Genomic DNA, 144,179 nt, shown 5'->3' on the forward strand with positions numbered 1-144,179 from the left:
AGCATTTACACTAATTCCTTCAGATGAAGTAAGCCTGCTGTTGAGTAGCTGGAGTTGGTTTTTAGGGAGAAGAGGAGGTTTTTGAGGGGAGCCACCCTGCTGGAAGTAAGAATTGGACGGAAACTAGCATACTACGAATATTGCGCCAAACTTTTTAATTCAGTGTCAGGAAAAAAATTATCATTTTGCTGTTGATTAGAATATCTGAGGGAGACGGTTCATGCCAAGATACACAGGGGAGTGAAACTGGCTGCAGAGGTTTGTTTTTCCATGAGACATCCTGTTGTTTTGGTTTCCTCTTCACGGTTTATTCATCATCATTTAGTGATCCTGGTTTTGTCAGGCTTCAGTGATTATTCAACTTTCCAGCTCAGTTCAAAAGTTTGTTTCCTCCAGGTTTTGCATCAATCTAACAGAGTCTTGTGTTCCATTCTTTCATAGACACAGCTCTTATCATCACTGCATTCCCTCTGCCACTAGACAGTTGGCACAAAATATGCAACAGATAGTAAAGTAAAACTACCCACAAAACCAGCTCTTACAGAAAGAAAGAATGGCATTTAACATTAAAAGCACAGGTAGGGTTTAATTTATTGTTTTCTAGAACTGAAACAGTTTTGGCACATATAGGCTGGAGTTAGCATTCCTGTTGGTTCTGAAAAAGGTACTATCAGCTTTCAAAATACTAGCAGTGTTTTTCCATTTCTGTTGCTCAGCAAAGTATATGTTTTAAAATAGCAACTGGAGTTTTCTGGAACAAGCCCACAATTGGAGGATTGTTAAATTAATCTGTAGGAGAGTTTATTCTTATGGATGACAATGAGATAATGAATGTTAAACAAATGTTGAAAACCACGTACATGAAAGAGCAACTCAAAGGCGTGAGGATATTGACCTTCCTTGCAGTGCTTTAGTTACCTAAAACTTATAACCTAAAACTGTCTGGTTGCGTTTTGCTCTCCTTGGCTTATGTTTAAATGTTAATATGGCTGGTAGTAACTGCTGGCTATAAAATGATCATTGATTTGTGAAGGGTACAGTTTTTCAGTAAATAGAGTGGAGATACCCAAAATAAAAGCTCCTTTGACTAAAAAAATTGTACTAGAATTGCTTATATTTGAAATCATTTGATCCCAAAGCAACTCTGTGTAGGTAATGTTTACAGTCATAAAATAACATTACGCTGATCCAGAATCAGTCAGTCAGACATTTGTCTTTGTATGACAGTGCATTCACTTTGGGCTTTGTATAGCTTGTGTATTGATTTCTCTGCATATTACTGTTAGTCTTCATAGTCATACTGAACGGTGGAATAAAGTAATTAATGAAATAATCTGATGTATTTAAAACAGTGACATTTTTGTAATTTTTCTTCTATTCAGTTATAATCCTCTGATAATCATGGAGCCATATTTTGTGCAGCATGTGCAGCAGGACTATGAAGTCACTCTTGAACTTGCAAGTGAGGAGACTCAAAAAACTAGACATGCACAAAATTCTAGGACGGGATCTTATGGTGTCAGTATTAGAGTCCAAGGAATTGATGGACATCCTTACATCGTGCTAAATAATACAGAAGGATGTTTGTCAGAAAATCCTCCTCCTCCTGGAAAAGAACAGCAGCTCATTTCTCAGACTGTAAGCAAGCCACCCACAGACTCCAATACTGCTTTGAAGTTGGAGGACAACAACAGTGAACACACAAAGTTTCCTGGAACACAACACATGCAACCCTGTATGCTTAAAAACCTAAAGATAACCAATCTGGATGAAAAGGAAAATATAATATCAGATTTTAAAGATGGAATAATGAAATCCTCCAATTTGTTGAACTTTCAAAGACATCCTGAACTTTTACAGCCTTATGATCCTGAAAAAAATAACTTGAACTTGGATAATCACCAATCTTCTGTGTGCAGTAAATCTAAATCTTTTGCAGATGTTGATATAACTGAAACAAAGCCTTGGATTTCCTCCTCTAAAGTAGTGTCCCTACAGAAGACAAGTACACACCTTGCAGAGCCAACCAAAGCAAATTCAAAAAAGATATATTTGAACAGGTCAGCAGAAGCAGAAGACCAAAATAAGCAGCTGTTGAATTGTCCCAGTAGCATGATCAGCCCCAATGAAGTGTGTGTTTCAGAATCATTTTCGTCTGTAGGAGGATCCCCACGTGTTAGTCCCACTGCTTATCCTGAGACAAGAAAACCTAGACCAGATGTTCTTCCCTTCCGCAGACAAGATTCAGCTGGGCCAGTATTGGATGACTCACGAAGATCGTCATCCTCATCAGCTACTCCCACTTCTGCAAATTCCTTGTATAGATTTTTACTTGATGACCAAGAGTATGCCATTTATGCAGACAATGTTAATCGGCATGAAAACAGAAGATACATCCCATTTTTGCCTGGAACTGGTCGTGATATTGACACTGGTTCACTTCCAGGAGTAGATCAGCTAATTGAAAAGTTTGATAAGAAAGTTGATCCTCACAGAAGAGGTAGGTCAGGAAAAAGGAATAGAATTCATCCAGATGATCGTAAAAGATCCAGAAGTGTCGATAGTGCCTTGTCTTTAGGGCTTGATGTAAATTCAGATTATTTAGGTGAATTCAGTAAAAGCTTGGGTAAGTCAACTGAGCACTTGCTGAGACCATCTAAAGTTTGCTTTCACAAGCAGTTATCCAGGGATCAAAAGTCACCTTCCAAAGAGGTTAAGATTTCTGCTCGAAGTATTGGAAAACTGCAAATGCCTGATAAAGACACTCAGAACAGCAGTTTCAGTTCTTTGCAATACCATAAACAAAATGGAGCTGATACTGAGAGTTTGATGTTTAGGTCATCTACACTCCCAGGACAGAATAAGAGAGAGGAAGTTAGAACAGTAACTTCTACTTTATTGTTGCCAAACCGAATCACAGTTCTGCCTGATTCAGGAGCCAAGAAGATTTCTTTGAAAACATTTTCATCAGTCCCTAATATACAGGTAATTTTGAATTTACTCTTTGGGTTGTGTTTTGCACTCTAGCATACCAACACTGTCATATTGTTAAATGTGTATTTTTCTGCTTTTCATTAGAACAAACTTTCATCATGCAGTACTTCCAAATGGGATAGCAGAGTTGTTCTGAAGAAATGTAAATACAAAAATTATTCCAGTAGTTGGAGATGTAGAAAGCATGGTTTGTAAAACAGCTTATTCTTGTATGGGTGAAGGAAGATGGTGGGGCCAAAGAATATTAGTGTAGATGATGTTATGATGATTCTTAAGCATAAATGCACAAAAGTAGAATGCTCAAATATACGTAACTCCGTGCTTGCTTTCTTTTGGTGTGGAGTACTCTTTCTTCTAGCAGTAAGCCAGAACTCCAGTGGATCTTTGTGAACTTCAGGTCCACAGTACATAAATTTTTTAGTAATAGAATAGAATGGAGAACTTCAGTTGTACGGATTGTAATTACAACCCTCATAGGATTATATTTTTTTACATGTTATCTTGTCCTTTTAGGTGACTCCTGATCTCTTAAAAGGCCAGCAAGATCTTGCACAGCAAACAAATGAAGAGACTGCTAAACAGATACTTTACAATTACCTTAAGGAAGGGTTAGTAAGCATAGTTAACTTTTGGAGGGAAGACTGTATTTTCTCAATGTTTATTTTCTATTACAGAATTATGAAACAGACATTTCACTTCGTAATAACTTTCGATTTTACAGTTTCACATTTTAAATGTATCTCAGCTTTGTCTGTTATGGCATTATAGGATCTCAAAATACCCAGGCAATTGGGACTTATATGAGGTATTATACAGGTTTTGATTAAATATACTTGAAATTTATGAATCTTTGTCTTTTAAAAACTTCTGGAATTAAACTTCATGTGATATGGAGGTTCATGAAGAATTCAAGTCATACCTCGTGGGAGTTTAAGCTTGTGGATTTTTTTAAACAACAAAAAAGTGTTATCTCTTAGGATTTGACAGAAGCTGTCTTGTTGCTGTGCATTTAATCCTTTGTCTACCTGTAACTCTTTTACTTGGTATTTTTTAATGATAACTTATTGAAAGATGAAGGAAGGAGAAATTAATTAAAATATACATGATGTGCTTAAATTTCTGTAGATTCCTGATGTAGCAGGTTCTGGGAGCTATTGAAGTGTTATTTTATGGTGCCGTAGTCAGGACTTGAAAAACCTAGTACCAATTACTTCTAGTTTCAGTATGTTTGAATAATATACATGCTGAATACCTCCCTTTCCACAGCTATAGTCTTGTAGAAGAGAGCTGAAATTAAAGAGTTTGGTGTTAGTGTGTTTTTTTGTGTGGTTTTTTTTTAATTTTTGTAAGAAAACATTTGGAATGTAAATTTTTAAAAGCCGATCTTTAAAGGGTTTAATGAAATCACAGTTGAGATAATTTCTGAGTGGTTCATATTAGATTTTTTTTTTGTGGTGGTGATTTTCAATAGTTTGGACACTCTGAGTTTGTTTTGATCTTAACAAAATAGTACCTTTGATCATATTGTTGCTTACTTGTACTGCTTCTGTTTTAGAAGTGCTGATAATGATGATGCGACTAAGAGGAAAGTCAACTTGGTTTTTGAGAAAATTCAGACTTTAAAGTCAAGAGCTGCTGGAAAGACGCAGGTAAACAATTTTTTAAGTTGTTTTGGTTTGTTTCATAGTGATATGGTGTTCAAACACGGCTTTAAAAATTGAAATCCCCTCACTGACTTCAATTAGACTGTTCTTGTAGTCCCTCAGTAGTATAGCTTAATTTTAATCAGGTACTGAGGTGACTTATGGGAAATCTATTTGTTAACAAGTAAAAAAGAATGTAAAGGAGTCTACCATGACAGTTCTACATTTTGCTTCCACATTTTAGAAGGAGAGAGATGCAAACTTAGCGTGAACATCGAAAGATTGTTGGACTGAAGAAAAAGCTAACATACATAGCTTTAAAAAATAATAGTGGAGCATCTTCTCATTACAGTGACGTAAACAGATATCTAAGTGGAGAGAGCATTTTAATTTGTGATTTAGAAAAGCAGTAGTCTAGGATACTGTTTAAAAGCCATATTACAATAATAGCATTTGATAGTCTGCCTACTGAAAAGTTTTTGTTTCGTGCTACTGTTTTTTCAGTTCTAAAGCAACGTGAAGAAATGCCCAGTTGTTGCAGTGATGGCATAAGAAGGACTAAATGCTTACTTTTGATGATTATTTTATCCTGGTTTATAATTAGTGAAAATGAAAATACAAAACACATCTTAAGAAATTACCAAAAACGTTGTTTGAAAATCTGTCTTGACATCTGAGCATGAATCCCTTTGAAGTTCATTTTGTGTAATTGGTGATATCTCAGTCAAATTTGGCCTCAAGTACTCATGATTTAATTCATATGTTGCCTAATTTTAATTTTTCTTTAGGTTTGTATATTTTTTGTATTATTGGCATCATGCCTTGAGCAATTACCAAGAAGTTTTATGAAAATCAAATCATAGTTCCTTTGAAAATATTAGCTTGGCTTGACCCATATGAAGAGTCTGTGGTGAGCTCAGGCCGTTGATGCTACATTTCATTAGACTTGCTTGTATCTTTAGTTTAGATTGTAAAAAACAATTGTCAAAGAACATCTTGGCTTTGTGGGAAAAAACTTCTCTATTTAATTGTAGGTTTCGGATGCTTCAGCTGAAGTAAAAGCATTGGTGGAACAAAAAGCAGAACTTGAAAGGAAAGTGGAAGAATTAGAGAAAAAACTGGATCTAGAAATTAGGGTACGGCACTTCATTGTTCAAAGGCTTTTGACTATTTCAAATATACTTTTCTAAGTAAGGGACAACTGATCAATCAGATGAATCTTTTTTGCTTCATACTCTTTTTAAGCCAGATATACCTGTGCTTTTACAGAAGACTTTTTATTTTAAGTGTAGTTGCTCATAGCACAGTTACTCTTTTTAAGAAATCTCTTAGTATTTGAGAAGGAATACGGAGCAGTGAATAAAAACGTGAGGCACGTGCACATAAAATTTCTTGGGTATCTGCAGACATAAATATTAATCTGCTCACTGCAGTGAGACTGACATGGAGTGAGAGACAAACTATTACTCATGTAGCTGCTCTTTATGAATTTCAGTATTATTTTTGCAGTGCTGAATTCCAAGTAATTAAGTACAGTCATGCTCTGAAGACATGAGAAGGACAGCTTGACTTGTTTTGGTTTGCAGTTTGAGTCTGTGATAAGAATCAATATACTTGAAACTAGTTAGGTAGTACTGAGGAGACTTCACTTCTCACATTTCTAATAAAAATCAAAAAGCAGTGCTTTGTGTGTTTTAATAAACATTCCAAGCTTTTAATATTCATAAATTAATAAGCATCTCTACAAGTGAAAAATATCAAAGCCTTGAAATGGCTTCTTTCATATAATAGAAAAGAGCCTTTAGTTTATTTATGCTTAGTCTATCATCTTGCTTAACTTTTGGTGTACAAAATTCAGAATCAGGAAAATTCCAAAGAAGAGAGAGATGCTACACGAGCAAGCCTGAAAGATCTTCAGTTGCAACTTGATGAAAGTATATATGAAAAAGAAGCCTTAAAAAAGCAGCTGGAAGAAAGCGAGAAGGAACTCAGGCAAAACCTAGAGGAGTGAGTTAATTCTAGAAAAGTTATTAATTGGAATTTGTACATTTTCTTAAATCTTTTAGATTAAAAGTACCTGTGTCTTCAGAATATGTTAATGGAATCAGAGTGATGTTTGTTATTGTAGGAAATGCTTCTACTGTTTAAAAAAGGGTATGTTTTTAGAGTATCGGGAAGGAAATGAAAGACTGCTGAATTTGTAGTCTTCCTCTTAGTGCAAATTGCTTTTAACATTCCAGAGTCATAATATATATAGTTCGGATCTTTAAAATATGGAAACACTTGAGTGCTTTAATCAAGAATATAGTACCAGGTTTAAAATAAAACACAACTTTCCACTTAAATATCTACTTAAAAGAGTTCTCTCTTTTTTTACCCCTCTGACATTTCATTTTTCTGCCTCATTATATCCCATTCCCTTGTGGGGAACATGGGAAAAGACATTGTATATTTTTAGTACTTGAAAGAACAAATTAGTATTTCTACAAATTAAAAAATTCTGTCTGATTTTTCCTGATGAGGCTTTTTCAAGTGAAGATGGAGCAGGAACAACACCAGACCGAGATCAGAGATCTTCAAGACCAGCTCTCTGAGATGCATGATGAACTGGATAACGCAAAACATACTGATGAAGGGGAGAAAGAGGTTCTGATTGAGGTTAGTTATAATGTATCAGAAGGAGGATGACAAAATCAGAAGAATTGCATAAAAAGTGATAACTAAGATACAGGTAGAAGAAATACATGCCTTAGCTTTTCCCATTCTATCAATCGAAAACAATATACCATTATTAGGTTACCTAAGAAAGCATCTTATAATAACTACGTTAACACTAAAAGGAATACAAAGTATAAGTTCCAATGTTTTATAGAACAGGAGGACAAATAACATAATGGTTGTGGGACAGCTGAGTTATCCACTATTACCAAATAATCATCTCAGTCATTTTTAACAATTAGATAGGATTTTGGGTCAGAACAGAGAAGATCTGTTTAAAGAAGGTGTACAGATTAGCAAGGCCAGATGAGATTCAACTAAGAAAATTAAAGGAACTCACCAAAGCAGTCTGTAAATTGTTCATTCTCTATTGATGGGACCAGGGAGAGAAAAGACGAGAAGGAATAGAGTCTGAAGAGGAATAAGAGAGTTACGGGATTTCTGTCGCCTTGGAGTGGAAGACGAATTTGCTGTAGCCCTGGTTATAGTAATATACTGATGGTGAACTAGAGAACACTGCTTATTACATTTGTTGATAAGTTGTGTAAGAGTATTGGTGCATAATGGTTCAAGGAAGATTAGAATTCAGAATTATCTTAACACTTTGTAGAACCAAAACAATTAACTTCTCTTAATACTAGTGCAAACAACTAGCTTAATAAATGGAAGCTAAATGTTAAAATGCAAAATAGGGAGCAAAAGCATAGACAATAGATCTCAGGAATATTAAAGATGTTTGTATGCAAGACATGCTGAGTAGAATAACTACCTTGTTTTGTGTAGGTGAGATTTGATTACTCTCTTAAATTACTGTCTTAAATCTCAGGCACTGCAGTTGAAAGCTGTACATAAGTAGGGGAATATCTGGAATGATGATGATAGTACTGAAAAACATTACCTGTGAAGAAGAACTTTGATCTGAATGGAGGAGTGAGGGAAGAGTCAAAAGCACATCTTATATAATGTTGCTATAAAGGAGATAGTGATCAATTTTTTAATTTTGTGTGGGAATAGTGTAAGAAATAAGAGACTTAGCTGCAGAAATTTAAAGTAAGTATTGGAAAACATTTTCTATCAATATATCACATATTTCTATCAATGTTTAATATTATCAGTATTAATTATCAATAATTAATATTACCACTATTAAACAGGGGAACACGGTTATCTGGAATGGTAGTAGAATCCCTTTCATTGGAGGTTTTTAAAGACAGAATAGATGATGTGTGTCAGTGGTTTAGATGTACTGATCTTGCTTCACTGCGGGGAAGTTTATGTTCTTTTTGAAAGTGCAGTTATTCACAGCTTGGGAAATACCGAATTACATAGTTCTTGAAGGCGTACATTTTTGATTGTCGCTGTTATTTCATTCTATGTTTGTATACATGTATGTGTGTATTCTTCAGTTTCACTGACTACCCACTTCCTTCCCAGCAATTTGGAGAGGGGAAATGACTTCTAGGGGGACATGGTGGGAGGAAGAAGGCTATAAAGGCGTGGACTCAGTTGGGAATCACTTGTTTTGTCTTCAGCACTTGCAGAAGCAACTTTATTGTCTTTTCTGCAGGAAAGACAAGAAGAAATTCTCATTGGGTTAACCTCTTTTGCAGTGTGGGAAACAAAGGTTTTTCTTTGTTCTTATCTATCTCTTTGCTATAGAAGGTAGGACTGAGGGAGTTGTTAAATGGCAACCTTAGTTTGACTCCTGCTTTAATTACAGGCAGCCTAACATACACCATCAAAATGTTTTAATAGTTTTATAGCGTCAGATATCTTGACCCATTATATAAAACATCAGCTGTATGTTATACTTCTAATAATCTTAGGGTTTAGTAAATTTTTATCTTACTATAAAAGCTGCAAAAAATACGTCAGTCATACAAAACAAAGTTGGCCTTGGGGAGCTTGTACTTAGATGCTTTCCTTCTCTGAAACATGAACAGAACATCAATTGGAGCTATTTGTCATGCAATAATGTTTAATTTTATTACTTAGGAGCTGATGCAAATGAAGCAGGATCTGCAGGAAGTATTAATAGCAAAAGATCAACAAGAAGAGATTTTGAAAAAGAGAGAGAGAGAGCTGACAGCTTTAAAAGGAGCGCTAAAAGAAGAAGTATCTAGCCATGACATGGAGATGGATAAACTTAAAGAGCAACATGATAAGGAATTGCTTAATCTGCAGCAGAGCCTGGAGAAAGCAACAGAGGTGAAATAAGTGATTACAATTAATTTCTACAGGGAAAAATAATACCTCTCACAGATGTCCCATACTCAATGCTTTAAGATACTAATACTTTCTTAGCAAAATAAATAGGTAAATATTTGGGCTAGGAGATTCTTAGCTGCCAATAAGACGTTTTATTTCATACGCTTATATAATGTTTTGATTGATTGTCACAGCTGAAGTTGTGAAGCCCTTTCTTCAAGCAGTTATTTACTATGTTTGATTCATTGCAAACTTTGAGAGGGAATAGATGGGAGTATATCACAGAGGAACATTTGCTTGTCTTGGATTAAATTGAATCATTGAAACCTTTAGAATGCCCTGAAGAGTGCCAGTGCGGTTTGCCAGTGATGATGTTGAAATTTAAGTTTTGGAGCTTCTAGCACTTCTCTGCAGTTCTTTGCAGCCCACTGTTCCTACTTTCAGCTCCTTGTTTCACGTCCTGTTCCATAGTTACATCGTCCCACCTTGTCACTTCAACTCTTTACTACTAGAAAATTTTTTTTTTATTATTCTTTTCATTTATTGACCTTATCTGGTTTTCTGAATGGCCAAATGAGTGCCAGCACAAGGGAAACAGCAGGGAGTGGGTGTCTGGAAGCACACAGGAGGAAAACAGAACTTGAAGGAGTTGCCTTTTATAAAATCAGCAGGAAGTCTGTATGAGGGTGAGAACAGGAACAGTTTTCAGATGTGCGTATATGTGCTTTGTGAAGTTATCTTTGCAGAGACAGCAACTAGGAATTTATTGAAAGATTTTTTTTTTTTTGGTAAAGGAACAGATCTCATAAAATTTTGAAGATTATTTTTACAATGACAGTTATTTGTGTCTTTTCTGTGTCCTCTTCCCTTTTTTTATCTGTCATATATTTGAGAAAATTTCTAAAGGCAAACTGTGCTTGACAAATGTAAGTCAAAATTGTAGGCCCAGCTTTATGCTTAGAAATGTCCATGCTAACTTATATCTTTTACCCATACATCATTAGTGTTAGGTGAGTTGCAGTTATCCTACTGGTCGTGGCCAAAAACATAATGTAGAACTGAATTAAAATTAAGATTGAAACTTGAAAGACGTTTCCAAAGCTTTATATGCTTTATGAGCAAAATAGGAAGACATATGGAAGATGCTGGATAGATACTGTATGACTGAATTCTGATAAAGAGTATTCTTTTAAGGGATTGTTTTTAAATGTGCGATTTTCTTCAGCAGTTAGAAAAGTTTATATGCACTGATTTGTTTCTGCAGCCTAGGACTTCTACTTGAGATTGTTTGGCTTTGCTTAAATGTGTTGTTTCTCTTTGTTTACATCATCATGAAGAAATTTGACTCGCCTGACCGCTTGAACGGAACTCATTTTTTTTCTTTGAGAGAAAAGTAGAACATTTAAATTACAGTTTTTTTATTATACAGTAATTGTAGTGACAGCTTAACCTCAGTGAACCATCTTTCGAAGTTGCTGCATGGTAATTTACTGTATTTCAATTATGGAACTGTAATTACGACTGACAAGAAATGAAAGAGTAGTCTGTGTGGCATAACAATAACGCAGTCTGGGAAATGGCTCTATGACTGGGGTGCTGTGGCTTAGAGATAGTTACAAATAGCATTTATTTACTTGCATGACATAGTCTATCTAATAGTAAATTTAATGAGATGTTCAAAAGTGAAATTTAATTAATTAATGTTGCTCTAAGCACTAGTTCTGCTCTTCTGACTTTAATTCGATTTTTGTTGTTTTTTTTTTTAAGTAAAACTTTTATTATGCTTAATTGGAAGGTGTGGGGTTTTTTTAAATCTCAGTAGTGATAGTACTCTTAATGGGTTTTTTTGAAGCCCAGCATTATCTCTATGCCTGTTGGCTGAGATCAGTTGTTGAGTTTGACATACCATCTATCAGGAAAGTATAACCAGTCTCTACAGGGAGGTAGGCAAGTGATTTGCTGTGGTCTTACATATGATAGTAATTATTGGTCTTATAATTAATCTGGAATGGAACAATGTGTGTGAAAATAATGTTTTGTTCAATTAAAGCTGCTTGACCTGTTAAATTTTTTTGGTAAATATTATTGCAAGCTGGAAAGATTTATATTGGATGGTGGGATACAAGAAATTTACATCAAAGGTCAGTGGAAAGGGCCATTCGATTGGCCCATACACACACAAAACAGGTGTGTAAATGCTGCAATAGTGGTTTATACAGAAAATATGGATACTGATGTTTGATATATCAGGGTACATCGGAGTCTGTATGTACAAAGTTGTTAGTTCTCATGTTGCTTCTGTATAATCCAAATTGACACACTGAATGAAGGTGTTTTGGGATATGTATTATGCTGAAAAGGAAGGTTTTGCAGGGAGAAAGGAAGTTACTTTTGTGCCAGTGTTAAATGGACAGAATTTTTCAGCTGCTGGGGAAAAAAAAATTCAGATGGGTTGGCAAGTAATGTACAGTACATTTAGTTTGTGTGATTAGAATGCCATATAGATCTGTTTTGAAATCATGTTAGAAACATAGTCAAGGTTATCTGATATGAGAACAGAGTAGGGTTATTTGTCATGTGTGGTTCTGTTCTCTTGCTCACTAATGTGGTAGGTTGGAGTTTTGTTTTTGTGTTTGTTTTTTTTTTGTTTGTTTAAATAGAGGTTATTTTATAAGGCCACAGATATTAAGATATTAATTTTCTTTCCTACAGTTTACTTTTTTAACTCATTTTTGTGTTATGTCTTTTGTTTGTAGTGATCTTGAGATGGCTGTGATTCCTCTTAACTTCATTCATTGTTTATTAAGACTGAGACCAGACTATTACCGTTTAACAATAGTAAAAGTTTCTCTTCTGTAATATATCTCTGTGGGATAACAATTGCCTTTAATTTAATAATACCTTTAAAAATTAATGTATTTCTAATTAAAAATTAAAATTCCATCACTACAAGTGCTAGAGCTAGGAATATGAATCCCCTCCTGGTTTTAATGTAGTACAAAAAACTTAATCTGACCCTACAAAACAACAGGACAGAATTGCACTACTTAACCATGAGTGCTCTGTCACTGTGGGTGAAGTGCCCGTTTCAGTAAAATTTGGAAACAGCTTTTGGCATGTAATCCTGTAGGTAAAAGGTTGTAGCAGATTGCAGCTGGTACTGTTCAAATTCCACTGAAATTGTATCAGCTCAGGAGTACAGTTGCAAACTGCACAGCACTGTCAAATATATGTATGTTTTGAGAAGCAGTCTGTACAAATTATGTTGTTCAGAAAAAGCTGTAATCATCACATTATGAAGAGGCTTATGTAAGCCTGACCTTGACTGATTTATTCAGGGTTCATCATACTTCTGACCTTGTCTTCAAAATGATAAAACAGATGCTCAGAGTTTAGAAGCCGATTCATTTATCAACACATTTAAGAATGCAATGAAGCCTGTGGTCAGTGAGCTTTAACTGCCACGTGTGTGACGTGTGATATGATTAAAGAGAAGAAATAATTTTACCAGAGAAAGCTGTAGGAACAGCAAAATACAGTGGTTACCTTTTGCACATGTTACAAACTAGAAGTGCACTCCTTTAAAATAAGAAAATAATATAAAATTTTGAGCATTGTAGATTAGAAGAAGGTTTATCTTTGGTTTTGTTTTTTCTCCATGTGTATGAAGTGATTGTGAATTTAGGTGAATCTAGCACAGAGCTGTGAAGAAAAAATCTCCCATGTAGAGCAGAAGCTTAACAAAAACTAGCTTAAGCATTATAAATGATACTGATATATACTGTGTATGCCTTTCTTGCAGAAATGGCTTGGCATATGTAATTTAAATGTAAAATGAAACAGAACTGAATTTACTATACTCTGAGAACCTATTTTGTAGTAATGCTGTACAAGCACCAAACAGTGGTTGCCCAAGTTACTCAGGGTAAAGTGAAGACATAATTGATTGTGGAGCATTGCAGAGACACTTTGGTATATAAAGTGATAGACAAATTTGATGTATATAACTGTAAAATGAAATATATGGAAAAAAACAATAGGTTCCTAGCTAACTTGGACACTCTAAGGTGAAATCTTGGGGTTGTAATAAATAGCTCCATAAAAACATTGTCTTGATAGCAATAAAAGAAACAAATTACATTATAGGAATTATTTGGGCATAAGAATGTCATTATACCCTTGTATACATACATCCATAACTCATCTGAATCTGCATCCTGAATGCTCTGTCTGAGTCTGGTCCGTTCACCTCAAACAAGACACACAACAATTGGAAAAGGTTTGGAGAAAATGAACCAGGATTTCAAATGCCACTGGTGGGTTTTTTCTTTCCTCTGCTTGCCTGAGGCAACCTTAGCCATGTTGAAATAACACTTTTTTGTTGTTTTATTTCTATCTTAGAAGCTAGTTGGTAACTGGTCTAAACTGTATACAGAATCAAAGAAGAGTGAAGTGGAATAGTGGAGTCCCAGTCAATGTTTCCTCTTTTATGACCTATCCCCAACCCCCTTCATTTCCTGCCCTCCTTTACCAGCCCTCTGAAAACCTGGTATGTTTTTGATTGATTTCCAATGTGGTTCTACAAACACATAGGGAGTGGGGGAAGGAGAGGGAGGCTGCACAGCCAGAAGTATGACAGTGGAAGGAAGGCTTCAGGCACTCCTTAAATAAGCATCGTTATTGGAAACACATATTTTAGAACTGTATATGGGAAAATCTGGGAGACAGTTTTGATTTGTATTGTTCTAAGTGTTTGCTCTGTGCATGGAAAGGAATTTGTTTGGTAATAGCATCATGCATGTTTTTAGGCACCTAAATTATGGAATATTAGCTGTGTTGTCAACAAGAATCATAAACATGCCTCTAAAGCATACTGAAGATGTAACTTAGTGACTTAGGTGCTAAAGCAAGCTTTTTAAGATCCAGCTTCTCTGGTCTTTAATTTCCATGCAATTTACTCCTCCATTTATTTAGTAGGGACATGTGTTTATTTGGATGCAGGCAGTACCATGAAACTACAACTGAGTGTTTGTTATACTATATGTAGAGTCAAGAAAGCCTCTGAGCAAAACTGTCCTGCAAAGTTATATTTGAGTTGGATTGGACCACATCTAAACAAGACCAAAAAAAAAAAATCTGTTTTATATATAATAGTCATTTCACCATCATGAACCTTATTCAGCCAGGACTATTTAGTTAGTCTGGGTTGGGAAGGGGAGTGGTTTGCTTGTGGGGTTTTATTGTTTCTGAAAGTTGGCAAGAGCCTGTGCAGTCAGATGCTTCTTTAGTACCATCAGGAGGATCTCTAATCCTTATCAGCAGAAGACAGTATATGTATGTTCAGGTGATCTGTCATGTGAAAGTCTATGTTTATGCATGTGTGTGAAGTGTTTGTGTAAGTTTGTTCAGTAGGGTACAATCTGAACACAGAACTAGTTAATATTTTACGCTTTGCAACAACTTCTGACCTTCAAAAAACTGTTAGTTTTTCAAGTAACAGTTGAGCAAGTCCAAGTATGTCATGATACGTAGCTAAGAGGATAATATGACATTGATATAGCTACTGGTCGAGATATTAATACTTTTCCTGGCTCTGGATTTTATAACTATGTAAATGTTAGGTCATGCCAGTGTTGGGAAATTTTGTTTAGTAAGCTCTGTATTAAAACAAACAAACAAAAACATTCTCAATTTTAAAATGTGGGCATTTAAATCTTTCATTACATCTCATAAATGAAAACCTAAATAGTTTTTTAAATAATATTAAGGATATGATACCATTTAGATCACTGAAAATGGCCTTGCAAGAAAACAGTTCTTCTCTAAACTGTCAAAAGTGAATAATTTTTAACCAGTTAGTAGAATGGCTCTAGCTGAAATAGAAGGAAAGACAGTCTGACCTGCTTGTAAATTTGTGCACTTGCTTACTGAATAACCTCTTGAAGTACAACTGAGGATTTAGGTTGATTGCAGTGTACCTCACTGAGAGATGAAAACACACTGACCCTTTTAATAGGTAACTAATGACAGTTAACTTCCAAAGGCATAGCCATGTGTTAAAGTTGGCTAGGCCTCATTTTGAGTTGATGGGAAGAATTAATATAATCAGTGTAAGGTAGAAAAGCAGTAAGTAAAGCTGTTTAGGACGTTTAGTCGCTCTTCCAGAGGCTTGAGGTTGTTTGTTTGTTTGGTGGGGTGTGTGCGTTGGTAGCCTAACAGTCCATTTTGCTTTTAAGGAGTTTTCACATTCCTTTTTTAGAGGTATGAGATTTTATTATCCATGCTATCCAATGTTGCTGTGTTATTCATCCCAGGGCTTCCAACTGCTTTAAGAAATGGTGTCTGAGGTTAGAACTGCCTAAAGGTACACAGTGGGGAAAAATACCGGAACTACAAACAGAGCTACAAACAGAAATAAAGACCTGTTATTTGTATTCATGAGCCTTAAAAACTAGATGACTATACCTGAATAATACTGATTTCAGAAGCTGTCTTTACTGAAGAGCTAATAAGGATTACAATTAAAGGGCTGTCCCTGTGTTGAGACTTTGTATGTTTGTATTTTTTTTCTTGGGTGTCAGTCTTTGGGTGTATGTTAGTTTTGGGGTTTTTTTGTTTTTTTGGAAATCACCTGCACCAATCACCTAGGGAAATCGGTGTCTATTTTTTTTTATTTAAACTTGATTTGTTTATATACAAAAAGGAGAGGAAAAGACAACAGAAAGGGATTTGATATCTCCCATCATTGCTACCTCCTCATAATCATCTGAGGGAGCTGGGTAGATCTGAATCCCTGAAGCCACATGAAACTTTTTACATGTACTTCAAGAAGTTAAACAACTAGTCCAGCGTCAACATAAAGGGGTGGCGTGTGAGACTTGAGAGTTGGTTTTAGCAGACAATATCTTTCTTGATACCTTAAGTGTTCCACACCAGGAACAGAATGAAGTGAGAAGCCATACTCTTTTATCAGAAGGTTTTGGAAGATTATTGTGCCATTTACTTTAATTCCACAAGTATGAATATGGAAAGAATATTTGAAAGTCTGTTACTTCCACAACTTCTATTTGTGCTCTAGCTCATTTTGAATGGAGATCTATTCTTTAGATTTGTACTTCAAGTATTGCAATTAAAGAACAAACAGTTAATTGCATTAATTCAGTTTTACTCAGTTGAACTTGATTCTGAAAGGAAATGTAAAGGTTGTTAGAAAAATTGGCTGAGTTGTGCTTAATAAATGTTCAATCTAGTCAAAATTTAACGATTCTAATAAGCTGTGAATGAGATACTTAGCTTCCCCTCACTTTAGCTCTTCCTGTATTTTGTAAAAGGACTCTAAAGGTCTCATAGTGTGCAGTCACTGCCAAAGGGGAATTTCACCAGCTGAAACACTGAAGTCAGCCAAAACCATTTTTTAATGATCAGTTACACAACCACTCTCATGTCTTTGCCAGTGTTGAGGGTGTGGTAAAAAAAGGTGTGGGGCCACAGAACATTTTCTGCATTCCTATACAGGAGGTTTTTTGCTGCATTCAGGTTGAAATAGAATATTTAATTTGTATCTCAAGGATCCTGTTTGTATGTTCTGTCTAGTTTCTTTGGGTTTACACAATAATGGGTGGTGGGAAGGATTTTGATGCCTGCTGTACTAACTGAGCTTCATCTCTGATTCTTTAAATATGCTCAGTGCTTGCACCAAAGTTAAGAGTAGAATAATATATAAATATATTTGCTTTACCAAGATTTCTGCAACAAAGGAGTTGGAGAAATATTTATTACTTTATTTAAACTTGGTCTTGACTAATTTTAATATATTTTAAAATATTTCTGGACACGTATACAACTATATACAAGGGCATAAACCCAAGCTTTATTAGATTAATTTCTCATTAGGCAAAACACCTGGAAGAAGCAGGATGAGAAGTGAGGGAATTGAATTTCAGTGCTGAAGTTCCCTCATGAGGAGCAACTTCCTTAGGCCCAACGCTGAAAACTAAATGCTGCATGCATATGAACTCCAGTAGCTGTGACTATGTGGGCTCAGAAAAGCAGACCTATGCTAGGTAGAACTTTATAAATCAGGTGTATGTACCAAATCAAACAGTACACATATACATGTGTATGCTTTCTCCCACTTTCTTCTCATCCATCTGTTGACTTAAAACTAGCTTTGTACTCAAACACAATGTTAAAATATTTCATTTATCAATTTTTTCAGACTTCAGTCTGTTCCTGCACTCAGTACATACTATTAAAAACTTCTTCTGAAGAGGGAATTATATTGATTATTTCACAGACTTTAATTCCTTTTCTCAGCATAGCTGCAAGCTCATGAGTAATGTTATTCCCTGTACTAAGTATAGGAAAGTAAGAGGTAGAGACATAAGTGTCAGAAGGATCCATTAGTTGTGCATGTTCAAACTGAGGAGCTTTGATATATTCAGGGTACAGTTTTTGCTGACTTCAGCTGTAACTGTGCACTCAAGACTTTGGAAACCAAACCATAGTGTCTCAAATCAAGCATCAAGGAAATCAAGCAGCATGAAGTTATCAATCCCCTCTAGAAAGTTGTGGTTGAGTGACTTGCCTCAGGAGCTCTTTGGCAGAGACAAGAATAGAGTCCAGATCTCCAGAGCTGTATTTGGGTACCTTAGCTCTGAAACTACCCTTTCCCTTACTGCCTGACTCATTTCTGCAGCACTCCTTTATTTCTGCAGTAACAGCCGCTTTCCCTGTAAACTCTCAACTTGTTCACAAGATGATTGACTAATCCTTTAAGCTTCAGAATTAAAATATAGGAGAACTATTAAAAATGATCAGTGGTTATTGATCACCATAGATTATTTTCTTCCATGTATGATCTTTTTTTGTGGTCAGAAACTGATGTTTTTTGCAGTTGACCATTCTTTTAGGATTTGATAACTTGTTTTATTCATGGTGGATTGAGTCTACTGCTGGGCTAACAACTAAAGCTACTGCATGTGCAGTATGGTACAAGGACAGTGTCAGAATGTAGAAGCTTATCTTCAAGCAGTCACAGGACTTTGTATTGTGGGACCTCATCACTACAGCTATGTTTTCTTTCTTCTAGACAGGCTTCTTCTTCCAGCTTTTTTTCAGAAATTTGCAACGCATTTCCAGCTTCTTTTACCTAATATCTGTAGTTTAAGTCTGCTGATAAGGCTTGCTCAGTCTTAAATCATGAGTTTAAACATGATAAAATTTGAGAAAGCATAACAAAATATTTCACGTGTTCAAAAATAATAAATGAGAAGTATGAGTGTTTAAGAAGTTTAAGAAGTCTGCAAGGACGTGGGTATTAAGAGGAAGGCATTATTCCTCAAGAGATTGAAGAGATGGAAATCTGAATGTGAAACAGGCTAAATGTAGGGAATAGAAGGCACTGAATGCCCTGGAAGACAGATTGAGGACAGGCAGATAAAGCAAATGCAGGCAAACAAACATAACAAGGAAAATGATATAGGTTTTTTTACCTTGCATAAATATAATTCCATAATATAATATAGTATAAAGTTGCTTTACTTAAACATACTGCCACAACTAGCAAGTGGGAATAAAAAGAAAAAAGCATGTTTTGTATATCATTGGGAAGAAACTGCAATCTTGGAATTGAGTTATATTAATTTTAAGATCCCAAGAGCCCACTTCAACGCTTAATACAATTTATTCCTCATGTGCCCTGCCCCCCCCCCCCTTTTCTTTGGAGGGTAGGGGGTTTTGTTGTTTGTTTGTTTGGTTTGGTTTTAAGCTGATTTTTTTTTTTTTTTTTGTTTGACAAATATGTCTGAATATACAGTATTTAACTTTAGCTTTTGTCTTCAGGAATCTTGTTTAACCAGTTTTGTCTGTTATGTGCTCTGTGTTTACATACGTAATCTCATTTCAACTCTCTGAAGATGCTGTTCCACAATTCTGTGAACTAAAGATGATGTTATATTAACAACATTTGTTAATGTTTTGTATTCAACTTAAAACATTACTTTGTGACCTTTACCCAGTTTTGTTACCATGGGTTAAATTTATATAGACTTAGTTAAAATGATTGCCAAAACTTTACCATCATCCCCAAATATTAAATGTAGCAATATAAAGGATTTATGAATGGGTACCAACAGGAGTCATTAACTGATGTAGTGTCATTAAGCCTTAAGAACCTTATGTAAACTCACACTGTGTATGTACAGTACCATTACAAATAAGTCATGTGACGACTAAAGGATATGGATCCACCGCACAATCTGTACATCTGAGTTTTTCCTGGCTGACTTTTTTCCTCATTTGTACTTACTAGCCCTATAGTATTCAGCTATCCTTCTGCTTTCATCCTCATCACTCTAACCCACTCTAATTTAAAGCTCTTGCAAGCAACTTTCAACTCCTTTTTTGAATGTGTGAGCCAGTCACTGAATTTTAAATGAAAGCTGTGCCTTCTTGCTCATGTAGACAGAACCGAAGAGATTAGGATTACCTCTGGCTGTTAGCAAATACTGTCTGTTGTACAATCTAAACTGTCTACGCTATTGCCACTTTCAGTTTTAGCCTATGAAGTGCAATGTTTTGCATTCAAACTTTATCAACATACATAGTAATTTCTCTGTAATTTCAGTTCAGTGGTTTCCATATCTCCTACTGGTATGATTTATTAGGGCAGTTTTATGCAAAATCTAGTGGGCCGTCTCTAACAAGAGAGTGGTAAATTTAACAGTATGGTCTCTACGTGAGTAATAGTGCTTTCTATTTGCTTGGGACTGGTTGAGTACACTGCCTGTGTGGTAGGGTTCCATAGTCAAAGGACACTATTTCTGCTTCAGTAGTGTCCACGTATGATTTGATAGCTTCTGGCCTGAACCTTACGTAACTGTGTGTGATACATGGATAGGAATCTATCTCCACTGGGTTCTCCCCTAATGGTGTCGCTACAAGGTCTGTCAGAACTACATTTCAGTGCTTGTCTCCTTTGCATATCCTTTCTAATGATTCCTAGACTCTTTTCTATCATGTTCACCTGTCTTCCCAAGAGAAGACCTGGAGGGGAGGTGGAAGATCATGTGGGGTGCCAGGTGATATTAACAGTGGAGAATAGGAGAAGGGAAGAGGCATGGAGTTTTTTGATACCCTAACTTTCTGTGGCAATATGCCACAAGATGTGGCATGTATTGCCAAAAGCTATTATAATCCAGAAGCTTCATTTATGCCAGTGAAGAGCTCTGCATGCAATTCTCATTACGCTGTGGGTAAGTTAATATATGCTTTTTTTTCTACCTAAACCCAGCTGTGTAATTTGACTCTTTCAGAGAAGTGATGCTATGTGTTCATTTTCTACTCAAAGAATATCTAAATTGTATTTGTGTGGTTTGACTTTGTTTAGATTTTGCTACCAAATTGAAGATACTTATGTATTGTTTTCTCTAATGTCATCCCAAATGACATCCTGAAGGTGATCTTCCATGCCTTATGTGTATAGTACAGTTGCGTAAGGTGAACTGATAGGATAGATAACTCCTGTGTTTCTTTTCAGTCTTATCTGACACGCATTGAAAAGACGTTGAAAAAATAATCTACAGTGAATTGTGTATTTTGAGGAAAATTTCTCCTACTCTCCCCAGAAAATATGTATGAAAAATGCCCACTCTCCAACTACAATACAGTAAAGCTCCCCATATATACTAAGAGAGTTTTCCTACCGTCTTAAAAAAGTGTGTGTGTATATTCGTTGTTGGTATTTTTTAAGACATGCCCCTTCCAGGTGGAAGAAATGAATTTTGTACTTAACGTGCTAGAGAGTTTGTTTGGGAACAGTTTGTTCATGTGAAAGTGTAACCCTTGTAATGATGCCCAGGTTATTCCAAGGCAGCTGGAACTTCAGGCAGGTTTTACTTGTGTACCCAATTTATTTCCAAGATTTTATATTAGGTTAATAAAGATAATGCAACTTGCCCTTTATGCTTCTCTGCCTTTTATATATGTTCACCTAGCATCTTGCTCACTTACTGAAATACATAGTGAAAAAGGAGGGAGAATACCAGTTTAGTTTAATTCTAAGGGCTGGAATAATGTTCTAAGATACATATAGCAAAAGCCAGGCTGGAGCAGATCTCTAGATACGACTGCATCTGTGTAGGCTGAACTTAATTTTTAACTTGTTAGGTTAAATACATTATATGTGTGTGTGTGTGTGTGTGTGTGTGTGTGTATATGTATTTCTGTATGTAGATCTGGAGGTTTTGTTTGGTTGTTTGCTTTTTTGTGTGTGCGTGTACTTTGAAGTAAATGATGCTTCCTGTGTTGGGAAAGTAGAGCAAACCATGGTAAATGAGGTAGTGGCATCTTCAGATACAGTGTGGGTCTGCTGCAGTCCTCTTACTGTGCACCCCTGTGTAGGCGGTTGGATGAAAAAGAACAGACAAATCAACATTCCTTTCCCTGAACTCCCCAGCATGCCTCAGCTGCTTTCAGTCAGCTCCAGAAAGGGGAAATGAGACAAAAAGGAGCCACGGTGGAGTGCTTGCTAATTAGTAAATCTTTGCTTTATGCAAAAAAAGAAAAATCAAAGGTGTATATATAAATGAAATTTCAGTATGTGAGAACTTAAAGCATCAACAGAGATTTATTTCAGAGCTTTTTAACTAGTCATGTAATTAGAAGAACAAGTTTTTTCAGTATTTTCGAAAGACCAGAACTTGTCAGCCTGCTTATGCTGCCAGATTTTGTATAATAAGTTCATTGACCCTGTAGACAGTCTGAGTGTTTTCTGAGTTACCGCTTTATCAAACTAATTTGCATGATTTTAAAGCTGTTGCTTGCTAGAAAACAATCTAGTGAGGACATACTTCGTAAACACCCTTATATAACTTTGCTTATCCCTTTTGGGGGTGGGGAGGGGAAAATTGGGAGCTATGATGAAAAATACCATAACTGAAAAGTGATTTTCATGCTTTCATAAAATATTTCACAAAATAGTTTGGTAAGAAACTACTCTGTAGGATTTCTGTTGTTTTCACACAGATAAACACAATTTCACATGCAAAAATATTATGCTTCGGTAATTAATGTGTAATTACGTCTTGTCACCAGATAATATAAAGACCAAAGGTATAAATGGATTCAAAAAGGATTAGAGAAATTAATGGATGATATATTCATGACGGAAAAACAGCAAGAGCTGAGAGTGTGTAATGGGGAAAGGCTCACCGTGCAGTTCTTCCTCCTATTTTTCTCTGTAAACATCAGCTGCAGCCACTGGAGAGAATACTGGTCTAGAATGACTCATATATCTGTTCTGGTGTTCTTACTGTTGCTGAAGGCAGTGGGCCTGTATATGAGAACTGGATCTTTGTACAGAGTATTGCTTTGTATCAGACAGACCCTGAGTGCCCAAGAGCAAGAACCACAGCTTATATCTCAGATTCTTTTATGTTATTTGGAAGGGATTCAGACTGACAAATAAACTAAGAGCAAAGATTAAATCCTTCCAGCTCTTTACTCCGCAGAATTAAATGTTTACAGGTACATACCTGGTCTGTGTTATAGTGTAACAGTATAGATAGTATAACAATATAGACACATACTTCCACTCATGGTTTCCACAATAAACGGTAGGGTGTTTTAGAGAGGGTAAGTGGTGAGATGAAGGTGTTGATCAGCTCTGACAAAATTACATGCTGCAGCCAGTTGCCCTGCCAAAAAAAATCTTATTGCCACATGTGATAAATTGTGATGAGCATTTTATTATAATTCATAATTTGTCTTTTGCTGTATCTTGATATGAGTTTCTGAAAAAACACAAAGTGTATCTTTTTATCTTTTTGAATACAAGTTGAGTTCAGTAGCTAAACTTCCATCCTCAGGCAGTAACTGAAAACCAAGGAGGACTTCTACTGAGTAAGTATAGCCCCAAGTGTGGACTGTATGATATGCAGGTAGAACTGCACCAATACCACTGTAACATACTTCCAGTCTCTATTGCTTGCTCATGCCTGCTCACCATCTGCTTTTCTGTGGTGACATAGCACTTTGTGGGACCATGTTTTTTGAAACAGGTTAGGACTTCTTTTTCAGTAACACCTCTTCACACACCCCCCTTTTTTTTTCCCCTTGGTGTCAGGATCTCTTTATGATATATTTATGTGTGTCTGTGTATATATTACAGTTGATACTGTTCCCTAAGTTGATTTACTCTGCAGCCCCACAAATAGTTCCATGGATGTAGAGCATTGTATGTTAGTGCTTGGAATAAGCAGGGGGGCCAGACTGCCTAAATTTTGTGTTGCTGTGGAAGATATTCTTCATCAATATGTTCTTCCATAAAGGTCCATATGGCTTTTCATGTCTGTTACATTTTTTAGATTACTTGGAGTTACCTAACAATGCGATTTGCTAATGAAAATATTTTAGGCCAATAAAGAGAAAGATGTTAAGGTGAAAACTTCTCCCAAGTGAGTAGTGATAGGATGAGAGGAAACGGCCTCAAGTTGCGCCAGGGGAGGTTTAGATTGGATATTAGGAAAAATTTCTTCACCGAGAGAGTGCTTAAGCATTGGAACAGGCTGCCCAGGGAGGTGATGGAGTCACCATCTCTGGAAGTATTCAAAAAATGTGTGGATGTGGAGCTTCAGGACATGGTTTAGGGGGCATGGTGGCATTGGGTTAACGGTTGGACTTGATGATCTTGAAGGTCCTTTCCAACCTTAGTGATTCTGTGATTCTGTGAAATATGTGATGGCAAGCATGAGACTGTTCAGATGCTGTATGTTACTTCAGCATGTAGGTATGCCTGAGAAAAAAATGTTCCTTGTGTGTTCTCCCACAGCAATATGAATACTAAAAATACATGTTTGTAAAGCATACAGACTGTAATTTAAATTCTTGGTTGACATTTAAATGTTATATCCTAGCTATATTTTCTGTGATGCCATATGAAACTTCTGTTGGAAAACAGTATCTTTTTTTTTTTTTTAAACATGACATAATTTGTTTTCACTAGAGTGCTGCTGTCCTTGCCAGTGAAAGAAACACTGCACAAGAGGTGCGAAATAGTATAGAAAATCAAGTCAAAGAGCTGACTGAGGAAAATGAGCAGCTGAAGAGAACAGTTGATGAACTAGAGAGTAAAATTAAAGAATTGCACAAACAAATTGATAATATGAAAGGAGAAGAAAATTCAGTGAAGGGAAAAATAAAGAGGTATGAGGTAAGTTTAAGAAAACAAGCTCCTTAAGTAGTCTCCTTCCTGTTTGCAAAGGATACATTGTAGAACAAAAACTGACAAAAGGGAGGATGGGCAATGTTATTGGGAAGGCTAAGCAAAACCAGCAGGTTTTCAAGAAGCAGGATGCGGTTTGCTGACAGGTATAGGAAATATTTCCCCGGTGAAAACCAGTTTAAAGCAAGTCACAGCTTGGAACTAGGGAGATCACTGATAGACCAGAGTGAACGTACTTTATAGCTTAGTTTACTTGTCATATTAAAGGCTGTGCCACTATTTCTAAGTGTATCAAATCTTACCATTGCAGGAAGAGAAGCAACAATTAGAAGAAGCTTTGAAACATGCTGAAAAGGAGGCAAAAGAACTGGTAGTGTTAAAAAGGTCTTTGGAAAGCCAACTAGAAGATATGCAGGTAAGAACAAGAGCAGTCTTTTTTTTCTCCCCACAATTCCATGGATCTAGCAAAATTTCAGGGAGATGAATTGCAAAATAAACTGTTATATTATTTTGAATGTCCATTGAGCTCTGGTTGTGTGTAGGTATTTACATGTAAAAGAATAAAAAGCTGTACTTGGATATGAAGAAAAATCTTGGCAGTAGACAAATATCAGGAAATTGGCTTCTCTCTTTCTTTTTTATGAACCTGTCTTATTTGCAAATGTTGCATGGAACTGGTATATTTCATACAAAACCAAAGAAATTTAATGCATGTCACTAGGACTTGCACCTTCTTAAACTCTATATGAAGTCCTCTTTCCACCTGCTACTTACTCTACTTAGTATCCAGGAAAGGATATCCTTCCTCTCACGTTAGCCCAGAAATTGATAATGTGGAGAATGCATCTACTTCAAAGCAGTGGAGACGGATGTTGGCAATACTGTGTATGAGTAAATACGGAATGATTCAGATGAAATGAAAATTCTCATCTGTTTAGTAAGGAGATTAATGTGTACAAATCTTACAACTCTTCTTATTGACATCATATTCTGTATCTTAAAAAGTTGCAAACCTAATCTTTCCTCTTTGTAATTCACCTTTTACATGTACTGAAGAAGCATATATTTCTACAGTATCAGATAGTTCAGAATTCTTAGTTTTGCTTCTCGAAGCACAATTTTTAAATGATTCTATCAAATCAGACTCAGAAGTGAGGTACATATGCATTGCTAGTGACCTTTTCTTAATTGAACAGATGTTTTCCGTTGTTGTCATGAACACAAATTGTACATTACTGTTGGGAAAATCTGAAAATGAAACTTGGCTATAAGTGGATTATAAACCAAGGGAAGATTGTATTAGCCAGCATGTTCTCATGGTTCAGTTAATTATGGTAAAAAGAGAAAAAATAACAACAATAAGAAAATACTACTATGTCTTTAAAATGGAATGTGCTTCAAGAATGTAAGTTTTTAACAGTATGGGTAAGGAAGTTTTGTTTCTACAAACTGATGTTTTTAAGCTGATGTTCCTTGTAACATCATCAATAAGTGTTTCATCTCAGGCTTTTGTTTTTTTTTTTTTCTTTTTCAATCTGTTTATCTGTTCTACTGCACTGATTCTCCAAATTCGTTTGTATGTATTGCTGATAGTCTGCACAATCACAATAGATGGCCCATTTCTCATCATTGGCTTGCGTCTATCACTGTTCTCCAAGAACTCCCTTCTATCACAGCCTGGCTTGACCTTCCTGGACAACATGACTCAATGCACCATATGAATCTCTTGCATCTTGATTAGCTTTATGTCAAGATGCTTGAAAATTATTCTTTCTTTTCCATTTACGCATCTTTCAGGTCATCAAGACAAGTAATGCTGCCTCCAGGCTGAAGAAATCTAGGAAAGGTGACAGATGGAAGAGTCTGTCTTGACATTTTAGTCACAATTTATGTCTGATTTCTGGCACACCAAATTTAATCCCTTTTCTGATTCTACACTCTTCTTGTCCACCAGATACTAACACTAGCAGACTTCAGGATGTAGTCAGCAGTCCCTTTTGTTTAGAACAATTCAGCCTTTCTGTCTTTTAGATTTTTACTTGTTTTAATGAATAAGGTTGTGCCGTAGGGTGATTTGGCTTTGTGTTACCTTTGACAGTTTAGATGACAAACTTTGGCACAGTAATAATGCTTATCGCAGTGGAAACTTAATTTCTAACTGGCCCATCTTACTTTTTACATAATGCAGATTACTTTTAATGGTGGACTAGTGTACGACAGACAATGACAAGATGAATAGAATTGTAACAGTTACTGTAAACATAGACAAATCTATTCCTCCTCCATCCCAAATTTGGAAAAATAGGGAAGTATCACAATAATCTTATAGGCTACTATGAAAACAAGTTACTACCTTTGTTTTCCCCTATTTTGTTCTCTTTCCTTCTCTGAGTATATGGAAATGTGAATGTGTTTTATTGTTACTCTATGGCTCCCTGTCTTCTGGACCACTGTCTGTCCACCAACCTGAAATTGGGAAATACTGCTGTAGAGTTAGCCTCTCTTGTGCTGAAATACCAGTTGAACTTCTTCACAAGGTAATTAATTGCCACTACAGATTGACTTTAAATTTGTGACTGGCAAACTGTTTGCTTGACTTGTGGTTACGCTGTAACTGACAGGCCAGCCAATTCTAGTGAAAAGCACTCAAGATTTTTGTATGTGAAGGGGACTCAAATTAGAGGTTATACTTGAGTTGGCTGTTGAATTTGTCCTGGAGGACGTCCCAGATTTCAAATATTGAAATTCAGTATAGTGTACTGAAAAGCTAGACGCTTGGTTATTCAGTAGCAATATTTCCATTGCATCACATTTTTTAATACCTGAGTTAAGAAAAATTATATAAATGGAAGTTCAGTTGTTTCTAGCATGTCATATTAGTTTCTCTCAAATATTAATATTAAGCTAGACATGTTAATTTTTATCAGTATTGTTATCTTTTATCGGGTAATCCAGAAAAGGAAAATACCATATCCTGTGTTGCCTGAGGAAGATGATTCATGAGAAACTGCGTATGACATTATTCAGGGGAAATAACGAGAATGAAGTAGTATTTGTTGTAGTGCAGGATTTTTATGAAAACAAAGATAATTTCTGTTGCAAGGGCAGTTTTCATAGGGAATATTTTTACCCTATGCCTATGTTACCAAGTTTTCTGCTGGCTACTTTTCAGCAAAACAACAAGGACCTTATTAAGCTTCGATGGTAATTTCGCTATTTGAAGAACAAATGATTCTGTGGCATAGCTAAATAATACAGATCATAACATGGACACCTTTTAAATAGATGTTGAGAAAAAAATTATGCAGAATGGTGGGGTAAGAAAACCACCATTTTCAGTCAAATACAATCCATCAAGCCCAGAGCACAATCAGCTATTATACACTTTTCCAAAGAGAATCGTTGTGCATGTGAACCATCTGATTGTGTGTTAAAAACTTGTTGATTTGGTAAGAACCAATACTGCTGTAATTTTTTTTTTTTTTTTTTTCCAGTTTTGTACTTCATGTGTACCCAGAGGAGCCTTTGCTTTCTCCAGTCACTAATGAATGTGATCTACCAGAAGGGGAGGCTGGAAAGTGATAGGATCTTTACTGGGTCCAGGAAGTGCTTAGTCCCGTGGTTCTTATGGCACATCAGATGGCTCAACAGATACTGATGCATTACAAGAGGGACCAGGGCATGGGAGATTTTCATGGTTGTGGGGGAATCATAGCATGAAGCACCTGAACTTCAGTTCTAATGGTGCTCTGAAGCAGCATTGCCACTGTCAATTTATTACTGAACTAACTAAAAACAAACTCAGCAAAACTGACATTTCTCATTTGAACAGGTCAGTTATCTAGGAATTTCGTTTTCTGTTAAAATAATTATGTTTACAACTTCACAATACTTTATCATTTTTAGTAATGTACTTAGTATTTCTTCTATCATCCTTCATAGTAACAAAGTGAAAATATGTTGATGAAAATGGGGAGATGCAATACATGAAAAGTATAGATTTTTCTTTTCAGGTTGCCAGAATATAACTTAGAAGAGAAGAAGCTAAATTTCAGTCTCGGATGTCTGCTACGTATCTGAAAATCAGGCAAAAGTTAGCATGACCCGATGAAAGTTGAGGTGATCCACTGCTTACATCAAGCCCCCTATTTATTATTTTCTTTAAATATTGTAATTATTCATACCTGTTATTACCTTGGCAATTGCCCTAGTTAGTATATGAAATTTTTTCTCATGTTAGTGATGGATTTGTTTGATTGGTTGGTTTTTGGTTTTTTTGATGATGTTGATAACTCTGAAGTAAAGAGGGTGACCAGATTTGCTCTAATGTTAACTTCCCTTTTCAGCACACTGGGAATGCAGAACCTGCAATCTAGCTTGCACCATTATTCTGCCACATTGTATTTCACTAATGTGTGTTTGTGCGGTTTGTTTCTCAAGGATGTGTAAATAAACAGTAAAGTTAAACGATCTGTGAAAGCCTGGTGGAGGGGGGTGCACATGAGGTTTTTATAGCCCGTTCGAATATGGCGCGTTAGCAGGGTCCCAAGACTTCAGCAGCTTTTAGAACTGAAATATTAAAGTTGAACCTTTTCAAGGTTCTTAAAATCCTTTGGTGTGAGCTAAACCAATTCTGGTGTAGAATTAGGCCTTGCAAAACAATATCTGTTAGCCCTCAGCATCTTTTAGAGTTATGTAGACACTTCTTAGGCATCCACCATAACTCCTGTTTGTATCAGAGATGTCTTTTGTTGACAGGCTATACAGGAATGTAAGAGAGACAATGAATCTAAAGAAATCTCTAACTTCTAGTATTTGACAATGTTCATTCTTTTCTCTTATAACAGAACAATTATTTTTTCAGATTGTGATCTATATTGCCTATAGAAATACTACTGTGTTTTCACATTTGAAGCTTTTTGAAGTGTAATAAAGTAAGCATCATAGGTATTAGATATTCAACAAAACTTTATATTTCCAATATTAAAATGTATAAAAATGTTTTGGAATGCTTTTTGCAATTTATGGTGATTTTAATTATTTACATTTTTCTGTTGGAGCATTTAAACTGTCCATAATCTGGTTTTAACCAATTTAATGGTGCTTCTCAGACTTAATAAAAACAAACCCTTTTTGTAGTCTTGTAGTGTCTATCTAGAGTAGGGCCATTAAGGTATTTTATTATGGAGAGAGAAGGAAAAGGTGAGAGTCCCAGCATGGAGATGGAAGATAACGCTTTTCTTGTATTGGAATGAACTAGCGACAGTCAGTTATTCTGCTGGTGGACCGTGTTCAGAAGTTGGAGGGTGGTAAGTTCTTAGACATCCTGAATGTGATAGCAGACACATTTGGAGTGCCTGGTAGATGAGCATGCAGCATAGCTCTGCAGTTCATTCAAAATTTAATCCAGATAATGAAGGTCTGGTTTGAACATTTAATGGCAAAAGTTCTTTCAGGAAGGGGACTTCTGTGCTAGGAGCTGCAAAGTTCTGTTTGCACAGCACCTGACACAATGAGACATCATTTTGATTAGGGCTTCTGGGTGCTATAAAAGCACATCATCGGGGAAGAAAAACCCCACCACTAGTTATTTCTTGGTCATCGTAGGAACAGATTCGTATTTTTTTTTCTTTTTTTTTTTTTTTTTTTAAACCTAGGAAAAAACGTTGCTGTTGGAAGATTTTTAAGGGAACATTAAAGGGAGCATATAGAAAAATGTGAAACCTGATACAGATATTGAACCTTGGCAGGAGGGTAGGATTTGCTGACGTCTGTAACTGCAGAGGAGTGTCTGCTTTGCATGTAACAATCATGAAAAGGGTCTACATTTGATCCTACGAATGTTGCAACAGTGTTTTAGGAATTTATAGTAAGGATAAAGTGCTACATTGCTGAAATAATGTTTCTGCTGTACTGGCTATCAAACTGTAACTCCATAAACTTCTTTTTTAATTTAAGTTTGTTTAACAGCTGGTGGTATTACTGCTGCATAGAGTGCTATAGCATTCCTTTAAGGCATTAGAAAAGACAGTCTACATTTCATTATATGTTGGTTTTTTTTTTTTATCTACTGCAGGAGAACATCAGTTGTGTTTTGCAGGAACGTCAGCGCTTAACTCAGCAGTTAAAAGACGAAACTCACCAGAAGGAACAGTTAAAGCAGATAAAGAATGAAATGGAGAATGAACGATGGCAACTGAACAAGACTGTTGAAAAGTTACAGGAGGAGGTATGAGTTCACCCCAAAGAGGCTGCAGGAATCTGAATATCTAACAGACAGAAGTAAATGAGCTGCCAAATTGTAAAGTTTTTTTTTTTTAAATGTGTAAAAGAAAGTGAAATGCAAACTTTACTATTAGTCTTTTTAACCTAGAGACTATCAATAAAAGCTTTCAGGGCTGGAACAGTGGTTGGAACACTGCTATCTCAAAATATTATTGTAAAACAGTTCTGTTTTGTTTAAAAAAGATCCCAGATTTGAGTTCAGTTTCATTGTATGCTGCAGCGATATTTCAGAGTTTTACAGCTAATTCTCAAGAGGCTGCTGCATTAAACTTACTTTGCCATCTCTGTGTAAACCATACAACTTTATATTGATATACTGAAGTGACTGTGTAGTTCATTACATCAGTCAGCTGCAAGAACTGCTGACAAACAAAAAGAGAATAGTCTTGCCACACATACTATTAGAAAGTAACTTCACTGTTTTGTGTTTTCACACTTCTGCATAAAAACTAATTCCTTTGGGAACATGTTTGATACATTTTCTATTTGAAAATACTGAGCTGAACATTGAAGCAGGAGAAAAAAGTGTTTTGGTATATTAAGCATGATAGAACCTTTTGTAGAACTATTTTAGGGAAGTAATTATATGTACTTTTTTTCCCAGATGTCTGAAATGGTAGAGGTCTCAAGAACATCAACTCTGGAGCTTCAGAATCAGCTTGATGAATACAAGGAGAAAAATCGCAGGGAACTTGCAGATGTGCAGAGACAATTAAAGGAGAAAAACCTTGAAGTAGAAAAATCACGTGTGACAACCATGAGAATGCAAGATGAGGTAATGACTCATAAGTTCAGTGACAAATTCTAACCTTTGACCTAAAATTCAGCTCAGAGAGTTTTCAAGACAATGAATGTTTGCTATCACGTTTTGTGTACTTCGTCATGAGAGACTGATCTCAATCAGCATGGTTTTGAGTTTCATTCTTCATGGTGATGTTAAGCGTGGTACTTCTGCTAGGAAAATGGGATTTCCTGTTTATGACACATACATTAATTTATCATTAATTACCTTAAGTGATATGACAAGGATTCCATTGATGTGCTACTCTTTTAATGCCTGCTACTGAAGGAATTGTGAATGTGGAAATATTCTTGAATTAGGAAAAAAAACCTCCAGCAGTTATTTAAGAAAAACAATGGCTCTAAAATAGTTGACATATATTCTCATCTTTGAATGAGCCAAGCTGCAGATTTAAATGTTACGGTGTCTGTGCAATGAAGAATCAACCACAGTCTTGAAGTGTCTGCCTCTTAGCATGGGATTTTGCCATAAAGGCAATCCAGTCTATTTAAAGATCTGCATATACTTGTTCTGCAATTGGAAAACCTATGAGAATACACTGGTCACAGATGCTTTCTGTATATAGAATATTTTAGTAGTTTGATTTTTCCAGTTCATAACTTCTCTTATGTTACCCTCTCCCCTTAACAAACTTGTTTTAAATTCAATTTAAAAGAACAGCAATAGAGGAAATTACAGTTCCCATATATTATTTTGTCTTCCTTCTATGTTTATTCCATTCAGGGGTGGAGAGCCTTTGTAAAGGGATGAAGACTCATAATGAAATGTGAAAGATGAAGCTAAGATATTGAGAACATGGCTTTTAAGTTGAATAAATGAGAATAGACTTAATAAATAGCTTAAATAAAGGAGATGTGTGTATGTGTGTAAATATGTATACATACTGTGTTTACAGTTATGAAAAATACTTATGGTGTTATCTATTACAACTATAAAACAAATACAAAGAAAAAATTTTAGAACAAAAGAAATTTTAATTATTTGATAAAAAGACAATCCAAACACTATATAACGGACAAAATATTACTGATTGTGGAATTCTACATTTTTTAAAAACCTAGGGCTTTAAAAATGTAGAATAGCAACTAGCTGCAAAAGAGGGGGAAAAAAATCTGAAAATACAGGCAGGTTAAATAGTAGACTTCGAATTGTCCTGAATATTTAGTCTCTCTAGAAAGTCTGTATTATCTCTTCCTCTTTCGTGTTTTACAAGAAGTACAAGTAGATAGTCGTTCTGTTCAATGTGAAAGAGTCTGTTGTCTATCAAAATCCTCTTGTGTTGGTGTCATAGTGCACAAGCCATTCTTTTTGAGAGTCTCATCCAAAGCCAGGGATTGTAATGGTCATGGCAACACTAGTATCATCTTGTTCTAGCAGGAAAGTTATGAAGCAGTCTTGCAAGGCAGTATGGGAGTTCTTCATTGCTGCATCTCTTGTAAGTTCCTTGTGGATACATAAAAGATACTGATCTTGAAAGTTGTCAATCCAATGTCCTTCTGAAACATTAAATGCATATGAAATGCTGTTAATACACAGATCTCTGCACTTAACTAGCTGTTCACAAAGTCATGCAGATGTCCAGTGTTTTGTTGTCAGGACTTAGCAACAGGTAGCAAACTGTAAACGGTCATTAATACATTATCTTGCCTTCATCACTAAAATAGGCACTTGACTAAACAGACAAAGAATATGGAAAACTGTATGCTGATGTAAAAAGCCCTCATATATTATATACATGTTACAAGTATAAGGAATGATCACAGTCTCAACTAAAACCCCTCTCACTAATTTTTTTTTTTAAAGTACTCTTTATATAGTTTTATATAGGTTTTATATAGTTTTATATAGTTTTATTGAGTATACGCTGTTGTTAGAGTAGAAAACTTGTCCTCAGCAGATAGCTCTACTATATCTAAAAGCTATACTAACATATATATATGTTAGCAATTATGTTATTGGTAAAATGCTGTCACCAAAGTGCCTCAGACATATAAACTACATAATTAGTTAAGAGCTAAAGTATTGGTAGCCTGAAAAGGGAAGGAATAATATTGCAAAAGTTGCAAAGATACAACCATTTCACAAACTGTAAAAATTTTGGCTTGCTATAACTGGATAAAAAGAAAGAAATTTTAAACACCCCACTATGTATAATTGTCACTGTAAAACCTGTAGTGTGAAGCATCTCTTTAGAGCTGATATTTAATCAAAGTTTATTTCCTTGGTGCCATCTTGTGGATAAAACAAAAATTACTGTGAAAAGCATGTAACTCCTGTCACACTTCTGGATCTGTCATGTTCGTAGTCAGTCCCCTTTACTGACATCACTTATTTGTAGAAAGTGCAGTATAAAGTGTATTACTGTAATCTTACTGTTTCAGATGCGTCTTATGGAAGAAAACTTGAGGGACCACCAGAGAGCTCAGGATGAGGCAATAACAAAAACTCAGCTGCTAGAACAGACTGTGAAGGGCTTGGAGTATGAACTGGAAGCCAAAAACCACTTAAAAGATGATCGGGCAAGACAAATCAAACTAATGGAGGTAAAAGACATTTTTAAGGGTTGGCATCTTATTAGAACTGATTAAAATTATTTTGCTATTTCATATGGATTCTGCCTGGGAAGAAAGAAGATAACTTGATGTTGTTGAAATCCCATGCAGTACTATTGCGGGAATTATTCTGGTGTATTCTAAAGGTGATCTGTTAGCATATCTATTGTAGCGTGATGCAAATTACAATCAAGCAAAAAAATGCTAAATTGCAATTGTTCTTTGATATTTTTAATTTTCTTTTAAATTAATTTCCTCCAGAGTTTACCAGGCAAAATTGTATTATTTTTGTTTGTAGGCCCATCACTCTGAACTTAAAAAGTATGTAGAAGTGTAAGTTCTATTTAGCACCTAATATGAATTCATTTCAGGAGCTTAAATAACATCAGTAGTCTAACTATGTTGTTACAGGGTTAGCTTCATAACCGTTCAGTTCAGCTGAGCTGTCATTTGACTTTCATAAACATTTTCATACCATTGTAATCGTATGAAAAAAAGTTTGTCTTCCAAACGTATGATGAAACTTAGACATTCTAAAAGCAGTCTCTAGAAACATTACAGCACTTATCTTATTTTCTTGAAATTGATGAGAGTGATTAAAAAAGGAATGAAACTTCCATTTTACTTTTGTCAGACAAATTCACTTTAAAGGCTTATGTACCTGCCATCTTTTTTTTCTAGATTCTGTATGTGTTTCCATAGGCATTTCACTTTTCAAGTTTAGTCTTTCAGACAGTTTGAGTCCTTGAAGTTTAAGGAAGAATGCCCTGGTAGCAATCTGAAGAGGATGAGAAAGTAGTATGTTGAAATCACTTTTCTTTGTTCCACTTAGGAAAAGTTATCTCACCTGGAACTTGAGCTTGATGAAGAAAAGACTAATTCAGATTTGTTGTCCGAGAGGATCAGTAGATGCAGAGAACAGGTACTTGAACAAGTTTTCCAGTTGTTGTATAACGATGAGGAAAAAGTGTTATTAGGGTCAAAAATTATAGACTAACTAAAGAATGATTAGCAATAGGGTTTATATACTATACTTAAGCAGAGCATGTAAACCGAAAAAACAAAGGTTCACAAACATGATTAAATATGCGCCTCCATGTCATCACAGACCAATTTTTTCCTGTTTTCCTAACTGGAAAACTGACACAGATTGCATATAAAGACTGAATCATCCTCTGCTATTCTTGATGCAGTGAGCTTCAAGTAATCATTGATGCATGCAGAGATGATGCTATCTTGGGCTTAGTGTTAGGTGGTGAGGCTATCGGAGAAAGCCTGGTTGTAGAAAGTAGCTTAGATTGAAAGACCAAAATTTTTTAACCTTACTGAAATGTAGGACAGCATCATAGAGTCTTGATTTCAAAGAAGGTGGGACTTAGGAAATTTGTGGAATTAATTAGTGAAGTCAGCTGAACTGAAGATGCTGGCCAGTTTCAACAGAGAGGAAGCTTTATTTTCCTTGCAAGGGTAAAAACTGATTAAGATATATCAAAGATAAGACAGTTGGAAAGTGTTTTGCACATAACAACATCAGTCATTAGTTCCAGAAGTGTTAGATGAGTAGACAACCCAGAAAGAGGGGAAGAAAGATTTATTAACAAGGTTGTGTCTCATGGGGCAGAAAATGTAAAGATAACGTGAGATTTGCCAAGCTAAGTGAGACCTATCATGGTAATTCAAACAAGTAACAAAAAGGTTCTTGACTGTATAAGTAGAAGAAAGAAGTTGTGGAAACTGTATGATGAGGTATCAATCAAGATAAAAGGTATGCCTCCTCAAATAAATTAATATTTTGCCTCTATCTTCAGTAAGGCCAGTGGATGTGCTGGTGGGGGGAGTGGGCTAATGGAAATGAGATGATTGAGCTGGAAATCACCAAGCCTAATAGAATTAGGAGTTCATTGTTCTAAAGAAAGAGGCCTTAATAATATTATTCAAGATTTCTGAAAGAACTGACATGAATTTACAGGTCCTGTAACAAAGATTTTTAATAAACCATAGAAGCAGAGAATGGGGCCTAATGACTGAAAAAGTAACCAGAGCATCCATGGTCAAGTAGTCAGTATTATGCAAGTTTTTGATCAGCCCATGGAAAGGAATATGGTGATGTGGCTGTCTTGGAATATCACAGCCTAGACAATGTTCTTTGCCTTAGTTTTACATTCTGAAAGATGTGAAACTGATGCATAACTCATTACAGCATGCCTGCTACTGTACCTTTTAAATACTGTACCTCATTAGTAATTTCCTAGAAGTCGAGGAGACAATTTGCAATGAGGTGCAACCCACAATAGTCTGTTTTGTTTTCATTTCTCTTTCTTTCTCCAGCAAAAAAGAATTGCTGACATTCTTTTGAATAGCTTTAATTTCAGAGAGAGAACAGAAAGTAAAATCTTAGTTTCCGTGTCTTTTCAATGAAATTGTATATCCCACTGAGACAGCTGGAGAGTTTTAAAGTGAGTTAGAGCTCAGCTTTCTTTCATGCATCCTTGAAACACCAAGGCACCATTACTACTTTGTTAGGACTTGGGTTACTGAGATTCTATTTGATTGCCATATAGTCTTTTTGCTTTTATTCCGTTGGTACTGCAGAGAATCTGAGTTGGTGTGTGAAATAGAATGTAAAGGACGCATAAGAATGCGGGGTCATGCTATTGTTAAATTAGGAAGCCTTTAATACTAGAGTCTTTGCCTGTGTTGTAAGCCCGGGATAAAAGAACCTTAGCCATAGCTGCACTAGTGGGTACTATAGTAAGTTAATTTGCTAACTCTATGGAAACCTAAAATACAGATGGGTGATGAAAATGTTACATAAGGAGTAAAAGACGTGTTTATTTTGAGGTCTGGAGTTTCTCATTTCACACATGAGTTACAGAGGTTGCTTTGTTTTGATTTTATGCCAGAATGACTAAGTAGTCAAATTACTAAAGAATATTTCAGGGTCTGCTAAGCATTTATAATGACATGAGAAATTATAATGGGTTTGTTTTGGTAATATCTGTGTTTCTGTACATTTTCTTAATTATAAATGTGGTGTTCTAATATACCAATAATGAACTGTAATACTCAAATTTCTAGTAAAAACAAATTGAAACAACTGGTTCTATTTTACATAAAGCTAAATGTTTGAATAAACATTGGCAAGGCAGATCGTTCACATATCATTTACCATGAAATGTTATCCTTTTTTAATTTAAACACCATTTTGAATCTGGGAATGGCTGCATGAGACACTGTTCTCATCTTCCCTACCTTGTTCTCGAAGTATCACAACAAAGTAGAAACAATAAAAGAATTTGGGGGAAAGGTGGATCATATCCCATTAGTTTTTAAATTATTAAGTATTAGCAACTCTGGAAAGAGCAAAATGTTCAACACACGCAAGTGGAAAGCTAGAGCACTCAGCTGCCCTTGGAGTCTAAAGCGAGCACGGACAGGGCACATTTTAGTACATGATGGGTTTTTTCCTACAAACAAATGAGATGAAGTACGTCTTGTCATTTTGTTTTTGCAAACATAATTGAAAAATACTTACGATACTCTCATCAATTCTTGTATTCTGTGAAAATGCAAGGATGAGTCTATTGACTTCAGGGTTGTTTCCAGTAAGTGTGAAAAATGGACTAGTTAGTTTCCACGACAATTTGAGAGTAAGTACAGAATGATAAAATTGCATTGACTGAATCATTCACTTTCTTTTGGTAAGACATTACCAATAGATAGCTGTATACCTGCTCTTTAGCTGGCACCAGGTGTGGGAAGCAGACAAATGAAAATGTGGACGTGAAGGTTGCTGTTCAGTTATGAAGGATCAAAGGGGTTTGTTCGGCTTTAGCTTGCTTGTTTGTTAAACATCAATTTTTTGGTCATATATTTGAAAATTGTGTATGTAGGCATCTATATATAGGCACATATATTTTACTTTTCCCTACTTGGGTATTAGCAAGAAACATAGGCTGTGAACCTAGTGAGAGATGGTAAACGATGGTGATAGCATCAAAAATATTATTAGAAGTCAAACTGCTTTCACTAACAATGAACTCAACAGCTGCTTCTAATCCTAAAGCTGGCACAAAATACTGTTATGTCTAATAAAGCTTTGTCAAATCTGATACTATTGCTTTTCTCAATTCTTCGTTGTTAGCATTCTTCAAATCCAGCTGTGATAACTGTTGCCTTAAGCTGAAGAAATAGTTTGTTCTTTTAACATAATGGGAATATATTAGATACAGGAAAGGTAGAATGTGAAGCACAAAACTCCACATGGTACGTACCCAGAGCTTATTTTAACTGCTGTGAAATAAGTGAACAGTTTGAGCACGTTTTGGCAGACAACTGTGGTTTTTTTCTTTTCTGCATGTTAGTTGTGTGTTTATTAATGAAAAGAGCAAGGACATAAGTGAAAGCTGTTTCCACCTCCCCTAGCAAGAATTGTGTCCTGTTGCCCTTCTCTTTTTACAAGCTCTTATATATATTTGCACATAGCTTTCTGATCCTAATCAGATGTAGTAATTTTTCTCTCTCCCACTGTTCTTCTGTGAGTTTCCTTTTACCATGAGGTGTCCAACAACAGTAGCAGTCATCTTGAAAATGTAAGAGTTGTCCTCTAGATAATTCCTTAATTTGAGATCTTGGGAAAGTTGAACAAATTTGTCACAGCCTTTGAGCACAGTAAGAGCACAGTAGAACTTTAGAGTGGTCCATTAAGCAAGTTCCTACATAAAACAAAAACCCTTTCTTCAGATAACAGTTGCATTTTTTTAATTAGTCATTCATTTTACTACAAATTTTGCTTTATTTTTTCTGTGTCTGTCTTCATGGCTAAAGCAATTACAGCAGAATAAATTCTATGTAATCCCTCACATTATAACTTTTAAAATATATTTCATTAATAAATGCAGCTGTTGTATACATGAATGACTAATTTTTATATATAGAATAATATTTTACTAGATAAAATAATATTTTACTATATACTGTATAATTTTTATTATTATTAGGCTTCTATGCAACAATGAGAGCTTTTAGGAAATTACCCAGCTGTTGAGAACACAGCCACGTGCTAACATTTGTAATCCAGTAACTGTTATGACCTTACTTTTCAGGAATGCCTTCTACTGTTCTGCAAGCATACTGTGACATAACATATGCAACTGCATGCATTGCTACCATTGTTTGTATTCATATATTCATTTCAAAGCTACAGAAACAGTGTAAATGACTTCTTTTAAACATATGATTAACTAATAATATATCTTTTAATATTATAATGTGGTTAAAAAAAAAAAAAAAGACCTAAGGTAAAATTTGATGTGCTGTACGTGTTTAACCTTCACATTCTTAGCATTGCTTTTGGATTTTTTTATGCAAGAATTCCTAGTGGCTTTTAAAAGACCTTTAGTGAGATAAATCTGTAACTTAGAGCTGCTTAACTGTGGTAGTGTGTTTATGCATGTTCATATACAGTTGTCATAAAGCAGGGAAGAATGCTGTGGCCATTGAAACCTTTGTCAGTGTTTTTGCAGGTACAGTAATTGGCATAGATGTTCACTGTTCCCCAGGTGATAGTCATCACAGTAAACACTGTGCAGGGAATAGCACAAATGCTGTGGTAACATTAGCTGTGCCTGCAAAGGCATTTGTAAAGACTTGGGGGCAGGTCTCAGCAGGAATAAGAGGTAGGAAAAGTATTTGGGCACTACAGACTTTTTCCTTTAGCCTCAAAGTTTCAGTAGCAGCTGTTAGGCAGCTGAGAGTTTCTCTTTGATCCTCAGAAATAATTTTCTTTTTCCAGTTAAGTCCAATAATGGGATAAAACTAACTAATTCTGTATTCTTATCTTGATTCTGTATTGATGAGGTAGTTTTTTAACATCTTACGTGTGGAGAATATCCTTTCTTTTTGGTTACTGAACAAAATATTTACAGAAACTATAGCAAAAGTTGTGTTTTAACAAAACAAACAAAAAACAGCCCCTCCCTAAATCCAGAAGTTGATGGTCTCCTGGTATAACAGACATAAACTGACTGGAGGAGGGGAACAATGTTTATATCCGGTATGCATCAGTCTGTTGAAAAAGAGTTTTTACTATTCTCACGGACATAGAAAACTATAACTGTCTGCAGAGTGTCTCACTGAGTTCTAGGCACTTCTCTGCAGTTACCAGTTGGTGTTTAATAAAGTGAAACTTTGAAGTAAGACTAGTCAGCAGCTTCAAGGTAAGGTGCCATTTCAGAGCTTCAGACTCTTCAGTATGAAGAAAACAACTATAGGAGGTATCTGAAGACTGATGTGATGTTCTGGAGCTCAGTTCCTTCCATACGATGTGTCTTTCATGGAATGCTTTAAAGTTCAGTCCCCTGCTACAGAATGTATATACTGAACATGAACAATACCCATTGTGGCTGGAAAATGCCTAGAATAAGCACTGGGAATAACATGGGCATCCTGAAACGGAAAATTTTGTTCAAAATTTATCTGGAATAATGCATATGTCTGGAGTTCTAAGAAAGAGGAAATTTTTTTCTCATTGCATAGGTATATGTACTTTATGTATATATGTGTATATATACATACACACAGTATCATATAGATAAATGTAAATTAAATCTTTTATTATAATGTCTGTCTTTTCTTTCTATAATAGATTGAACAAATGAGGACAGAGCTACTTCAGGAAAGAGCTATAAAGCAAGATTTGGAGTGTGACAAAATGTCATTGGAAAGACAGGTAATTATGACTGGCATATCATCACACTAGCAACATGACAGACTGGGTATCTGCCTTCATTAGGAAATTCAAATAAGCATTTAAGGAATGCAGTATTTGGTAGCTGGCGCTTCCCACCATAGTGTGCTGCTCAAAGTATGTGTTGGTAAGAATAGATTAAAAAACATGAGCATCTTAATACTGATTCTCAAAAGAAAATATTATAATCTTGAATTAAGCCTTTTCTTAATATTTTTTTTCTATCTATACCCCCTGTTTTAGCTTGAGGTTTTTCACAACTTACATATTTCATATACTAAGCACTCATACTATGCATATATCTGTTTATATAATAAGACATTTTTGTTGTAGTGAGTGCAGGCATCTCTCTACCACACAATTCTTTATATACATTTGAGGATCAAAGACAGTACAAATAAGAAATGTGGCAGTTGATATGGTACACTTATTTTAGAATAGAACTGAGAGATCAATATAGAAACTTAAAAAGCACGTATACAGAAAAGACTATAGAATATCAAAGACACTGTTACCCAGTTTAGCTGTAAATTCTTTGACCACTTTTGGAGGAGCTGTTCTTCAAAGTCTTAACTGTACTGCAGGAACGCTATTGAAGGTAGATCATAACTTCAAGCAATTGTGATTTTAGTTGAGTATTTTCTTCTGCAGGAGCAAATGAGTGAAAAAATTACTTGACTCTGAAAGAAAAGATACAAATTTGATAGAGGACTGCTACTTTCTGTTGCCTAGGAAGGAATATGACTCATATGTTTCAATATCTGTCATGGAAAGGAAAAATAAAGATAATTTCTAGCTTTTTGCAAGATTTTATTCTGCAGCTCAGTGGTCTTTGAAAGCGAGATTACTATCATAGCCCCAGCTGAGAACCAGAGGATGCCTATCTTAGCAAGTCATAGTATTATTGACAGTCTCAAGGACATAAAACAGATTGTAATGGGAATTTAGAGAACATGTTTATACCAGACACCTAATTTGGTGCCTTAAATTATGTGAAATTATGCCCATCTTAATTGTTTGAGAAAAAAGAATGCCACCTACTGGTATATCCCATGTACTTCCTTATACTTTAGTCCTGACTTTTCTATCATAGCTTTTATAGTGTTTGAGATCTGAGATCATAGTCTAAAGTTCTGTAACAAAGAGCTTTATTTTCCGTCCCTCATGTAACTCTTCTGTTTTTTTCTGGCAACTTTATCATTAGGTCCCCATTGAAAACCTAAATTACCTAGCCTCATAAAAATTAAAGTGTAAATCTGACAAAAAGTCTGCTTTTACAAAATGCAGCTTACAAAGTTTTTCAAACTATTTATGTAGTAGGAGTAGCATTGGATAGTTAAGAAGGGGGGTGGGGAAAAACCCACAGTAACAGCTTTGATAAAGTGTTATTGGATGCAAGTAATTTCTTTGTCTACTTGTTTTAGCTGTAGAGTTACAGGGGAAGAATACAGAATTTGACAAAAGAATTGTGTGGCGAATAAGACATATCGAATGCTATTTGAAAAATTTTGGCATAATAAAAAACGCTGCTGGAAGGGGCTTGCAACCATCTGCAGTTAAAGGGTCCATTTAAGCCTAAAATGTTAACTCAAGCTTAACATTAAAGTCCTTTTAATAAACTACAGTGGTAGAAGACTGTTTGTAGTAAACAGTAAAATCTCACTGACTCTCTGTTTCCATATTCACTAAATTAAAAAATACACTGATCACTTCATGTTTGCCTGAAGAAATTAATTGTGAAGAATTATTTATTTTGTGTTAAGGTGATATTTGTTAACATGAGCATGTATGTAGTAATCAAGTATGTTCCAACTATAGAACAAAGACTTGAAGAGCCGAATCCTTCACCTGGAGGGTTCTTACCGATCCAGTAAAGAGGGACTTGTTGCTCAAATGGAAGCAAGGATCACAGAGCTAGAAGAACGACTTGAAAATGAAGAGAGGTGAAGCTACTTATGTTAAGATCAAAATATGCATGTTTAAGTTCGTTAATATGGCATCTTGCTAATATTAAGTCTCTAATACAATTAATTTTTTTTTCTTACAAGCAACAAATTAAAATGGTTACCGTTTCATACAAGAATTGCAAATTTTCTGTTTGACTGAAAGCATACTAGAAGTTGCCTTACTGATTTAAAACTGGGCACAGTGCTAACATGGTTCCATACCTCATTGTTTTATCAGTATCTAATATCAGTAACAGACTTAGAAATTGTGGTGGGTTGACCCTGCCCAACCAAAGCCACTGTGTCACTCCCCTTCCCAGATGGACAGGGGAGAGAAAATATAACAAAAATCTTGTGGGTCAAGATAAGGACAGGGAGAGGACCATTTGCCAATTACTGTCATGGGCAAAACAGACTTGACTTGGGGAAATTAATTTAATTTATTGCCAACCAAAATCAGAATAGGGTAATGAGAACTAAAACCAAATCTTAAAACGTCTTCCCCCCACCCTTCCCTTCTTCATTCCTGACTTTTCTACCTCCTCCACCTCCAAGTGGTGCAGGGGGACAGGGAATGGGGGTTGTGGTCAGCTTGTCACACGTCATTTCTGCCGCTCCTTCCTCCTCATGGGGAGGACTCCTCACACTCTTCCTCTACACCAGCGTGGGATCCTTCCCATGGGAGACAGTCCTCCACAAACTTCTTGAACATGAGTCCTTCTCACAGGCTGCAGTTCTTCGTGAACTGCTCCAGCATGGGTTCCCCATGGGGTCACAAGTTCCGCCAGTAAACCTGTTCCAGCGTGGGGTGCTCTCTCCACAGGTCCTGCCAGGAGCCTGCTCCAGTGCAGACTTCCCACGGGGTCACAGCCTCCCTCAGACACATCCACCTGCTCTGGTGTGGGGTCCTCCACGGGCTGCAGGCAGATATCTGTTCCACCGTTGACCTCCATGGGCTGTGGTGGGACAGCCTGCCTCACCATGGTCTTCACCATGGGCAGGGGAATCTTTCCTCCAGCGCCTGGAGCACCTCCTCCCCCTCCTCCTTCACTGACCTTGGTGTCTGCAGAACTGTTTCACGTATTCTCACTCCTCTTTCTGGCTGCAAATTGCTGTTGCTGGCTTTTTTTCCCTTCTTAAGTATGTTATCCCAGAGGCGCTACCACTGTTGCTGGTTGGCTAGGCCTTGGCCAGGAGCGGGTCCATCTCGAAGCCGGCTGGCATTGGCTCTGTCGGACATAGGGAAAGCTTTTAGCAGCTTCTGACAGAAGCCACCTCTGCAGGCCCCCTGTTACCAAAACCTTGTGACGGAAATATTAACTAGAGTTTAGCACTTCCATTTTCATGTTCACTTCATTGTTTAATCTTGGAGGAATGTATTTTTTCTTACAAATATTGTACTGGAGACAGAAGAAACTGCCCTTAGTCATTCATGGTTTTGAAGAAATTTCTTAATATGTTGTATGGAATCAGTAAATCAAAGCAGGGGCCATTATTATTTATTTAATTCTTAGAAGATTGCTAAGAAATTATGTCAGCAGGATTGGAAGTATTTCAGTTCCTTTTCTTTTGTTTGCTTTGTTTTTTCTAGGGATAGAGCTAATTTCCAACTAAGTAACCGCAGACTTGAGAGAAAAGTGAAGGAGTTAATGTTGCAAGTAGATGATGAACATCTCTCATTGACTGATCAGAAGGACCAGGTAGAGGGGAAGACTAATATGCAAATATGCACATATTTGATATTAATCCTACTAGCATAAATCATCATATATAAAAGATATGAAAAGAATATAGGTAGATACTGATTACTCTGTTTACGATCTCCCATTTAGTGAGATTCGTAGTTACCATTGTCATCATGTTCTTTTGTCTAGTACTAAATTGTTATTAATTTCTAAAATTATGAAAAGGAAGCACTTATAGAAGCAATGCTGTAATTATTTTAAGAAATAAAGCCAATAACAGACAGTACATGATCCTATCAATATATACACCAACATGTGATCCTATGAATACATACACCAACAAATAATACACTTGGTTTTGCCACCATAAAATTTTGATTAAAGAAACAAGCTATTTATTGTTAAATGTAGGTTATAAGTATTAAGCATACATTAATATTCTAGTAGTAATATGCTCTACCATTCCTGTGGTCTTTGTTGATTCCTTGCTTAAAACACGGTTTGTTTCAGTAAGTGAGTCAAATAGTTAATATTCTGCCTAGAGAATGAACAGTATGTTTCAAACTGCAGATATCTGTTAAGGGAACAGTCTTTTGAAATCCTCTGGGTTTTTAAATTGTATTTTGTAGTATCTGTCTGGTAAAGTTGCTTAACTTAGACACACTAATAGCTCCAGTCTTCCCTTATTGACTTGCTATCACATAATAACTGTCTTACTCTACCAAAGCTACATTTGCTTGTTGCTGTTTTTTCTTTTTGAAAAATTGTATCCCGTCACTTTTCTGGAAGTCTAATGCTGATTTTCAAATATTCCTGAAGCACAGGATTACAGTGTCACTACACTGGCAAAGTTGTGTCTTTATTCTCCCTCTCATAGATGCTGGAAGAATAAAATTCCTTTATTAAAATAGTCCTCTAATCAGCTGACATGTAAATATTTCAGTTGAGTTTGCGTTTGAAAGCAATGAAACGTCAAGTGGAAGAAGCTGAAGAAGAAATAGACAGACTGGAAAGTGCTAGAAAGAAACTCCAGAGAGAACTGGAAGAGCAACTAGACATGAATGAACAATTGCAAGGACAGCTTAACACTGCAAAGAAGGAATTAAGGTAGGATGACTTGTCAGACCTTGCACTTATGTATCACACCACCACTCACAAGATTAATCTCTTGCTCCTTTAGTCCATAAACCGAGGGCTTCCTCAAACAAACATCAAGTTTGTCATAAGCAGACAGAGTTTGAGACAGACCTGTGAAACTGTTTGCTTTCCTTTCTCTACAAATGTTCTCCAACTCTTTCCAGGGTGTTCTAGGTGTCCAAACCTTCCTTCCAAGATCTGCCTGCTGAATGAAGGCATTGAGGCAGGGAATAAAAAAAACGAGAAAAAGGTGGTGGGACTTGACAAGTCTTACCATTTGTAGTGATAAAAATTTCCTGTTAACGACTGAGAGGTACAGCTATCCTGTGTTGGTTTTCCTCAGCCATCTTTGAATATCTCGGTTTACAGTTTTCCCTCTCTGTGACTTTTGTTAGAAGTGCTTGAAAATATGATTGATTGATCTTCATTCTCTTGCATGTTTCTTTCCTGTAAGATGTGGTCTAAGATAAACTACCGCTATCAGAGCACAAGTTTCTTTTAAAAATGTAAATCCTACCTGTCAATGTTTTAAGCTTTGCATAAATGTTCTGCATGTAGATGTGCAGTTTTAATAGCAAAGATGTGTATTTTTGTTTTAGTAGACTGAAGAAGTCGCCAAGTAAACTGTTGGCTGATTCTGATGATGATGATGACGATGATGATGATGATGATTTCAGCACGGATGGTGATAGTCTCTGTGAAGTACCTTCAGGAAGTAACTTTTCAAAAGATGATGACACAAAAATCTAAATAAATATTGAATCTGTGATTCCTTGAAAGTACTGGAAGAATAATAGAAATTATCAAGAAACTGAATATTCTAGAAGGCAAATGACATAAAGGGATTTAAGAGTTGGAAATATAATGTTTCCATCCATACTGTGCCATTTTCTTATTTAGACCTCCACTGTTTATTATAGAAAACAGGATTGCATTATAAAACAGCTATAAAGCACGGAGATATATGTAACTGCTACTGAAAACATGTGGGTAATGTTTCACATTGGAAATGTTATTTTGCTAAAATTCTGTTTAAGTAAAAAGCCATTTGAAAGTAATTAAAAATTAGTTTGTAGTTATTAAAAGCTTTTCCCTAAAATTAAGGAAACCACAAAAGATTATTTAATAATTGTAAGTAGGAGGAAATTATGTATAAAATGTAAATATTTTAAACCTGATTGATATTGACTACTTTAGGACTATTTTGTAAAGTTTCAAGTATTATATAAATCAGTTTCATATGTAAAGTACTTTAAATTTATACTGAATACTATATTTGGGTTTTAATTAAGAAGAAAAAAATGAAAATTAATACATTTTGTGCATTACAAAGCAGATTCACAGTTCCTGAGCCAGGAAGTACGTTCCTATTTTAAAACCAGTGCAAGTTTTATTGTATGTAATCTGTATATTAGAGATCAAATGTTAATCCTGCCTGTTGACTTTAAAAGGACCATCACATCTGCATGATGAGAGAGGCTTGCCTACAGCTTTCTTGTATACTTTGGGAAGATTTCTGTTTTTTAGCAGGGAAGGGTGAGAATGAGGTCAGTTATTACGTGACATCTTTCATTTTCTGAAACGGATTCCTTACTGCCAGAAGCAGAACATTATAGGCCTGCTGATTTGAGGGCATCAGGACAGGCTTATCTTAAAGTCTCTTAAGGAGTCCCACTTGTTCCAGTAAAACAACTTGTGGTCTTTGAATTAAGTACATGCTTAAATCTGCTCGTTAATTGATCCCAAAATTTTATGCACCTGGCAAGAAATTGCACCAAGGAAACAAAAAGCATGTGTTAGAAAGATTTTTCTTTCTAAGCTGTTCTTGTCCATCTATTTGTGATATATTGCAGTGTATTGTCATATATGCAGATATATGTTAGTATTTAAGTTTAAAGAAACATCTGCATTTTGGGCAATCTATCCCCAAAAAATTTTGTGGGAAATTTAAAAGAAAAAAAGAAGTATTGCAGATTTTATTTTAAAAGCATTTTCCATTTTATTGCTAAAAATATTTTTTTGCCATTTATATTACACCAGACCATTTTTGTTCCTTTGCAAATCTAGAATTCTAAGGAAAGGGCACTACTACATAATTTTATTAATAAATCATAGCTACATCCTGTCTGATTATTCGTATTTGTCCCCAATTACAGGTTAGTGATTCAATTCATTGAATGGACCAAATAATAGCATAATGTAATTGTAAAAATTACTTTAAACTGAAGTTGCTGGGAGCTTCCATTACTCCCACAAAGGCATGAAGAGGACAAATTTAACAGCTCTGAAAGTGAGGCTGATATACTTGCTTAAGGCAAAAGTCCTGACAATGGCAGTATCCATTTTCATATGAAATGAAACTCCTGCCTGCGGGATCTGAAGCATATATTCATGCATAGCAGATTACAGACTCTTTTACCATGTAATTACCTTCAACTTGATTTTGATGGTTTGAGATATATGGGAAATGATATGAGTGGCATAGTTGTAAAAGTCTGTCTCTGAATCTTGTATATCTTTTCAAGTAGCATACATCATATAATGTTTTTGCAGTTCTAGCTTTACAATTTTGACAACATAGAAACAGCCTTTCCTCCAAGATCTGCACTATACCGTACTGACAATCATCATATAACCTGCTGTGATTTATTTTTTGTTGTTTCATTTTTGCATGTTTATGTAGGCTTAACTTTAAACAGCTGATTCCAATCTCCAGTACTCTGTCCTAATATTCATAGATTACTATTATTTCAAACCACTGGAAGAAAATGAGTTAATATTGGATCTACCTCCAGTTACACTAAACTGTAAAAGAAAGTTTCCGTTAAAATAAACAATCAGTCAGCTCTTTCAGTTCTGCTTTGTATGTGCACATAGCTTGATATGACAATTTAATTTCATATGGAAGATGCATGTGTTTAAAATAGAACAAGAAAATAATTATCTGAGAAATACTGATGCTGTAAACAAGTTTCTGCATTTTCTTCTTTTTGGATAGCTACTTTCTTTGTATCTTGTAAAGGTGGTGGGTATAATATCTAGAAGACTCCTTTTCTCATTTGAACTTACAACAAGTTAGGAGGAGGGAGAGGCATTGTTGCGGACTGTTGGTGGGAGAGATCCTGCTTATTAGACCTCCCCCCCCACCACCATGTCTTCAGAAAAAGAACTTGTCTTTAGTTTGCTTATTTAGACTTGGAAATGGCATTTCCCCTTTAAAGTTCTGAAACGATGTGACTAAAATCAAAGAAAATCTTAAGATGTTGAAACGGGTATTTCAAATCATTCACAAAGTCTGTAGCTCTGTTCCTCAATAGATGCTAGCTATGGTGAGGGTAGGGTCTACATCTTGATGGCCACAAAAAAAACAGTGATAACTGATTTGTTTGCTCCATCTCATGGCAGTTTTTGATCAAAACTCATCTTATGTCAAGGTTTAGTTTAGAAAAATTTTCCCAGTATTTCCATGTAATCTATTTTTAAATGAATTTAAGAAGAAGCTCTTGACCTGTAAAAGGAAGCAAGAGGGAGAATACATAAAGAAACATGGTTGTGAGATATTCAGTCCCTAGGAGGTCATACAAACATCAGAGTTTCTGGTGTATTACAGAAACATGGCTTGAATTCTGAGCTGTAGAGACCTTCAGTTTCCTTCAGTGACACCACAATATCTCATAAATCACTTTTGATATAAGCCTAACCTGGTGACTTATATAGTGGATGCTTCTCTCTCAGTCTAAGTAATCTGTGATGAACAATTAAGTTTTTGTCGTCTCTGGGATTAATGGCCTTTCATATCCCACTGAGATTTTGACCATTTTTATGTGGTGAGAGATTTTCTATAAAAACAACACTTCTCATTCTGCCTAAGTATACATGTTCTTCAAACAGCTTGACAATTTGTGACTTAAGAGGACTTATATGGTCATTTATAATTCTTGGTTTTAAGTATCAATTCCAAGTTTTATTTTGAGCATTTTCCCTAATCAGTTACACTCTGGCAGATGCTCTTGGTTTTCTGAGCCTACTTCTGTAGGTAGGAGAATACAAGTTAACTTCTACAAGAGTGTTTTGATGTTTTTCACTAACAGTTGGCAAGTGCTCCAAGATGTTTCAATGGCATTTGTTATACAATGCAAAATATGTAAATATAAACCAAACAAGCAGACAAAATCCTCCTGTCCTCCATAGACTCCTCACTCACTGTACAAGTAATAAAATGAAGGATATTTGTTAAATATAATGGATTTTAATGCCTTTGAGGTTGGAAAGGACCTCTCTTTCATAAAAAGAGACATCATATCTTCTTTTAGTGCATCGAGAAAGAAAAATGAAAAGACATTGTCTTCTTGCTGTCCCTTGTACCTACTTCCCTGCACTGCACTTTATTTAAGGAAAAGCCTATACTATGCACATATTTTCTTAGTTCAGCATTGTCAGTTGCTTTTTATTGTTCAATCACCAGGCAGGTTTCCCACACACACAATGTAGTCTCTTGGTGATGAGACTATTAACTTCTTGATTAATCTGCATATTCCTCTGATTTGTTCTCATTCTTCTCAATTTTCCTGATTAAATAATCTGTTCTGATTTATAGCTGATTAACTATTTCAGAAGCTATGTGCATGCCTCGCTTTTTACAGACCAGCTGTGTGCTTTGCTGAGTGAGCTGCACAGTGTGATAGCTTCAGCTTTTAGGCCTTTTCTGGATCACACAGCATATTTCAGTAATTAAATGTTGATGCTTTTAGCTTACTGAAACTTCCTATCCTGTGAGTAGAGTTACACATTTCAGCTGCTTAATTTCTACCAACCGTAGTTACCAAGTAAAATTGCAAAATGTTCAAAGACTTTGCTGAAAGAGCAACATTCTTTAGAGATTGCCAGGGTTTATAACACATTTAATTTGTTCTTTTTTGCATAAGGTGCCGATTAGGTTACATATTTAACCCTCTGACCCTACTATGTTATAGTGGGGAAAATTTCACTGTTATTTCAAAATTTGTGATCACTGGGCTATTAAGAAAAAGGTATAGAAATTAATAGAAAGGTGTTTTTTGTATTGCATTTTTTTCTGTTAACATCTAAGAAAGGAAAGACTTAAGAAGAAGAAGAGGAGTAAAGTTCAACTGACTTGTTCAAGTGCAGTAGTGAATTGGGCTTACCTACCTCAGTAGAAGTGTGACAGGCCTTTAATGGTTAGTACCAGTGAACCTCATGTGAGGTCAGCTGAGACTGTATGTTTTATGTAAGAGGGAACGTTTGATCTTTTCTCCACTTCTAGTAACAATTTGTTGTTTTATTCAGATCCAGAAGCTTCATGCCATTAGCAGAAGACCAGGCAGTAAAATTTTACTTAAATTCTGAGCACAGGTGGATGATGAAAGTTTAAGGTCTCCAAGTTGCCAATAGCAAAACTGTAGGAACAATTCTATGCGAGTGCAGAGAAGGGACTCATTACAGGTAACTTGAGATTTTCTGTGTTTTCTGTGTACTTCTGCTTCTTCAGCAGAACGGGTTTTCTAAACAATGTTTTATACATTAGGTTACAAAGCTATTTTCACTACTTTCAAGCAGCCCTTTTACTTTGGGTGCATGCAGTCTGGCTAGGATGAAGCCTGCCAACAGTATAATGTGAAGTAAGGGAGAAGATACAGACAGTAGGAAAGATCTATGCATGATCCAGTTATGATTAATGTGATTTTTGACCTTCCCTTCACTCTTAAGAGCCTGGCACTGAATGTTGCTTAAGCCATCTTAAACCTACAGATACTGAACTTAGGCTGAGATGGATGTAAGATCTTATTTCCAGGGCAAGACTGTAAAGGTTCAAGATCAGGATGGTAGGGAGCATACGGAAGTACTGCACATTAAAGTAGTGCTAGGAAATGCCTATTTCCTGTATGCATTTGCAGCAAAGGTTCTCAAGAGAGTCTGGCTGAGACAAATGATAGTGCTGAAAAAGGAGCAGCGTATGTTTCTGATATTTCTGTGGATACACTGTTAATGGAGTGCTGCATACCCCTGTGCAGCACGGGTTAGTTCTGTTTTGCAGAAATGCTTTTAGCATCTTCAAACCTTGGCTACCCAAGTGCCTGCTAGTAAGCATCTATTTTGGGTGAATCACTTTTTATCTTACCCTTTTTCCAGAAAGAAATTGTGTGTGTAGTTCTGCGTTTTCCCTTGGATTTGGCTTTTTGTCAAAGATGTGTTTACTTCTGTGTTTTTTTGTGAGAGAGAGAAAGAAAACATTGCTGCCCTTGGAGTGTAAAGAGAGACAAGATTGTTTGGGACTCAATCCTGGGAAAACTCAGTCTGTGCCAGAAATTAAATTTACTTTTCTAGAAAAGCAGTTCCACTGTGCATAGGAGAGTTGAGCTGTTGACTAAAAGTTCACCTCTCACACCCACAGAGCTGGCTATTTATTCTCAGCCCAGCCTGGCCTTTATTTTCCTGGGAGATAAGGACTGAGACCTGGAACTGGACTTGGCTGGGGCTGCCAGCATATGATTTTTGTACTACAGAAGAGATTGCTGTTGGTATACTTTTAATTTTGTTCTTCAAGTACAGAAAATACTATTTAAGGTAAAAGGACTCATTGGGTATTCATGACTAGAGCATACAAGAGCAAATACACATACACACACACACAGACACTGAAGGCAGAGAGAGATGGGTGTGTTTCACTGCAAGTGCTGTATCAGCTGATTTGGTGCCTGCCTGAAAACATAATCCCAACTGTTTAAAATTGTTACACAAATTCAGTGGCTACGGTCACCCTGTAGTTACTGTAAATTTTTCCTAGCACAGACCACCTTCATCTGAGTTCTGACATTTTCTTGGAAATCTGCTTTGTAAAAGAGCTTTTTCACAGAGAGTGCCAACAATCCACTTAATTTGTCTTTTAAACACTACCAAAAGGAAAACAAAGGAAGCTGAACCATCCAGAGAAGACAGGGTGGTCTAATAGTTGGAAGTAGAGCACTGGGAACCAGGAGGATTCTGGTTTCTAATCCATTTGAGCTGCTGCTTCAGTCCTTGACCTCTAGTACTTTTGTCAACATGCCTAGAAAATGGAGCACCAAACTAGACCTTGAAAACTTGATACTGTCTGTGTTGAAACTTCCTGGATAAAAATGCTAGGAGGAAGTGACAAGGATCTGTTTTTTCAGTGAATCTGATTTTTTGGCATATATGCTTCTTGTGCCGTGCTTAGCCCTTTGCCCTGCAGTCTGTGATCTGCTGCAGTGCTTTCGATGTGAGGAGCTGTTTTACCTGCCACACATCTGAGCTTGAAGGTCTTGTGCTGGTTCTGCAGTAAGCAGCAGGCTCTGTGGACTGTCTTTGCTGCAGAACAACAGACTTAAGTCTAGATTTCCTTGCTTTAGGGGGAGTTTCAAGTTTGTTTTTCTTCAAATAAGAAAATAGTTTATTGTGTAACAGGTAGAATGGCTATGAAAAGAGGGAAGGAAAAAATAAAGTCAGTCCAATAAAACTATGTGAAAGCTGCAACATCAGCCAACCAAAGCAAGGAAGCTTACTGAATCGGGCTATATTTACTTTAAACCCAGCTCACTGTGCTGGGTGTTTCAGTACATATTGTATGTGGTATCCAGCTATTTTAAAGATAAGATCAAATTCTAAGTTCAGATCAAAATGACTCTTCAAACTGTGACCCTTTTAAGTATTACTAAGTCACAATGGAAGACCATGGTCTGTGTGGTGCTGTATACAATACTGCATAAGGATAAATATTTGTCAGCATGTCCAAGGGCAGCCTGAGCCTCCTATAGAAAATTCATTTCTTCAGTTTCCCTGGCATCCTTTTGCTAGGAAATCTTTTCAGATGGACTGAATTTAATAAGCATTGCAGGATAAGCAGGGAAGAGAAAATAATGAGTAAGACGTAGGGCCACTACAGCTGCTACCTGTATGAGGGGAAAGGAATTTTTGTACGTGTCTGCAAGATAAGCCTCCTGTGTGCATGTACCACACTGGTACTATTGATATGGAGTGGGGATAGCAGAAGGAAAACTGCACTCTGCTTAATCAACCTCCTTTCTTCTTCTGCCCTTCTAGCTGTTGCTGGCTTCTCTACTGAGAAAATGAGCTGTGGTGTCACTGGGAAATCCCTACTCAGTAAGCTAGAGTACTTGGTATTGTCTGTAGCTGTAAGTTTGTATATATATAACAAACCAAATCAAAATGCTTACAAACTCAACTATTTGTTCTTGAAATTAAACAAGTTCCATTTAAAGACACATGTATGTCAGCAAGTATATGTTTGCAATAGGTCCCATGAAAGTATTTTTTCAAAGACAAAACTAGATTTTCATCAGACCCATCACCCTGTGACATCTGCCATGAAGCTTGTTTTTAGCTTTCCTTGTGTCCACAAGGAAAATGAGAGGCAGGCAGTATCTGCAGTCTGCTGTGGTGACATTGCCAGGCTGGTAGTACAGGAAATGTCATGACGTACTGTGGGCATGACATTAAATGCCTATCTTTCAGCTTATTTGAGCAAAATAATGAGCTTTTTGTACTCGTGCAATTACCACTTACCTAAGCCTCTTGTTGCAATGTGTTTGTGTTCACCTGGAGGGCTTTTACTGTAAAGCTTCACAGTGCTGTTTCCTGGAAAGGCAGATGCTTATGACTCCAAGTGGGATGACACAAGCCTCATGAGCCTGCGTATAAACTGCAGCAGCCATAGATGTCAATGTGCCATCAAACAAATTACGTTAGCTGTTGCATCTGAAGGGCACTGCAGGTGGCAGGAGGGAATACCTGGAAACTCTGGGGTAGGGAGTATGCTCAGATTTGTCCTATGAGGTGTCAAGCTTACCACCAGTGCACAGGATGAGTAACTCCTAGATAGAGTAGGTCTCCACACTGAGTAATTAAGTAGACCTTTACTTCCTATACCTGCCAAGCCTAGAGCGTCAGATATCAGATAATTGAGATTTGATTGAAGGAACTTTTGTAAGTCTTGTCATTTTAGCTTTTCTTCTCAAGAAAATAAAGATACCAACCAGCCACAGCATATTGGTGATACCCACTGCACAAACTGCAGTGAAGCATACATGCAGTGACATGCTGTTGACCCCAAACAGGAGTGTGCATGGCTGCTTGCTGTCATAGACCAGCTGTGAGGCCTTTGAGGAAGAGAGCAGAGAATCCAATAAAAGCAGCACATTTTAACTTCTGATTAGTACTTTATCTAGTCAGTGCAATTGTTCTTATCACCTTCTAAATTTGTAAAAATTATAATGTGGAGGGAGAAAGGGATATTGATACCCATTGACTTTGCTGCTCCTCTGAAACTTTTCTGTCTTTATCAGAGCTTGATGCTTCTGGCCCTTGAGAAAAATTAAAAGAAAAAGGCTACAAAAAGGGAATGCTGATGCAAGTTTTCTGGAGAGAGAAGGACTATCTTTCCACAGAAAACATTTGAAAGTCTTAAAACATGTGAAGTGCAGTCATGACTAAGACGCTTCATAGAAGTCATATCCGCTCAGGTGTCCAGGGGAGTGTGGCCACAGGGGCAGCAGACAGCAGGCAGTGCTGCTGGTGGCAGGAGCCAGGGGTGCCCCTGCCTAGGCCTCGAAGTCCTGCTGCAAATGTGGATCTTAATCACATTTTGCAGATGTGTTCTAATTCATCATGAATTGTGTTTAATGACGTGATGCTGTCTGTATACCTTGACTATTCATTTTGCCAAAATACAGGGGTTTGCTGCAAAGAATCTCACAGTTACATCCATGAAGCTGGTGAAGACTTCCTGTGGGGGTGATGAATTGCCCGGTAGGACTACTGTCTTATTTTGTTGCTGGCATCTTTCCATATAGTGAGGGTAGCATAATTCATCCCTCTGCACTGCTAAGCAGCCAGGGAGTCCTGCTGTGACTGTCATTGCAGCTGAGGTATTGCACCCTCCCTGTTGACTTATCTTAATTATGCCCTAATAGTGCACCTTTTATCTTGTTTTCCCAGGCAGCAAGTGGTGTGGAGCCAATCGTGATGCTCCCTCTGCAGAGAGGGTTCCTACATAAATTGACCTAAAATGAGATTGACAAGCTAAAGGCTATCTCAAAGCTTTGGAATCTTAGATTGAGCTCCTGCCAGAGCACAAGTTTCCTGTAGAATGGCGGAAATTATTTAATCCTCCTTGGATAACAGTTCTCCGGCAATGAAATACAATACAGAACAGCCAGGTTGCCATTCAAGAACTAGTCTGTACAGAAAGTGACATGCTGCTCAACAAAGATCCTTTTCAGTATAGAACTACAGTCAAAAGAGCATTCAAGATGCTAAGGTGCATGAAGTGACTAACATAAGAAGGGGTATGGTGCCTTCCTATAAAAGTGCTGCTGCCTAAGAAGTACTCAGTACTCAGTACTTAAGACTCTTAAGAGGACAGAAAACTGAGTGGTTGTAAATCTAGAGAAACTAATTTATGAAGGACAGAAAGAACATAGATAACATCTACTCTTCACCGTTTTGTGACACTGTAACAAGGAGACAATCACCAGAATGGAGCAAGGAGAATCAAAATTGGTACTTTTTTAATACAGCATGATTAGACACGCTGGTGCTGACGGTGATAATTTAGCAAGAAACAAAAGTTCATAGCTGGTAAGAATACTCGTTATTCATGAAAATGTGTCAGCAGGAGTTACTAAACCTATAGTTCAGGAAGTAAGCCAGTCGCTAATGATTAGAAATCCAGGGAGATATTTGGAGGGAGTGGGAGGATAATTAACATCTATCTCCTGTGAAGCTCTTGCATATCTTTCTAAAACAGGAAATCCTGGCCACTGACAGACAAGATAGCAGCTCTGATGCAGTCTAGGCATTTGTGCTACTCTGCATAATACTGAGTGATGATCTGGGAGGCAATATGAGGTGGTTCGTGGTGATGGCTGGACCTATGACTTGGCAGAATGAATTTATCGGAAACCAAGTTTTCTTTTGCTTCAACATTTTAATGTATTCTCAAACAATTGACTTTCAATGCTGCTTTAGACCTGGGTTCATTCCACTTAACTTCAGACACTGACCTAGGAAGATGTCAGCAGTGTAAGAGAAGTATAAGCAGGCATGTTCATGCCTTCATTAGGGGACTGGAGTGTTTACACTTCTTGTTGTGATCTTTCTCAGAAGTTTCCCTTTTTTTCATCTGACTTGTTAAGATCCTAGTATCTCTCTTTTTCACTGAAAACATGATCTGTTTGATGTTTGCTTACTGGAATATGGATCAACACCAGTGGCCAGCCCAGTTGCAAAGATACTGTGCGGAATATGACATCTCCGGACTAGAAAGTTTTGAGCAGTGACCATTTCAAAGTGTGGGCCCTAAGAGTTCCTCCACTTTTCCATAATTCTCATAGGACAATGAACTGTGGTGACGTGTGTGATTTATTTACTGGTGGTCTATACTAGCCATGTCAGGAATCTGTAAAATTATACAGGTTAACAAGACTGCGACTTCTACTTGAACACATTCCCCACTTCGTATCCCCAAGCTCTGTACAAAATCATGCTGTTCTAGCCCAAGGGAAACCTCAGAATTTTTACACAGGGAAAACCTGATCTTTTTGGAAGGTTTTACATTAAAATGATCAGATGGCATTTACCAAAAGACAGCTAAAAATTCAGCCAAAGCAATTATAAGTGTCTAGACCATATGTGGCTACAGAAACAATGGAATTCAAGTTGTATCTAGATAACAGGGTAAGTCAGTGAATCATAACCTTTGTGTTGCTGTTGCAAAGCTGTTGCTGGTACTCAAACATGCTAACTTAAAAGTAGCCAAGGAATCTGACCTCTATACTGCAGCTATTTCTGATACTGTCAGACAAAGAGCAACCTAACCACAGGCTGAAAACTTCCCAGAGAATTTGATGGGATCTGTGGACACTATGCCAAACACCTGCAGTATTAATGGAAAATGAATAAACCACATCAGCCACAAAAGGTTAAAAACAGAAGAAATTGTCTAGGTTCTGTAGATGGGGAAAACAAACAAAAGACATTTGAACTATGCCAGCAGTGCTATTTTGGCAATACAGAAACAGATTCCAAACAGTCTTAAAGCTATGTGGTTGACAGTATGCACTCAAGAAATCTGTAGATGTCGGCCAGTAGCAAGCATGCAAAAAAAAACCCCCACCTTATTTCAGGTATCCTTAATGCTGGTGTTCATCTGTGTGTGTGGTTGTCCTGCACTGGAAAAATCTAACCTAGAGATGTGGATGTTAATGTCAGGTTCCCATCAGGGTCAAAACTTCAGCCAAATATGTTTCAAATCATTATTATTCTAGATCCTTCCATTGCCATTAGAGATTCACCTTTATACTGAAATGATTCCAAATTTAAGGATGAGATCCTGATTTTGGTTACAGCAGATTTAAGCAGAAAAGGCAAACCATTAAACAGGAAGATTTGACCAACTAGGTAGGACCTAGAAATTGTTTTAGTTATACTCATCTTCCATTGCAATTTATGCCCACATTGGCCACTGCCCATTGCATAAGCCAAGGAAAGGAAAACAATATTCTATTGAGAAATGTGCTTCAACATTGTCTCGCTAAGGACAGAGATAGAAATACTCAGCAGGAATACAATTTTGGAGGGCACTTCAATAATTTTTGTCCAATATTTAATTCCATAGCATCTTTTTGTCCAAGTATTTTTTCTCTCTTGTTAATTCACCAAAGCACTAAATGCGTACATTAACACAGGAGTACCCGAAAATTCATAGAGACCCCGTAACTCCAGTCATAGGAGGAGAAGTGGGAAATGTACCAAAACTCCTCCTTAAGAGCTTGCTAGCCTGCCTGCTGTCAGAATATTTTGGTGTCCTTCTCATTCGAATGCTTTAGCAAAAGTACAGTGTTACAGGACAATGGACTGAAGATTTCTAAAGTGTTTCTTACTCCCCCCAAATGCTTTACTCAGCTAAAATGAGCCAAAAAATGAACAGCCATCAGGTGTTTTCAAGGTATCCAGTGCGCGCTATTAATGTATTAATACATCATAGCCTCTGCGCAATGTCTGTAGAAATTACTGGGAATTTTGATTTTAGAGGGAAGAGGACTGGGCTTTGTGTTACTGTATTAATAATTTGGTAAATATTTCTCTAAAAGGTAGGAACATAGAAATTTCCAGGGGCAGAGTGATAGTCTAACATCCTGTTTTCAACAGTGACCAATTCCCAGCGCCACACAGGAAGGCAAGTCCCCTCCTTCCTTCCCCCCATGTTTAGTGCTAGTTGTGTTACAGGAGACTACTGTCAAGTCTGTCTCTGATCATTACTAGCCATCTACTACTAGACCTGATTGGTAGCTCTGGCTGATTGCATGCTAGCTAGCTCACCATTTTGTCTAACCCAGACCTGATCCTGTATACCTATCTGTATCTATCTCTTCCTTCAGTGCTAGTAACTTCTTTGTTCAGTGACCTGCGGCAGCAATGGATCTCCAGGTTAATTATAAAAAGCAATAAGATATTTCCTTTGTACTACTTTAATTCTATTAACCCACATTAATATCCAGAGCACCTCCGTTTACTTCTCAGTTATTATCAGACAGCTACTAGTAAAAATGAGAGGAGAAGTAGGGCAATTGTCTTTTAGTAATTTTTTGTGTCTTTCTGTTCTTGTTCTGCAGGAGGGAGAATAGCTGTTGCAGATGGGTCTGTTCTAAGCATTCATTACTATCCATGCCCTTCTTATCTCTTCTTTCTCTGCTTATATTAGAATACTGCAGTTCTAAAATCAGCAAGATTAAGTTGTACTAAGTAAAAGACATTGTTAATCAACTGTCATGCATGTGACTGTGTATGTGTGCATTTAAAAAAAGCTTTGCGAGTCATACTTAGACAAAACTAATGGGAAAAGAACATCCCTTGCAGAAGCTGCATTTTGGAATAAATACAGCAGCCCTGTAGTGCTCGCTTTCCATGCTGAAATACTTACGCAAAAAACAAACCCCCACAGGGAAGAATTTAAATATGTCTCTTGAGATACGCCATTTCTTTTTCCCCTGCCAGGTAAAGATGAGATTCTGCTCAAACAAGCTATAGGATATGTCCCCTATTAGGCCAACTCAAGGAGGCCTAATAGAAACCATGTGTTACTCAGTCCAGCCACTTCAGTAGATTTTCAAGCTTTCAGGTAACTCCTCTCAAAGATTTCCAGAGCGGGGAATGACGCTTTATTGACCTATAATAAACAAACTTCTCAAAGAAGTAATCTGGGTAGGCCAGAAGTGCAGAAAAATGCCTAAGCATGATGAAGTTACAAGAAAGAGAAAGAACAGCAGTTAATTGTTCAGGGAAATTCAATTTTCAAGTTAATGCTAATGACACCTTTTAGAATTCTAGATCTACAAAATTAAGCATATATTATTAAAATTAATTTGGGCAACTAAAGACTTCATCAACAGACAAGGTTTGACATCTTTTTACAAAGGCATGTCAGAAGCACTAGAGACAGGGCCAGGCACCTGCATAGGAAGAGTAAGATAAAATGGAGCTATGTGATACAAAAGAGAATCAGCCTTCCCCGAGCCTGCAAAGAGTTTGTCATAATATAGTCACTGTGCATGGCTTCCTCTGTAATTTTTTTTCTGGATTTACTTTATTTTCCCTTGGATTCGAATAGTTAGTCAAGTTAGGCAGAGTAAATTTTAGGTACATTCTGAAATGCAGGGAAAGCAGAAGAATGTTATGGACGCTTCTGGCATCCAAATCTCCTGATGGGAATAAAGTTCTGGAATAAGTCAAAGCCCAATGGAAGTGAAAGGGTCTTTCAAGTAGTTTCAAAGGCCTTTTGATCAAGTACTTGCTACTTTTTGTTGTGCTTTTCTCTAGAGAGAGAAACCTGATGGCAATAGTTCCACTGCAGAAACAATTTAATTTCATAGTAGAAACTTTAATTTCTGAATTATGAGTGATCTTGTAAGCTGGTCTATTTCCTTTTGTAGACCAGTCTTTATCACTCAAAAGCCACAGGTTTATTTAGATTTCACATTATCATCAAGCAGGCAGAATGTCAGGAAATCCTGCTCTACTGGTCCAAGTCACTGATACTGGTTTTATCTATTTCAAAGTCTGTAATATTTCTTGAAAGTGCCTCCCTGGAGTAGTTCAAATCTCTTGCTCTGTGACCAGGACCCAGAACCATGCTACTCTCAGCTGCATTCTTGCTAACTGGGTGATGCACCATATGCAGGTGAAAGAAAAACATGCTCCTCTTTCTGGGCTGAAGTGTCCTGAAGGATGACACACTGGAAATGTGGGGAGTGGCCGTCCAGATTCACAGATATGCAAGTGGTTAGGTGTGTGAATCTATTTCCTTCCTAGGACTGGGTCTATCGGTAGAGGGGTATTTCCCTAAGTAAAATTTAGTCATTGTGGTTGAGCTATTAGTAAGTACCCTTAACTGTTTAGCCCTCCCTACACTCCCTCCTAATAACTTCACTTCAGTTAGGCCCAACAATATCTTCTGTATTGATTATAACTTTTCTTCTTTTTCTATTATTTCTATTCATTATATATGCACAGAGGAAATAAGACAATTCTTGTTGACAGGATAAGAAAATTTCCTTATACTGTAGATACAGATAGGTCCGCTAGAATGTTTTTTGGAGATGGAGGGACCAAAGTTTTCCTGATGAAAGTCCCCTGATACCAAGAGTCAGTATGACCTGATATTTTATGGTTAAAATACCTCCTCTTCCACCTTATTTTCTTTTTATATGACTTCTAATAAACTTGTTTTTAGTATGTAGGAAAAAAAATAAATAATAGAACCAGATCTTCCGCTTGTACTTCACAACTTTTGTGCACAGCTCCCTGTCCCAGCTATGTGTTTGAACAGGCAATGGGCTAGGAGAGTCATTAAGAACTGCTAAATTCCCATGTGTATTGTTCTGAGATGGGGAACATGGAGGCCTGGGTCTAAAACAAGGGGCAAGCCAGACAACCAATTACTTCTGTAGCATCTGTGCAGATGTTCTAGACAAATGCCTCGTTGCTTTGTTGGTTAGAAAAATGTTCCATCATCCTCTGCCCTGGAGCAGGGCTGCAGTCCACCACTTGCTATTCTGGCCTTCTGTCATAAAATAGCACTGAAGTGGAATATAGTTTTTGCCCTTCTTAGTCTTCTGTGTTTCATTTCCTGTGAAGAAATAAAGCTGAAATGTGTCTTGTCTTCCCCTTTGTAAGCTAAAAAAAGTCAGTCAAATATATGCAGTGATTTCCTGTCCTTCATGCTCCTACTCCCTGAAATATGTCCATTCCTTACACTTACAGAAGAACTTGCACTCCACAATTTATTTCTGCCTCTCAAATTTCCTTATTTCCTGCCACAATTACAATACTGAAATCAGTCTTTTGGAAGAGATCTAGCCTTTGATACTACCTCCAGGGAGTGGAATATGATTTTAAATGCAGCTACCTAACAATCTAACTGTGGTGCTAATGGTGGGGCGTGCCTGTTTACTACTCTCCTACCTACCTTAACCAGTTCAATTACGTGAGCTGGCCGAGTCACACCTCTATGAGAACAATGCTGCTGCTCCTGTGGTGCGTTATTTTTACATGACATTTATGCGGAACTGTCCTGCTTGTGTGGTCTGACTAAACCAAAACCTACTGCTGAAGAATGAATGACAGGCTTCTAGCATTGCACGTGTGTCTTGGGCCACATTGCTATGGGCTGTGACCCAGTTAACTGAATGGGAGACCTACACGAGAGAGGAAATGGTGAAGATGAATCAAGGGGTGGTACTTTTTCTGCTGAATCAGAACTGGATTGATGCCCTATATGCTTCTGCAAAATCTGAAGTGATGCTATCTAAATCCCTAAGAATTTGTGATTGAAAAATGACAGTGCTATTTTTTTCAATCATATGCAGCCACATATTCATGGTAAATGAAACTGTTCTATATTTGTCTTGATGTATTTCATATCAGTTGATTTTGGTAAAGTCCAAGCTTTTATTTTTCATGTAATAAAATAAAAGCCATGACTATAGCTGTGTAAATATTATGACTTAGAGATATGCTTACTTAAAAGCCCTTCCAAATAAAGCTAAAAATACCTCTTTTTCCTGAAAGCATGCACTTCCAGGGCTTTGCAGCCTTCTTTAAAATCTTAGCAGTAACTTTTATTTCACTATAAATTGCTTTTTAACAGTCTGAGTCTGCAAATCATGGCTACCAGCTGTAATCCTCATTTTTCTAAGTGCTAAGTGTACAAACTGTGTGAAATACACTGACATACATATATACGCATAAAGGTACATGGCAGAATCCTGTTTCTATTATCATTACCTGATTGGCTTTGATGGACATGCTCTATGTTCTTGCCCAGGTATGGCTTTGAGTGACTAACCCATTCTCTTGTCCTTTCTGTCTCTTCCAGAGGAAATGATCATTCACATTGCCTTGTATTGTTTATTGAGCTATCTAGCATTTTGTGACTTCATTGATATACAGTTAAAAAGTACTTTGAGAACCTCAACAGGAAGATGCACTTTAATTAGGAAGTAGGACAACAGTTAAAAGCAGAAAACATAAAAAAGAAACATTATTGAAATTATAGTCTGTGACTCTTCATCAGTAAAGATGAAATCAAGCTGTTATTGCAGGTAACTCCAGGAATTAATTTTTTTAGTCAATTCAACCATAACTGAAATAATCACATAAAACGGGTGCTGAGGGCTTTGGAAAATAAAATGTATGTTCTGCATTTCAAACTCCTGGTGTGGGAATTCCTAATTATAGATCTGTATATGTGAAATCAGCAGGGGAGGCTCTGAGTTTCTGTAGTAATCCTGTATTAGCCATGTATGGAGAGTGTTAAGTGACAGCAAACAGTTCTATCAATATGTTTGAGAAGTGATGTGATGCTTGTAGCTAAACCAAGCTGGACATTCACATAGCTGTATGTGTTAATGTTTCTTCAAAAGGCTAACTATAAGCCACAGTAGCTCCAAATGCAGAAAAGATGTATTTGCAGAAAGATGAAATATTGCTCAAGACAAGAACCATACGATATTATATATTGTTTTGTATATTGGATATAAGAGGATCTATGACTACTGAATTTGGGGGCTCAGTAGTCCCCTAACAAGCTGGTTTATGACCATTAGCAGGCTAAAAATTTTATGCTAGCTGTAATGCCCAAAAAAGAGAGCTTAAGAGTTCTTACATGATGCTGAGCTTAGTGTGTGTCTGTAGAACACAAGGGTGAAAGCTAGCAGAAAAAAGAAACAGCTCTGAAGAAAAATAAGTGATTAAGCCCACAGGTCTTACTGCGTCTGGTTCTGAAATATTTTACATGCATCTGTCCATTTGATAATCTCTGCTATAAATGGGTTTCATGCCTTAGGGATGATGAAGGCAGAATAGATTTTAATCCCCCTGGAAAGTGAAGGCTATTAGAAGTTAATTATAACACCTCATTTTTGTAACAATACAAATGGGACTTTATAACCTTAATGACCACAGGTGTGAGTTCTTGTTCAATTTGTAACTCTGCAATTATTCCCAAATCCCACAGGATTAATATTCCAGTTGATCAAGTGTTATTGGAACGTTTCTTCTTTCTCTGGACTCTGTCAGCAGTTAGCTTGAAGATAGGAGAGGAGATTTTGATTTAAAAAAAAATCAGCCTTTTATTGTGCCCACATTTAGGCAATTTGTTAAGGTAAGACCAGGCTACCCACTCCTGCAGGAATTCTTTATGATCTGCTATTCTGTGAGGGCAGACCTACTTCCTATTCCATGTATTGTATAGTCTGTTGCGCATCTTGTGACCAACGGCTTTTCATATAAAGGCCTGTTGATTCTGTAACATGCTGTTTCATTCTTCCCACAGCATAATGATCTTTGGGCCTCCTGGGGAAAAAACATTTCAGTAGTGCTGGCACTGGGGAACAAGGTAGTCTGCAAAAAAATTAAGAAGTTGCCTACACTTTAAATTTGTTGCAGTTCCTGTGTAATTATATTAGCTGTTTCACAACATCTATTGCTCCAGATATTCGTACTATAGTGTCATCTTGTAATTAACCTGCTGTGCCTTTGGATCATCGCATTCACAAAGCGCTGGCAAGTTTTGAACTGAAATCTCAGCGTCCTGGTCAGATTATGTTCTGCCACTGCATTGTATATTGTTTATGAGCAGTCTGTATGACTGTGTATACTTTTTGCGTAGTCTGTCCAACTGTAAAAATCAGTAGAATACTGTTGCTTTAGTCAAACTAATTCCCAAGTAGTGATTTACTTTCCATTCCCCCATCCTGTTTCTGTAAGCTAGTGCCATGTCCAAACCACAGACAGCATGAAATGCTTACAATGGCGTACTATGACGCTTGCAGGGAAAAAGAGCTGTAAAGCATGCAAATCTACTTCAGACTCTGTCAGAACCAGGGAGGTAAGTCACAGGTCCTGGCAAACAGAGGCGAGCTCAAACCAAGCAGACATTTCTCCCTCATCTCTTAGGGCGTGAAAGAGGGAGTGACTCTATGGATTGTCACTTCTTGGCTTAAGTCTCCATTGGGGGTGAGGGAGAATGGGAAATGTGGAATAATGAGCTGCAGCCAGAAATACATGCACAGCTTGCTCTACGCAATGACAGATGCTGGGCATGAGAGCTCCTTTCAGAGCAGAGGAGAACTGTTGCTTACTAGAGGCCTGTCACCTTTACCACTATTAGTGAGGAGCTGTCATGTCGAGGCTGAAAAGGTAGTGGTCAGAGGTCCTGTCACAGGAGAGCTATCAAGAAAGCAAACCCACAATTCAAGGACCTCCTGAGTCAGTAGTTGTAGACCTACCTTCATGTTTTATAGCCCTCATAGTTTGTCTTTCATGAGTTTATCCAGCTGCTTTTTGAAAGCGTTTATACTTTTCATAATCAGAGTATCTTCTGCCATAATTTAATTTCATACATAAATGTGGGGCCTGGTTTACTTCAAATCCATTGTTCCCAAGGGTAGGAAATAATGAATAGCCATTCCCTATTCACTTCTGCGTACCAGTCATGATCTTCTACACCTCTGTTGCCCATTCCCCACCACTGTCTTTTGTTCAAGCTGAAGATCCCAAATCTGTTTATCGTGTCTTCATCCAAAAAGAACTCTATAACTTTCAGCTTTTTGTGCAGACCTTCTGTGTATGTCTCATATTGCTGCAACATCTTCTCTTGAGCTTCCTTTTTCCTACCTAGGGGTACCAGGTGTTCACTCAATACTAGTGGCTGGCTCCATAATCCCTGTAGTGTATCAGAGCTTTGGGGATGGAGAAAAAGTTATTCCAAATGTTGGAATAGGGAGGAATTTGTTGATTTTTTTTTTAATTGAGTCTCACTTCTACATGTTCATGTCAGCGAAGTGTAGAGTGTAGAGTAGCAGAGTGTAGAGATTATAAGGTATTTGCAAATATTTACTATGCACATAGACCTCACAGCCTAGGCAAGGGCTGAAGAGACTGCAGGTGGGTGCATGGGATACACAGCCAACTCACAAGGCAGAAAACAAGTTAAACTCCTTCCTACACTTGTGCAGCTTGCTGACAGGGGGAAGGGAAGGAAATGATCCATGAAGTATCCAGAAGAGCAGACTACTAACCATGCATGCACGTTATTGTTTCTTGGAGGACTTAATTTGAGGATGTGCCCAGAAGTAGAAGGTGCTGCTGTTCAGATATCGGTAAATCAGGTAGACATGGCCTGCTGCTGTTTTCCAACAAATGGGGAGAGCTGCTAGTAATGTAGACAAAACTGAAAACTATATTTGTATTATCTGTCTTTGTATTCTCCATGGGTAAGTCTTTTCCTCATCTGCACCAATAAGGTTTCCATCAAAATTATCAAAATTCTCAAAGTTGATGCAGACCTTGCAAATTATCCCAGAGATCTGATTATTGTGCCTTACTCTCCCATGCTATAGCATATGGGAAGGGAGGTCTTACAGTGTGGCACAAGTTTAGTCTCTGTGCCTGTTCTTAGAAAAGCAGTTCTCCTGTTTGTGCCTTGCAGTGACTAGACAGCCCTGTGTACACACCTTCTCCCAGAGAGGAATGAAGTCCAGAAGGCACAACTTCTCCCTAACCAGGAGAATCTCACAGTTATATGAACTCCTTCCCAGCCGAAACCACAAAGGTCACCAGCTGGCTGCATACCAGAATTTAAATTGAGACATTTCTGCTTACCAGAATAACCAGGAACAAGTAATGACCACTGCAAACGGACAGCTCAGCAGGTAGGCGACACACTTGTGAAGGAACCTGTTCCTATTGTTGAAGATGAACCTCTCCACTCTGAAAGCAGCATTGCAACCATGAGTTAAGACAGTGGATGATTCATACGGAAATGCAATCATTTGTAGGCACAAGACGCCTTTGCACAAAAGAAATTGTGTAACATGCAGCCAATCTTGAGTTGAGAGAAATCCAAATACAAGTGGTTGTTCTATCTGATTTGCCTTGGGCTGTATTAACTTCCTCAGATGGAGAAGAGAATAGTGGCTGGGAAAACAACAGAGAAGATGCTGAATGCTAAATGCAGACTCTTCATTCATTCCTCTGGGCCTGGGCAATGCTTTCTTCCTCTTCCTCAGATTCTTGTCATGTTGATAGCTCAGTATCTTGCCCTGGGGACAGGGAACTGAGAGGCAGAACAGACACATTGTACACAGAGGGTGAGGCACTGGTAGTTCAGTGCAGTTTCCATTTTTCCAATGCAAATTACATCCCTCTCTTCAGCATTCTCCATATCGGCAACCAGCATATAGCTATAGCAGCATGATCATTAACATCGTAACAGGCAAGGATGTTGCATAGCCATGACTGTGTTTTCTCGTCTTAATTATTTCAAGATAATTACATGGAGACAAAGGATAATCTATTTCAAAAATGTTGCTATAGGTATTTGCTCTACAATTTCTTTCAAACAAAAGCATCTCCTTTGGTTGTAATTCATTTGATTACCGAGGAACGTACTGCTCATGACAGATGCACAAGGCTGCAGATGAAGGTGTGCGTGCGCCTAGGCCTGCGTACAGCAGTGTAGGGTTACGGTTGTTCCCTCAGCCCAGATCCCAGAAGAGCTGAGAGCATCTGAAATGCTGAAGTCCACACCTGCAATCTGGCTGAGGGCCAGCCAGCTCCAGCGCACCAGGCTTGCCTCCTGGTCGCACCTTTGGCACTAAGGCTTACGCTGTCACTCATGCCTTGAGCTGCACTGGCTTTGTGCCTCTCACCCATGGCTGTCTAGGGTCTGGGTGCTTTCTGATCAGTCTGGTACCCCTTCCCGGAGCACAGCTAACAACCTGACAGGCCCGGGTGGCTCACGAATTGCCGCTTGGGAAGGTGGGGAGGACAGCGTCCAGCTTTCGCACAGCACTCTCCCGTTAGAGTACTCGGAGGTGGGTACCGGAGAACGGGACTGAATGTCTCGCTAACCCCCGTTTGCCACTTCCCGGGCGGTGGCTATGTGACATACGGGCCGCTCTGGGTCTCCCCTGAAAGCCGCCCCCCTCCGCTGCGCTCCCAACGCCCAAAATTCCCGGGAGCAGAGGGGATGCCGCCCTAACGCCGGGACCTCGGCGTCCCAAGGACAAATTTCTCGGGGCAGCGTCCCACGCGAGGGAATCGGGCACTTCTGTGGCACAAGAGCCAGCGCGGGAGCGTAAGTGCCACGGGGGCGGGCCGCGGAAGCGTCCTCCGCGGAGTCCCGCTGCGCCTTCCCGGCCCGCCCCCGCCGCGGCAGCCCGGCCCCCGCGGCCGCCCGCGGCCATGTGCGCGGGGGCGGAGCGGCGCCGCTGGCCAAAGGGAGCCGCAGTCGGCGCCAGCCCGGCGGCCCGCGGGGATGCTGCGCTACAGCTCGGGGCTCACGGTCACCGCCACCACCCCGCGGCGGCCGTCCGGCGACGGCGGCCGCGCCCGGCGGAAGGTGCGCGGGGCAGCGCGGAGGGGGCGGTGGGGAGGTCCCGCGGGCGGTGTCTTGGGGCGCAGCGGCACGCTTATCGTTTACCTGCGGAGCGCTTTTTTTGTTGTTTCTTGCACATTTTCGGTGTTTTCAAGTGAAGCTTGCCGTGCATGAGAACATCTTTTTGCGTGGTCGTAGTAGGTGCTGGGAAATTAAGAGCGTTTGGGGTGTCCTGCGAGTTTCTAGTTAGTGCTGGTCTCTGGCTGTTCCTCTGGACACCTGCGAGGAAGGTGCGCTTGTGTTGGTGACTTTCCCCCGCCTTGAAATGCGCCTTGGTATCTACAACTGAGAACTTGCCTACCCAGGCGCTATCTATCGTGAGGAAGCTCACCGTAATGATTTAGATGTCGATAATAATTTATTTTTATAATCAGCTCCTCAAATAGAATAGTATGACTTACAGATATTTTTTGTGAATTTTCATAAGTGAGATAAATTATAATGATGTATTAATCATTGGAAATGATTAATCGGGAAATGCTTTTAAAAAGTTGTTAAAACTCTGGCAGCTATGGCAGGAATGTCTCTACAGCCACCTTGCTTTAAATAGCCCTCTTTTGCTGCTGTAACCACGCTGCTATCATTGTGAGTGCACATTCCACGTGTGAAGAAATAAATGAAAATAAGTGATAAGCTTGTCCTTACAAAGACAAACAGTCATGTGATCATGGTACTTCTTGAATTACTTAGTGATTGTTTTGACACTCCAAAAATACGAGTTCATAATTGAAACAATGAAAAATGTCATGTTGACATATTTTACACGATAACTTGAAGGTCAGCCTCTTCCACAGAAAAAATCCCTGGCCTTCATAAAAATGAAATTGCTCATGTATATGGAAAAATTAAGATGTCTTGGAAATCATAGTTACGTTCCCTACATGTCTTCTGTTCCTCCACTGAGTTTTCCTGTTTTAGTATTTCTTAAAGAGGTTAAATCTAAGAGAATTTGTGTTTAAGTGATAATTTTCTTATTTTCATCCCCATGATATATTTGCCGGGGATGATGTAAAATGAACTGTATTTGATATGTTCTCTTAAGGAAACTGGTAAAAACCCAATTTGCAAATAAACCCCACCGGCAAGCTGCTGTTCCTTTTTTTTTTTAGTGAAATGTGACTCCCTTACCATGAGTTGTCAAAAGCGGGGAGGAAGACAGTTAGAATAACTGCTGAATAAATGAAAGATGTGTGTCACGTTGCTGTGTGCCTGTGGTCACAGGAAAAGTGCCCTTTAATTGTGTGGGGAATCCCCATAAATGGAGCAGGCTAATCAACAGATAAATGACCAAAAGAAATACTTTCTTCTTTGCTTTTTAAGACTGACTGAAATTAAACACCCACTCCTTTTCTGCTTTCACCTTCAAAAGTCTAAAGCTAACATTGGGTCTCAGGCAAAAGGAGTGATTTTTGTTCATTGAGCTGGTAGGTTAGCAGATACTTACTCAACAAATGTGTTTTCCCCAAACCGTTTTATTATCTGACATTAGAAAGATCAACAATATTAAATTCTGGTGATGTAAACTGTAAAGCTGATTTGAAGCTACATCAACATTGAACCACATCTTCCCTGTGGGGCTACTGCAAATGTCTTAGAATGGGACTAGTTGTTAGTAGAACAGCTTGTATTTTTCTGTTGCTATACTGGTAACTTTGGTTATTCTATAAAAACATTGTTCATTATTTTCATGCTAGCTCTGTAATTATTTCAGTACATAGTTAACTATGATTCAATGCCTTTCTGGGTGCTTTATTTTTTAGAAGAGGGGCAAGAACTGGCTGAAGAACATTACTCAAACTGAATCTGTCATCTGTATTTGTTTTAAGTTGCACCCTAGTGATTTCGGTAGGATGGTAAACATGAATGTGGATTGTGGGTCTGGGCTGTGAATTTTTAACGCTTTTAACTAACCTAGATTGTCTTTTTTGTTAACTGCCATATTGTGGTAGCTCTCGTCTATGCTGTCCCACTAGCCTCTTAGAAATTTGGCAGAAGAGTGTGTCTTCACCTGTTAATTTCTGTTGCACTCGGCAAACTTTTGCTGTCCTGTGTCGTGCTGGGCTGAACCTGTTAGTCTTTGTTTTCCTGTCTGCATATTTGTTTCATAAATTATGTCGGATGAGCTTTGGAAATACTGCTCGTGGGTTGTTGGTGTCAAAAAGCCAGGAGCAAACATAAAATGTTGGCACAATTAAGATTATTTATATTGTTGGCTTGCCAAAGCTACAGATGCTGCAAATCAGACTAAAATCCGATAGTCTAGAAAACATGATAGCTGGCTCATCTTCTTTTAAAAAGTTATGCTCGCAAAGTTATAATGTCAATGACATAAAGGTAGGGTGGAAGACCTGTCTGTCCCTGTTTTTCCTCACTTGTTCTTACTGCCAGTCAGCAATTGAAGTAAAATTGAATGACAGCTAGGGGAGTTCTCTTTCGTTCTCCTCCCTGCTCTCTCTCTGCACAACCAAATTTGTTTCTGGAAATTACTCCTTCAGCCTCAGTTGCACATTATTCTGCCACTGTTTGGCAGTGAGTTGAGGCTCTTCCTGTTACGATTTCACTTCCATTTTAAGGCATCACTGCAGCAGTGTTTTGCCGTTGGAGGAGGGCTTGCTGCGATTTCCATCTGAGCCTGCTCATTCATTTGGTCAAGTAAACTTGCCGGCAAATGGGCAAGTTGCTTCTTCAGGAAGCACTGCATAGCAAGAACAGTATAGGTACAGTATTCATAATTGCTTCTGGAGTTAGAGGAAAAAATCAGTGCCTGTTGTTTTTCCCTTCCAATCTTTATAGCGTTCTTGAATTTTAACAGATTGATCTGTAGTTCTGTTCTGAGGTAGAGTGCATCATCTGTGGCCCAGAAGGAGCAGAAGTGAATGGCTACTTTATATGTTTGCTGCTGTTTCCCAGGGGTGCTGAGGAAGTCCTATTGTTATAAACAATAGCAAGAGTACAGGCTGTATAAGTTTGTCCTAGTGAGGAATTGGGTGGTACTTTGCTGCTGCAGTACAAGCCTCACTGGGCATGACTTCAAGGCTGGAATCCTTAAATGATTGTCAATGCCACCCTCTGTTTGGCATTTGCATGCAACAGGCTGCAAAGTAAAGCATTAAAACTTTATTGTGTATCAGAAATAGTGCCAAACATATGATACTGTTTTAAAAGTGTTTTTAAAAGTGTTTTAAAAGTAAGGAACTAGAGTGGAAATGAGGGAGCGGGGGGCGGGGGAAAGTTATTTGGGAGGTAATAGAGAAGACAATGCGAAAAGGGCAAGAAAAACAATTTAAATTATAACAATCTTTTGATTGTACAGTGTTTTTTAGTCTCAACAAATTACTGTTATAACAACTAGGTTGGAAATATAAATTAATGATTTGACTGCCATCTGTGTTGGGCTTCTATGATTTCCTTCATAGTAACCCTGTAACACATCAATTGCTGTAACGTGGCAGGCAGTCATAATTCACTACCTGGTATACAGGTACAGGGATAATTACTTATTTACAGTCACTGCACTGTGAATCTGTAAGTATGTTGGTTATAATTAGTCCCATACTAACAGGCAAGCCATTTGCCAGCTTCAGAGAATCATACACAACTCCATTTCTCCTAATTTTGAGTAGCCAGTCATTATCTGTTTCTATTTATTTGAGGTATTTTTTCATGTCTCCTAACAATTCTTTCATTCCTTTTAGTCCAGTTTTCCTTCATTTTGAAATCACTGTAAGAAAAGGTTGGCCTTGTCTATCGCTTCCTGCACAGCACAAATCCAGTCTTATTTCCTATTTATGGCTCTGGTTTGTCTTTCTTTGCCTACATGAAGGGAAACAGAGTCTGGCATTCCTCCATGGTGTGAACAGGCATGTTTTAAGAGGAAAGAGCTTTGCTAAGCTAATGGAAAGAAAGAGCAGGGAGAAATGGAAATTAAATAGGTGAGAAAAGGTGGTATTAATTACCTTAAGAATCAACAAGCTCCAAAATTGAGGAGTTCAGTATTAATATATCTTGATATCTAACTTGTAAGCAGAGAGCACCTCCAGCTTCTGCAGTATATGGGGAGAGTCTGGTGTACTCAGAACATACATAGTGGTCAATTGGTGTCAAAAGCCAATGTGCAACAATTCATGATTTCAAAATGCATTTCATTGTTTCAGAATTCTTTAGCAAATATGAAAGCATACCCTGCTTTTATACTAAGTTTTGGGGGTTTTATGTCGCTTTCTCCATGGCCTCTTGTTCTAAATTTGCTAGGATACAGCTAAATGATGAATTAATGGCGAGGAGCCCACTGCACAAAAAGTAGCCTCCACAGATGTGTCTAAAGAGTAGGTTATATTTCACCTTGATCTTACTATAGACAACTTTTTTTTTCCTTCTTTATAATACAGACAGAGCTCACATAATTTATAGGTACTTTATCTGTATCTCAGGACTTTGTTCCTTTATTGGTAGAAGGCCTTGCAGACCTAAAAGACCAAACTGCGAGAGGAAGATAGAAGGCAATACAAAGTAGCATTTTTTAATACAGTTGACGACATACCAGTAATCTAAACACTGTTGATTTGTCATCTCAACAGGTTTAAAGAACGGCTGGAAGAAAAATAGTGAAGTTGCTGCAGATATTTGCAGATAGCTCTTCAATTGCTTTTGCTTGGGAAGAAGAAAAAGTTAAAGCTCGTTTGAAAAGTTGAAAAAGGTCCATTGTTTGGAAACAGGGAAAACAGGAATCCTTGTCGTGATGCTGAATAGAGGTGCTCTGAGGAGGTTATGTTGTAAGGAGCCTTGAAAGTGAAGTCAAGTTAGCTTAACTGATATGAGACAGTTGGAAGAAGTGAATTATAAAATGGTAAAATTTGGGGTCTATGAAAAGGACTCTGCTGCTGTACTCTGAATGCCTGTGAGCAGAACATGACTGCCATTTTCAAGGCAAAAGGAAGTGCTGTAATGATCAAGACATGAGCTTTGAGCTTGGGCAAGTGCAATGGAAAGGTGTAGTTCAGAGAGAAGGTACACGTTCAGCATGACTGGAGGTAAATAGTTAGGAGAAACCAGAGAGATCTAGGTCAGATGAGATGCTGGGCCATCAAAGAACAGTGGTTATGGCCCACAGTAATCATGAAAGAGATATTTTAGACATTTTGAGGAAGAGCTTTGAGCTCTGTTTGTTGTCAACAGACAGCTGGGATTTCACAGGAAGGTATTGTGCAGCTTCAAATTTGACAGGCAAATTTCTCATTTCATTATTTGCTATGCTCCATCTAGGACTTGTAGTTGTTTTCTGCAAAAATGTCTCTTGAATAGGACTAAGACAAAGTTTTAACCAAATTTCTTGTATGAAATGTGTTGCTTTGAAAATATTACACCAAAGATCTCTCAGCCAAAAGCAAGGCAAACTGCAGTTGGGGATAGAAAAGTATCAACCCTGTTCGCTTGTTTGCTCAGCAAGAGAATGGCTTTTCTGAAATCACATAGGAAACAATACCTCTTAAACTTTCTCTGAAGCATTTTGAAGCTTAATTTTTACAAACAACTTGTACATATCAGATTTCAGTAATATTCCTATTCACATGCAGTGGAATTACAGTACTGAGTTATCCTTGGATCAAATACTTGGATATATACTGAACAGAAAAGAGGCATTCACTCCAGAATATACTTTGTGTTTTTAAATAATCCCTTCTGAAGATTAAACGTATGCCAAATCTGCAAACAAAACTGAGAAACTAGAAAATGATGTTCATTGTTCTTCTATCTTGGCTCTCAATGTCATTTATGAGTACATAAGAACATGTTGTTGATTGAAATGGATTTTCGCTATTTCAGGTATGTAACTATGGGGATGCCCTTGAATTATTTCTTGCCAAACACCTCCAACCTTTAAAAATTTTGTCAGCTATATGGCAGAAGGTAGAAAATAGTAAATTAAAACTGGAATGTTAGTACAGTTCATTCTGTGAAGCAAGTTATTAAAATAAATTTTTGTAACACACAAATCTAAAAGCAAGTCTTTGTTTTTCTTTCAGATGAATGTCTGTAGGTTACGCTTAACAGTACCACCTGATGAAGGTTCACAGCCTGAACAGGGAGCAAAGGAACCTGAAAGAAAGAAAAATGTAAGTTTTAAGAATCAAAGTTAAATTCTGTATAAACAAGGAGTAAATATTGCCATCCACAGAAGCTGGTATTAGTTGTTTTGGGAGTCTAATGCCCAGTCATCTTGGAAGACTGAAGAACATGTGGAAGCTGAGCAAGTCAGCTGTGAGCTTTGAGCCTGAGCCTTGGAGTTGGGGATAGCAAAACTGCATGTAACATAGGACAGTAGTAGAGGAACATCACAGAGATTGTAGGTGATTTGAGACTGAGGTACCTTTAAGACTCGATTATTTAATATTTATATATTAAAGAGCAGGAAACTGCTATTAAGAGCAGGGTCTTCCATTAAAGAGGATCTTGATCCTCACCTGGAGGGGATTTGAGCCTTAGTGAGTATGGGAGCTGGCTTGCCTGTGACTTAGATGTCGTGCTGTGTCAACTAATTTTGGTAACAGGTGATGAACTAATAAGAAATATAAAATAAACAATTCAAGATTGTTCTGAAGTGAAAATTATTTGAAGGTCTTGTGCGTAGAAGGGTTTAGAAGGGCAATGTTTTTGTAGAAGTAGTGTGCATGCCAAAAAAATCTTACAGCTGCTTTGGTGCAGAACTTGTTCTTTACGAACTGTTTCAGAGCAATAGGTGATCTTTTATTTGTTTTAAGGATGGAGACTAACATGGGAAGCTGGGCAGGCTCCACAACTTCACATTTACACTTTGATAAACCAAAATGAAACAAGAAGTTGGCTAAGTTTACCAGGCCCAAAGTCTGGATAGCAATATGACAATAAGAAGCAAAACAACAATAGAATTAATTTGAAATAATTTGCACTTAACAATTTAAAAAATACAGTTAAAAAAAATACAGTTTAACTAAGAATCAAGTTTAACAAGCAGGTCTCTTGTTGGGATCTGGAGTTCTCTGTTGTCTTTAAATGCTGAGTATTAAGAAAATGGGAACATTGAAAATGTTTTTGGTATTGAAAATATATTAGTGCGACTTACGGAAATTAACTGCAAGGGTAATTTGAGGGACTGTACAGTTTTTGCTGGAGCGCTCGGGCAGTCTGAGCCTGACTGCCGGGCACTTTCCTGTTTGGGCAGGACCAAGTGCCGGAGAGAGACAGTGTCCTCCCCGCCCCTCTGACTGCGGGTGAGGGAAGAGAGCAGAGACCTTGCTGTATCGAAGGGAATGCCAGAAAACTATAAATATACCATGGCATGGCATTTGGTTGTAATCTCCTCTTTCAAATCTTTCATTAGAAGAAGGTGATTTTGAGCTGCCCTGATGTGACATAGTGATGGCTTACTGACTGTTACTTTTCTGTATCTTTCTGGGGCTCAATACCATTAAGAGATGTTTCAGTTTCAAAATCAGCTAGTGAACTGCACAGAAGCTCTTGCTAGTGCTGATCCTCCCAATAACTAGTTTTAGAGCTTGCTGTCAGATCAGAACTTATTTTTTTTATCTGTTACGTTAGTAGCTGTTAGCTTAGCCTTTTTCATTGTAGTCCAAGTTTAGCGGAAAATGTATGCTCTGTTTCCTTAAATCTGTATGAGTGCATTAAGTTTCTAGATTGACCTTTTTGTTGCTATACATCCATGAAATAAATATGAACCAGTCTAAGAGATTAAAACAAAGTGATGGAGCTGGGTAGTTTCGTTGCAACAAAATTGCTGCAGGAATTAATGTACTAGGATGGCCTCTGTCTTTTGTGAAGGGCTGGCAGATGGTACACAGTTAGAAGTTGATCTCAAAAACTGAAGGGGGAGTGAGCTTGTGCTCCAGTGTGTCAGATTGGATTTCTATATTCATATTTAGGCTATGATACCTTGAAAGAAGCATATGAGAACTGAAGTCACAAGTAGAGGCTGGTTGGTTTGTTTGTTTGTTTTCTTTTCACAGGCTAAAAGCCTACTGCTAAATACCTCTGAATTGTTAGTTTCAGATTCTGTCTACCTAAAATACTATCCTGATTTTGTTCCATTACCTCTGTTAATGATAGACAATGGATGACAGTAGTGTGAGGCTGTTTACTTCAGCATGAAGTACAAAGGAATGTTGTGCTTGTCAGATTGCATGCAAAATCTGCATGTCCTGAAGCCTGCATTGTCTTGTATAATAAAGGGCTACCAGAGAATTGTACTGTCCCTGTTTGGGACTGGGCTTATTTTTATCTATCAGTCCCTTTCTTCACTGTCATGGCTAAATTTGGAAGTGTCATTGGAAGCTGCAGCTAGGCATTTGAGGACACAATATGGAGATAGGTATAGACAGATTTTTCTTTTTTTGTTTGGACACATGTACAATAGAAAGAAAATGAGATAACACTCTAGAAATCTGTGTAATCTTCCTGTCTTTGTGGCATTGAACAGTTTGAGCAATGTTTAGTCTTAAACTCTAATTGGTACTTTAGCTGTATAGATCCTCAAACTCTTCAATTTTCTCATGTTTTTTAAAGCATTACAACCAAGAGGTGAAAGTCTTTTTGCTTCCTAAGCAGGAATACAGAAGCATAGCAAACATTTGTTTTCCCCAGCAAAAAAGTAGGTTGTAAAGAAGCCAGAAGGGGAATTTGCTCCTGTATGTGATGGAGAGAATCTAGCAGCAACCTGTGTCAGGCCTGGATCAAAGAATATGAGTGCAACGCACATGGGGCTGTTGTACATGTTGAATCTAGGACAGTGCCTATTTTCTGCTGTGCTGATGGGAGTCGGCTGGCAGCAGCAGATCAGCAGAGAAGTTGTCATAATAAATGTGGTTCATCTGCTACAGGTGGCTGATGTTACTGTTTCTCAGCCCTTCCAGCACTGATTGATTGTTTTTTTGATGTGTACTAATTAAGTGACACCTTCATTAAAAATAGCACTACATGAAAACCACAGAAAGAATTCCACTGACTTCTGTGGTTACTGCTGTATTCGTTGGATCTTATTTTCTAAGTGTATAATTATTGGTGTTCTGTGTACAGATTTCGTTGATTAGACATGACTTTGTATAATGCCTGTCACTTCTCTTTTTTGAGATAGGTACCCGAGTTCTACATTTCAAGGAGTTTAAAAGTTGGAACGTGTTAAATGATGCTTCTTATTTAACCTCATGAATTTAGGAACACTCATGTCTACATCTTGGCATATTTCACCTATTTTAATACTATTTATATATGAAACATCCCTAAATGTAACATGAGTTTCATGGGCTGTAGAAGAAAATGAAAAAACATACAAACATAGCTACCTTTTGTCAGAGTACAGTAACTTTCCTGGTGAGCTCAATATATATTACTCCACAGAAAATATGTAACCTAAGTGACAATGGTGAATGTCATAATGAGTTCCTTGTATAACGAGTGAACAAGCAAAAGATAACTGGATATTTCAGAAACCTCTGGAATGTGGCAGTTGAGGAAAAGATAGAGCCTCGCTTAACTCATACAATTCTGGTTAAAAGAGTTTTTTCATGGTGTAGGTAAACAGAAGATATTGATTTAGCAAAATTTCAAGGTCATATGTGTGCTAAACCCAGAATTCTGCTAATGGTTACATTAGATGTCCTTTTTTCCTCAAAATAAGATACCTCTTCCATGCTTCTGCTCCCAGTTTTGGGGCAGGGAGAAAGTATAAGGTATGGGGTACCTGACTTTCATTTCAAAAACTGATGGAGGTAGATTAGGAGGCGAGTCGTCCCTCAATGTTATTTAGATAATGCCAATAAAATCATGGGCAATGCAAAAAGCAGCTAACAACTCATGTTTAGGGTTTGTTTTTATAGTGTCTTTGCTTCACCTCTTTCATGCTACTTGTGCTACTTCCTCGGACAGAGGGATAAACAGGATGCACGGCAATTACCAAAACTTTTGCAACATTGGGGTGTAGTCTTCTGTTTTAAGTATTTATTAATTAAGTAAACACAGTCTGTGTTTCTTTAGTACACGCTGTGTGATCACACCAAGTGCAACATGACTGTTGCTGCAACATAGACAAAACATGTTCCTGGAAACTGCTATAGTATTCATGTTACATCAACATGATGTGTTCTCGCTGTTACCTTGGACTGTCATATAACTGACTATAGGTACAAAGGAATATTGACAAATTGTTTAAGCTAAGTCTGCCTTTTCAGATCAGCAGCTCACATTAGAAGGGATTTTGAGCACAATTTGGGGCAACATCTGTGCTTGTTCTAGTGTAGCAAGTGCATAGGCAGGTGAGGAGTGAGAGCTTCCCTGTACTGAGCTGGCTAATAGTTTGAGCTTAAATAGCAATGGTTAACTAATCTAACAAAACCTTTCATCTTCAAGCACTTTTCTGGTTAGACTTACAGTATTTTCTTGCTCCTGAATACTTGCATGTATTTACTTTGTTACCATCACTGAGATGCCTCACTGCATATCAGAGTGGAGACAGGCGAAGACCTTTTCAGAAAAATATCTGAGTTCTGAGGGTGGATATGTATGGGGTATAGAGGAAAACAATTAAAAGTATTTGACTTGAAAAATATTCTGTAGTCCTGGGGGATGTAGAAAATCCAGGATTTGTGAAAGATGAAACATGGGACAGAAAGGGTGTGACAGAGGAAGAACAGAGGACAAGGGGGAAAAAAACTGAAAGGAGAAAAATAAACAAAGGTGGTAGGAAGTAGCTTAAGAGAGGAGACAAATTGGCAGAAAATGTACTCAATGCATACTTAGTTCTGTGGAGCAGTTTGAGAACTGAGCCATTCAGCAAGGCCTTCTTTAGAGGAAAAGTTGTATTGAAAAAATACTCAACAAGCAAAGCAACCCATCCACCTCTCAATCCTGCATTAAGCAAAGTTTTCTGACTGTAACCCTTCCTCTGAGAGGAGACTGCATCAGGTTAGTCCTTTTTTGACAGGGCATATGCTGACCGCTGAAACAAGTGGTCATTGAATGGAAATTAAGAGTTACCAACCAGAGAAAAGGGGGAGTAGAAAGTAAGCGTAGCTGGAAGAGAACAGCAAGGAAAAAGACTAGAGAAATATGAGAGCAGTTATTTGTATAGCTGTTGGTTCACACAGCTTTAAATCAAGCAAGAACTGTACTGAACTTTTAACAGGTGCTTGCCTGTGGATTGTGATATGAGGGAGGAATAAGGAGGGGGTAAAAGCAATATCCTGTATTTTAAGTGGTACATAGTAGAACTGGAACACTCAGCAGATGATGGAGATTCTTTTAATCATCTGAAAGAGAAGCAACAAAGGCATCTTGGGAGGCTTGTGCAAATATAGACAACAGGGAGGTTTAGCATTGTTGCAAGAGACATGTAACTAGTCTGGCTTTGTGCATACTTAATCCTGCGTGTACTGCCCATTTTGATGGAAATTTAAGTCAGTCTGTCTGTCTGTGAAATATCTCAGTCCCGTGGTGATTATCCAGCTGCAAACCCACTGATCTGAATTTGTAGGTCTTTCTTGGAGCGGGGGGGAATCCTTCAAAGCTTTCCTTAGGAATGTGTTTATAATATTCTAAAAATAAGGAACTTGGTCATAGTTGTCATACAGTATTCTGCAAATAGCACTTGAAACAATTCTGCTAATGTTTCAGAGGCACAAAGGATCTTGGTAGTTGCTGGTATTCAGCTGTTTACCTCATAAAAAATTAGCGATCATGGGTAAGGGGTATGGATTTATGAATTCAGTGTCTGGTGCCCTAGTAACCTCTAAACAAAGTGATTATTCATTTGGTGATCAGGAAGATGGAAACTTGTATGTAATCCCTTTATCCAGATGCAGGGGAGGAGCTGCAATGAAACTATCAAAGAAACTGTACAACCCTGGAAGCAAACAAACACAAGAAAGTTTTGGGTCACGTCCCCATCTAGTTTCTGTGTTTTCTCTACTCTCAAAAAAATCAGGTGTGGGGTTTTTGTTTGTACTCATCCAAACAGCAAAACAAAAAAACCCAACAAAACAATAATGCACAATTACAAAACTTCTGATTATCAGGATATGAACCTTTGCCTATAATGTTTTCAAAGTGCAAAATGATATCATGTATAAGTAGGGCTGGTTGCCCAATGTTTTTCCATGAATTGGTTTTAAGACTTTCTTTTTAAATGATTGCTTACAGCTGTGGTGTTCTTTGCCTGAAAGGTTCTTTATCAGGTGTCTGCTCCATGACTGTTCCCCTCCCAGCCCTGCACACACCCACCCAGAGCTTCAGCAAGATGGTTAAGCTATTAATGATATGGTAAAGGAAATGGTGTAGGATTTACAACCTTGAGAAAATCTGTCAGTGCTATGTGGGAGGGACAGAACATAAAACAAATGTTTCTCTTTACACATTCTTCTTAATGCAAGTAGATTTTTCCTGTTTGTTCTTCCTTTACCCAATGAAGTATTTAATCTTACACTGCCACCATAGTTGTGTTAGTTTGGCTGCTAAAAACTGAAAGTGCCACTGCTTTAAACTGCAGATGCTGTCATCACTGTCTGCCATGGTAAGGACTGGAGGCTCTCCAGGATGCAGCTGCAGATGGATATAAGATGCTGAGCTTCATCTCTTCCAGTCTGTGTTTGGTGTCAAAGAGAGGATTTAGACACTGCTAAGACTCTTAATTTAGTAAAGAATCTCAAAGTTTGTCAGTTTTCATACAGTGTCATTACTGAACAACAGAACAAACCCAAACATATTATAGGGTCAATGTAGTAAATATTCTCAAATTTACCTGTATCCTGGTATATCTAGTGTGAGAAAGAAAGTTCAGTAAAATTACCGTTAACTGATTTGCCCCCAGCACTGGCCTTTCAAAGACAATGTGCAAAGCTAAGCAGTAACAGCTGTGTTTCCAAGATTGTGTCTTTCTATTCAGAAATAGCCACTAATTTTAGGTTCCTAGTTTGCAAATATTCAAAGTTAGGTGAGAAAAGTTGTTTTTCCCCTCTTTTTAGAAAGCCATCATGTGGATGTCTTAATCTAAGCTATTTGTTTAAATTCTTTGTAATCAAGAAGAGAAATTAGTACTTCTGGAGACTGACTCACTTCAGATGATTGCTACAGAAGGATGTTTCTCTGGGTTGATTAGAAGGGAGTCTAGGTGAGTAGTCAGGTCAGGTGGTTACATCTGACCTTGCAGATATTTATTTATGTGCTGAGGGAAAAGATTCCTAATGTTTGCATGAGTATTTTTCTTACTAAGTCTATTGATGAGATGAATAAGAGAAGTTCATTGCAAAAAGTGCCTTGAAGTAAGGCATACAATTATTACAAGTATGTTTTACAAATTTCTGCAGATTATTAAAATAATAAATGTAGGCACTTTAAACAGCCTTTCTATTTACCTATCAAGACCTGATTTCAAAGTTTTATTCTCCTACAACAGTTAATGAAGCTGGAACACCCACATGAATGCGCTTTCATGGCTTTGCTTTGTCTCTTACAATGGCAATTCTACAACTTCTATGAGAGAAATGCAGCCTTGAAATGAATGTTTGATTGCTTTGGAGGTTCTTAGTTAGCTTTAAATGCAAACTGAAATCCTACTTTGTTTATCTCCAAGATAGACAGATATTTTCTGAGCTCTGTGTAAGTAACCTTGCCTGAAGTGTTTTAATTTCAGTTTCTTCTGAGAACTTCCTAAAATTGTTGATTAAACTTGTGAATTTTTATATTTCCCACAGCAGGGAGTTTGGGGAGTGAGGGACAATTCTGTGGTTGCGAGAGTTTAAAGGGAACTGTGAGAGTGGGCAGTGCTCTGGAAGAATGCAGGAAAGTAGCGTATGTTGGTGAATGAAAATAAGCCAGGATAATTTTTTCTCTCACATGCCTCTACCTCTCCTTGCACAAATCTAATCTGTTATCTCTAGCTGTACCTATATCACTTCCATTAAAGCTAGTGGAAATTAGACATCTCTCTCATCTCTGTCAATTATAAACTGGTCATTGATTTTCCCAAAATATGAAGGTTGACATTTTGGCCCCAAAACATGTGGGAACTTAGGTACTGTTGTGCTTTCACTGTAGTTGGCTATCTCTCCTGGCCCTATGTTACTGTTTGTTTTTTTTTTTTTTTAATTCTAATACTGATTTAAAAATAACTTTCTTTTGTTTACTTTTAAGGAGCTTTACCATGTACCAAATGGCATGTCTCCAGGGAAGCTCTCTCATGGGATGGTGTATGGCGTTGTGCACCGAACTGACAACAACCATAAGAGAGAAATGGTGGTTTATGGCTGGTCAGCTGATCAGCTGAAAGAGGAGATGAATTACATTAAAGAAGTGAGTTATGCTTTCAGCTTGCAAATTTGTCAAATGTCCTTTCCATATATTCATGTAGAGCTGTGAGTGTGTATGGGATGACTAAAGTCTAACCCAACACCTGATTTTGAATTGGGTACCTGCTCTGAAGCTAAAGGCTTGCCTTGTTAGTATTCAAGTTGGGGAAAAAGTGTATAGCCATATAACTGGGGAATGTGTGGTCCAGATTCAAGGCCCCTGTGCCAAGTGATACTTGTTAATGCTTGCTGACTGGGCTACAGCCTATGTAAGCAGACACCTGAAAGGATCAAGTCTCTCTGCTCTTCCTCTGCTTCCCCTGTCCCCAAGCCCCCTAGTTTTGAAAAGGCTCGTAAATTAGGTGACATAGCAAAATCACTTTGGTATATTTTGGGGCAGCCTTAAAATAGTCAGCCTAATAAGGGTGACTTTGTACTGTTTTCTCTGTGCATGCTCATTTATCATAATTGGCAGAAGCTCTCCTGAAAAAAAAAAAGCATTTCTGATGCTGTTGGTTTCTGTGCTTGAAACTCAGCATCTCCTTGGCTCTCAGACTTTGGCAATAACCCCCTCATTAGCCCAGGGAAAATAATTTGACCTTCTCTTTCCATCCACCTTCACCACCCAGGAAGCTATTGGTCAATTAGTTATTGAGTAACACTGATTCAAGTGCAAACTGAGCCAATATAAAAGGGGGGAACACTGAGTCAAGCCAGCAGTGTAAGAGACTGTAATTATGTGTGCTCTTAACAGCTGCCTGGTCTCTAGCTATCAGCACTTGCTTCTCTCCTTTATTACTCACTGTTTGCTAGCTGCCAGCATTCACCACTCTCCAGTTCCTGCACTCGCAGTTCGGGTGTGTCGCTACGTCCGCGCAGGCGAGGCACGCGTAGTTGATCTGCCCCGCTGGGGTGCGTCCGGGGACGGGTGACATGGCACACAGCAGGTGCAGCTCCCCGGGCCGCACTGCTTCTGGTACCTGGCGCAGATGGCTTGGACGGGGACCGTTGCCCTGCCCTCTTCTGTTCACAGCCTGCTTGTGGCATGGAGGGACATGTCAGGTGAGCAGCAGGTCTTGCCTGTGTGCTCAGGGTGCTGATCCTTTTGGGGAGAAAGTGGGAAGGACATGGGAAGAGATGTACTGGCACTTACTCTCCTGTCTTCTGGAAGCTGTGTTCAGCTATGCTAGTTTGTGAACTTTGGTCTGCCAGACAAGTTTTGTCTTTAAAAGCAGAGTCTTAAACAAGAGTCCTTAGCGTGTGCCAAGTATGTGCTGACTTAAGTAGACCAAAAATGATGGGCCACATCAGACCTGCTGATGGTTCCCTCTGTATCTGAGTCAAATTTGCACCTTGCAAGAGGGGGTGTGTGTGCATATGTGTGGGTAGAGACAGGGCAAGGGATGCTTTCCTGAGGTGAAGTGCAGGCGTCTGCTTCTTTCCATGTTTCTCATCCTAAAGGGAGCACGCAGTTCAAGGTGGGCTTGTCCCTACTCCTTGCATAGATTTGGTGGCCAATGCCCCTCTTTCTGGGAGGGAGTGGGTATACTGCAGACCTGCTAGACACATCCCCTCTTGTATAAGGCCCTACTGATGTTTTCCCCTTGCTCCTTCTCCAAGCTTATGCAGACATGAGGTAAACTCACTGCCCTAGATTATCTGCAATCAATCTGTGTTTGATAAAGGTGAGGGGGAGAAAAAGGGGGAGGAAAAAAAGGGAGTTTAAATTACAAAGCTGGAAGGTAGACTGTAGGCAAACATTTAACTAGTGTTTACAATGTGTGCTCCTGAGAAGACTGGTTCTGCGCGTGATTGCAACGGCATGTAAACACAAGCTGGCTTACAGCATCCTTTGTCACTTCGTTTCGTCCCTTTGTTTCATCCCTTCGTTTTGTCCCCTCTCAGAGTATAATTTACATCCATAGTTCTTAAATAAAATCAAATTGAGTAATCTGTTCTTCAGATTTGAAATTACATTGGTAAATTTATGCTAATATGTTGTTTAGCTAGATATGAGTCTAAAAGTCTGAAATTATAGGGTTTATCTTCAAAGGATGCTCTGGGAAAACTACGTAACCACTTGCAAAAGTATCAAGGTGTATTAAATCCATGTGTGGATGCTTTTTTTCAGAAAGAAAGCATTATATGCTCAAATTAATTTTAATTCCTTTTGTAATCAGGTTAGAATGAATTATGGGTAATTTAATTGAAATTCATTATTTAAATTATTAATTTACAAATGTTTAAGTGTGTACAGAGAAGTTTAGAATTACTCAGAGACATCTATTCATGTCATATCTATGTAGACAAGTCTTGAGACTTAAGTTTTTGTCTTGTTCTTAAGAGTAAATTGCGGTTGATGAAAAGGTAGATTACTAATGGGAATTACCAAAAGCAACAATGAAGGACATAGCGGGGGAAAAACCTGATCATATCCTAGTATAAACAGTATCATCAATAAGTTTGATAATGCCATTTGATTTTTCTGACACCAGGTGAGAGCAACTCTGGAAAAAGTAAGAAAGAAAATGTATGGTGAATATGATGAAATGAAACGAAAAATACAGCAGCTTACAAATGAACTGAAAGTAAGTATACATTCATTTGTAAGGAAAGCATATGAGAATAACTGTCCCAGTGTTATCTACAAACTATTTTTTTTGCTTCAGCAGAACAGAAATAATTTCTCAACCACTCCAGTTCATTGTTTTATGTGACATCTATACTTTTCTTTCTTCATTTTTCCCTCCAGGATGGTCAAGTAGGACAGGGATGCTTTTGCATGTGGAATTACTAATTACCTGCTTCTTGGAAATAAAGGAATGATCTTGATAGCATTGTCTGTGTGTATTGGTAATTAGTGGAGAAGTTTGTACCAGTAAGCTGCCAAGTGAATTGAATAAGTAACTTACATAATTAGGAGCAAGGTGCAACTTAGTTGGTGTCATTTTGACAGACTTTGCTCTGGTTTACTAACTGTATTGCTTAAACACTATAGTAAAAGAAGTAGCGATATTCTTTAATACTAAAGTGCATGACAGGTCTAAATATTACTTACTTTTTGGTTCTTCATTGAACCTTTCAATGGTCATTTGATGACCTCTCTTTCTTCTGACATGCTGTTTTAGCAATAAAAGCTGCTGCAGTCTGTAGAAGTATACTTCATATTTAACTGCTGAGTTCTTTGGTCCAAAAAATCTCCCTGAAAACTTTCTGTGGATTTTATGTTCAACATTGATTTTTCACAGCCCTGGTTCAGATGAATCTTTGGCAATTAAACATATTCTGACTTCAAGGGACCAGGACCCTGATTTGTACCCTTCTGCCATCCTCATCTGGAGACTGTCAGTTCCCTGCATGCTGTACTATGTATAGAGATTAGAACTTGCTGTTAAACTGCTACTTTTATTCTGTGACCACTAGTCTCAAAAAAACAAAAAACCAAAACAAACCCACAAAAAAAACCCAACCCAAACCACCCTTGAGAGGAGGAGGGAGAGAAAACTGAATTTCTGCAACCTGTGTTAAACAGTCTTGATGCCAATAAGGTGAGTCCCCCACCCAGTATGCACGTAGGCAAAATGCTGATTCAGATGCGGTTTTGTCATCTTTGCTGCTGATACTTACTGAATAGCAGCGGTGATATTCTGTACTTCCAGATCTTCTGTCAGACCAGTAGAAATCCTGCATGAGTCTGAACATCTCTCTTAATTAAGGGTTTCTGACCAGCTCTGACAGAATCTCTAGTTCTGAAGCAAATAAGCAGTTTATGAAGCACTCCTTTTGACATAAATGGCACATTATGAGTCACCTTCCTCTCTTTTTTAATACTTTACAGTGCCTGGAAGAATGCACAAGTGTTGACCCACCTAATAATATATGCTTTCTTGTTTGGTTGGTTGGGTTTTGGTTTTGGTTTTACATGACTGCCATCTTTCACGCTATTTGGGGATCCTGTTTAAAATCCTTTATGTACCCTTTGCTTCAGCCTTGAAACACTCTGCCTTTTTCCCCATTGCTTTCCAGGACTACTTTTTGTTCATAAAGTTTGTTTGAAGTTTGTACTACCAGTAGCTTGCCTTGGGCAGTATGCTTCTTCACACAAGTTCTTATCTTGTAACTTTCTTAATCCATATAAAGCATTCTGCTTTTGTTTTGTTTGGTTTTACATGAGCATATGTTTGTATAGGGTTTACAGTAACTCCTTGGCTTCTGCTTCCAATGCTGACCTAATCTGTCAGTGACTTGGTTACTACACACTAATTGTTCTCTGTATCATTCCCTAATGTTCTTATGTTTTTATCAAGAAACAAATCTGGTCTGTCTAATAATGTGAGCTGGGAGGCCTCCGTTAGAACTTTTTTTTCCCCTCTTTGTTATTGGATGGTTCATAATCATTTACACTATTTGGGTTTTGGTCTCTTCTTAAATGATGTCATTTTGTGCTTCCCCCCCCAGTTGTTAAGTGTGTACATGTATGTAACAGAAGATGACAAGTTTTCACACAGCAAAACTCTCTGCTGACTTCTACCTGCTTCATATTGTTTCATCCTTAAGGCTTCTTGATGTTTCTGCTTTACATACCTGATTAGTCACTTCCTTCTCAACTAAGGGTATTCTACAGTTCACCCAAACCTTTCTAGATTTTCCTAATTTCTTGCATTCTTCTGCTTTTCACTCTGATTTTTTACAATCTGCCCACTCTGTGTATATAAACTTTCTGAATAGACATCTGCTAAGTGTCCTCTTGTCCTTTCAAAGAGAACAGCTTTTACAGTGATTACAGACTGCAATAAACCTAGATATTTGTGCCTTATTTCTGTTAGCATATTTGGATTCTAAGTTTTGTTTGTTTGTTTCTGAGGTACAAGAAATATGGTTTGAGGCTTGTATATTTTAAGCATCCTACTACTGTGAAAATTAACCATGGGGTCTTTCTCTTCTGTAGCTCCCTTTGAAAGAATAGGTAAACTTGATCATTATTCTATATAAAACTTTTTTTTTTTCCTGCTCAGGTGACAAATGCTCATCAGGAATCCTTAGAGAATCATGTGCGAGTGCAGGCTGCAGCCTTAGATAGCTTTAGTGAAATGAACAGCTCCTTGACATCAGCATCAATAGACTTGCAGGTACATTTTAATAGCTGTTTCACAGCTGACAACTGCCTTTTCTGACATGGATTTAAAAGCATACATAAAACATGGATGACAAATACAGATTCTAACACTAAACGAGTACTGTCTTGCATATCTAAGGCAACTAATTTAGGAAACCAAGAAAAAAAAATTCCAACACCTGTGGTTTTAAAAAACTCTGTTAAAAAACGGTATACAATAAAGAGATCATAGAATAGTTTGGTTTGGAGGGGACTGGAGAGGAAATACTGATCTGCAGCAGACTAATGCCACTAGGCATGTCTCTATGCAATATCTAAGGTGAAAATGTGATTTGTTCTGTATTGTGCAAAATGGTACATCTCCTGACTTATTCCTAGCTTCTCCAGTTAACAGAAAATGGAAATGGCATGTTTGGATGCTAAGCACTTGTGAGACTTTACATACCTGTGAAATGTAGGTGGAGGGAGATGGTGGGAATGAATTTTCTGTTTTAAAGACTTCCAAATCCCTGTGTATCTGAGCTGAACAACTTAATGTTCCTGCTTCCTTGTATGTCACAGTTTTTCCTCAGTCTAGTGCATTTAATATGTATAGCATGGCCCTTGGGAGAGAAGAAGGGAAGATTGTTGGGAGTAGCATTCAGGCTGAAATGTATCTATGTTCCTTTCTTTTTTTTTTTTTTTTAATAGTATTCCAGGACTTGATTTCACTGAGCATGTTCCTCATGGAAATACCTCCTAGCAAACTAGATACAATAAAAGCCATAATTTTAAATGTTAAAAATGTTCACACCGCATTGACATATCAGGAAACTCTTAAATGTTCTGTCTGTTCCATAAACTCTGACTACATTAGTTCACCAAATTATTTGTGATTTTTAATATGTGGTTTGCCTCATTTTTTCTAGAAAACTCTAGTGGATGTTACATTGGAGAACACTGATATAAGAGAACAAATAAGGAATTTAAAACATACACATGAGCAATCTATGGAAAAGCTAAGAGAGAAGCAAAAGCAACTGGAAACAGCACAAATTGAAAATCAGTTACTGAAATTAAAGGTGCGGTATATAAACTCCCCTAAAAATATTGCGCAGTAAGGGCATTAGGAGTATGTTAAATGAATTCCTTGGCCTTATTTGTAAAGGGTTCTTTATCATTCCCTAGAGCTGATATATACCTGTGAATCAATACTGGTTTAATAAAAAAGAATCTCAACTGGCAGCAGCCATTCTTTCCATAACATGGGACTACCATTCAGGGATGTTGGCAAGTGAAAATTCAAAGCATTAAATGATTATTAGTGTCCATTACTGTAAGTAAAGGAATATTATAACTCTACACATAAGAATTTCTTCATGTTGAATTTATTTATTTGGTATTGCACAATTTTTAATAGGTAATCTGTAAAATCTTATGATCATAAGGGTCAGAAGATATGTGCTGTAACAGCACGTGTCTTGGGAAGAGAATTAAGCTACTTTGGGGAAATGCAAGGGAATAAAACGCAAGCTGGAAGGTTTTATATACCAGAAAGCTTGATTGTTTTCTCCCCTCATCTGCCAAATGAATTCCTTTAATCTAATTTAAAAACAAAAATAAACCCAACAGCAACAACTAAGAAAACCTCTTCTGGAAACCCTTGTACCTTTTAAATTGCTCAAAATAGACTCATTTGGATATAGGATTGTATCAGAATTTGCCACTGTGAAATTAAGGTGTCTGCTGGTTTATTAATTTTTAATTTTGTCAGAGGTGTTTCTTTTTGGCTCTCTAGTGACTTGCATTCATGCTTAATGATGAATGGTTAAAGGAGAAAACATTAACGTACGTGTATTTCAACTTACAATTCATGTTCTAGTTTCCTGTCATAGTGAAGCTTTACAGGCTATAAAAGTAACTTTATTTTGTACCTGCTATTGTTAGCAGGAAATAAGGAGGGGGGAAAAAACAATTAAAAAAAGACAGCAGAGCTGATGCAATTAAGAATTCAAAACAGAAATTTGGACTTTCCTATAATCTCAAGGACATGCACCAACAAGTCAGGGAAAGGTAAGTCTGCTTCTAAGGGCAGAGAACCACAGATTAACTCCCAGTTGAACTGAATGCTTAAGGATTTGTTTATCTTCAAGCGTGTCAAGGTCTACAGAGTATGTGGCCTGCCTTAACGAGGAAAAAGTTTAAATTTTGCCCTCAAGTTGCAGCTTTATTATAAAGTTAGTCAATAAAATACCTCATTGCTGTCTTTGAAAGTTAAACATAGAATTGTGTGTCAAAGATGCCAAGACATCTGGGATTTAATTCCAAGAGTGAGTGTAAGAGGATGGTGTGGAATCTGGGAGATGAGCAGCTGAAAATCAGTAACTACCATATGCCATGATTATTTTCTGGGTAGGAGAACACACCCACGTAACTTATTAGGTAGGTTCAGTTTATTCATACAATCGTAACAATAACTGAGGTTGGAGGCATTGCTTAAGAGTACTACAAGAGGTGCCCTGATGCATCTACCTTTTTACGCTCATTTTTAGTGTCTTCATTGCTTGAGCTATAAGCAAAGGAATGATGGAGAGATGGTGCCAGAGAGCATATTCTAGTTTTGAGTATTGACTTTTTCTGAACAATATGATTCTTTCAGGCTTCCTGAAATGTGTAAGGTTTTGTGTTGTACTGAAACTTAATGTAACTGCAATCCCTCTCACAAAGCACAGGTCACTACCCCTGCACCAGTGCTGGACTAGGTGAGATGCCAAACGGGGGAACTGCAGTACAAGTTGAGTCCTTCAGAGTTCAGACTTTTTTCAAAGGATGAAATACACTGTTGTTGTCCTACAGGGTAGTGAAACTGCTTCTTCCCACCACGCAAGATAAACACAAGGGTTTAACAAATCTCAGTCCTTGAAATGAAAAAAAAAAACCCAAAACCCAGCAACCAAACTCCAAAATCTTAATCATCACAACCAGGTATTTTGTAGCTGTAATCACAAAACTTGTAACTACAAACCTGTAACCAGGTATTTTTGTAACTGTAGTGATCAGCAGGCAACATCTTATTCTTCTCCCAGACGACAGTATATTCCTCTTCCTGACACTTGTGTAGCACCCACACCATTTCACTATAATCCTGTCCGATTTATATAATCTCTAATAGGAGAACTAAGTCCCGGACTAGCTATTTTACTTTGCTTTTATTGCGGTTTACAGAGTAGATGGGTTTAAGCTGTGAATATCCTATCTGGAGTTTAGTCACTGAGGGTGTGGCTCAGTCAGTGTTTTGAGCCGACATAAGGGGGAAATCCTGTCTCTGAATTACCATTCCTGCCCTGTTCCCTGTAGCAGTAGTAAAGTTTCTGGTCCTGTGGTTAACAATTAACCCTTCCACACCCCTGAGTATATTAATCTTAACTTTGATTGTTCCTTGATCTGCTTTTCTCTATGGTCACCCCAGTTCTTTTGCCTACACAAAAAGCTTAATGTGAAAAAACAAGAGAGAGCAGGGAGGGTACAGATGTGTTTTCTAGTTAACAGTGCATACTTAGGTCTGGCGTAAAGTAATTATTGCTTTGAGTGTTCATGGTCATCTAGAAACAGGAGTTGAGTCTAGACCATCTCTAAGCTATGCTTCTGTAAAATGTGGGGAGACAATATCTTTTTCAATGGGGAAACAAAGTGACTTGGAGGCTGTTGCAGAAAGGCTCAGTAAAGAGGCATAGCCTGGTCTTGGGTAAGCAATGACTAGTTAAATTCAGAGAACATGAAACTTGATGAAACAGTAATTTCTACAAATCTGAGTGACTTGTATACTGTCAGAGTGTTGTAAATGGTCTTCATACAAATGAAAATATGCTTCAGGCATGTCAAATTTATATACAAATGAAAATCTGCTTCAGGCATGTCAAATTTATAACAAGGAGGAGCTGAAATTCGAAGTGTTATTTGCACATCATGTGAACTCTGTTTCTCCCATTGCCAACAGTGCTGTACTGACTGATGAGTCAACTTTCCCCTTTCATAGGTGGAGTCGTCACAGGAAGCCAATGCTGAAGTCATGAGAGAGATGACAAGAAAACTGTATAGTCAGTATGAGGAAAAAATGCAAGAAGAGGAGCAGAAACATAAAGCTGAGAAAGAAATCCTCCTAGTACGTATAGCCAGTCTGCAAGAGTGGTGTTTAGCTTGGGTGTTGTTTCTCAATCACTTAATACTCAGACGTATGTTCCTTCACCCCTGTCTCTGTGACTAGTTATGCCACAGTTACTAAGCTTCCCAAGCTTTTGGGGTTGTAGGGCTGAGAAGAGAATGTGTTCAAACACAGTAACAGTAATGATAATGTAGATTTCAAAATTTGAAATGGAGTAAGTTGGGTTTTTTAACTCCTGATCCTCTAAAACAAAGGAAAATATCATGTCCAATTTTAGTGATAGTTTAAGAAGGGGAGGTGGAACAACTTCACTGGATGCTACTGGAGCAAGAACTCTTCCTGTCCCCTGGTTTCCCTCCACCCCCCAAGTAAAATGTTTCTATGAGCAGCTTGTCATTGCATTTTTCTAACTGATAAAGATCGATAATGACTGAGATTGAAGGTAGATTCCGCAGTCTCTTTCTATTCATATTGTTTTATATATGAGGAAAGCACAAAGCTGAATGTGGCAAACTTTGGTATTTAAAATGCTATCTTCTGCAATAGCATATTTTCCTTATGCTGTTAATTTCTAGCATTCTCGGAAGGCAAAAGAAATATCTAAGAAATGGGTAAAAGTTTTTTTTTCTCGGATTTTTATAATGATGCTTTACAAAAACCTATGCACTTTAAAGTGCCCCAAATATTTTATTCTATACAATTCACAATTAGGGTCACAACTCTTTCAGACTTCTGGGCAGGTGTAGTGAAAAGCTTTGAGCTCTGCTTAAAAGCTATTAGCCTGACTCTGTGGCCTTAAAAAAAACAAAACAAAACAAACAAACAAAAAAAAAAAACCCCAAAAAAACTTCCTCATTAATATACTGCATGTTAAAGTGACTGTAAATTTTCTTATTGGAAGGAGGAAACGAATCGGCTTCTGAAGGCTATTGAAGAAGCAAATAAGAAGATGCAGATTACAGAAACAAGCATACAGGAAAAAGACCAGAGAATTGGTGAGCTGGACCGCCTGATTGAACGCATGGAAGAGGTATGACAGTTAACTGATTGCTGTCTTTAAAGGAAATGCAGAAGTGTGTGGAGGAAATCTGATTTTAATTTCTTTTTTTTTGTCTGCTGCTCAGTACCCTGCTCAGTGACATACCATCGCTGTTTGCATCTTTCTTAATTATTGTATCCATTTACGTAAATCATAGAATCTTTGGGTTGGAAGGGACATTTAAAGGGCATTTAGTCCAGCCCCCCCCTGCAGTGAGCAGAGACATCTTCAAGTAGACCAGGCTGCTCAGAGCCCCATCCAGCCTGACATTGAACGTTTCCAGGGATGGGGCACCTACTACCTCTCTGGGCAACCTGTGCCAGTGCTTCACCACCCTCACTGTGAAAAATTTCTTCCTTGCATCTAGTTAAAACCATTATCCCTGGTCCTATTGCAACAGGCCCTGCTAAAAAGTCTGTCCCCATTTTTCTTATAAAGCCCCTTTAAGTACTGGAAGGTTGCAATAAGGTCTCCCCTGAGCCTTCTGTAATGGAGAATGGACCTGGACTACCATAGAGACACTGTGATTAAGTGGTTCGTCTATCTTTCTAGTGGTCTTTACAGTCAGGGCTGCCTAAGGTGTCAAAATTTATTTAGTAAATTAACCATTATCTTAAAGAAAGAACTTAAAAAGACCATTCAGTCTTCCTTCAGTGTGCAAGGTCTCCTAAGCCTAATGAAGTAGTAATCATAAATGACCCAAATTCTCTTAGAAATGCTGTTGATAGGTCTATTAAAATGTGTTTTAGTTAGAACAGACCTTCCTATTTAGTATCTCCAAATTTTTCCACATGTGGATGAAATGCTAAACTGAAAGCTTTAGACTAAAATGTTTTGAGGTTTTTTTGTGGGTATGTAGCAGCCACTTTATCTTCCATGCAGGCTTCTATCTTATTTAGGTTATGGCTCAAAATATTTTGAGGAGAGAAGAAAAAAAATCGCTTTTACTGCCTTTTAATCCAAAACTTAGGTTCTTCCTATTAAAAAAACTTTTAATTATTCCTTTCCCTGGCTAAATATTCCCTACCAAACTCTAATTGAGAGCAGGTTTTTGATAATTTACTTTTAAAGCTCTGAGAGCAGAAATGCTTTGAGACTCTTGTGACACTGGCAGCGCTACTGTAAAACTAATTGTAGAAATTTTTGCATTGCTTCTTTTTATTTCTTGCTTTTCCTTCTTTTTTATGGACTTCGCTCCAGGGCAAATCTCAGACTAACAGTTAGATGGTTATTATTTTCATGTCTTGTTAAGCCTAAGAGTATCCCAGTACCTCTCCTTGCATAGTACTTTGCATCTGAATCTCATCTGTTGAACTTTTTCAGATATTTGAAAAATCTTTATATCTTCTTTCTCAAACAGCTAAGGCAAAATTTCCTGTTCATTTTCTGGTATCATCCACCAAACGAGAAGGAATGTTATTGTTTAGTCCTTAGACTGAATAGTATCACTCTAAATGGTGTAAGAGCACCCCTTCCAAAAGACTCCCATGCTCTTGGATGTATTTTGGCATTTCTCATTTCATTCAGTAGCAGGCATCTCTTTATCTTTAAAGATCTGTGCCTTTCTGTCTAAAATATGGATGCGGAAAGCATTCTAGTAAGTGGGGGGAATATGATCTTCTGTTCTTACGAGTGAAGTGTTTTTTCACCAACTTTAGTATATTAAATACTTGTTGCTGAGAAATAGATTTTTATAAGCCAGTCTTGTGTTCTTAACTGGTTAGTCTAATGTGCATTTGTATTGATCCCCTTTTGTCTAATGCTTGCAAATCTATTGGTAGAATTAGTGACTACACTGATAAATCACTTAGCTTAATATGTCCCTTTAGTAGCTCCGTTAACAACTTCTGGGCTTCAGCCTACAGCTTGTAAGTATTATGCAGTGAATAAAGGGTTGCAGTATAGTTCTTGGAGATGAGTTTCTTCACATCGGTTATTTAATTTGTTGTTGTCTGGCTGATACTTGCAGAGTAAAACTGAATGCCTCTTAAATTTCCATTTAAGTGGATAACAGACTCCTCTGTTAATTTGTGTTGACTCAGTCCCCAAGTTCTCATAGATCTTCATTAGCACTGTGCTGGTGGGCACCTAAAAAATAAACAAGAATATTTTGGGGAAGAAAACAGAGCAATACCTTTTAGCTCAGCCTTTGAGACTGAGAAATCTTTTTGGAGGAATAACATGGAAAATTTGACATTTATGTAGTTAAAGATTGTGATGACTCATCTTTTTATTAAAAAAATTCAGTTTCAAGTACAACCAAACATCTTTGAATAGGAAATTGGAAACTCTGATCTTATTTCCATGCATAGCTGGGAATTCGATTTTACTATTATGCATTCATACTATTATCCTCCTTGGCTATAGGAAATGTATGAATTTTGTTTAATCACTTTCTATTTTAATTTCACAAATGATCTTTTGAATTGCAATGAAATATGCTTTGTAAAGCGTTTACATTTTGACACATGGAGCACTGAAGGAGAACATTTCTTGTCTAGGAACGTCACCAGCTGCAAAAACAACTTGAACTAAATGAAATACAAATATCCGGAGCAAAATCTGAAAACGATTCTGACAGTGAAAGGTGAGATATACTTGTCTGTGGAATATTTAGTACTGCTAGGAAACTTTAGAGATTGCTTTTGTTTGTTTTTGAAGACACGTGAATTTTACTTTTTCTAACTTTAAAACTGCAGTCTGGTAGGGATTGTCCATCTGAATATAAGTTTATTTATATATAAAAATATCAAGAGGATTAATTTTTGCAACAAAAAGCACTCCCCTGCATCTTTCTCAGAGTATGCAAACATGCAGAGTACGTTTTAGATGGAACAAGTTGTGATGTATTTGTGGATTCATTTTTCTTAAATCTGCATTCCCAAATTCAGCACAGTATGATTCTGAATGATTCTGACTATGAATACTTTCATTATCTCCTCCTAGACTGCTCAACACAGCTGTAGAAGAAAAGACATTGTGTCCTGTATTAAGCTGTAGGAAATCCCCTTTGAAAAGATGAACTCTTGAAGAGGGCAAGACTTGCATATAACTGCCAGAGGTTATATGTTTTGGTTTTTTTAATAAAAGAGGGAAAGCAGGGAATGTATTTGATGCTTGGAGGGACAGATCTACACATGCAGTGCACATTAACATATGCATATGAACAAAATGAAGGTGTGGAAGACATCTGTCATGAAGCATCACAGTGCAGAAATAAACTATGAAGTTATTTGGGGAAAGTGAGGGTGATGTTACTGGCAGTGAGACCTCTGTGAATGGTTGTTCTCAAAAGCATGAGACTTAGAAGAAAGATCTAGTGTGTGGTGGTACCTGGATGTGCTGTTTATGCCCGCAGGTGGCATATGCATCCGTTACTACTTCTTTGAGACTGACAGCTCTATGACCAGGGAAAAGAAAGCTTCAAGCAGAGCCAGAGGCAAAGTTTCAAGAGAAATCTATGCAGCACTGAAATAGCATAACTGCTATTGGAGTGGAAATTGCATCCACTACTCAAAGGTTTATATGATACTACTTGAGTGGGTAAAGATGAATTATAAGCAGAGACTGAGTAATTGTATCTGATTACTACTTATATTTCTGTGACACCCAGAAATTCACTTTTAAGTTTTTGACATCCTGCTATTCTGTAAGAAGCATAAACGTAAAAGGAGGTACCTGCAGAGAGCATCTCACTGCCTAGTTGTATTGATCTGTGACCACTAGCCACCTTCAGGCTTTTCACAGCAGCCTGTTAAAATAATAATTTAAAGTGAACAGATGTTGCATACAGCATAGAATATGAAGATGAAAGGTAATTTCTTTCTTCCTTTACCTCTGGATAAGAGAGACTCTTCTCACTTCAGTGAATCCTGCCCTATCCACTCAGCATGAAAAGTTATGCTACAGTAAAAAGGGTAAAGGCAATGTTCAGACAGGAATTTGTGCAATGCAAGCAAGCACACAGCTGCAATCTCTGCAATGCAAACAATGAATCTGTGTTCAGATGCTGAAGTCTGTTCTTAAGTTCTCTTTACCTGTCTGTACCTGACCAGATGCTTGAGCTCCACCTGAGGAAGGACCTCTGTTCCATTGTTGTCAGTGCTTAAAATCTGAATCTTTCTGTGAGACAACAAATATGTGTATAGAATGCAATCAAAATGTAAATCGTGGTTTTGTGAGGTGCTAATATGCAGAATTGAAAAACCTGCAGCAATGCCTTGATTTTTTTTTGAATCCTTGTCAAAGTGCTGCAGTTACAGTTCTGTAGAGTACTTCACTGTTAATAGAGACTCTTTCTGGGAGGAAACAGCATACAATTCAGTCATTCATTGGAATCATGTTATACAGTTTGCCATCTGCTGCTTTGCCTTAGAATGGTTGTTCTATTTGCAGCTTCAACAGCTTCTTCTGCTGTGCACAGACAAAGATGAAAAAAGCCTTTTTGTTTTTGATTCCCCTCCTCCATTTCTCAAATTCTGTTCAGTCCTGAACCTAGGAGTACAGAAGTTTATTTTGTAAGCAAGCAATTGCTTTCTTTGAAGAATTTCAAGAGTTGTACTTTCAGATAAAAATGGAGGCTGTCCTGGCCAACATGTCAATAACTTATTAAAAAGTTTCCTTCCTGTGCCTTTGAGTATTCTAAAACTACTTTTCTGGCAAGATGTCAAACCAGCTTGTGGCAAGAGTTCTGTGGGTGTTCAAATTCTGTGTTAAACAGATTTGAAGAAATGCAGAATCTATCTAAAGTCATACAGACAAACTTAAAACATCCACAACAATTCCTGCTGACTGTTGATGAGTTAATATTACTCGTTAGCATTCTGCTGCTGTTGGCAACTATGTCAAATCCTTGACTCAAGGTTTCCCTGTAGTAGGAGAACTTTTAAAAGGATGCCAGCAGATATGCTTCCCGGCTTTTATTTAGTATATATTTCCAGAAAGTTTGCAGGTGATAAAGTCAGGATAAACGTGTCTTACTGACGATAAAGATCTAGTTGTTTAAATGCCTTTCACTTCAAGGAAAAACAGACATCTTAAGGAGACCAGCTTTGTCACATTGTTTAATTGTCAGCACTTCAGGCTCTGAGTAAGCACGCCAGTATGCAAGACAAAGGTGAGTTGTTCTTGTTTTGCTTATACTGCATAGCTCCCCATTTATATGCCTAATTCTTCTATGTTCTGCTAGGTCACAGCATTTGGAGGAGGTAGCAGCTAGCCTAAGAGAGCGAATCAAACATCTGGATGATATGGTCCACTGCCAACAGAAGAAAGTCAAGCACATGGTTGAGGAGGTGCGATCTAGTAAAACAATTCTGAGTCTTTTGGGAACGCTGATTCTTTTAGTACATAATCCAAAGAGAGCTCTTTTCTGTGTGCAATTTCCTTATGCCACCTTAGTTACAAACACAATGGAAGATGACTTAAGCATCTGGAGCTAGTGAAGCAGAAAGGCTAGGTGAAAGCAATTTAATCCGGTGGCTGTGGGTTATATACTGTGGTCTTTAGGCTGACACTAATTCTGGAACTCTTCATGGTAGTCCAAGATATACAATATATAACTTCCAACTTAATTTGAAGCATTCAGAGAGTAACTGCAGAAACCATGCAGACTAGCCATTGAGTGTCTCCTTCCTGTACAGAAGTGGAAGCCAAAAACTGCCTTTTGTTTGTTTGGTTTTTTTTATGTTGTCCCCCAGAGAGGGTTAAACCCAGTTTTTTACCACTCATCTTTTTTACCCTGGTCTTGGGCCATCATCTTAGCTGACATAATTTCCTGTAAAATTTTAATTGGCTTTCTGTTGGAAAGTTGCTTTAAGCTACAGGCTACCTATGTGCCCAGAAACTGTTTAGCAGTCAGAAGGCTGTGACTGCAAACAGTGGATGAAAGAATGACATAGGAAATAGGTAAATTAAGTTTAAATTGGAGCTTTACAAAGCAGACTGACAGCACTACTACACTGAGCCTTGCTATTGTACAGAGGATAAGCGTTCGTGAAATATCTTTTATTTGTATTTGGACATCACACGTTCATAAAATCAAAAGTTTGGAAACCATTCTAACCTAAGGCATTCTTTCTGTATTCACAATGTGCTATTATAGGATTTCTGATCAGACATGGGGTTTTTCCATTTTTATCAAGGTGGTATTTTAAAATATATTTTTAAATATATTAATATATATAACCAATAGTTATAAAACAAAACAGATGTAGGGAAATATATATATGATTTGGATGTAGTTCTGCTGTATGATCAGATGTGTGATACTAGGTGCCTTTTAAAAGTACCTATCTCTCTGCATTAGAGGTCTTCTGTCATATCATCAGTATAGAAGACTGGTATAAAGTCTTGAGGTTTTGTTTCTAGTTCAGCTCGCCGTTTTCACTGTTGTCAAGCATCATATCAGGTGGTCTAAAACTGAGCTAGCAATCTTTATACCGTGGTATTTTATTAAAGAAAACTCTTCAACCTAATAACCCAGTCCATGTAATTAATGGATTATGGGAACAACTATTTAATCTGTTTTGTATCTCTGTAAGCAAACCATCATATTATGAGCTTTTTTTGTTCTAACCAAAAGTTGGAAAGGACTTGTCACTTTGATACATGTGGCAACCCAGATGATTCTAGTAATATATAAGAGGATGATGGCCTAAACTTTGCCCTTTATTACTAAATATATTTTAAACTGCTCAATGTAACTTGACTTCTAGTGGGCTGTGTGGGTATAACAAATACTTTCAGTTCCATGGGGTGTTTTGGCAAAAACATGTTGTAAAGCTTTGGCCAACGATTATTATTTCATAAATATTAGGTTTAATGGAGGAGTTTAGCTTGCTGGTTCCTTGTAATCTATCTCTGCTGGTGCTTTTATATACACAAAAAGCCCTTATAGATCTTTTGGTTATCCTATTTAACAAGTAGAATGTTAGATGACCAACTCACTACTTAGCTGTCAAATATGCATACTTTTAATTTATGTCTGACTACCTGCTTTTCAAAATCAATTAAATCTCTCTGCAAATCCTTGACTGGCATGTAGTCTCAGGGAATATATTTTGCTCTCTCTAGCTCTTGTGTGTTTTAGTTTTTCTTGTAATTCAGTTTCCTTGAGAACTGCATGAACCCCTGTAGCTACATCTGTATTTTCACTTGTGAGCTAACTAAAGATTCCTGTAACAGAGGTTGGATCAGGTCAGATGATACCAAATACATTAGGCATTTGATGTTTTTGTAATTTTGTGCTATCTGTGGTTTCTGTTTGTACTGTGAGGAAATATCTACAATATAGTTGGCATGTACTACTTTAAACTGGACTCTTTTAATTAAAGGCCTAAAAATAGCAGCTGTAATAGTACAGAGAAGAGTAGCTGTCCACTGTAAGGGAAAATAAAAAGCATTGCAGATGTATATGCCCCGAGCTATCCAGGCATATGGTATTTTTCATGATTTTGTGCTCTTTCCTACGTAAATATTAAAGTATTTTTAGGCTCACTTTAAGCAACACTTTCTAGCTATGCTGTAGAAGCTGAGAAACTGGCAACAAAAATACTTCTTAAAGTAGGCTGTTGAAAAAGAATGCTATCTGAAGAGTCTGTTTTGGAGTTAAATTAAAAACTAGTGAGCAGAAGCACTAAATATACTTTCTAGAGTAAAGTACTACTTAGGTTGCAGAAAATGTGTTCATCAGGTTACATTTGAACGCACGTCCTCTTTACATTAAATTTAATTGAACGCAGAATGTAACGGCTAGGAGTATCTAGAAAAGTGTCATGGAAACCTGCCATATTACTCATTGTTGCAATAGTTTCATGGCTGGTATCTGTAAAATAACATTCCATCTTAAGGTTTATGAGACTATTATAATGACCAATAACTTGCATTTAAAGAATACAATTGAGAAAGAATGAATGTCAAAGCAGCTAGAAAGCCTGCTTTCTGAAACACTTAGCTTCTCTGTTGCACGAGAATGGACTGAGAAAAAGCTAACCTGGGAAACTCAGAAGTGGGAAGAAAGTAAATAGCCAAAATTATCAGCAGTGCTTTTGTTAGAAGCTGAAACAAAGCTACTATATGAACTAGGTGAGAATGATGGCGAAGCCTATGCTTGCTTGACTACAGGATGAGCTTTATTAAGTATTATCTTGGTATATTCGGACACAGATCTGAAGTATAAATGAGTTTTCATGTAAACCACAACGGGTTTATGCTGTTACCATCTCAAACTTAGACAAAGTGCAGCTACAGAAATGAACATCCTTTCAAGGGAGTGCTGAACAAACACGATATGCTGCTCCAAACTCACATGGAGAACTGTCAAAATTGAACAAGTACTGAGATTAATCTGCTGGCTGAAAAATCACAAAATAGATTGCTCTCCAGGCCTTTTTAGGGAAATATGATGGATCATTTGCAAGGGACAGGTGCAGGGCATTCTGTAAAAGAACAGCAAGCAGTCAGGAGGAAGTGAAAGAGAAGCTTTATGGTGGAGTTTTGTGATGCAGTAGGCAGCTTTAACCCCTCCAATGCTGTTTTGATGGCATTTAAAAATGTGTCGGGAGTCTGTAGTCAGTCCTAATCTAGACATGCATAAAAGGGGATGCTGGCAGAGAAGTACCAAATGTAGAAGGCCGTGAAGGAAGAGAGTATTAAAGCCTTCCTTTTCACAGGACCCATCTTGTTGGTACTGAATGCGGTACGTGTGTGACCTGTGGAATTGAGCCCATGCAGAGAAGGGCAATCACAGTTCAGTGTGCTTATACTCCTTAGCAAAGAAATAATTTGCTTCTTTTTTCTTTTTTTAAATAAACTCTTCTACCTCAGGCATTAATAGAACCCTTTTCAACTTGACCTAGCCAGACCAGTCATAAATTAAACAGGAGCAGGTAAAATAACTTTCAGAAGAAAATAAATGGAAGAAATAAAATGGAAGTTTGCTGGAGTTGGTGACCTTCAACGTCTCGATGTGTTAGATCCATGCACGCCCATTTTTCAGCCTTGTAGGGATTCTCTGCTGTGAGAGTCAAGATTGCAGCCCATTAGAGCACCAGCTGAGTAGAAAGTTATCCTGCATAGTCTTAAAGTCTCATGTTCTTGTTGGAGAGGGATTGCAGATGGTTTAAGGCTGACAGATTTATCCCTGTGTTGAACTGCATTTGGCAGGTGTGTAGAAACCCAGCCCTTTTCTCATATTGTTTGTACATAGTAGGCGTTCAAAAAAAGTGTGAGAAGAGACAGATGGCCAGAGTGGGTCACACAGAGCTCAGTGGTGAAATCAGTGAACGTTAATAATGGTAGACTCAATTAGTAGCCATCTTAAAGTATGGCTGGGCAGAAAAACACTTTCAAATACAATCCAGGAAAAAGCCAGTTCAATTAGAGGAAAAATTTGCAGGGAGACTCACTACGTGAAGGGTGAAAGCACGCAAACTTCAGGCCCTTCCACTAAGGAGTTTCCAGTGCAGAGATGGAACTGGGCAGGCAGATGCAGACACAGAGGCACTGTGGGAGAGCATGGGAAACTGCTACCACACTGTTTCTTTCAGGCTTGAAATTGCTGCTGTTCTGTGAGAGGGGTGAAAACTTGTCTTATGTTACTTATTCGATATGGTCAATCAGTTTATTCTGTCTGTGCCAGTGTAGGAGATGGGAGAGAGCTTTTAAATCAGCAACCAAAGTATTTCCTGGCTTGATCTCAGTTTCAAACCTGGAGACATTTAAGAGAGCTTTAGTTTTGAGATTTGTGCAATTGCCGTTGAAATGGATTGCAGTTTCATGGCCCAATAAGCTTATTTTATATGTAATATTGTTTCATTGTTGAGAAGCAGGAGAGAGAAGGAAATAAACGTTTACATTTTGTCAGCAAGGCAAGTGGGTTGATGCAAATGTAGAGAGTTCTTCCGAAAGGGACTGAGAAGAGAAAAGGGTATTTGATTCCATGCCAAGAAATTATGTACAGAACTCAGATTTCACATGAAATTCCCCTAACTACTGAATTGAACTGTCTCTAGGTCATGGCCCATGAGCTGTTCTCCAGCTTTAGTCTCAGATTCGTTGGATAATAAATGGTGACCAAACACCAGGGAGAAACTGTATCCTGTTCTGTTGTGGAAGATACTTGCATGAAAGGACAAAGTGCTAATGAGCAAATGATATTCCAAATACAGAAGATACTTTGTATTGCACAAATGGGGAATAAAGAAGACATTTTCCTACCAAAGACTTAACCAGCTGAAAACTTCTGTATCAAGATACTCCAACTCCAGATATATAGCAAAATATCCCAGTTTTAATATGGAAGTACAGTTTCAATTTTAAGTCAAGTAACAGAAGCCACACAGAAGCATAGAGAAGATGAAATTACCAGCCACAGACAGATGCCAAATTTTTCCTAACCAAAATCTGCATTGCACAGTACCTACGGTAAAAAGAAAACAACAACAGCAAAACACACAGGAAAGAGAAACGCACCTTGGCAACTTGGAGGAAGATGACAAATGGCAGAACATAAATAACTCACCACCCCCCAATTCAAATGTTTGGCAGCCTTCAGTGGACTTGAGCAATGCAGTACATTGCTTATCTATTGGCAGAAGCAGAATCACTGCTGGTGTTTGGTGAGAGTGTTTATACATGCATAGCATCAGCTCTTTAGCTGGGAATTGCCTGGCCAAGTCATTAATTAGAAAACTTGCACATTACTAAGGTAGATCTGAATAAGGTAGGTTGAATTGTTAGACAACATGCCAGTGTTTATAACTCATTAGGACATCTAGGCCCTGTGGACCTGCTTTAGCAATAGATGTACATCAGAGACTGGTGTAATGTGTTCACACAGCTTGTTAATTTAGGAAGGTCTCTTAAGTTGGTGCATTAACTTAAATCAGTTGTCACTTTTTTATTTAAATACAATAGGAGTTTTAAAATACAAAAAGCATTGAGAGGTCGCTCAAGTGATTTAAGGAGCATTAAAAGGTGAAGGTGCTCATTCCTATTTAACTGTATTATGTTCCTTGAAAAAATTTCAACACTCTTGTCTAGCCTCTGATAAATACCACTTAAGTTCCAGTGAAATACTGGACTGAGTAAAATCTTGCTCTCCTTGTACAGCAATTAACTCTGAGAGTTCAGGCTGATGTTGCAATGTCTTGTCTGTCTTGTTTTGTATCATACAGTATGTGTTTGTCCTATGTTTAGTCATATTTATGACCAGTTTGTTCATGTCTCTGTATCAGTGTTATGGATGCCCAATCCATTAATGCTAGATGAATAAGGAAAATACTTGAATAATATATAATACCTAAATATATTAACACTGTCATGTTCTGATAAATATTTTAAACTAATGGATGATAATATCAAGTGGTAAATGTTAACTGAGTTTACCTAACAGCTGGATCTGTTCCAATCCAATAGATCACTGTATATTTCAAACCTCCAGAACTGTGTCTGAGTACACAGGATAAAATCAAGTTTGCTGTTTCAGACTGACTTTATAAAGGCTCTACAATTGGACACAACTTTAATCCTCTCTTAAGATGCTTTTTCCTTCTGATTTAATTTCTTTGTAATTCTGTTGACTTCCCTTCTAATATCACTCCTTGCATCTCCAGCATTTCTTTAGACTCTTTCTTTTAGGTCTTGCAATTCTCCTCTTGACTGTTCTTCTTAGCTGCTCTATCCATGAGATCAATTTAATGCTGTTGATTTGTACATCTAGCTTTCCATCTTACTGAAGCGAAGTTTAGTTGCCTGGTGGAGCAAGAGAAATTCATAAGTGCAGCTCTTCCTAAAAAGTATTTACACAGTCTATTCAAATAGCATGACATCTTTGGTATTTGAGAAGGTGTATTGGAGACTTGATAAGGTACAGTAGCAAGAAAGAAACAGATCTTCATTGATGGGATGGACAAGAATTGAATTTTCTGGAAGTTGCTACAAGATAAGGCGACAATCTGGAAATTGAGGGAGATTGAGAGAAATGACCTCAAGGTTTTAGAAGGAGGCAAAAGCATAGAGGTGGTAACAGCAATAGGACTGAGTCAAGCAGGACAGAGCTTGAAAAGAAGTGCTGTGGCTGTATTGATCCTGAGCCAGCAGATAAATTCAGGATGATTCACACTGCATGTGGGGCCTTAGGTGCTGATTCAGATCATTAAAAATTGCAGTGGGTGTGTGAAATGCAACCTGCACACCCAACACAATCTGCAGGGAACTTTGTGGATCCTGCCATGATGGGGAGAGATCACATGCCCTTCCTGTGCCTGACAGCCGAATGCTGGGGATTGAAGTGAGGTGGCCGAAGGGCTGAGCTCGCCTGCACCTTGCCACACTGGCCTGTCGCCAGGCGCAGAGTTCCTGAGCGGCACGTGTGTACTGAGGGACGGAGCCAGGGCGTTCATCTCTCCTAGTTGTTACGGCATTGGGGGGAATCCGCTCTGCTCCCCGCCCCTGGGGTGGCCTAAGCATATGATGCCCCTCAGTCACTGGCAGACCAGATAAATGGGCACTGTCAAACTGTCGCTTGGGCCTTGTAGCTCTTCTCTTCCAGTTTTGGAATAGCCGGATGTCTCCCAGGGGAGAAGGGAAAGCAGGAGCAATGAATACAGAGGGGCGGGGGAGCAAGAGAGAATGAAGTGATAGGAAAGAGGGTGATGGTGTGGCCCAGGGTTGCTAAATTTGTATTGTTACTGTTAGCAGAACTGTTTTGAAAGGAATGAATGGGTCATTAATGTAAAATGATATTGCAAAGTAGCTTGCCGGTTTTGTTTGACTGCTTAATGTAGATGTGAAATACTGGTAGAAACATGCAGGGAAAAGAATGGCTAGTCAGTCTAACAATGCAAGTCAGGTCAAGATGTAAGTGCCAGGGAAAGTCCATCTGGGCACTTGTAGCGAAGGTTGGAAGAGGAGAGCCTGAAGGATGTGCCTGGATAGTGCTTGCACAAAATGGTGGAGAAATTTGAGAGGGTAGTTGTGCAATAGGCAGATTTGGGAGCAAGTTGCTGAGTTGGCAGTGAGCTGAAATGCTAAAGTCTGCAGACACTGCAAGGATGAGGTGGATTACATCCCTTGGGCATTGAGCAAAGAAAATGTAGGAACATCTTGGTGATAATTTTGTCCTGGAGTCAGTCCAGAAGTGACTCAGATCCAAGAGTTGAGAGTCTTTTGGCTTGCACTGATTTGTTTCTGACCCTAGGCTATTCTGGCTACTACTTGGGCCCTCAATTCAGTATTGCTTGACCTATATGGTTTTTCCTCTCCTTCTCCTTACCTTATATTCAGCCAGAAGTCAAAATCTATTGTTCCGTCTGCAATTCCTTGAAACAAAGACACTCTGAAGACTTGGGTTTGTGCAATACAGGTTTATGGCACTGTAAGTGTTATAATCTTATTTTAGTTTGCCATAATTAAGATTTTTATGGAAAAATCAAAATGACATTAAGTAGCAAGACATTAATCTTATTTTTTGAAGTGCTTTTACCCAGCATCAGCATTATGATCCAGTGTTCTTATTACATTCCTCTCTCAAAGAAAACCGTCACTTTTACTTTATGCAATGTGATTTCTATAAATGTATTGAATTAAGGTTACATTTTATTTAATATAGTAATATATTAACATAATCCCATAAAGTTATTCCTGTTTTTCCTGGTTTCCTGTGTCATATCCCCTCAAGGGTTAATCAAATCAGGTTTGCTTACTTCTGGTGCTAATGGCATAAGATGATGTGTATCTTATTCAGTAAATAAACTTTTCTTTGTAGTAAACTACTCTGGTGGGATGTGTCATCTGTGTCAGGCCTGTGGGTAGGTTTAAAGGTGTGTCATAATTTTGGAAGTTGTTTCTTGAACTGCAGTAGCTGCTGAGACAACTAGTTGGCAACATGTCTGGGGATGCGACATGTCTGGATGAAGTACTGTAGGTGCCCTGCTACACTCTGGCCCTGCTTTCCTTCTGCAGTGGCCTCAAAGGGTAGCTCTGCTGCATCTGGGGAGCAGGGACTGCAGGACTTTTTCCCTAGCACTGAAACAGCCTCTCTCATTTTAGCCGCTGCTGAATTTACTTCTCCTGGAATGTATTTAGTCTGTGTGGCTGTATCTTTGAGTTCGTAATGTTCTAAAGATCCACCAAAAGGTTTTATATAAGTTACCCAATTCACAGCCTTATCGCATCTGTAATTTGCATGGTCTAATCATTCCATTCTGTTTTACTGCTAGACTAAGACTTTGTGCGTGTGCCGATATAGTACCACGTTGCCTCTTCACCATGCTGTAGAAGAGAAGGTGTATTTTAAAATTCTGCCATAATTCTTCAGAGAGACAAAGTAGATAGATTTAATGGGTTCTGGCTGGTACTATGTAAACGTAGTAGGGGACTACTGTTGTGTATGGTTCAATCTGCCAGCCCTTGGAGGTTTCTCTCTCTCTCTCTCTCAAAAATATAAGTTTTAATTTTAAGTTACATGAAATCTATTTGTACATAATACTGGTAAACATACTGAATATAACTTCAGGTAAATGGCTATGAAACACAAGAGTTTGGTCTTGGTTTTGGATAATAGATAATTCAGTCACTTATTTGGAACCAGAAATATTCTGTGTTTGATGTGAAAAACAGAATAGGTAGCTCATGAGGTATATTATCTTTAATAACAAGAATCGACATCTGTCAGGGCAAAACCCTCCCCTGATCACATAGCTGTGCTTGGCTTCAGTTGTCTTTCTGTTGTACTGATTACTGGTGTTAAAATTACTTTCTTGTACGTGTAGTAGGAGAACAGAATGTTAATAGAGAAGACCCACTTGGAAGACCTAAAAGAACAGTTTATCTTTTCTGAAGTGGAATTTATTGGCAGGACTGAAGCTATTGAGCTAGTGAAGATATAGCTGACTTAAATTAGCCACACTATTAAACAAAGTTGTATTTAAATATGAAGATCAAAATATGTTATATGATTTTCTGAAAATGCTTCAATCGTTGTGTTTCTGTGATTTGAGAACTGAAATGATAATAGCTTTAGAAGAACATGGATAGTTTTTGCATGCACTTTGAAGTAAAAGAGGAAAAAAGGAAATACCTGATTTAATAAATGATCATTGTGTCAATGAGATGTGATAACTGAAGACCATGAAGACTAAATTTAAGTTGAGTTAGTTTTATAACTTTTCATTTTTTTGTTTACTTTATGCATTTCTTTTGCTTCATTTTCTTCATAGTTCTGTATGTTTTGGTTGAAATGTTTTACGATACCTAGCAGTAAATTTTTGGGAGGGTGATAGTACTGTTTTGCTTATTGTACCTTTGAGAATTTTATAATTCTCTTTTAGCAGGATGTGAATGTTTCTACTGATCATTGTTTCCAGACATACTGAAAAGTTTTACCCTGGTGGTTTTGAAGGAGTTCGTTAATGTTCTTTCACAAAATTGATTTTATGATACACAGTTTAAAAGTGACTGGTGAGAGTGCATGGAAAATTTGACTCAAGTATTTGGAAATGGCCTTTCTTGCATATCAATGTAACATAATGACTGGCAGGGAAAATTAATGTGTTCTGAGCTTTCCTTGATTTCAGTTTGGCTGTTCTAACAAAATTAATTCACTTTAGTAAAAGTCCACCAAATTTTTTTGCTAACAAATACATTTTACTTTTTTCCTTAAAATTGTATCAATGAAGCCCACAGCCAATCAATAACTTGACCAAAAAAAGCTACCTCACTTAATGTGAAGTTTTATATTTTTTTTATTATGCATAAATATTTTTATAGTTTTCTTGTGATAAAAAAGGCTATAGGCATAGGTCTGTTTTTTCCACTGTTGGCATATTGCCCCAAAATGTGAAGGAAAGTGTGGGATACACACTTTTCTAGTGGTGTAATGACAGTTTGAGTATCTTTCTTTCCTCATCTAGTATAATTTAAGGGGTGCACTTTTTGATATATACAGTAATAGAGACTTTACTAAACGCAGTGCATGGCAGACTGTGGCATTCCATTTGTGATGTGGACCATCCACTTACTAGCTTGGTTTACTTCTGATTCTGCTTTCAGGATTAAGATCAGAAACTTTTTATGTCTTTAATTTACTTTAATGAATTGTGGAGACAATTGCCTTAGATAATGCACTGTTTGATAAAGCAGAAGTTGTTGATTGGGCTCTGCCTGGTTAAAGAAAGCTGGCATGGAGCAAGGAGAGGGCTTTAGCTAATGATGTTGCAGCACCTCAGTTGAGAGACGCATTCCCATGGACTTAATTGGAGGAAAATATGTTTTTTTGACTTCTATGCTTTCTGACCTGAAGTGGTTTGTTCAGGAAAGGAGGATTGAAATTTAATTGGAAAAATTACTGACCTGACACCATTTAACACTGAGCAAAAAGAGTATCCGCTGCTATCAGCTGTCATTGTTGTCGCCATAGGACAAGACTCACATGAGCACAGAGCACAGTGGGAAATCCATCTTCTCCCAGTTCCTACTTGCACGCAAACATGATGCAGAATCGCTTTTGTCCCTCCAACTGATCTTTCAGTGCACTTCTTATGATTCTCCTTAAAAATTTTTTTAACACTCCTTTCCACATCTAAAGTAGACTGTAACTACAGATATAGGAAGCACCTTGTCCTCTGTGCTTCTGAAGTGGTGTGTGTCTACAGCTGTCTATGAGTAATAACCTGAACTGCCTCCCGGGAGAAGCAGTAACAATTGAAGTTGTTATTTAGCTATTGTTTTGGTTTGCTGTTTTTATTAGCCGCTATTTTAGTAGGTGTAGTCAGCAGGGGTTGAGAGAGAGCAAGTAACTTTTCCTTTGGTCCGAGGAGAAAATTCAGTTTGTTTGCACAAGATGCTATTGCGTCCTACACATGGTCAACTGAAAGGAATGGACCTCTGTGCTAGTCAACAGGTCTCTTAGACTATTGCTGATAACAGTATGAACCTCACAGAGCAAATCTTGGTTTAAGCAAAGGGTTCAGAAGAAGGGAAGAGGAAAACTGTGGCTCTAGGAGCTTCATTTCCACATGTTAAGAAATTTCCACACAATCAGAACAGCTTTGGGCCAGCAGCAAGGGACTGGTATAAAATCTGAGTCATACCCACTTTCTCTGGTCATACCTGCTTGTGCTGGTAGCAGGGAAAGATTTAATGCAAAAGTTCTCGTCGTATAGCTCTATGACCAGCAGAAGTCCCAGAATATGAGGATTGTCTTCTGTTCCATGTAGAACAGTATTAACATTCAATGCTTCTGGTGCAGCTAACTTTTATGTTAATTTTCATTAACTTTTCTAAATAACTTCTTTGTATTCCCTAGGTATAAAATGAAAATGCACTTTTTTCAAGGAGTCTGGTATGCCAGGAAATAACTGAACAAATAAGACCTTCAAGAAAATAGCAAATGTGCAACACATTTTTGGGTGTAGTTAAAATGGACTAGAGCAAAGGCCTTTGAATCCAAGATGAAGTTTCCTCTAGTCTGCTTTGTTACGTGACAATGTTTGAGTTTCCATTCTCTTTCCAGAAGAACAGAAATTCTTAAAAGACATGTTAATGTATGTGTATCAACTTTATATAAACGATCCTAATGGTATGGGATGATAGCTAATCCATGGATTAAAGCAGTTTGTGAATATGTATAGGTATTCAATTGTTGCTGAACAATAAAATTAAACATGTTTTATTCCTGTGGTATCTAGGTCTTTTTCCTCCTCTTCCTATCCCCAATTGACTAAATGTCTTTGTTTTCTTTTTCTTCATAGATTGAAATGCTAAGGAAGAAAGTAAAAGAAAAGGAATTATTTATAATACAGCTTTTAGAAAAAATCTCTTTCTTAGAATGTGAGGTGAGGCATTACCTTTTAAGTTTATATTATTCTGATTATGTTATGAAACCAAATAAAATTTGAACCAATGTCACTTGATGTTATCTGGATGCATATTAACTGTATGTATTTGCTGTTCTTCAGTATGGAAATCAAACTTATGACACCAGTCACGTGAGAAATGTATGTAATACAAAGTCTCAATATTCATGCTGAGTTTCTTAACATACAATTTTATAACAATATTATAATTACTTAAAACAGAAGCTTCTGAATAAAACAGTTGGTTTAATTTATATTTTTTCCCCAGAAGAAAGGTTTCCTGTATTTTCTCAATAAATACTTTTACATTATTTCTTGTGGGGATAAGCCAATGTGCCATTTTATTTCCTTGTTTAATTGACATAATTTAAATAAATAAACTTGTGATGAAAATTACTGTTTTCCAGAATAAAGAATTACAAGATAAATTGGACTATTTAATGGAAAACCAACCAAAGACCGATATAGAAACCAGAGATACTGCTGTAGGATGTGATCTTCCATACAGGTATTTACTTTTTCTGCTTGTTCATAGGAAGCTTCTTCATAATGTCCCTAACTGGTGCTGTCTTACTAAACCATTGTGCTAATAAAGTGTTAGGAAAATTTTACAAAACCCCAAAATCCACACTAAGTTTAAAAGAGCACATCTGTTAGGTGTAGTGTACTTCAGCGACTTATGGAGTAGGATTTATTTTTTTTTTAAAGATGCAAACATATTGGAAACCGTTGGGGGATTACATATTTACAGTAATGTGATTTAAGCAGGGAGTAAAGCTAGAACTCAGGAGATCTGATTTTGTGAAATATGGCAAGTACTGATGAAATGTGACTGCTGGCAGTGCAGCAGAAGACAACGGACAGCTCAACCCTCAGGCTGGTTAATGCTGGCTTCATGCATGCTTTATTCTTTGTGTTCTGGGAGATGAGTGCAGGACCATTTTAAAGGGCAGGTGACACCAACAGTTTAGGGCTGCAGGTGTTTCTGGAGATATCCTAGCCCTAGGTGGAAGACTGCCAAGTAAACAGCATGGTAGCATTACCACTTCTGCACCGGAATGGTTGTCTCTGACATGTGGTAGCCAGTGGCTCTGTAGCACGGCTTCGTAAAGATCCAGGTATTGTGTCTCCCCTTCTCCTCCTCCCCTTCCCCTGCCCTGAACACTGCAACAGGGTTGCACTGAGCCCTGGGAGCAAGGCTATGGGCTTGCACTTGAATCTTCCCCCCAACAAGTTACCACAGGGAAGAGTGAAACAGAAACCAAAATTGTAAGGTAAGGAGGACCATTGCACATTACTTTTACTACCAACAAGTAAAGTTCTTTATCTTAACAATTCAATTTGCAGGGCAGTTTAGTTTGAGGGGTGTAAATTAGCATATGAAATCAGCAAGCTGCAATACAAACTAAAATTTCCTTCCCAATTTAAAAATACACTAATTTCAGTGTTCAGCCTAGAGCGTATTTTAATGGCATGAGTTTTGAAACCTCAGTGTTTTTTGCTCAGGGTGCCACAGAAAGCTCTCTTTGTTGTCCTTTCTGGGGCCCCTCTGTATGTAACCACAGCCCCTACTTACCCTATATTTTTCCTATTTTTTGAGATTTATCTCTATGCAGAAATTTACCTCCATGCAGTTTAAATTTTATGGAATTACTCTTCACAATTAATTGTGTTCTTAAATCTAATATTGCTGTCTTTATTGTTGCAAGATCCTTAGCCCTAGTAGCTGTATTGCTGGACATTCTAATATGAGCTCCAGCAGATGCCTGCACTTGTCAGTATCTGCCATGGTTTTAATCAAATATTCCTTGTGGCATTATGGAAAAGAAATATGGAACACATCAAATACACTGAATAGTTTAATTTTAGCCTGCCAATATCACTAACAAGGCACAAGTTCATTGCTGTGGCATTTCCAGCCTAGTTGTCTGATACTGACATTAACTCTGTAAGCTTTTTCTTGTCTTCTTAACAGTACAAGTACTGAGAACAGAAGATCTCCTGAAAGTGCAAGGCCGGTGAGGACATACACACCGTTCAAGAGAGTGTTGGAATTTAGCACAAAGAACAGTACATCTTGAGCATTCAAGTCAACATGCTTTCTAAATACGAGCAACTATCTTGCGCCTTTGCAGCTTAAGTAGATAAATTTTTATCAAGTTATAAAGAACAGCAGCAGCATGGAGTCTTGCTAAATTTATTCTGAAAGCAGCTTTTTAGTAACTTTGTATCTGAAGTTACTACTGACCTTAACTGTGAGGTGGATATGGAAGAAGCAGGATGAGTGAAACAGCAGTCAATATTGCTTCTTTAGAAGCTGTCTAGTGCAATGTGTCATTTTAAATGCCTGTAAGGAAGGAGTTGTATAGCTGTACAGGTTTTTTTTCTTCAATTGTGTTGTAATTCTGTTTGTGTAATGAAGCTCTATTAGAGTTTATTTTCAATACTACTAGAAGCAGTATCTGAAACTATGCTGGCAGAGGGCATTAGTCTAAAAGCTCCCCTTTTGTCCATGTAGGAAGTGTGAGGGCTGTTCATGCCTGTCATAGAGACCTGGTATAGTTGAGGGCTCTGCTCACCTGGAAAAAGTGCACTCGTAACCAGCATTTGTTTGCTGGGAGGGAGAGATGCAACTGGGCTGTTTCAGACAATTCCCTAACGCATGCAGATGAATGTCGTGTTTGTTGCTCAAAACAGTACACGATAGAGCAGATCACAATGGATTTTGCTTTGTTGGACCGAGGCACTGGTTTGCACTTCCTCAGTCATGGAGCAGACTGACTATTGGTGATACATTCAATAGTAATTGTGTAGGAAAATCCCTGTCACTTTTTTTTATTTACTTGCCATTAGAGGACGGAATTTTCGTTAAACGGAATTTTGCCTACAGCAACCTGCAGCAGTCCCTGTAATTCCCACAGCAACAGTAATCCTGAATCAGGATTTTGATTTTTGAGTATGCTTTTATTCTTTTTCCTTTTTTTCTTTTTTTTTTTCCCCCAAAGCACTTAAAATCTTACCTTTGATTTCAAAGTACCAGCAGGACTGACTGCACAGAGTACTGAACTTATTTAAAAATATATAGGGTATTTTTTTTACATCTTCTTTTAATCTCCCACTCTCAGTGAACTAAAATGGATTATGAATTTTATCTTATAGTTCTATTAACATAAATGAAGGGCATTTTTTTAATTACAGTAACTGTTATAGTAAACAAACAACTTACATTTTGTATGATTAATATTGTTCTTGCATTGAATATCAACCCCAGGAGGTACTCACCTTGCCACAGGGCTTCACAAAGTGATTGCTTTTATCTCCAGTCTAATGCAAGTTCTTAAATTCAGTACTGTCTGTTCAAATTAAGTATACTCAGTAGAGTAATATTTAAAATAATATTGACCTCATAATCCAAATCTTATTCCTGCATTATTCTGTGGGTTTCTGAATTTGTTAGAGAACTTTGTTATTCTGTAGCTGTACTGTTTAACTACTAAAGAAGCCTGTTTTGATGTGATATAGGTATCTTGCAGGAACATCAATTGCTTGATATAATCAAAGCATGTACAAAATAAAATGAGAAGCTTTTGTGCTCAGGTCATTCTCTGTTTGCACATAAGCTGTTTTTTACCTCATGACCTGTTCAACTCAAGAACTTAAAATGGTCATTCTTTCTAACAAGTCAAACACAATATTGTGGATGATTCAAGAAGTAATTGCAATCAAAGCCATTAACAAAGGTAAATTATCTACTGTGTGAAGGAAGCCTGTGATCTTCACTGGTATAGGAGTTGCAAACATTAACAGCTGCTCAATGTTTCTTTTAAAAATACATCATTAGTTTTAATAGCTCTAAAAGGAAACTGTTTATTTTGCATGGGATGAGGGAGTGCAACAGATCTCATAGATACCAAAAGGGCAAAGAATTCCCTCCAGCTGTCACATTAGTAAACAAGCGTAATACCACACATTTGCTTAAATAGCACCAGAGAAGAGGAGCAAAACCTCTAGAGTGGGAAAGGGCTTGAAGAGAAGGTTGCTGAAAATAAAGTCTGCTCCCTATAAAAACAGCACCCTGTCATTATGCAAAGCAGAGGAATTGTCTTGTACCTGAATACCAAAGACATGGAAACAGCTGACACATGGAGAAGCTGTAGTCTTAACAGCGCATAGAGTATTTTTTTGTTAGAATGAAGTTTTGGTGCTTGAGTGAATTTGGGAGACTGAATTTGCTGAACAAAGTTCCCAGATAACAGTTAATTTGATCCATAACTAAATGAATTACGGTTATGAACAAATAAGATCATGAAGTGAAACTCTTATTTAAGAAAGTATTTAAATTGGAAGTGTATGTTCAGGAACCCAAAAGATGATGGGTAATGACCCAACTCAAATGTCAGGGATAAGCTTTGTACTTGTGTAATCATATCTCCCTCTAGTGGCTGATAACAGCAAATATTTGGACAGTATCATTTTTGAAGAAAAAGACACAAAAACTAATCCCAACAGGCTATATTACTGTCTGTTAGGGATGCAGGTTTAGTTCATTACATAATGCCTTTTAGCATTTTTTTGCGCCCAAATAGTCCCTCTGTATTTCAGGAATTTAATTCTGAACCATAGTTTATGAAAGTTACCTTAGATTTAAGATGAATGTATGAAGGTAGTATTTATAGAAAAATGGAAATGCATATTGTTGTAAAAGACATGAATTGACAAGTTTAAATAAGTAAAAATACTGTATTCCTCTGTTTTTGTCCAGAATTCAGAAAACAGAGCCTGACGACTATGAGATGCTCAGTCAATAGCAGGAGAGGGCAGGATGAAGTATCAAAATGCTGCCTTGACACAGACTTCAAAAGGAAGTTCATTCTACTTTTAGTATAGTCTTGAGGATCTCCTCTGAAAATACTGCAAGTTATTTTAACTCTGAGACTTGCAAAGTGATGATCATCTGCTCAAGACTTTACCAAGACTGGAGCAAGGTGTTGAATTTTCCTGGTAAAAGTTTTTTGTATAAATTCTGTCTTGGCCTATTTAATGAAATAGGATAATTTTTTTCTAAACCAAATAAGGATGAAGTCTATCCTATATTTTAGGAGCATTTTGACATGCAGTGAGCTGGATGACCATTGTTTGATTGGACTACTGGTCTAAATTTCATAACTGAAGAACAGGAGAGGAACAGTATTTATATAATTGTGTTACATGAAAATGTAGAGCTTTCCAGTCAAATGAGCAGAAATGTAAATTAGCATAGATAATAACAAATCTGACTGTAATACTTCAGTATAAATTTTTTCTATTTGAGATTGGGTTAATTAGTACTCTAACATTAGAAACTAGTAAAATTTCTGTAAACATCAATAAAAGCCATATAGGCAGGTCCCAGAAAGTGCATTAAATATAAGTCAATTGTATGACTACATTTGTACCATGATAAGTATTCTTTTGTGATTTATTCCAGATACTCTGGAAAGTATTTTGGGATACAGTTTTCACATATGCTGTATAAATAATGCAGTTAAGTTGTATGCTTTTAATACATCCTGTACGTAGGACTTGAAAAAGATAAATCGCAATAAATATTGTATTTAAACTTTCTATTCTGTTGTGTCAACATTCGTTTAGAAATAAACTTACCTTAAAACCTTGCAAACTCTTACTCTACACAATCTTGTTTGTTCAAAATGTGTATGAATGCAAAAGCAGTTCCTCTGGAGCCTCGATGTTCTTGTCAGTGTTTCCTTTGGCAGACAGGCTCTTGAGAACAGGAAGACACTCCCTCACTAAAGACTAAAGACTCTTCTCAAAGCCAAGTAACAAAAGTAGATGTACTCTTTTATGAAATAAAGAACTATTGACTTGCACAGGATAAACAAGAACTCAGCAGTACAGCTCTTGCAAAAAAAATCCCAACAGCTTCAGATCCCACAGATAACATCTGAATACATCTGATATGATGCTCCCCAGGCTTCAGCATGAGATTGGGATGACTGGCCCATCTCTTTTTACAGTTTATATCCACTCACTGAAATAGAGATATATTTTTAAGACTGTCACAGTGAAACAATCTATATGTCAACTAAATAAGAAGAGGTCATGCAAACATGACGATCACAGTGTTTCTTCAGCTGAACATTGCAAATGAGTATGTGAAGCTTTTTACTTGAGTAATACTTCCCTGTGTACCTGTATTCAGTACAGATTGCCAAAAGGACCTCATAAAATCTTGAGATCAGCAATGCTCAGTGCTGAACCAACACCACAGGATTCTGGGAGCTGGATACTAATGCTTTTCAGAGACTTTAAATCTTTGTTGTGACATCTGAAGACTTTTAGACATGGACAGATGGGCAAATAGGCAAGTAGTAAGTTCTCTCCACATTGTTAAGTCTGTAATTATGTACAGGAAATCCCTGCTCCACAGTATGGAGACATACATGCTGAGAGTTTCATCCCACTTACATTTTATCTCATTCCCATTCAGCACCTGGCGCTATCTGCATGTGTAGAAGAAGAAAGGTGCTTAAGAGACCTGATGAGTTAAGGCCCTTCCAGCTCTACCTCAAGCACTAGAATATGAAAGAAACATAGGAAAACAAAGTGATAGCAGCCATCTACAACTTAAGGTATGTGAAAACTTTCAAAAGAAAAAGACCTGGTAGATTAAAGAGAAAATATGTAGAAGTGAACATACATGAGGTTACAATATTCTGTAAAGGTGTGTGTGGTGTGTAGACATACTACAATAATCTGACAGTTGCTTCCCATATGTAAAACAGTACATTGATAAATATAAGCATATATAGGATTGATTTTAAAGTGTTTGGGGCTTTTTTAGACAAATAAGCTTAAGGGAGGAGTTATTTTCTTTAAATTGAGGAAAATAAAATTAATTATTACAAAGGAGTATCATGCTGATTAAAAAGTTTTCTTTTTTAAAACTAAATTTAAAATTATTTATTTTAATTTCAAATATTCATACAATTTTTTCTGTTTTTTTGGTAGTGTTTTATTTCATATATGTGGCTTGATTCATCTCCTCCTGCCCCTCAATATTTCCACCTAGGAGCAGAGAAACTGTAAAAGCAGTTCCTCTCCCCCCCCCTTTCTAAAGTCTCATTTCCCCTTTTCCTAGTGAAAAGAAGTAAGAAAGGAGAAAAGGACAATGGAAATGATACCTTTAACAGAAAAGAAGCAAGAGTGTTAGTTTTAATACCTGTTTTGGTCAGACTTGGATATTGCTGACAGGAAATTTTTCCGCCTGAAAAAATTCAGCCAGTTGTACTTCATGGTCATCTCCCCCAAAATGTCATATGACCAGAATACACCGGCTTAGTCACAACTGGTATTGATAAAACAGATACACTAAAAATTCAGACACAAATATCTGTTGCAACGTTCCTTGTAACTGGTGTAATCTAGTAAAAAAAATTATGCTTGAATAAGTTAGTTATTTGAATACCTTTCTTTTTAGCTTTATGATATACGAAGGTGAATGCTCCTGGGTCACACCTTGCTTTGTGTCATTTCATGCGGTTTATTCTTTTTTGTTAGTATACCTGATTTTCTTCTTCATTGTCATTCTAATAATTTCATTTTCTTGTAGAAATAATACTAAATTGCATAATCATTCCAGCCATGCTATTGCAGAATAAATTATATTTAAGTCTAGATATCTAGTGATAGAAAACAGACTGACTGAAAACTGTATATAATGATAGTTCTTGAGATAATGTCACAAGTGAGAAACATACGAAAGCCCCTTATGTAAGAAACGATTAAAAAACCAGTTTTGTTACATACTTAGCTCACATGAATGCTGATCAAAATACTCAAGAAAGTGATACAAAATAAAAGCTCTAATCAAAAAGACCAAGCATGCTCTGAGGAAAACGATAAAAATATGACTGTGCTCTGCAAATAATGACAGTGTATCAGTCTGCCGAGAGGAAAAAGAGCAAAGTCCTAAGACTAAGGTTGCAGTAGGTACTGCTGGATGGTGATTACGCATGTTCAGAGTGTGGCTAGTGAGGATTTTCCTACATGCCTGCACTTCACCCCAGGGCAAGCAATGCCCAAATATATAATTTTCCTCAACTCCATACTTCTGTTCCTTGACTGAGAAAGCTTAAATCTACTTTTCCTTCTTCACATTTGTATCTAAATTGATACTATCTAGTTTGTATTGTACCTAGGTGCTGCCTATGTCTCCGTAAAAAAGAATATATTTGTTCCGGCACCTGCCAAGTTTCAGCTTCCAGTTCATCATTCTGGAACTGTGTTACCTGTAAACAGACTATGGTATTCCCAAACTTAACACTCCCGAACTGTAAAGATGAATATTCCTTCCCAATGACCTTGGAGAAATACAGACTTGGTGAATGGTATTCCAAGTGAGGCTACAGAATGATCAGTTATGATTCCCAGTGGTCATGTTATTAGGAGTTTATTCTCTTCATGTTTTCAGCTCTATTTTTCTGTGTTTATGCAGTTTAGCACATGAGCTGAAATCCGCTGTAAATACCACCATTACTTTTCTCTGTATGTAATAACAGCAGTTGAACTGAGATGAACCATCATCATGTAAGTGCAGAGCAGTGGTCTAATGAGATCGTTCCTTCCAGACTCTTGCTTCCATGCGGGCAGAAGCGGTGCTCTCTTTCTGTGGCCAGCCTTCCCACTTTCTCCAATCTGCACAGGAGAAAGAGGCTAAAAAGCAAGATAAAGCGTTCCTTCCTGCAAGATGCAGAAATGTTACATAGATGGCATAACTTAAGCGTGCAGTGCAGAGGCAGCAATTCAGGGAACTTGTGTCCTGTAACAGCGGGTGATCTCCGGGTGAGAAAAACTCACAGTGATTTCCTCTTCCCTGAACTCTTCGGGAAAACTCCCTGAGGGATTTTCCACGGGAGATGATCCAGGTTGTGCATAACGGACAGTGAAATGGTCTCTTCAGCTAGTCACTTAACTTGGCTTTTCTCACCCCAATCGTGGTATTTTTTTCCATGGGTAGCTGCCTACTTGATTAATCTCATTTCCCCTGGCCCTCAGCCTTTCCATTCACTTTCCAGCTGAGCAAACAAAGGGGCAGGCAGCCATTTTAAAACGTTTCCTCCGCCAGTCCCTCCGGGGTAGGCCCCCCATTCATCCGGTTCATAAAACAACTGTTTTAACAATCTCTGAGAAATGTACCTCTTTACTATTACTTGGATCAATAAACCTCCACTGGGATCAACTTAAAAAGGCTGACACCTTCCACCAGGGAACTACCCTTCAGCTAATGGCTTTATTACTACTCGATGGAGCAGACTTACTGAAGCTCAGGGCACTTCTGTCAGTTAGGAAAGTTCGGAGTAAGCAGGCTGATGTTATATTACAATCTGAATTTCTGCAAGAAACATTTGAGCTTTTGCAGCTTTTTGAGCATACCAAGAAGGCCGAGCTTAGCAACAGCAATCTGCCTCTGCTCTGTACAGCTTCTCACCCCAAGGCCGAAGTGAAATATGCTTCCTGAATACTAAGTCACTTTCTGTAATAAGGACTTTGTGACACAAGGATTGGTGCTGAACAGAACTCGGCTGTGCCCCGAGCGCTGCAGGCAAAGCGCCATGGAGCCTGACTCGCCCTGCGCGCAGGCTGGCGCGTGCTCCTCGCCGCTCTACGCAACAGCTGCTTGAGCCACGAAGAGAACAAATGTCTGACGTCATTCTAGGCTTGCGTGAATGTATCCACACGACTCCCTGGCGCTTGGGGTGAAACGCCCCCCGCCCCCGCCTCTGCACCCTTGAGTCCCCGCCTCGCCCGTGCTTTCCTCGGGCTGGTTTCTCCCGCACTTCGCTGGCCTCCCAGCAGAAGCGGCGAGAGGGGGCGGGGCCGCTCGCCTCACACAGAGGCCGCGTCGGCCTTCGCGTTCCGGCCAAGTCCGGCCCTGCCGCCCTGCCGTCGCTTCCGGTAAGATGGCGGCCTCCAGGCAGCTGCGGAAGCGGCGCCGGGTCCGGGCGGCAGCCCCGGTGACAGGCGGCTCGGGGCGGCATGGCAGCGGCGGGCGGCGCCGGTGGCGGTCTGCGGGGCCGGAGCCTGCCTGAGTTGCGGGAGATGCTGAGGCGGCAGGAGCGGCTGCTGGCGGACCGGTGAGGAGAGGCGGAGCGCGGGCGCCGAGGAGCGGGTCAGGCCTCCTGCCGGCTTCACCCGTCCCCGCGTAGGTGGCAGCGGCTGGAGCTCCTCCTCTTGTTTAAGTCCTTTCGGGGGCTGATGAAGCTGCAGGTACCTCGCAGGGGCTTCCAGCCGTTGCCGTGCTCTGGAGATGCGGGGCTGCGGCCCCTCAGCGCTTCCCCTTGGGCCCGGTCCCCGCCCGCCCGCTGTAGCTTCTCCGTCGCTGCGTTCGGCTGTGGAACCGCGCAGCGCCTTCCGGGCTGTCGAGATCGCAGCCGGGGATACCGTTCAAATTATACCTCTCTGCGGGGTCTTGCGGCCTGCGGGCATTTACACTAACAGCTGTATGGTTATTTCCGGGAATAGGGACAGAAAAAGTGTGCTCCACTTTGATGGAAATACTACATGATATTTGCACGCTGTGCTTTTCAGAGCAGCAGCTACATCTTTAAGCAGAAAAAAATGTAACAGTTTTTTTATCACAGTATACATCTGATGCTGCAAGTGCCTTGTGTCTTACCACTTTCCAGAAATCTAGTATGTAAATAAGAATGCTAGAATGAGAAACCTGCCATGTTAACTATTCTAATAAAACAGCTCTGTATATCAGATTGAAAGAGGATTATTTATACCATGTTAAATAATATATTTTTTTTTTGTCTTAGGAAATTCATTGCTAGGCTTCCTGATAAGGGTAAGAAGATCTCTGATTTTGCTGAAAAGCTGACGCTTGCCATTTTACAAGAGGAAGAATTAGCAAAGACAGCTGAGCTGTTATCTGCTGTCAGGTTGGAGTTTCAGGTGAAACAGGAGGAGATTAATACAAGCAAACAGCAAGTAATCCTAAATGAGGATGCACTAAACTTTGAAGATTTCTCTAATGAAAACTCTAATATTGAAGAAGTTTCCGAGCTTTCTTCCCAAAGGCAGGAGGCAGAATGTATTGGGCGAGGTGCCACAAATACAGCTCTGGAAAATCAAAGGACTCGCAGGAAAAATGATGACGTAAAGACTGTTACAAAAGATCAGAATCTTTTTTGTGAAGTTGTCTCCAAGTCGGCTACAAGCAGTCATCTGAAAAATGATCAGCAGGTATCTCAGAGCAATACTGAGGGTGATACGGAAAGTACAGCTGCTTTGGACAACAGTAAAGACGTGTTGGTTGATGCCTTTCAAAAAGTTACAATTGTAGATGGGCATAATAGCGAAAAAGTATCAGGAAAAAAGCAGAATGTGGCTAAACTTAAGGGCAATATCTTTGGAAGCCTGCACCCCAAGACACCACATTATATTGAAGTTCTAGAGTCTAGAGCCAAGAACCCAGTCATTAAAAAAAGCAAATTTAAAACAAATGTGTAAGTATTATGGAATGGAAAAGCCTTTTGTGAAATAATTGACTTGTATAAAATTGGACATGGTACAGAAGAAGCATAGTGGGTTTATTTTCTTCTGGTGATTAAAGAAATTTAAAATCATATGACATGTGAGGTTAATATATTGGCTCTTTACCATTAAGTGCCACAAAATCTCAATATTGAGCATGAAACAATTGTGATGAATCTTCACAGGGTTTCATAGCTTAAGCTACAAAGCTGTTAAACAATTGGCAAAGCTTTCTTGTGGATTCATTCTGGAACTTGTAGAACTTTAATAGCAGGTAGCCTTATGCTTTTCCTGCACCTCTAGAGAAATTATAATTGACATTGTACTAGTAGCAGTGGCAGTTTATGTTTCATGTAACTCCCAAAGCATTGCAATTTCATGCTTGCTAATTAATTGGCATACCTTTTTTGTTCACTATCAGGAGTAACTTGTGATATTGTCTCTCTGCAGAGAAATCTTTTTAGTTTTTCCAAGTGCTGCTTATTTTTTATTTATTTATGGTGTCATAACACTTCAGATTTCTTTTCAACTCTTGCATATTGAAAATAGCTTCAGTTCCAAAACTTGTTGTTCACCCTTGGGCTGCAAATTTGGGTCACAACTTTTATGTTTTATCTCTTCCAGATTGTCAGGAGAGCAGAGTGGATCATCGCATGGTTCCTCATCCAGCCAATCACCTGGGGGATTTGGCTCTCCACTTACTACTGAAGAAAGACGTCTTAGAGATAAGAAACATTTGAACGACATCACAGCAGCTCGGCTGCCACCACTTCACCATTCCCCTGCTAAGCTATTATCCATAGAGGAATCCATAGCAATTCAGATACAGCAAAAAGAAGCTTATGAGGTACAAATTTAAGAGTTGGTTTGAAAAGTAGTTACATAATTGGGATCACTGATTAAAAAAAAAGAAAGCATAAAGGGATCTTTTCATACTGATGAACTTGATGATGAAATCGAGATGGGCAGACTTTGAGGAAAGGCACTTTTTCTTGTAGTTGATTCTTTTAATGATATAGTTAAGTAATGCATTAAGTCCTTCTGAAACTGTTATTCCTGCATTAAACAAAATCTAGTATTATTCTTTGTGTGTTGATACATTAACCTCATTGCAATTACTTCACCTCTGACTAGAAATTTAAATGTATACCTTGCCTATTAGTCTTTAAAGAGTTTTTGGCCCTTGCATAAGTGAAGGCCTAGCAGTATTTGTCATTCTTAAAGTATGCAAGTATCTGCATTTGCCTTTATTTATGCCTTGCCTGAAGAATCCAAGTTCTGAGGCTCTTAAAACTTTTATGTAATGAATTTGGATTTTGACTTTCCAGGTATTTGGCAACCCAATGTTTAAATTAGACGCTATTGTAAAAGTGTCTGTTGCTGCTTATTGTTTCAAAAGCACTTGTAATTTAGTCATCTTGGCACTTTAAGAGAGGTAATTTATTTTGAAAATGGAGACAGATTTTTTGCCAAGGTTGTGGAATGACTAGCATTGCTATTGCTACATAGTTACTGTGCACAGCTGCTCTCTTATGTGGACTGATTTTGTTCTGTGAAAGCTGACCTTACTGTATCACAAGTGAGGACTGCCATGCCGGGAATTTCAACTCGTATAAAAAGGTCTTCAAATATTAGTAGCACAGTTATGTATAAGTGTGAAAAGAAACCTGAAATTTTTTGCTAGTTACTAAAACTTTTAATTAAGCCCACTCTGGAATTACTATTATGTCAAGTTCATACTTTAGTATATTAGTTTTTTCATGACCAGGATAAAAATGACAAATAAACACTTCTTCTAACTTGTGTCCTTTTTTTTTTCTTTTTTTTTTTTTTTTCTTTTATATAGGAAATGCAAGGCAAGCTTGCAGCACAGAAGCTTGCAGAGAGATTGAATATAAAAATGCTCAGGTTTGAACCAGAGGGGGAGGCCTCAATGCAATACAGAGAAGTGAGAGATGAAGATTATTTTTCAGCAGAGGACTGAATTCAAGAAGGGATGTCTGAGGATGAGCCACGTAATTGATCTTTATGCAGTACTTCTTAAAAGCCAAACCTGGATATTGAGAATGCTTGATCTAGTCAGTTTTCTCTTAAAATTTTAACATTATAGCTATGGGAAGGGTTCGATATAAACCTCATAAATATAAGTGTTATTAAGTGGTAACCCCAGTGTTATTTGGGGACTGCTTTTTGATCACTTGGGGCAGTTAATCCCTGTGGAATGCCCCATAGTTCTCAGCTACAGCAAAGTGAGCTCTTTAATACACTTTTGCAGGCTATGATGGGTCACCTACAAGAGGTTTCTTCTGTGCAGAAATGTGTTTGCAAAGGGCGTCGGCATACATGTCCGTGAAGTAAGCGAAGGTGCCTGTGAACCACTCGGATGTATGAAAGCTCTTGTCCTATATAAATGTGAGATACTTCTTTTATCTATTTAAGATTATGTTGCTTTTACCATATGGTGAAAATACATGCCCGGACAGCTACAATAAATACGTGATAGTTGGGCTGTAAGTTAGTTTCTTGCCACATGAGAACTTGTTTCTGTGCCTGCACCTTAAAATAACACTCTCTGTTGTAAATAGGTTAGAATTTCAAGTTATGTTGTAACTCAAATTCTGTTTGCGCTTTAAGGGACTCTGCTGTTTCATTTTTGGTGGTTACTGCAAAGCACATTAAGAGTTCAAGTTAATCTGAAGACTTTAGTATTTTTATTAAAGGTCTTAGTGTTTTTCCATATTTTTGTGCGCTGCTTTCATACTTTGGAATACTATTTTTTCATAGTCTGATACTGTAAATTAAGAGATACACCCTCTGGTTTTCTTGGAGAAAATGTTCTGTGTATTTTGCAGTTTCAGCTGCTCTTTGAAGATAAAAAATTCTTCCTTACAATAACATCTGCCTTTCAATATGAATTTTGAAAGATAAGGAACACACCTGAGAAGTATTTCACAATGATATTCCACTGTTGACTAGGATATTCCAGCCCTAGTATGAGTTCAGTTGTAAAAAACAAACCGCAGATATTCCTTGTATAGCCTGGCAACACCTGTTTTCCAAGATGCTGCAGCAGCTGTGTGTGCAAGGCAGCTGTGTGTGCAAGGCTTTCCCTCGATGTGTACATACTCCTGCAGGAATGGTGTCTCTGGAAACCGAGGGTGCCTCAGATGCGAGTCATTCAAAAAGCTGCATGAAGTCATCTAGAAATGGGGGATGAAGGTCTCCGCCACTCCTTGCGTGCACACAGCACTTCACTAGCAGGCAGTAACTCTCTCCCAGATGCTCCACAAGCTCTCCCAGGCAGTTCCTGTGGCATGGTCCATACCTGGGACCTGTGGCAATGCAGTTTGACAGGTGGAACTGCTGCTAAGCTAAGCTGTTGCTCATCTGTGATGCCTCTTTCCTGTACCCTTTCCTCTCACAGGTTTCTTGTTCTTGTTCATTGGCTTCTCATCAGCTCTCTGCTCTTCCCTTTTCCTCATAAAACTTTTCTCCTGTCACTAAAGCAAATTGATACTCTGCATCCCTGCACCACCCATTCCCTTTCATATGACATATCGCTCCCTGTACCTGCATTTAACTTCAGCCACGTGTCACATCCTCCTGCTATTGCCATCTTCTCTTGCTTTTTGTAACTCCATCTGAATACTAGCTGTGCACCTTCTGCATACCTTATTCATTTGAATATCTCGCAGAGACCTCAATGTCTTTGTGGTTTTGCCGCAGCTGCCCTCCTAGTGAGGCTTTCCTTTCTTATTTGCTCTTTTAGTTTCAGGCTGTGCAAGTGTTTTGCCACTTCCAGGCCTTATAGCCTCCTTTTTACCACTTTATCCTGTTGGGATTTATTTCCTCTTTGTTTGTTTGTTTGTTTTGTGCTCCTGCTTCATCCTTCCAGCTTCTCACCATTACTTGTCTTTGTCAGCACTATTTTTTGGCATGTTTCAGTCATTCACATTCATCCCTCAGCATCCACGTTGATGACCCATCTGATCCCTCAGTTGTATGTATTTCTGCCCTCAGCGTCTTCCTTCAGCACGTGGCCCTGTCTGCACAGTCCAGTAGAGTGCTCTTGTGGATGCAGTTCATCTTTCAGATCACCATTGTCCATGCTACTACCTCCTCATCCAGCTGGGTCTTGTCACCAGTCCTCCCATTATTTCAGTCTGTTGTACTGCTTAAGCACAAGAGGCCCCAGAAGTGTGTTGACTTTTCCTTTGCTGTTGCATGAAGCACAAGTTGCCACTTCCAGGCCTGTTTTGCAGATCATCACCTTTGTCCCTGCATTGGCTGTGCTGTTACACCTTTTAAAGTTTTGTTTAGCTTTTCTGTGCTAAGGGAATTTACACAAAGCTACACAGCTCAGAAATTGTTTCCTAGATTACTGAAATCTAGCTCAATGTAGGCTTCTGCTGACCATTCTCTTGTGCTAACTAAAATTGTGCTCTTTCTTTGCTCTTTTAAGGCTTATTTCTGCTCCCTCAACTTTGTGAAGCGGAGGCAGTTTTCTTAAGCTGTATTTTGGTGGCATTCAACATGTTGGGACTTTGCCAAAGTGGATCCCCTGGATGGGGAAACTTCACCCTTAAGAAAAAAAAAAAATTGCTGTAGTAACAGGTGAAGTGCATTATATATTTGTTATACAATTAGCTGCTGTTCAGCACAGTGCAGGGGGAGTCCTTGTGGAAGAGAGTGCTACATGAATGCAAAACCAAGCTTAAGGTATGAATTTTAACTTATTGCTAAAGGGTTTGTATGACTGCAAAACCTGGAAGCTTTCATGGGGAGTTGTTGGTCCTAGGTTCTAAGTACAGGTCATGTACTTTTAATTAAGTTTTGTGAGTGATAAGAAAGTAAAGAGTCAGGTATAAAGATAGTCCCATGTTAAGGAGGATGTGCAATCCAGAAGTTTGTGAAAGGTTAGAGAACAGGAGGATAAATCTTGGAATGGTTTAGTCATACTGAATTAAATTTCTGATCGAGTGTGGTATTGCAGTTTTGTATTTCACTGTTCTGTAGTTCCAGAACATTTCAAAGTGTACACTGAAAATTGAGGAGCTTGCACTTTTTCGGGGGGGAGTGGACTGTTTTATTGGAGTGGGCTGTTAACCCAGTAGAAAATAAAGAATTGAAAATGTGTTTCTGAAATTCCTTCTGCGAACAATGTTTTGTTTTGACCACGTAAAGTTTGCAGTCAAATTTTGGGGAAAACTGGAACCTTTTGCTTCAGTGCCCCACAAGGAAAACACTGGAGATGGAATTAGGAAACAATTGGTATATAGGGAAAGAAAACTTTGGGGAATGCGAATGGATGAGAGATCTGTAAGACCTAAAGCCAGGCAATTGTGCAGGTCTGAAAGATGGCGCAGAGACAGAGCTTAAATGGTGTGCTGCAATTCTGAGAGCTATAGCATGTGAAGCAGGTATCTGTGCAGCAGCAGCTGTAGTCCCTTGATTTTTGCATTATTAGGAGTACCTGATCCTCAGACTGCATAGAAGAAAAGCACTCTATTAGAGTTTCTGTTCACAGCTGTAACCTTTCCTCAGGGAGAGGACATGCAATCTGGTTTGCCAGCTGTGGTGATAACATGATCTAGAGGATTTAGCAGCCTAAAATTTATGGTAAGGATTTGGGAAATAACATTTGAAAGAAGGGCCTAAATGCTGCTGTACTTAACTATTTTGGGGGACTATAAGAGTAATTAAGGGTAGAAAAGTTGCAGTAAGTTTTTCCTGGTTTTTAGAGTTAGACCTAGCTGACAGGTCAGCATTTCTGTTAGGTCTCTGTCTGATGACTTGTGGACTGCTTCTAAGGGCCATGCGATCAAAAAAGAGTCATTTGGCAGTAAGCTGCAAGTTCCTGTGTGAAGGAAATGGGGCCTGCAAACTGAGAGAATGTGAAAACCATTCCTCTGTGCTGTGGAATTTCTGAACCTGCCACAGTGACGCAGTATCGGGAGTCGGGGAAAAGAATATCCAGATGCTACAGACTGATGATTCAAAACTTGAGCGGAAAGGCATGGCAAAAGCTGGTCACACTCGATGAGCAGCCCCTGGGCTAGGCCGGGGGTTTCTGTGTGGAAGTCGCAGACAGTTCCCATATCACAGACACACCACAAGCTGGCAGCCTTTAGCAGCCTCGTGGAGGAGGCAGGACTTGACTAGTCCGAGTTGTAGGTGGAGATCTGGCTGGCTGGTTATTTTGTGCAGCTCCATTGCAAAGCCAGTTCCCTGGGTCCAGGAAGCTGACTGAAATCTCAGTTTTGTGCCATGCTGGGTTTTGCCAGTGAAAATGATCTGTAGTGTAACCCTATTCGGAACATTTTTGGCCTAATCTGAGTAGCATCTGGCTCACCGTCTGCCTTCAGCAAGTTAGTGCCTGCAAGGAGTATCCTTGGGCCAGGGGAATTGCAATGAATTCTTGGCCTTTTATATCACGAGTGGCATGAAGGGGACAGGGAATGGGAGTCCTGTGTTGGAAGAAGCTGTGCCCTACCCTGTGGCTTCTGTAGGAAAAGGTGGCTTTGCCAGCCTTGCTTCTTTTTCAGGGCAGAAGGAAGTGTAATTTCTCCGAAGTGTCTTGTGAGGACAAATTTTTCAGGGAGTAGGTCTTGCATGGTGTGGTCTTGTTCCAGGGAGGTGCTAACTGAGCTGTATTTTTCCTGAGTTTGTTGTTCATGTTTTGTTGCAAGGCCACTGCTCTTAGGGTGGTATATGTGGAGATCACCACTGAGATTTCCTGGTTTCCTAATGTTTGTTTTTGAGTTGTGAACTCCCACGTTCTGGGAGGGAAAGGGAAGTAGAAAAGACAGCTGTGTGAAAGCAACATTTATTTTGCTGTGGTATTTTTTTCTTTTTCAGTAAGCTAATGATTGTGTTTTATTCTCACACTTCTGCAGTGCTGTGTCACTGCTGACATTGCGACAGGCGAATGTTAGCTGACTGTAGTCCAAACATATTACAGTCACGTTGACTTTCTGTGGGATACGAGTGCTTAACTCCATTTGACTCCTTTGTAAATACTGTAATTATTATTCCATATGTATGCAAAGCTTTAGAGGCATTTAATCATCTCTTGTTTAAAGCAACTGTTTTGATCATTTGGTTATTAAGATTTTATTAAACTGGCCCTTGATTTGTTGAAGCGTGAAAGCATGTATTGAAGTCAAAGCTTGATTCCTCTAGGAATTTATGTGCAACTGGAATATTGGCTCCATGTTTTGTTTAATCTCTGTGTGCAAGGCAATTTGTGAATAAGAGTTGTGAACCATTTACTGAATGTGAGGAGACGACACAAGTGAGCACAGTGAAAAGCGTGTGGGAAGCAAATTGATTCTCAACTTGCTAGAGTCATTCAGCTAAGTATTTCACTTTTAATCATCCAAATATGAGTGAATGTGTCCTCCAGCAGTAAGTATAAGAGAGATTTCTTGACAGGGAAATTTGTAAGTATTTGTACTAAGTGACACCCTCATTGCTTTTCTTTCAGACTTGATATTGGGGACCATAATTGCATCATGCACGCATTGGCACATCTTCACTGAAGTCATGAGGGAGATGAGTGGGGCCATAATGCTTAATGAACATATTCATATTTCCTCCCTCTATCCATACAGCTGATACTAATGTAGTTGCTTAGTAGAGCGAGGCAGTGATATAATGTGGCAAGTAGTTGCAGTCTAAGGTTTTGCAGAGTTCTGGCGGCCGGTCACAAGCGGTGTTCCTCAGGGCTCGGTTCTGGGGCCAGTCTTATTCAATATATTTATCGATGATCTGGATGAGGTGATCGAGTGCTCCCTCAGTAAGTTTGCAGATGACACCAAGCTGGGTGGGAGTTTTGATCTGCTGGAGGGCAGGAGGCCTCTAGAGAGATCTGGACAGGCTGGATCAATGGGCAGAGGTCAATTGTATGAGGTTTAATAAGGCCAAGTGCAGGCCACAACAACCCCATGCAACGCTACAGGCTTGGGGAGGAGTGGCTGGAGAGCTGCCCGGCAGAAAAGGACCTGGGGGTGCTGGTTGACAGCTGGCTGAATATGAGCCGGCAGCGTGTCCAGGTGGCCAAGAAGGCCAACAGCATCCTGGCTTGTGTCAGAAATAGTGTGGCCAGCAGGAGTAGGGAAGTGATCATGCCCCTGTACTCGGCACTGGTGAGGCCACACCTTGAATCCTGTGTTCAGTTTTGGGCCCCTCACTACAAGAAGGATGCTGAGGTGCTGGAGCATGTCCAAAGAAGGGCAAGGAAGCTGGTGAGGGATCTGGAGCACAAGTCTTATGGGCAGTGGCTGAGGGAACTGAGGTTGTTTAGTCTGTAGAAGAGGAGGCTGAGGGGAGACCTCATCGCTCTCTACAACTACCTGAAAGAGGGTTGTGGTGACATGGGTGTTGGTCTCTTCTCCCAAGTAACCAGCAATAGGACGAGAGGAAATGGCCTCAAGTTACACCAGGGGAGGTTTAGATTGGATATTAGGAAAAATTTCTTCACTGAGAGAGCGGTCAGGCATTGGAACAGGCTGCCCCGGGAGGTGGTGGAGTCGCCATCTCTGGAAGTGTTCAAAAAACGTGTGGATGTGGCGCTTCAGGACATGGTTTAGGGAACATGGTGGCGCTGGATTAATGGTTGGACTTGATGGTCTTGAAGGTCCTTTCCAACCTTAGTGATTCTGTGAGTCTCTGAAGCTGAGCACTTGATATTCTTTGTATACTTCTCCTGAATAGAAATTTCATTTGCAAAATTTCTGTCCATGTTTTTCTTCAGCTGTTTTTTTCCTGAAAAATGTTTTCTCATTTGTTCCGTGATGCTAGTAACGTATACATTTAATTTACTTAGAGATTAGTCAGACAGTCGTGGGAATACTGTAGCTTTGGTTATAACAGCATGTTATCTCCTGCATCCATCTCTGAATTGAAGCTATTATCTGCACTGCCTTCCCAGTGCACGCAGGTTGCATGCAACCGGTGCTGCAATGAGCACAAACTCTGTGACAAAACTTGTGATTCCGCAAGAAGCTATGGGATTTTTTTACTGCGCACACAGAATCACAACTGAATCTGGAGGTGCAATGATACCATTTGTAGAAGATCTCAGTGAGGGAGAATGACTCTGAGCAAGGCTGAATGCTTAGCTGTTACGCCTTCCCAAGCTGACAGTGGAGAGAGAGAAGTAAATTACATAATCCATGAGGTTTACATTTCCAAGTAATTTAGACCATTATCCACTGAAGTTGCAAGGTGTCTGTCTCTTACTGATCGATTAGAACTAAAATGGGTGACATTCTTCACCAAGAGACGAAGCCGGTGTATTCGGGTACATGAAAACATGATGTGGCATCGGCACTATTTTCTCCAGCCATCGTATTATGTCTACTCCCATTTATATTGAATTAGCATTGATTTTCTTCTGTTTTATTACACATCTTTAAAAATAAATCTTCCAGTATTTGCCTACAAACCAAATAAAGCAACTGGTTTTGGGCAACAGATATAGACAGACAGATAGATATAAATGAGCTGTGTTAGCCAACTATTTGCATTTGAATATAGGAAATCTTCAGAGACTGTGTGATAAGCTCTTTCTGTTTAAGTCACTGTTATGAGTGGCCTGTGTTGTCTCTGGGTTACTATAAAAGTCTTGATCTAATTGTGGTTTCCAGAGTTACAGATCCATCAATTCCATTTGTAATTATGTGTGAAATTACTTTGTCATTTGCTTTCCCCCTGCTTTTTCCTGAAGGGGAAAAAAAAAACCCAACACCGATTCACAAAATCTTCATTACACGCAATAATATTTTCTTTAGTGACTCAAGTTACTTCATATTGGTTAGAAGTTCTCATTCCCTGGTTTCACATGTATTTCTCTGAGCTGCTTTAAATTGGCATTGTACTGATTATAGTACTGCTTAAATGATAGCTGATGATAAATATTATCCTTGCACAGACATTGGGCATCATCATATGTCATGTCTGCAGACCATTTTTTTTGCCTGCACGGCAGATTTTTGTGGCTATGAGCCAGGAATTTTAATGAAAGAAAACATCAAAGATGCAGAAGAAATAAGAATATTAGTCAAGGAAGATACACAGTGATGCTCTCTGATAACCCCTGGTAATTGACATTAGAACTATGTGGGAGCAACTTAAATAAACATCTGGACACTGAGTTTAGACATTTCCAGTGACAAAACCCAGACAGATCTTCTGGACTTGCAATAATAAATATTTCAGCGCAGTCCACATGAATCAACTTAGAATTCTGTTTTCAATTATTCTAGTTTTATAAATATATCATAGTTAATTATTCAGGGATAGAATTTCTTTTGAAGATTAAGGAATTTGATGTTTGCTTCATTCACATAAAGTTCCATTTTTTTATTTGTATCAAATTTACTTCTGTTTGTACAAAAACAATAGTGCAAGCTTGCCAAGAGCCATTAAAGCAGAATGCAACTGAACTTTTCCTGGGGTGGAAGGGCCTTTTCTGAAAATCCTGGCGATGCACTGTAATTCATTCCAGCTATGGTAACCACTTAAATTGTGCTGAAAAGAAAATTATAAATAATAATTTTTGAAAGTTATTCTCAGTATTCTTAAAGATTCTTTCCTTTTTTATTTTTGGTAGCATGGTAGTGCTAAGAACATGGTATCCTTTACAGGCAGTGAAGGCATGTTTATAGGTACCAAAGTATTTAAAAGAGGTAGCATTAAAGCTACAAGACTGACTGAAACACTGGTTGCAGTTCAGATCTGATCCTAATATTACAACTGTGATGAGGCTAGTAAAAGCATGCTCAGTTTTTGTGCAACTTTTATATTCATTAGAAAAGCCTCTAGCGTGGGCTATAATTGCAAAATCATTTATTTCAGAAGGAATGAATCATATCTCTGAGGTTGCAGACTTATTTACACATTATATTAAAATGACTACATTAAAACTTTTTTTTTTTTTTAATTATTGTCATTATTTTGAGATGATCTGTATCTTTGTTGCCAGGTGCCCAGGACAAACTAAGGGATTCTTCTGAAGAGTATTCAGGATTCATTGCCACTTTCAGTTTAATTTATGCTTCCCCACAGCCCAGGCTGTCAACATCAGCACGTGTTCCTAGAGTTTCCTACCTTGGCTGTCACTAGCAGGAGCACTAATGTAAGCTGGCTGCCAATGTTGAGCCACTGGCTGAGTTATGCTATACCAACAGGTTCAGAAAGTTTTAGGGAACTGCTATGTTAGCCTGACCTACAGGTCACCATCCCTTTCAGAGGTGGAAGAGGCAGAATTGTGTTTGAGTACAGTTCAGAAAGTCCCTTTTATGTTAGCTGTCAAAATTGTTGTGTCCTGAGTCAGGCTTGGGTTCATATGGCTGTTCAGCTTAGAAGGGACCTCAGGAGTGCTCTTGGCCAACTTCCTGCAGAAGGCAAAGTCAGCTATAAGCCCAGATGAGGTTGCTCAGGGCTTTAATCCAGTCTGGTATTAAAACCTCCAAGGATGGAGACTGTACAACCTCTCAGGGCAACTTTTTCCTATGTATGACTGTCTTCCTGGCGGCGAGGGCGGAAGTTTTTCTTTAAACCCAGTCTGAACTTCTCTTGTTTCAGCTTATGCCTGGCTCTGTCTTTTGCTGAGCTCCTCGTAGGTAATGGAGGGCTGCTGTTCGGTCCCCTTGAATTCTCCCCATCTCCAGGCTGAACAGGTACACCGCTGGCTTGTGCAGCTTCCTCTTTGTCAAGACCTCCAGGGCCTTTTCAGCAGGGCTGCTCCCCAGTTTGTTGTCGTTTCTGGGCAAAGCATAGGCAAGCATATTAGGAAGCTGCAGGCTGACAAGTGTATTATATTATTCAGTTATGTCACAGCTCTCCCAGATCAAAAAAATATGTTTTCTGCTTTCATGGTTTGAAAAAAAAAAAAAAGTAACCTAGCCTGGTTATCCTGATCTAAGTCTATCTAAAACTTCAATGTTAATTAAAAAAAGGCAATTTGTGTTTTGTAACCTTTTCTACGTACTATAAAAATGATGGATAAGGAAGCACAGTGACAGCTATAAATCAGCCTTGAGTCTGATAATCTAATAAGAGCATCTCTTCAGCAGTTTCACCTGTTGCTCGTTGATCTATAGCTCGGTAATTAATTTCCCCTAGTTTTAACCTTGTATATATTAGACTACCTAATTCCTTATTGCTAAAACTATGCACCGGAAATTTGTAGTGTTATAGTTCAGACAGTGTAATCTATTCATTGTTATAGGAACACAGAGGAGGAAGACAAATTATTTAGAGGTTTATTACTTTATTTAGAGATGTGCATTTGAGGAAAGACAGGGAATAAAGCTGGATGGATGAAGCTAAGAGGCAAATGTAGATTGTGACTATGAAGTAAAAGCTCTTGTAACAGAGTAATTATCTGATGAATGATCCCCTATGGGAAGGTGTTGGGTTCCCATCTGCAGGTGCTTAAAACTCCACTGGATGAAGTACTGACTGTAGAGAACAGCTCTGTGCCGAGCAGGTCAATGAGTAATCAGGATGTGCTGCCGTTGTTCTGTGTGCTGCAGCATACCCCTCCCTTACATCGCAGCCACTGTGATTCAAACCTGAGGGTCTGGTTTGGCTACCTCAACTCCCATGGAATTTAATGGAAATTGCTCATCAGATTTTGAATTTGAAGTACATTGACAGTTCTGGTTACCTCTTCCAGTTTTGTTTTCTGATCTTGCTGAAAGGATGGGGCAGTCTGGGTAATTGCCTGTCGTGGTTTAGCCTGTTTATCAGCTGTGTCCTATTCCAACAATGATTGCTTTTTCCCAAGAATGAGAAATGCTGACAGAAAACAGCAATAAAATTAGCTTCAAATTATTTGTAGCAGATATAAATTCTCTTTATGTATTTGTTTTGTGCTTGCTTTGTGTAAAGGCAAAAGAGTTTGAGCTGTATGCCTTGATCCCTCCTTTGACTTGAAACTGCCATGCAGTAGATAGGAAGTGAATTTCTAGGTTTGCACTTAGTGGCTGTTGAGGCACCTGACATAAGTACATTTAAAATGTTAAGTCATTCCTCTATTTTGGTATTTTTATTTCCTAAATTGTTACGAAGTTTTTTAGAGATCCAAAGATAACAAAACTTTGAGTACATACATTACAATCTGACTTTTGTACTCATGTGCTGTGTACCTACATTATATGCAGAGAAAATTTAAAAAAGAAAAAAAAGCAAGATATAGAAAAAAAGTTAAGTATATATTTCATTAGATGGGAAAGCTATGATTTACGACTTTATAAATACACTTTGTTTAAAAACAAAAAAAACACAAAACAAACAAAACACCACCAAAAAACCAACCCCACAAACAGCATATATTGTTATTAGGATATCGGAATCCTCCTGCAAAACAGAGTACAGGTAAGGTATATTAGCCAGATGTTCAGAGGAGCTCTGTTCTCTGTCTTACAAGTAGTTGCTCGTGGTGATCAATTGTCTTTGGCTTTTAGCATAATGCCAAACGCCATTTCAGATGGCTATTATGCCTGTCTTATGAGGTATCACACACTTCTTTCACAGAACAGGGGGTCTGCCTCTTGTTTTGTGCTAGAGAGAGCAGGCTGTGCTTTTACTGGTGGTCTGAGGATCTGTGGGAGACTGTCACCCGAACTGCACATTTCCTATCTTTTAAAAACAGGGAGATGAGAGATAAGGTTTCATAGGTCTGGAGGGAGCAGCAGTTTGTGTTTCAGCCTGTGTCGCGTCTGTCTAACCTGTGTATGTGGTCCATAACTCGCTGCCACAGCTTAGGAGGCAAGTGCTCCAAAGAACTTGGTGTTCTCTTTTGAGAGCTGGTGCGTAAGAAGGGATAGCTCCAAGGGATTTGGAGGCTCTAAGATTCAGTGATGTAGAGATCAGGATGAAAGCCTAGAACACCTTTTCCAGTCGTCTGCCAGGAAGGGGAGCATGACACTCATTCTTAAGCCTAGGCTATATTTAATTTTATGTTCCCTGCTAAATTGATGTCTAAGTAAATAGCTTTACTGGTGGGAGTAGAGGAGACATGAGAGTCAGATTACACTTTATCATGGAACTTGATATGAAATCCATACTTTGTTGCCTGGACACTGCAGTCAGATGGATGTTTGTGGTAGTAATCTAAGAGGATGTTTGTAGGAGTGGTATATGTCACAGGCTGCCCTGGATCAGATCACAGTTAAATACATTGCACATGGGCTTTGATCAAGGACCACCTGGCCATGTCTAGCCAGTGGAGAACCCAGAGACTTACTGAATGACAAACTCTCCACTTTACAGCCTGCCACTCCAGCAGGAAATGTTTTTCCAGGTTATGGTTTTACTATTAGTAATACTGGTGCTGGATCCAGTACAGGATCACCCAACAGTACTAATTAATTCAGCCAGGATACCATGTGGATACACAACTTAATCCCGTCTATGTAGCCAGAGCAGCCAGGGTGCTGGTTAAGCTGCCTTCATGGTTTTACGCCAGCTGCGTAAGGCAATACCCCATCCAGCACACAGCCCGACAAGAGAAAGGTGTTTTTCAGAACAGCTGGAACAAATGTGAAACTCATGGAGTCAGTCTGAACCACTGTAGCCATTTGTTTCACCTGCCCAGTACTGTTTTGTTTGTGGTTGGGACTGGGTGCTTAAAACTAGGCTTGCTATCTGACTGAGCCATGACCTCAGTAAAATCCCAATTTGTGCTTCTGTCTGGAGAGTCGATGTCCACCTGTGATCACCCTGTTCCCCGCTTTAGAGCTGAGCTGTGCCATACAAGGCATTTTGTGGTTTTTGTCATTATGCCAATGGTTCAAGGCTGCCATAGTGATTTTAAACCCAAAGGTAGAGAAAAAACAATTTTTTTCCCCCCACAAAAATGGTCTTGTTTGCAACTTGCTTTAGGGTTTGAAAATTGTAACTAGTTTCTTATATAATTAGCTAGTGTATTCCTGGTGTAACGCCATTAGAGACATCAACATGGCACCAGAAAGCTGGCCAGCTTGTCAGGGCACTGGAGGCAATATAGCCTCATTAGTGCCAAACTCTGCCTGGGTTAATGAAGCCCTGCTAATGAACAACATTGTGCCAGGTAGTGTGCCCTCGTGTCAGTAGAGTAACCAACCGAGATGAATTTTGAATACTACTAAAGAGGGTTTTCAAATATCTTTTGATATTTTTACTGAAAAATACAGGTGTATGCCGCCCTCCCTGATACGACTTCCGTTTCTGTTGCTTGAAGAATGTAGCTGGCCTGTTTGCAATTTCTGGGTAACAGCTTATCACCAACATTAAAACATTTTTCTGTGTATTTATAATGTTCTGTCAAGCTAGGCTATCTGACATAGTAATGTAATTAAATATCTAATTCCTTCATGATACTTTAATTAACTATCAGACCTCCTCGTTAGGGAGCTTAAGAAGGGAAACACAGACAGCGGGAGTAACTCCCTGCACGTCACCCCCAAGCCACGGGCCGGGGCTCTGGGGAAAGCCCCGGCCTCGAGTACTGGTCCCAGGATTTTGTTGGGGGGGCAGGAAGAACCCCGGGTGACAGCAATCAGGATGGTGGCTGAGGCGCGCTGCGGGTCTTGGGCTGCTCGGGCAGGGAGGAGCTGGCCTCATGGCCGCTGTGTGCCAGAGGCTCACCTGAGCGACTCGTGGACTCTGTAGGTGCAGGGGGGACAGGCCCTGTGGGGCCCCGGCCCTGTGAGGCATCCAGGGGAGCTGGCGGCCATGATGGTTGCATGGCAAGATGGGATGGTGTGGCCTCCCCTGAGCTGCAGGAAAAGCTCAGAGAGAGCTGAGGAAAAACTTTAAATGGGCCATAGCCTGGAGATATTACACTCTGCCTGGCTGACAGCCTTGGTCTGGAGACCAGCCAGGGAGGACGAGAATGGGGCCCTTGGGGTCCAAAGATATTAACAAAATAAATAACTCCGACCGCAGCACCCCCTTCCACTCCCCTCAGCACATTCCGCGGAGGAGCCGGCAGCACCCTTCCTCTCCTGCTGCCTCCTGAGGTAAATCAGACACACCATGTCTGCTTCGTATTATTAAAAGAGGGAAATGAAAAAAACCAATGTAAACACTCTTACAATTGCTGCGGAAACTGGATATAACTAGGTTATTCAAAGGGAAAAAATTAAGCCATCCGCATATGCCAAGTTTGCCTTCACATCTGTTAATTGTAACAGGATGATTTTAAAAAAAGAGAAGTCATGGTTTAGGGCCTAGTTCAGCAAAGCCTGTAAAACTGTACTTCATAAAAACAGGCCTAAGTCTATCTTTTCAATGAAGCCCTCACACATGCTGATGCTGGCGGGAGTAAAACGTGTTTTTCAGGGCTGTGTTGCGGCAGGAGAGCCATCCTCCATGGCGGGGCTGGAGCTCGGCAAACTGCATCCTGCAAGCTGTGAGGGCACCCCAGTCTGCCCTTAGCCAAGAAATTATTATTGTTGTAGCTGTCAGTATTGTGTTGCTATAATCCTGTCAGCATTATACGGTAAGAAGAAATAAGCAGTGTTTTAAAAACTTGAAAGAACAGAAAATATCACTGTTGCTGCTATATTACATTATGATTGTATTATTTTATTATTATGTTATTGCATTACTCTAATATCATCCATAACATCACATTTCTGAGTTCAGCACAGTCATTTTAACATCAAATAGTCTTTTACCTCAGAAAAATGTTTAGTTTAGTTTAGTATGCACATAGGTTTAAACTTAAAATAAAGACAATCTTGTTCAGTTCTGTTTGCTCAAATGAATGCAAGTTGGTGGCGTATTTTATAGAGCCACAAGCGGTCCACTTCTTACTGAAAAGCTGATTTCAGTAATAAAATTAAAAAATCAAACTCATTAGCTCAAACTGCTATGTTCAGGTTGCTTAGTTGTTGACTTTAAAATATCATCCCATAAGAAACACAATGTTGACATTGCCCATTATTTTTTTGTGAGCTTTAAAATATCCAGTACGGTTTTTCTATGGGGTTTTTGCTTGTGTGTGGTGTTTTTTTTTAACACACCATCACCTGAGTCTGTCATATATGAAAATTAGGGCTTCATTTGTGTAAGGTGATTTTTCTGTGCCTGAAATCTGGAAACATCAGCTCTAGAGGTAAAATCTTTTCTTAATTCTATCCATTAAAAAGAATCCAATGCTTCCTATGTTTACAAATAAATAAATAAATTGGCCAATCCCTGTGATTTTCTGTTTGGAAAGCTGGCTTCATTTTTACTGTTTGGAATTGTCAATACTGAAAATAACTAGAGTAGAGGATGAAAGCATGTTCTGTGCCTGCTCAAATAAACTCTTAAGGTATTTACGTTTTCTAAGTGGTCTTTTAATTTTAGACGATAAGCTATTTTTATGTCAAGATTACTTTCATTAAGCTGTGTAGATATTTTTCTAACAGGAGGTTTTTTTTAAACGTCCTTTGTCAGTAGAATAATGTAAATAAATGCATACTCAGTAACTGGAAGACCTTGCACACTTAGTCTGAAACATAAAAAAATGGCTTAAACAACAGACTCTAAAAAGTAGTCTTTTATATGTTACTGAACTGTTAAAGCTCTAAATTTTAAGATACAAAGCCATTATCAAATTATGACACAGTCCTCCATTCTAACATCTTTAAATGTACATATTTTATAAGTAAGTTTACATACATATACAGCATTTGGAAGTGCTGGGACAAAGTGCATTAATTTCATCTTTCACGAGCTTTTGTACATCTTGCCTTGCAGAGTACTTAGGGAGCATGAGTATTTTCAAAGATATCTGTGACATCTGTTCTTAATATTTTAACATCTTTCTTGCATGTACGTTTGATAGACAACATACTTTTGGCAGTCTTTGTTATTAAAATTGCCAAAATGTTGATATTAATTTGAGTGCTTTGGTTTTCAATGAGTGCAAGCCAGAATGAGCCTTTTCAGAGACTCATCTTTGGAACCAAGTTATTTCTAGAAAGCCAAATGTTTCAACGTTCTTTTTAGGTAATCAGAAATAGATTTATAATAGAATAAGGAAACAATTTCTGTTCAGAAACAGTTGTTCAAATATATCTGCTCTCTCATCTTTTTCTGATCTGTGTATTTTTAAATATAACACTGTGTTAGAACTCCATCCGAGTACCAGGCTGTGGGATTTTAGTTTTACTAGATACTTAACCCTCCTAAATGCCAATTTAAAGTGCATTGCTATGAGTGTATAAATGGCATTTCATTAAGAGATTTTCTGAGACTTAGATGTTACAGCGTTGAGCACTGTGCTGTGCAGTTTTTAGAAACAGAGTGAAAGGCACAGCCATGAGTTAAGTGCCAGGACTTCTTATACAACATGTGAGAAGCCCCCTCTCAAAGACCCCTGCAAAGTTCAGATCACAAGACAAATTAAAAAGAGATCAAGTAAGGGAGTACCTCCAGGTACTCTGGATGATTTGAGGTCTGGTTCCTGACAGGAGAAAAGTTTCCTAAGTATTTCTTTTCCGAAGTTAGGTGACTGTCATTTCTCTGGAATCACACCATCCAGTGATTAGATGACTGTAGAACTCGGCTGGAATTATATCCCTTTATTGCAGACAGCCTATTCCCTTCAAGTTTATTTCTTGTATGTCTCTGAAGACTTCATTTGACACAGGCCTGCAAACTATTCTGTACTGGTGTAATCTTATCTCCTCTGGGGAAGCTGTTATCCAGATTAGCAAGCCTTGGGGAGAGGGAGAACATGGCCTGGGTTTCTGACACATGGAAGGGAATGATTAGGTTCCAGTTGCTCTTAGAAGGATTATTGTGGTGGACAAACTATATAACCCACCTTTCCCTACTCCAGAAAGAAAGATGAGACTGCAGCTACTTTTTCTGAGGAGGCCAGTGTCAGCAATGAGAATGTATACTGGATCAGACACAAGTTGATGACTGCATGAACCCTGGTGGACCCTGGTGTGAGAAGTAAGTGCTGAGTTGTATAGCCCTCACAAGATTGTGGCATGTCAGAATGCATGTAGAAGCCAAGCTTTAGGCACCAAGAAAACTTCAAGATGATAACTAGAGCATAGATGGAATTGAGGTACCTTCAGTCAGAGAACAATTGGGAGCGGGTTTTCAGCACTGTGCTGCAGTTTTTAATCTATGTGTGATACTTAAAGCAGAACTTAAGCGGGAGCTGAGTGTGTATCAGCTTTATCCATTGGATCTACTAAGGTACAAAAGCTGGGGTTTAGCCCTGTGTGACCAAGAATGACTACTGGGAATATTTTATACATCAGATACATGAGCCGAAGATCTTATCTTATGTTTATATCCATTTCAGAATCTGCAGAAACAAACGTGAAAAGAGCATGCAGACACTGAAATCCTGTCCCTGTCAAGGTAAGCGGGGCATTTCATAACAACTTCATCACAGATCAAATCTTGTAATGTGATATTTAATTTTGACTGTGGATATTTCTTTTATTACAAAAAGCAAATTAATTAAGCTGCTTTATTGATAGTGTTGCCCTATGTTGCAAATATTTATTGGCTAAATTAGGTTTTTATTTATAATCCTGTAAATTCAGTGTAACTTCGGTGGTGAGAAATTTGTTCAGACGTGGAGAACCACAACTCCACTCATAATCATTATTACCCAGAATCATTCCAACTCTATGAGAATTTTACTCTCTATGAGAAGTTGTTTCTTCGCCCCTGCTCCTCCTATAAATTAGTTTTGCTGTTACGCAAACTGAGATGCACAGGCCTTTCCTGTTAACTTTGTAGAATGACAACCCTACACATGAGATCTGTAGTAATGGTTATGGTTCTGTGGCTGTAAGGATGGCTATGGATTTTTCTCTGTTCAGCATGGGGAAAGAGTATGCTTTGTAATGCATGAGATACCAGCAAAATTTTTTCTTGATCTGCCTGAATAGTGTAACTGCCATATGTCATCATGACAACAGAAACACGGATCAGAAAGTATCTCTGAATTGTTAAGTACCATTCTCTTAGTGGTGATATTTTTATTCCTGCCATAGTTTAGCTAAATTATCCATTTCCTGTAGGAAACAAATGGTATATAAATTTTCAATATCACTTGTGCAGCATGGTTTCCTAAATCCAGTATTTTGTACTATATGGATTTTGGCTTCAGCTACCACAATTTGAGGGCTTTATGTGCAGTCAGTATGAACTAACTGCGCGTCCTGTTATACCTGATGCCGTGTGTCAATCTGGCCATTCAAACTTTTGGAACTGGAGGAACAAGTCTGCAGCATTTATATAAGGGATATAGCCATCTCCTGAACGTCCCTTATATTTCCTCTTAAACGTTCCCTATAACGTCTCTGTTGACTCACAGACCTTAAATGAAGCAAGTGAATATTGTTACAAGATAAATAATAAATAAATATGCAAGCATACATAAAATGCGGCTGAAAACTAAAATGGCAAATGACAAATAAGGGCCGAAGTCTCCCCTCATCCCTTTACTAAGATATGCAATTTCGCTTTCTCTCAGTAGATGTCAGCAACACTACAAACTTGCCCAGTTTACCGCTTCAAGGATCCGGTTTACAATTTTAATTAGTTTTCCAACTTCAGTTTTGCAAAGGAATAGCCCATCTAAACCGGTGGAATCCATTGGCCTCTGAGACAGGATTAGAGACTGCTATTCAGCGTCTTAGAATAATATTGCATTATTAGTAATGCAGAACTGTTACAGAACTTAGTCGAAGGAGCTTATTGCTACATTTTTAGAATTTTCTGAACGTTTACCTCACATTTGCCCTCCAGGCAAACATGAAGTAATATAAGATGTCTAATATTTTGCTTCTTTCTGTGAAGTAAATCAAAACCGTGGGAATGTTTTCATATAATTTGATTTACTCCTGTCTCCTACAATACGTCTTCAACTCTGTTCAATTAACTCTCTGCCTGCTACAAGAAAGGGGCATAGTCATATTCTGACTGAAAGAAAGTGTTCTGTTGGCAATGCTAAGAGTTGTGTCAGCCCCAGAGGATTTCACAACCACAAAGGAAGGATGTGGAAGGAAGTTCCGTACTAGAATTTTGTGTGTATGTGTGTGTATGGCAGGGAGAAAAAGGGTTGTTTATTTCTGTGTGTAAGGAGCATTCATTTTTCTGCATATTATAAAATAAACAGAAATATTTCAAAATCATCATGTACATGAAATGGGGACCAGAGAATAAACATTCCAGTGTTTGTTTGGTTAGAAATGAAGAC

At 38.2% G+C, this 144,179-nt stretch overlaps 3 protein-coding genes across 3 annotated transcripts; all 3 read left to right on the top strand.

The window, feature by feature from the left end:
- Positions 1-1,386: 1,386 nt before the first annotated feature.
- On the top strand, positions 1,387-46,691 carry CGNL1 (cingulin like 1; the record flags this gene model as incomplete). Its single annotated transcript, XM_082005309.1, has 18 exons — positions 1,387-2,985; positions 3,508-3,602; positions 4,550-4,643; positions 5,672-5,773; positions 6,496-6,644; positions 7,160-7,295; positions 9,351-9,563; positions 24,568-24,774; positions 25,097-25,201; positions 30,863-31,015; positions 31,676-31,846; positions 34,255-34,416; positions 35,258-35,347; positions 41,072-41,155; positions 42,992-43,116; positions 44,711-44,819; positions 45,748-45,911; positions 46,541-46,691. The coding sequence occupies exons 1-18, from the start codon at positions 1,402-1,404 to the stop codon at positions 46,689-46,691; spliced, it is 3,894 nt and encodes a 1,297-aa protein (XP_081861435.1). The 5' UTR covers positions 1,387-1,401.
- Positions 46,692-68,817: 22,126 nt separating this feature from the next.
- Positions 68,818-113,499, top strand: MYZAP (myocardial zonula adherens protein; the record flags this gene model as incomplete). Its single annotated transcript, XM_082004937.1, has 13 exons — positions 68,818-68,901; positions 74,961-75,050; positions 83,110-83,268; positions 85,760-85,852; positions 88,280-88,393; positions 89,289-89,441; positions 92,396-92,521; positions 93,423-93,551; positions 96,062-96,147; positions 98,749-98,854; positions 111,314-111,397; positions 111,826-111,926; positions 113,394-113,499. The coding sequence occupies 13 exons, from the start codon at positions 68,818-68,820 to the stop codon at positions 113,497-113,499; spliced, it is 1,431 nt and encodes a 476-aa protein (XP_081861063.1).
- A 7,957-nt stretch (positions 113,500-121,456) lies between these two features.
- On the top strand, positions 121,457-125,137 carry POLR2M (RNA polymerase II subunit M; the record flags this gene model as incomplete). Its single annotated transcript, XM_082005077.1, has 4 exons — positions 121,457-121,554; positions 122,242-122,931; positions 123,584-123,806; positions 124,806-125,137. 4 exons carry the CDS (start codon positions 121,457-121,459, stop codon positions 124,941-124,943), a joined length of 1,149 nt encoding a protein of 382 aa, XP_081861203.1. The 3' UTR covers positions 124,944-125,137.
- Between the last annotated feature and the right edge of the window lie 19,042 nt (positions 125,138-144,179).

The sequence above is a fragment of the Phaethon aethereus genome (genome assembly GCF_964289735.1).
Source record: "Phaethon aethereus genome assembly, chromosome: 12".
Taxonomy (NCBI): Eukaryota; Metazoa; Chordata; class Aves; order Phaethontiformes; family Phaethontidae; genus Phaethon; species Phaethon aethereus.